This window comes from Fundulus heteroclitus, chromosome 23 (genome assembly GCF_011125445.2).
Source record: "Fundulus heteroclitus isolate FHET01 chromosome 23, MU-UCD_Fhet_4.1, whole genome shotgun sequence".
In the NCBI taxonomy this organism is placed as follows: domain Eukaryota; kingdom Metazoa; phylum Chordata; class Actinopteri; order Cyprinodontiformes; family Fundulidae; genus Fundulus; species Fundulus heteroclitus.
Window position 1 is genome coordinate 1,963,443 of NC_046383.1, and position 144,179 is coordinate 2,107,621.

At 39.5% G+C, this 144,179-nt stretch overlaps 5 protein-coding genes and 1 long non-coding RNA gene across 16 annotated transcripts in view; all 6 read left to right on the forward strand.

Annotated features, from left to right (window-relative positions):
* The first annotated feature begins 397 nt into the window (after positions 1-397).
* LOC105938265 (BEN domain-containing protein 4) lies at positions 398-10,342 on the forward strand. Of its 7 annotated transcripts, none has more exons than XM_021307155.2 (6): positions 398-983; positions 5,751-6,314; positions 7,443-7,534; positions 7,618-7,683; positions 7,774-8,014; positions 8,997-10,342. In XM_021307155.2, the coding sequence occupies exons 1-6, from the start codon at positions 512-514 to the stop codon at positions 9,227-9,229; spliced, it is 1,668 nt and encodes a 555-aa protein (XP_021162830.2). In that variant the 5' UTR covers positions 398-511; the 3' UTR covers positions 9,230-10,342. The 7 variants fall into 7 exon arrangements, with proteins under 7 accessions (XP_021162830.2, XP_035982989.1, XP_021162835.2 ...); XM_036127096.1 differs by having other exon boundaries at positions 7,621-7,683; XM_021307160.2 differs by having other exon boundaries at positions 7,657-7,683.
* A 5,687-nt stretch (positions 10,343-16,029) lies between these two features.
* On the forward strand, positions 16,030-31,767 carry LOC105938192 (rab11 family-interacting protein 5). 3 transcript variants are annotated; one of them, XM_021307114.2, is made up of 7 exons: positions 16,030-16,522; positions 20,514-21,043; positions 23,838-24,432; positions 24,684-24,740; positions 24,969-27,404; positions 29,037-29,172; positions 30,587-31,767. In XM_021307114.2, the coding sequence occupies exons 1-7, from the start codon at positions 16,143-16,145 to the stop codon at positions 30,845-30,847; spliced, it is 4,395 nt and encodes a 1,464-aa protein (XP_021162789.2). In that variant the 5' UTR covers positions 16,030-16,142; the 3' UTR covers positions 30,848-31,767. The 3 variants fall into 3 exon arrangements, with proteins under 3 accessions (XP_021162789.2, XP_012735298.2, XP_012735306.2); XM_012879844.3 differs by lacking the exon at positions 24,684-24,740; XM_012879852.3 differs by lacking the exons at positions 24,684-24,740; positions 24,969-27,404 and having other exon boundaries at positions 16,033-16,522.
* Positions 31,768-35,115: 3,348 nt separating this feature from the next.
* sfxn5b (sideroflexin 5b) lies at positions 35,116-49,920 on the forward strand. Of its 3 annotated transcripts, XM_012879832.3 has the most exons (14): positions 35,116-35,449; positions 39,234-39,302; positions 40,693-40,770; positions 41,127-41,153; positions 41,250-41,304; positions 41,402-41,427; positions 41,575-41,628; positions 42,642-42,698; positions 43,588-43,653; positions 43,855-43,945; positions 44,194-44,309; positions 44,468-44,553; positions 48,113-48,230; positions 48,466-49,920. In XM_012879832.3, the coding sequence occupies exons 1-14, from the start codon at positions 35,393-35,395 to the stop codon at positions 48,541-48,543; spliced, it is 978 nt and encodes a 325-aa protein (XP_012735286.2). In that variant the 5' UTR covers positions 35,116-35,392; the 3' UTR covers positions 48,544-49,920. The 3 variants fall into 3 exon arrangements, with proteins under 3 accessions (XP_012735286.2, XP_021162784.2, XP_035983324.1); XM_021307109.2 differs by lacking the exon at positions 42,642-42,698; XM_036127431.1 differs by lacking the exons at positions 41,250-41,304; positions 41,402-41,427; positions 41,575-41,628.
* Positions 49,921-52,745: 2,825 nt separating this feature from the next.
* Positions 52,746-61,836, forward strand: smyd5 (SMYD family member 5). The gene is made up of 13 exons (XM_012879821.3): positions 52,746-52,886; positions 53,670-53,778; positions 54,020-54,159; positions 55,982-56,103; positions 56,204-56,273; positions 56,698-56,802; positions 57,014-57,076; positions 58,566-58,636; positions 58,732-58,838; positions 59,049-59,105; positions 59,202-59,296; positions 60,942-61,012; positions 61,415-61,836. Exons 1-13 carry the CDS (start codon positions 52,794-52,796, stop codon positions 61,557-61,559), a joined length of 1,248 nt encoding a protein of 415 aa, XP_012735275.2. The 5' UTR covers positions 52,746-52,793; the 3' UTR covers positions 61,560-61,836.
* Positions 61,837-114,245: 52,409 nt separating this feature from the next.
* LOC118557566 lies at positions 114,246-115,410 on the forward strand. Its single transcript, XR_004927919.1, has 2 exons — positions 114,246-114,357; positions 115,139-115,410. It is a non-coding gene; the product is annotated as an uncharacterized LOC118557566 (long non-coding RNA).
* Positions 115,411-129,750: 14,340 nt separating this feature from the next.
* gfra4b (GDNF family receptor alpha 4b) overlaps positions 129,751-144,179 on the forward strand; it is a 78,978-nt gene continuing 64,549 nt past the window's right edge. The window contains exon 1 of the mRNA XM_036127641.1: positions 129,751-130,155. Coding sequence (XP_035983534.1) covers positions 130,113-130,155 — 43 coding nt within the window. The 5' untranslated portion in view covers positions 129,751-130,112. The remainder of the gene's footprint in view (positions 130,156-144,179) is intronic.

A 144,179-nucleotide genomic window follows, 5' to 3' on the forward strand; every position in this document is an offset into this window, starting at 1 on the left:
AAATAGACAGTTTTCATCCTCACTTATTGTTTTATTGTGTAATTTTAACGTTTAGGCTTGTTTCTTTTTAATATTTGGTGATACGGCTTTCCCATTTATGTTGCTCCTTAATGCTCCACAGCAAAATGGCCACTGCCTTTTCTTTGAATGATTTTTTTTCTTTTTTCTTTTTAGATTAATTAATTAATTAATTGTATTTTTACATCATACAACCGCCACAGCGCCCCGCTGTTCTCGGTGGGGATGTTGGCCACGAAGAAGTCCCGCCTGTATTTCTCTCTGGAGGAGTCGCCGCCTGCGCTCCCGACTGGGGATTGGAGCGGCCACTTGTCAGTAAGCCAGCTACACCGGCGTGCGTGCGCGCATGTGTGTGTGCATGCGTGCGCGCATGTGTGTGTGCGCGCGCGTGTGTGAAGGGAAACCGAGCCAGACAGTGACGGTCGGATCGCTCACTCATCAGCTGTCTGTCAGCCCCAGCGCGCCACAAAGAGCAGCGTGACTCCCGGCCGGTATGGAGGGACAGATGCAACCCGCGGACGAGGGGCCCTGCGTCCCGAAGATGTGCCGACAGCAGCGGGGTCCGTACAGCACCCTGAAGCCCTTCCAGAGCAAGCGCTCCGCGGGGAAGTCGCGCTTTGACCGGTCCGCCGTGGTGGAGCTGCCTCTGTTTGGCGACGGGCATCCCTTCACTTTCCCTGCCGAGGAGCCTCATCCCTTCCAGCCGCTCCAGCAGCAGCAGCAGCAGCAGCAGCAGCGGCCGCAGCTCCTCCACCAGAGCAGCGTCGCTATCAGCACCAGCCAGCAGCATCACCCGCCGCCTCAGCAGCAGCAGCAGCAGCAACAGCAGCGTCTCCCATGTGACGCCAGGCCCAGCAGCAGGGTCCCGACATCCACCTCTACGGCATCCCTCGGTTCCCAGCGGCGCTCCTGCAGCGGTTCGGAGCCCAGGTTCTCTCCGGACTGCACCTACGGTATCAGCACAGGTGGGTGTGAAACTTGTCCGGACTGAGCCCTGGTAAATTTGCTCTTTTTTCCCCCGCTCATAGTATCCTTTTAAAGCAGGAGACTTTAGCAGTAGTCTTCCTCTCTTTAACAGAGCCGGTCCCAGCCTTTATGGGGGGCCCTAAGCAGAACATATTCCCTTTATGTCACCCGTGTTCAAAAGTTGCACTCTAGTCTCACCAAGGGCGGCTCCAGAAAGTGTAATGAGGGGCTGGACAGATGTGGTCCGGTAGAAGTTTTGGGGTGGTACTTCGAAACCAAAAGCCATCAGAGGTTCTTGTTATGAAGATATGGCTTTCCACCCAGGGCGACATTCCAAAAGGGGGGGGGGGGGGGGGCGACGGACGCTCCTCCATCCCTTTCAGTTGTCCTCCTGGTGTTTTCTTATCGCTTGTTTTTGTCCGATCGATGGGAACCGACTCCCCCCGGTGGTGAGCACAGCGTTAGCTGTTATCATGCTGAAGATGGTGTTTGATTTCTCCACTTCTCTGTTTCCTCTGACGCCTTCCCTACTTCCTCTCTGTCTGCTTTCTCTTACTCACAACTTCTTATCAGCAAGCACCAAGAAGTAAACGGCAGCGGACTGTGGTCACGCTTAAACATTATTAAACATCAGATCTTTGTCAGGATAATCTTTTTTTTTTTTTTTTTTCTTTCAACCAATGACTTCATCACTGAGCGTAATGTCAGTTTTTTTTTTAACAGAAACAAGGTTGGATGAAAACAGGGACTCACCTACACTGGTAGGGTAATTTTCTAAGTGAGAGCAGGGAGCGTAAGAGAGAAGGAGGGGCCGCCACCTAAGATAAGATGCTTTATTTGTCATTATACGTACAAAGTGCCTACACATCGTTCCATGATTCACTAAAGTGTAAAAAAAGGTGTCCATCGGCCAATCAGACTCTTATGACTGTATACAGGCCAATGCAAACCTTTCTATTGAATTTAATAACCTTCTACCCACAGTATATGTTAATTGTGACTGCTTAAACATTGTGGGAGACAATTTATTTTAATGCCAATGCACAATTTAGTGTCTGTAATTTTTACTATATTGTAATTATCCAATGTTTTTTGACCTATGTAGTTTGATCCTGTTTTCTTATTATTTTTTTTGAGGCCGGGATCACGGCCGAGTGACAGAAGTCCAAAAACGTACACTGCTAAAGGCATAAAATGAATACAAATAAGTAAATGTTGGAACTCATTTCCTCTCTTAAATTTATCCATAAACATTATTAAGCACATTGCGGTCTGATCAGTCACCTTTGGTGGCGATACTGCCTGTTATACATCCATCATTACAGAAAGTAATATCAGCCACACAATAACCAAATGTGAGTTATATCAACAATATGATTTGCTTCACATGATTTATTTATTGATAGCTTATTAAAAATGGCCCATCCATCCATCCATCCATCCATCCAGTGCCTATACCTGCCTTTCCTTGGAAGCATGCAGGTGTCTACCTCCGGGGTACACGCAGTTCTCCGCGGGGCAACACAAAGACACACTCCTGCCTAAGGCCAGTTAACCTAACAGGCATGTTTTTATTTATTTTATTGTTTTTTTTTACTAAGGCCTAAGGCCCCCGTACCAGACTATTGGGGAGTACCTGGAGAGAACCCACGCATTTGCAAGGAGAACATGCAAACTCCATGCAGAAAGACCCCAGGGATTCAAACCTAGGACCTTGTTGCTGCTAGGCAGCATTGCTACCGATTGCTCCACCCCTTATAAGGGGTGATAATTGGTGATGACAGAGCACAACCATAACAGAAAGCACCTCCGTCACGTACTTTATTCCCAAAGAAAAAGACTAATCATGATTTTGAGGAAAGCCAATAAATCTATCGGATGTTAATGTAGTATGTAAGTATTTTTTTCCTTACCATACACCGTGTAGAAAAATAGAACGTAAAAAGAGCCGGTCTACTTCTTTAACATCGACTCACTGACCTACAAAATGTCTAACCTTCGCGGCCTTCCTGTTGGTTTGGAGGAACCAGGCAGCTGGTTGGTTAGCCGATGCCTCAGGTCGGCTCGGTCTTTTGATGCGTTATGTATGTTTTGTGTTTACTTCCAAGATGCAGGCCCCCTATAAACCATAAGCAGAGTCAATAAACGGAGGGAAAAATCCAGCATCACCTAATCCTCATATTTTCCATTTCTTCCTTTGTTCCTCTTGTCAGCAGTGATTGATTCACTCGTGTAATGGGAGCAATGGTGATCGAATCTCCACTTTATGTGCACAAAATTACACTCTTTGCATCTCTCCCTCTTTCTCTGTGCTCCATTAAGGGTCGTCATCATCATCCTGTTGAAACACATTGTTCTCTCTGCTCACCCCCCCCCCCCCATCTTCCTCCTCAGCTGCTGTTCATTAGCGGGCTGCACACAGACAAGAAATGTGTTCCCCATGTGGGGGGCTGGTCCATGGGAGCCAACATTTAGATGAAAGCGATGAACCTCATCCTGGCTGTTTCAAAATTAAATATTAGACACAGCATCCTTTAATCAGATTTCAATCTGCTTATCTGTGCAGACAGCGGAGGCGCTGCGTGCTGTTTGGTTTTTTGCGTCCTTGCAGTCAAGTTTCCAGGCGCGCTCCGGGCGACTCAAACTGGTGCGCGCACTAAATCTTTTTCGCCGCACATGTTAATAGCATGTCTTCAGATCAGACGAAGCTGCTCCTATTGTTTGCGCGTGCTATGACAGGCACTTTTCACGCTAAATTGAATCTGCGCGTGTCCTGCGAGATGCACCGCTCCTCGGGCGATAATAATGCATCAAAGTGCTTTTAGCGGCACAAATGAGACAGGTTATTTTCTTTCCCCTTGCTTTAGGGGAGAGAGAGAGAAAAAAAAACTGGGTGTCCTTCTCGGTGAAGAGCAAGCAGCACCGGAGACCCTGGAACCTGCAATCAGTTCAGCACACAATAACCCAAATTGCATTGAAATCCTTTCCCAAAGAGTCGTGATTAAAACAAATGGGCCTCATAAATTTGCTCGTGCCGACCGTGATGTTTTTAATGAAATTTTATGAGGCTCTCAGCTCGCAGTGCCACAGACCAGTAGAGGAAGGGAGGGAAGGGGGGGGAGGAGGTGGGTGCAGGGGTGAGGGCGAATGATATCAGACACATCTCCACGGGTAAACAGAGATAGCGCGCATATTAATAAATGCGACACATCTGCGCCAGGCTGATAGACACGTCTGAGCGAGTGGCACCGCCGCAGCGGCCGCCCAGAACTTATTTGGTCTGCTTCGGCGTGTCTGTTTGTCTGTTTTGTTTGCGGCTGCGTTTGGACTCATAATCATTACGTGGAGTTGTGTGTGTGTGTGTGTGTGTGTGTGTGTGTGTGTGTGAGGGATCATTTAATCGAGACGTGTCCAGACTACCAGGGAAATATTGCGCACCGAGGCCTGAATCTGGACTATCACTATGCGCTGATTGTCTTGGTCACAGCAGATCCCCGCAACCTTAGAGTTTATTGACATCTGAATAAATCACCATAATCGTGGTGACATTTCTGTGAACAAAGCAGCTTGAGCGGGTGAACAGCAGGGAAAGGAGGTGACGTCCTTATTTAGCGTATGAGCGGATCATTTCTTGCTGCTGCCCTTATTTTGAGATCAAATGCCGCACCGCTGTCAGCTGGAGTAATCCCCATTTTCAAATGGGGATTCACAACCACAGGTGAGCTGCACGGTGTATAATAAGAAAAGAAATAGCTTGCAGTTTGCCTGAACTTGTAATATCAAGTACCCTTCAAAAGCATTCACGCTCCTGCAAGTTTTCCACCGTTCTGTCGTGTGTCAACCACAAACTTCTATGTTGAACTTCTACTGGCTTTCTTTTTTTTACGTGTTAAGCGGAAGGAAAACATATCATTTTACCATATTCAGTTGGTTGTTTTTCCCCAATTAGCGATCTGAAAAGTGCGGCATGCATCTGCATTCATGCTTGATCCAATACTCTGTACAACCATGCTTTTTGGGGTGTGCCTTGATGTGATGTAATAGCTCAAGCTGGGTCAGGCTGGATGGAGCGCATCTGTGCACAGCAGTTTTCAAGTCTTGCCACAGATTCTTATGTGCATTTCGAACTGAACTTAGACTGGGCCAATCCGACACATGCTTTGATCTAAAGGTATGTTATTTTAGCTCAGGGTGTGTTACTATGTTTATGGTTGATGTCATGTTTGAAAGTGAACCTCCATTCGGGTGTAAATTTGTATTTTATTTTAAACTTTTACCTTCAGGAGGACTCTGTATTTCGTCCCATTCCTGAAACCATAAACGCTGATCAGCTTGAAGGGTAGATTTCCTGTTTTCATAGTCCTGTCAATAGAATCTTCCACCTGAGCCTTGGACCTTTGCAGCTCCTCCAAAGTTACCGTAGGCCTTTTGCCGCGGTCTGTGATGTTTGCCGTATTCAGATAACGGGTGAACAGTGCAGTGTGACAAAGGGCAAACCTTGGGAAATCGTTTTATGATCTATCTCTGCTTAAAGTTCTTCACAGCTTTATCTCTAACCCGTCTGCTGTGCTGTTTGCTCTAAATTAGATACAGATGGACTCTATTTGCTAATTACTGACTTGTGAAGCCACTTGTTTTGCAGCTCTTAAAGCGTAATTTATAATGCTTTGCACCTTTAGAGGGGAAGTTTTGTCAAGAAGTGGAACTAAAAAGTGACCAAACCTAGACACGTTTCTCACACCTCCTCACCTCTTCCTCTGCCACAGAAAACCGGCTCATCCTAGATGCCTTTGCCCAGCAGTGCAGCCGAGTCCTCAACCTTCTCAACAATGGCCGTCTCCTGGAGCCTTCCTCCTCCTCCCTAGGCTCCAACGTCAAGCTGGAAGACGGGCGAGGAGACGCTCAGGGGCTCCACTGCTCCTCACAGGCTAAGCTGAAGCCCCAGGAGAGCTCCTCCTCCACAGATCCAGAGGATGAGGCCCAACAAAGCCATTCAAACCAGCAACAGACCTCCGCGGTCCTCCGCATCTTCACGGACTCCCTACAGAACTACCTGTTCTCCGGGCCTCAGCAACATCGGGCCGCGAGTCTCGAAGGGGACCAGTGTGGTCCTGCGGAGCCCGGGTCGGAGGTGTCTCCGTCGAGGCACAACCTGGGAGGCTGGAGGTCCCCGGCTCCCTCGGAGTCCTACGGCCACCCGTCGTCGACGCTGCCGGAGGAGGAGGAGGAGGAGGAGAGCTGCTGCCCGCGCTGTCTGGAGCTGGAGCAGGAGGTGCTATGTCTGCAGCAGGAGAACGAGGAGCTGCGGAACAAACTGGAGAACGTTCCAGGTGGAGTATTCATGGCCTGAAGCTCACGATTCTAAGTAACGGCATGTTTAAACTAGAACGTCCTGTCAGGGAACTGATCAGGCCAGAGTAGGTTTTCGTTGGAGAGCCTGAGGGTCCTGGTAGACATTTACATACAGAGAAAAACATAAAGCTTCTAAAGCAACCGTAATTTGAAATTCTATATGGAGTGAAATAGTGTCACATGCGCCATATTTTCCATTGCTCCAACAGTCCCTACCCATCCTTTTAGTAAACCTTTAGGATCATAAGGCAGTGTTGCTCTTTAAACAATCAGCAGAAAGACATGAAGTTGATCTAATTGAGTTATTTTATTCAAAAGTGGAACATTTTATAGATTCCTATTACACAGAGGGAAATGTTTTAATAACGTAAAGCTTGGAACTGCACACTACTCCAGACATTTGAACTGTAAAAGCTTTCTGTATGGGAAGCAAAATGTCTTCAAACCTCGGGGAAAAAAAGTCCAGTTGTTATGTTTTTAACTTTTTTTGGAAAAGTTTTGATTATTCCGATGTAGTCCTGAATTATTTCTGAAAGAGAAATGTCCTGTAATGTCCATGAAACGGCCTTCACATCCGAGTAAAACGGTCTGTGACACTCTGACAATCTTGAAGCAAATACTTTTTACACCGTACTGCATTTAACTGTGTATAGCATGAGTTTCACGTTTTGAATTCAATTGCTAGGATAAATTCATTTTTCAATGGTATTTAAAAAAAGGAATTGAAAATCCTCTACATCTGCTGCGGCAACAGAAATTGCAGCTTCACGTTACAATCGATATTGTCAAGGAGGAATCTTTGTCTCAGCTCTCTGATCAATAGGAGATGACATTGGAATTGCAATTGCAGTTCTTAGGACGATTTGAGCATAAAGGTGGTGATTTATTCCCACATAAAAGGAGTTTTGATACGTTTAAAATGTAGTATCTGGAAATTATAAAAGTCAAAAAGGAGTTTTTAGAAAGCCTGGTTTTAAAATATAAAATATCTTCAAAGTTATTTCTCAGAATTTACAGTACAGGTATCAGAACAACATGTTTGCAGGGATAGAAAATCAGTTTCATGGAAGGGAAAAGTTCACCGTAACTCTGGCTTTTTTTCACAGTCCCCTGTCAAAATGCCCTGGACTACTTGAAGGCGGTTCTCGAGTTCCACAACCAGCTGGCCCAGCCAATCCCAGAGGAACAGCTCACAGAGGTGAGAGACAGACTCGGGCTTGTTGTTGTAAAGGATTATCAGTGTGATGCGGAGTAAAATGTAACATCATATCCGTCTTCAAGCAGTGTGACAATATGGAATTAAAAGATATATCTCTGCAGGAGGAAGAGCAGCAAACAGTCTTTGAGGTTTGTCGTTTAGCCTGTACGGATCATACGTCTGGTTTGTTTCCTGGCCCGCCCCAACTCAACTCTGAGTTTGACTCCTCTTCCCTCCAGGGGAGCAAACAGCTCCTGGAGAACTACCCGCTCTTCATCACCAACAAGCAGTGGGACGAAGCCGTCAACTCCTCAAAGAAAGACGGCCGGCGGCTCCTGCGCTACCTGATCCGCTACATCTTCACCACGGACGAGCTGAAGTTCTCCTGCGGCCTGGGCAAAAGGAAGCGCTCGGTGCACTCAGGGGAGCCGGGCCTGGAGAGACGGCCGCTCAACCCCGTCAAAGTCAGCTGCCTCAGAGGTACGTGGCCAGACTCTCGGCTGATGCAGGAGAGGGCGCAGTCGCTTGTTTTCTGCAAACAGCGGCAGATTTTACAGCATAAATGAGCGGTGACACAACTTTGATTTGAAGCTAACTGATTTTAGCTATGTTGGACTTTCAGGATCTACCCAAATAACCTTCCAGTGATGAAAGGGGGGGTACCAGAAATGGTACTCTGGACTAGAGCCTCTTTCAGCTAACACACACTCAACCTCTATGATGACAAAAAAAACATTATGTTGCGTAACTTAACAGAAAAAATAACAAGTATTGAATATTCATCTAATCTGGATCTAATGATAGATTCAATGTTGATTTCAACAACGTTAGCAGGAAAACTGTATAATAATTTAGTCTAGGGATGTCCAGTCTATATAATATTTGAATTTCACGCTTGTCTCAATGCAAGGTGCTCCAAATGCTCAAAATCTTTTTTTTGTCTCTTCTCCAATAAATATTAGAATACATTTGAATAAAAGTTTTATGAGCCTCAAATTGTTCTTCAATGAGTCTAAACTTAGAGAACGAACTGAAATTGAATCAGTCGAAGTATTTGAGGTGTTGAACTAGCTCTTTAATTCAGTGCAGACTCATAAGCTACAAATCCCACGTCAACCTCAGTATTATATGTGCTTATATTATGCAGAAATAAGTTAGGTAAAATACTTCAGGAGGTCAACTGACAGATTAGCCTTTTTTTTTTTTGCCCTGGGCTGACCCCTGTGGTGTGGCACTCTGGGCAAAGAGCCACATCGGCCGTAAGACGACCTGCCACTGCATGACCGGCGGTGTTTTTAGCCATTTTCTTCTCATCTTCCTCCACCACATACAAACCGGAGCCTTAACTGTGTCACCATCACATCCTGACTAACGTCATAACTTTCCTTTGAGTTCCTGTAAAAAAACAAAAAAAAAAAACAGAAAAGAAAAGAAAAAAACCTTTCATTTAAAATCTTGCCAGAGTTTATCCGGATGCACTGTGCCTCAAACCCAGACTGGTGGATGCCCTCGGAGGAGCAGATCAACAAAGTGTTCAGCGATGCGGTGGGCCACGCCCGCCAGGGCCGGGCGGTGGGGACGTTCCTGGGCAGCAGCGGCAGCAGCACCAGCAGCCTCTACATGGACGCCTTCGACGGACACCTGTCGCAGGATGAGCTGTATCTGAAAGGCTGCCAGAACGGCCAGTTGGACTGAAGTTAGACACGACAACGTTAAAGCTTAATATGTAGCCGTACAACAACATATCCAGAAATACCAACCTTTACCTAACCTAACAACATTCCAGAGAACGTGTATTATACAGAATATGACTCCAGCCTTTGCTTTGCATAATTTTATAACCATTTTTGGTTGTTTTATACTTGCATTCTTTTTTTTTTTGGGTCAAACTTTGAGTCTTGGCAGTTTCAAATTAAAAACTATTTGAGTCTTCCTTTTTGCTACTTTAAATACTTCACTGTCAGTGGGTTACACGTCTGTTTAGTTTGTTTTTTTTAGGGTTAAGTTAGTTTCAGAGCGTATTCTGTGTTGAGTTTAAAGCATAACTAGGTTAGACTGGCTGCATATCTACACATAAAGCTGCACCTTCATTGCTGAAAGTAGCGTTTATCCTGTTTTACATCTGTATGTGGTGAAAGCACCTTTACCCATAATGTTTAACAGCAGTGCCTCTGAAAACATCACGTTCGCTTATCCACTCTGCTGCACTTTGACTTTTATCTCTTCTTTATTTAAGTCAAAGGAGAACATGTTGGTCAACACCGGACTCTTGATCCAACGTACAACCAAACTCAAAAGCCTTCTTATTATTTTAGTAGCTGAAACCAGATGCTTACATACGTTGTAAAAAAAAATGTCCAACATTTTTTCTCACTATCCGACACTAAACCAGACTAAACTTTTCCGATTTTCAGTCCATTAGGATTACCAAAATGATTTAAATGGAAAATTCTAGGCTAATGATACAAATACTTTTTTTTTAATACTTTCAAAGTAAAAGAAAGTCTGAAGTGTCCATACATTCCCTCAGATTTAGGTAGAATTTTCTTTAAAACTGTATGAGTTGGGTCAAAGCATCCCTCCACAAGCTTCTCAGCATAGTTTGCTTATATGTTTGGCCTATTCTGATGTAACTGAGTCAGGTTTGCTGGTCGTCTTGCTCACAAACCCTTTTCAGCCCTCATGACAGATCTTCTTTGGGACTGAGATCAGGGTTTTGCACTTGTCACTTCAAAAACATTGACTTTGTCACCGTTGAAGGAACAATAAGTAAGTCATTTACTGTAAAATCAACTTAAATCAATCATTTGTCGCCTGGGATGGAAGTAACGTTCCCTATAAACAATCAGTCCTCTCCGTCAACAATGTCTTAGTCACGTTTTTTTCTCCTTTCAAACCTAGAGGTAAGGTTTGGAACCTCTTCGGTGCAGTTTGTAGCTCGTGTGTACTTCCTGGTTCCTGGGCCAATCATATGAGAGTGCCCAGGGTTCTCAAAACAGAGCGCAGATTTTGGTATAATATGTTGGCAAACGAGTAGCAGCCTGTAAACATGGATGCCAGTAAGAGAAGCAGACCAGGAATAGAACAGAATACGTCATATCGCTATCCTGTGTAAGAAAAAAATTCTATGGTGTTTCACAGCAGCAATGGACCTTTGAGAAATGGCCGTTCTCCATGAAGGCATCGTGTTTGTGTTGTTCTGATTTGCAACACTACATGTCCATGTTACCTATTGCTCCTTTAGGCCACTTTGCAACTAATTTGTGGCTACATTTAGGGTCATTGTTCATTAAAAGACTAGCGTGCAACAATTTTTTAAATTCCTGCCCGAACGTTTTTCCTCTTTTTTTTTTTAAGTTCTCTAGTTCACAGTTGAGATCCTGTTCCCAGGTTTTCAATCTTCCCCATGGTTCCTCCAAATCTAAAAGTTGTTATTATGGCCAAACTGTTCAATTTTAGTCTCATCAGACCTCTCATGAACAAAAAGGTCATCACATTAGAGAGTTTGCTAACAGTCATCTGGCTTTTTATGTTGACTTTGGAGTAATGTCTTCTTCCTCCCTGAGTGACCTTCCAGCCGGTGTTGGCCGTGGACTGTAGATAATGCCACTTTCTTACCAGCACCAGGAAGCATCTTCAGAAGGCCTTTTTCTTGTGTCCTGAGGTTGATTTGGTTTCACACCAAAAAAAAAAAAAAAAAAAAAAAAAAAAAAAAGTTCATTTATGGGAATTAGAACAAGAAACAAGAAACAACACCTCAAACAAGAAAGCACCTTGTTTGAGGTGTTGCCTTAAAATCCATCCAACATGACCAACCTCCATTTAACTCCAAGCTGTGAATGAACCAGAATCTTTCAAAGTCATGGCATCTTCATCAGTGCTGCCCCTAAGTGTTAAAAAAAAGTAATATGTCTAAAGATGTAATAATAAATAACTTTGGTGATGCTTACTGGCCTAAAAAGGGAAAAATTTAGTTTGTTTTAATGTCAAACAAAGAAAAAGAAATGACATCTCTTTTTAAATTCAGTGGATGTAAATATGTGGTTTCAGCTGCAACTGTTTCTGAGCTTTACAATAGATGCAGAGGTGCTAGGTATAAAACACAGTAAGGTCGAACTAAAGACATTCAATAGCCAAACAGAAAGTTATCAGATATTTTATAAAACGCTGCAATCAAGAAAAACACAAATTTCACGGTGATGTTGTTAGAAAAAGGATGACCAAATAGCAACATCTGAGACAAGTTGAGGAAAGAAAATCAAATCAGGAAACACACAAAGCAGAAAAACTAAAAGCGTCTCTGAAAATGTATTTGACAAAAAATGTCAGTGTGGAAACATGAAAGTACATATTTAACAAAGATTTCAGTGAAAAGCTATAGAAAACGGCATTGAAGAAAAACAACATTTCAGTCGAATCAAATATCGACTAAATCTTTTGATTCAGTTGTTTTAGGCTTCAGGGCGACCTTGCAGCACAACTTTAACCAAAGTTTTCTGTATCTTGAACCTGTTTACAGTCCAGTTATTAGCTCTGCAAAATTCGTCTATGGCTTTTGTTTGTTTTTGTCTGAATTTACAACATTACCATTGCTGCTTGTTCAAATAAACTGCTGCCTATCAAGTTTGAATAATTCTGTTTTCAGACACTCTCCTCTTGTTGTTGTTTAATTTTTACTGTCTTATGTTTGACAGAGATTGATCAGTACAGTTTTCAGAAGATGCACACAGCATATGTCAATAATAGATCACATTATCACAGTCATTTCACGAGAAGAGATAAACAAATACACTCTATTAGTATTGAGTCACCCTCTGAATCATTAAATTAAGGTGCTTCAATCACTTCCGAGTCTTCAGGTGCATAAAATCCCGGATCCAGGTATGCAGGCGGCTTCTAGTTTCCTCACTACTAAATATTCAACAGTTGGTATTATAATAAAGTGTGAACAATTGGAAATGGCATCAGGGCACACAAAGTTACAGACTGGGGTCAGAGTATTTGCCAACTTTCTGCACAGTCAATTGCTGCAGACCTCCAGTCGCCTTTGGTCTTCAGCTCAAGAACGATGCATAAAGAGCTTCGTGGAACAGCTCTCCATAGCAGAACGGTTACAGCTGAGCCTTTCATCACATGAGAGGCTCGGCTGCGTCGGATGCAGTGGCGTAAAGCACGCTGCCGCTGAACTCTAGAGCGACAGAGAGTGAGGAATCAGGCCTCTGCCTGGCAATCCAAAGGACTAATCAGGGGATTTTGCAGATAGGCGAACAGCGCTTGCCTGATTGCTATGTGTCAAATTTAAAATTGTGTGCAGCCGAGATTACGATGTGCGTCTGTTTTTTAGGGCATTGACCTTGGTCCGTTAGCTCCAATGAAAGGAGCTCTTAATGCTACAGTGGGACAAAACATTTTCTGCAATTTCCATTTTCTCAACCATAGGGGAACAGTTCTTCCTTTCTTTTCCAACATGACTGAAGGCCAGCGCTTAAAGCAAGGTCCAAATGTGCTAGGACTCGACCGGCCCACAAAGAGTCCTTACCCGAACCCGATAGAAGACCTTTTGGGCGAATTATAGCCGAGACTGTGAGCCAGACCTTACCGTCCAACATCAGTGTCCGACCTCACAAATGTGCTTTCGGTAGAATTGGAACGAATTCCCATAAACCCACTCCTACACTTTGTGGAAAGTCTTCCCAGAAGAGCTGAACATCGTATAGCTGAGAAGGGTGGCGATACTCTGTATTTTATTCAAACTTTATGGGCAGCGATGTACAATAAACGCTAGTATTCAAAACAAAATATTCAACTGAAGCGCATTCATAATTTCTTTCCCCCATATATACAATCATATCAAAATGCTTGTTTGAATATGACAATTTGACGATTATCCATACTTTAAACTTCCTGATATTCTACAGTTATTTTCCAAGCAACAGTAAAGCTCTTTGGGTTAAGGCAGTTACCGTGTTAATAAAGCCTTAAACGTGTAAGAAGACCTTATAGTAAAGTGTTAACGCTCTGTGTCATCATGTGATGTGTTGTTTCCTGATAACGACTGAAAGGGTCCACTTCTACTGAGCGGGGAAAGCATGAAGCACTCGTTTCCTTCTGAAGCTGTTATTTGCACTCATCTCGGTCTCACTGGGGCCAAACAGATGTAAAGAGCTAACTACTCGTGTAAAACGAAAAAAAAAGAAGAAAGATTTCACGCTAAACACCTTTCCTTATGTCATCTGTGACATTGTTTTCTGCATCTGAATGTAGCTGATCGTGAGGCCAGGTCACCCATCAAACGTGCTGTGTAAATTGTGTAATATAAAGTATGGTTGTTGTTCAAGTATTATTATTTTTTTCTCTCCCCCTGAAAAATACAATGTCTCCCTCTTTAAAAAGCCAAGTAGATAAGTGCCAGAGAAACCTTAAAGCTGTTGGATTGTGCTGTTGTGTTGCTGTTCTGAATGTGTGCGTCTCTTCCTATGTACTTCTTTACTCAAAGTGGCTGTTATCAACACTGTGAAACATCCGAATTTTTACAAATATTTCGCTTTTTTTATTATTTACAAAGAATAAAATAAGAACTTAAACTGAAAAGTCCTCTCTGTCGAATCTTCCTTTACGAAAAGGCCTGATCGTTCAGCTGTTTTCAGTCGATTTGTTTCAAGTACGGTGCCTTTCTAAACCTTTTCAGGCTACATTAATGTATTGTATTGAGCCCATTTATTGTGATGCCCATCAATAAAGTCCAAAGCAACAAACTGCTTTCAGGTGTCACTTAATTGGTAACTAGAGTCCACCTGTGTGTAGCTTAAGCTCAGTGTTAAACAAACTGTTATAGATCGGATAGATTGGTTAAGTTTAATCAGAAAAAAGAAGGAACCATAAGGCACGTGGTAATTCTGGAGGAGCTGCAGAAATCCACAGCTCAGGTGTATGAATCTGTCCACAGGATTGGCCAGGCACTCCACAAATCTGGCATTTATTGAACTAAATAAATAATTTGCTGCAGGCCAGATATTAACAGCTCATATCCCTTTAACAGAACCTTGCTTCAAAAATCCTGAACTCTCCCTTTAAATATTGCTGTTTGTTTTTTTTTACCTCATATTTACCAAGGTAACATTTACCTTATTACCTTCGCCCAAGGTTTATTTATTTATATTTTTTGCATCATGGGGAGCGTTTGCCACTTTTTACTGCTATCAGTGAGGAGTTTTTAGTAATATAATTGCCCATTTGTACAGGCGATAAGTGTCGTTGCCTCGTTTTTAATCTAAAACAACAATCAAATAACCTGAATAATTTGGTAAAAAATTTCCCCTCAAGCAAGGCCATGTCAGTGTTGAAGCCAGTAAGAGGCTACAGCTCCTCCATCTGGACGCTTTCAGCAGGTGATAATGATGTTTTTTCAGTCTGAGCGACAGATGTCCACCAGATGGCCCTGCAGTTTCAGGAAGGACACAATTTACTGTAGTAAAGAGAGTTTCTTCACCTGCATGAACAGATGAAGGCAGGAGAGACTGCACTCTCCACAACAGACCTGAGGAAGATCTGCAGCATTTGTCATATTTTGCACATTTTCTCCCAACATATTTGCTTATTTTCCAGGTATTTCTGTTTGATATACCAAAGACCTGGATTTGAAATCGGTGTGTGTGCACCTTTGAGATAGATGACTAGTCCTTGTCAGGGTCACAGTGGAGGTCAACCCAGGACAGGTCGCCGGTCTTTCACGGGGCAACACAGAACAAACGCTCATGCAAACACTCACACATAAGGGCGATTCAGGGACGATCAGTCATGTTTTGGAGCTGTGAGAGAAAGATGGGGTACCAGAAGAAATCTCACACATTAAGATGAAAGAGGTGACATGCAAACTCCACCTATATCCGGGAGCTTTTTTTGCTACAATGCTAGAGAAATGGTTTCTATATAGATTATGTTAAAATTAAATTTCCAATTTTACGGTCCTTTTGCTGGACAAGATTAACAATTTACAAGAATAGCATCTTTAAAACAAACAAAAAAAAAGCTGGATGTTCTGGATTTAAATAATAAAAAAAAAAAAGATTATTGAACATTTGAATTCTACACTATTCTTAAATACCCAATCAAGAGCCTGTTTTGTAGCGCATTCTGTTCACTCCAGGGTCTGAGAGCTCGGAGCAGCTCTCCGTGGATTAGACGCAGCTTCGGTTGGGTGTTTCTCTTTAAGTCTGCGGCATCCCTCTTCCCTCTATGCGGGCCTTGCTGTGGTGGAGGAGGGCGGGCCGTGGACGCACAATGAGCACATTTTGGACAGTCAATCCATTGATGATGCGACATGAACGGGAGCGGATGATCTCTGCGCCACTATAACGCGAACCACACTCATCCGTGGTTGAGTCTGCGCAGAAGGAAAAGGCTGATTCGGGGGGAATTTTTTTTTGGATATTGTTTGATTGATTTATTTCGTGCAGAGGTGTTTTTGTTTTTTTGTTTTTTTTTTGCGCAGCACGGGGGGGGGGGAAATGGGGGTATGACCTCCCGATCAGCTGATCAGACACCTCAGTGAAGTGAAACTGCGTGCGTCGAGTTCGGGTCGGGGGGGTCGGGGAGGCAGCGGTCCAAGATGATGTCCTTGATAGATCTGGACGATGATCAGCGCTGGGTGCCCACTCATGTGAATGTCACCGTGCTCCGCGCCAGGGGACTGCGAACCAAGGGCAAGCACGGCAGCCGCTACCTCTACACCATCATCCAGGTGGGGAAGGAGAAGTACACCACCGGCCTGGTGGAGAAGGCGGAGATGCCCGCGTGGAACGAGGAGTGCTGCTTCGAGCTTCTCCCCGGGATCCTGGAGGAGGGCGGCCGGAGCGACTACCCCCCTGGGAGCGGAGACCTGGTCCTCACCGTCATGCACCGGGTCCTCATTGGGCTGGACGTGTTTCTGGGGCAGACCATCATCCCCCTGGACAAGATATTTCAGGACGGCGTGTGTCCCAGAGACGAGTAGGTTGCATTTCTATTTCAGTAGACTCCCTCATACTTACAGACAGATGTGTTGTTTTTTTTTTTTGAGGACTGGAGTATTTTTTTAGAAGAGTTTGTGATGATCGGTCATGTGCATCAGCTCTTAGCTAACCGGTTATCCTTAAATTAGCGCGTTTAGGAGGGGGAACCAGGGCTGCAAGCTGCACAAGCAACATTAAGACCTGACCCATGGACTGGTGTAGCAGAGGTTCCCATAATGCACCGCAAATAAACATGATGAGTTGCAGTTTTTCCACTATTGCACAAGTCTTCATCGTGGCCATGAAGTCCATCTTTATGCAAAAAGTAAAATTTATCCACTGGGAACAGTTTCAGAGAAAGTATGACTGACAATGGCAGGCATTGTGTCTACTTGGCTGATAACTGGCTGCACATAAAGTGCTCATCTGTTTGCATGTGGCCTCTTAAATTTGAAACACTTTGTTTCTTTCACAGTCTTGGATAATATAACACAGTTAGTGAAACATACAGTAAGCGGCTGGGAAAAGTTTTTAAATGCACACAACCCCTGAAGTGAGCGTCAGCAAAGATTTCTACAGAAATGAACACGACCTTAATGACAGTAAACAAAAGAAGCCGTGGCCAGTACAGCATCTGGCGAAGGTACAGCCCTTAAACTCTTGTGTTCATTTTGTCACTTTGCAACCTCAAACCTATAGGATATATTATGATATGCTAACACAATAGAGTGCATATTTAGGAAGTGGAAAGGAAAACATTTTTACAAATATAACTTTGAAGAGTGTGACGTAAATTTGCATTCAGCCCCATTGAGTCGGTACTTTGTAGAAGCAACTGGAAGTCTTTCTGGGTGTGTAGCAGCTTTGCTCATCTCCAGCCTCATGTTTTTGTCCATTTTTCATTTCAAATAGCTCAACCATGGTCAGATTCACTAGAGGGCTTCCCTGTTCAACTCTGACCAGCTTCCCAAGAGCCTAATGCATGTTGTCTTTCTAATCTAGCCCTGCTTCACACTACTCCACAACTTCCTCTCCTGTCTGCTGTGTTGCTTGGTCTTCAATGAACTGTTTCTCCACTATTGTTCTGGAAATCGGTTGCCCTTGTTTTTATTAAGGGGTATTAAGAGTAAAGGGGGTTGCATGCCACACCTTTCAAAAAGTGCCTTGCAAAAGTATGGGCTTTTTGCATATTTTTGCTACATTCCAACCTGTAATTCAAATGTTTTTAATCTTATTGTATACAATAGATCTGTACGAAATAGTCTGAGTTGGTGAACTGAAATGAGAATATTTATATATAGAAAACTAGTCTCTCACCCACTCCTCTTACTCTTAAGCGGGGTGGGTGGCTCTTCATCTCAAGCTTGATTCCTTTAAGCCTGGGAGCTGGAGGGTTCTTCTCAGTATCTTAGATGTTCCTAGGATTGCGCTCTTCTGGACTGAGATGTCTGATATTTCTCCAGATATCAGTTGGAGCCACTTCTCAAGAGTTACTGCCCCAAGTGATCCGAGTACCACTGACACTACTGTTATCTATCTATCTATCTATCTATCTATCTATCTATCTATCTATCTATCTATCTATCTATCTATCTATCTATCTATCTATCTATCTATCTATCTATCTATCTAAAATGACTAACTGTAAATAAAGTCCCATAATCGCTGAAATTAAGTGCACCTGTGTCCAATCTAAAGGATCTGTAAAAACACCTTCTCTGAAAAGCACCAGGGGATAACATCACAAAGAAAGTGGCATTAAACCATAACGACCCAGGAGCTCTCTGAACAAGTCAGGGACAAAGTTGTTGAAAGGCACAAGTCAGGGTGGGGTTATAAAAAAATATCCAAAAAAATCTGGTGTTTCCCTGATAGCACCATCATCTTGAGATGGAAAACATATGATACCACAACAAACCTGCCAAGGGACGGGCACCCACCAAAACTCAGACTCAGAGAGGTAGTGTGGAGACAAAAGGGTACCCTGAAGGCACTGCAGAGCCCCGCAGCAGTAGCTGTCCATGTGACCATAATAAGTCTCCATAGAGATTGGCTTTATGGGCGAGAAGCCAGAAAAAAAAAAAAAAAAACATCACATGCTGTTTAAAATAGGAAGGCAAATTTTGAGGATGCCAAAAGGCATGTGGGCGACTCACCAAATGTGCAGAGGAAGGAATTCTGGTCAGATGAGAGTAAAACTGAACTTCTTGGCTACTAAGGAAAACGCTATGACTGGCACAAACCCAACATACTCTATCACTCCAAGAACACCATGATGCTGCATTTTGCTGCCACTATTAAAATTGACTGTGGGGATGTTTTTCAGCAGCAGAAACTGGTGAACTGGTCCGAGTCCAGTGAATGATGGATGGTGCTAAATACAGTCATATTCATAAGCAGAACCTGTGTCAGTCTCCCTGTGATTTGAGACTGGGACAGAGGCTCACCTTCTAGCAGTATGACCCAATACGACATTTAGATGTGTTGGAATGGCCTAGTCAAAGTCCAAACCTCAATTCACTTGAGAATCTGTGGTTGGACTTGAAGATTGCTGTTCAAAAAGCAAAAGCAATCCGACATGGAGGCGCTGGAGCAGATTTGTGTTGAGGAATGGACAAAAATCTCAGTAGCAAGATATAACAAGCTCATAGAGACAGATTAAAAGCAAATTGCTGCTATTATGCACCCTGAGGTTTTCTGTTATTTTATCCTATTTGTTGTTTGCTTCACAATGGGGAAAGAATACATCTCCAAAGTTGTAGGCATGTTCTGCAAATGAAATGGTGCAAAACTCTCAAACATTCCATTTAAATTCCAAGTTATGAGGCAACAAAACATAAAAAAAAAACGGCAAGAGGCTATACTTTTGCAAGACACTATTTTTATTAGTAAAAAAAACATCTAAAGCATGTATACTTTCTGTTCACTTTTCACCTATTTGCTACTTTTAAACCCACTGAAGTTACTAGTAGGGGAGCACTTTTGCAAGAAGCTGTATTGGTACACTTTTAAATCGCAGTGGTTGCTCTGAATTTTAGCTAAAGAATAAAAACATAAAACGATTTCTGGAAAATCAACGGCGAACATGAGCCACCTGACAGGCAATATAGGAGGCTGTGGATACGGTCAATATCTTTTTATTGGAGTTCTGCTTTAGATTACTGGGTGTCAGGTCTTGAAAAGACCCAACATGATTCTTTTATAACGACTTTTGCAGAGTACGGCTGACTCACCAGTTCAATCAAAACACCATTAGTGGTCATTTCCCCTCCAACCCGAGTCTTCGGTCATTACTTTTCTGGCTTACAAGTCAGAAAAGTAAACCCCCTTTTGCTAGGTGGTGGCAAGTATCCACTTCCCTGGGCCAGGAAACCTTTTTCTTATAGTGCAAGTCTTCATTATTTAAATTCATGAAACAAAAGCAATTTGTCACACTTAGAATCAGGTGATAGAACAACATGAAAGTTACTGTTTCCAGCTAGAAGTCAAGATAAATCTGTTTTTTTTTGTTTTTGTTATCACCAGCTTGAACAGTTGCTGGTGAGTGATAGTGGACTACCGATGTTTCTGTTACAGCCACAGGCGACGTAGCTGGTTATGTGAAAATAGCGGAATAAAGTGACACGCTAACATCTGGCTTTCATTGAGACTCCTGCTCCCTCCATGCTCACTGAATTCCTGCTGTTCGTCCTGGCTCCGTACCATTTTCTGGGCTCCACTCGGCGGACCTGTGAGGGAGGAACAGAGCAAGGACAGAATTCATTGGTTGACCCAGTTTATCTGTTGATGTTTGTTTTTTCAGCTGACTTTAGTGTTGTTGGGTGCATTTTGAGACGTCTGAGTTGTGACTTGCTGCGGTGAGGTATAACTTAAGCATACACCGCTTTGTGTGATTTATGAGGTTTGTGTTAATTCGATAATGAATAATATTCAAGCTTTGAAACAAAGACGCGTCGGCGTTATTCTCTCACTTTCTTTTTTTTGTACAGATGGTTCAAGCTGAACTCCAAGGCGGGAAGGAAAGAGAAGGAGCGTGGTGAACTTCAGGTGACGGTGCAGTTCACCCGCAACAACATGACGGCCAGCATGTTCGACCTCACCATGAAGGACAAGCCCCGCTCGGCGTTCGGCAAGCTCAAGGACCGCGTCACTGGGAGGAAGAGGGGCGACGTGGAGTCCTCCTCTGCCATAGTGCCGGGCCGCTACGCTGCGTTGTCAGGGTCGCAGGGGCAACCGTTTGGAGAGGAGGTAGGGGTTGTGGTGGAGCCGCGAGGGGTGGAGGTATCCGAGGAGAAGAGGAGCAAGATGAAAGATTTCTTCAAGGGAAGGCTGAGGAAGTCATCCGACACCAGGTCCTGCTCTTCTCTGGCCTCAGAGAGCAGTATGTCTTCCATGGCCAGTGATAACCTCGGCCCTCCACCCAGCCTGGATTTGCTCTCTGACCCCCCCAGCTCCCCCATTTACACAAGCAAAGTGAGAGTGGATGCCCACTATGGAGAAGCAGATTTGGCTAAAAAAGGTAGGCTTTGAATTTATTAGATGAATTATTCTTTACATAAAACAGTTTGTTGTTATTTAATTATACTATGTGGGATTTTGATCAGATTCTGAGGCGTCATACATCAATATTTATATAGCTGCCACATAAAGAAGATCTGAATAATAATTTCTTTGATCTAAGGGAATTGTATCATTTTGTGACTTTTTTTTCTTCTTTCGGGTAAAAAAAAAAAGCTAATTTCTATTAATTGTATCACCAGATTTTTATTTAAAATCCCCTGATAAGAGTTCATGATGTTATCCAGTCTATCAGGGTTCCCAGGGCCTTTGGAAGGGAAGCCGGCCCACAGCATCACAGATCTTATACCATACTAAACACTGGGCCACATACAGCCTTGTTCCAGTTTATTTCTGTTTTCCACTTTTTTTGCAGCAATTTCCTGACTTATAAAAATCAAAACACACCCGTCTTACTTGAATGACATGTTCCCCTCTTTCTCCCACTTTTGAAGAGTGGCTAGGAAGATGGAGCTTCTATGACTTTTCATTTCCCCCGAGCTTAAATATGAATATATTTATACACCAGGGATGTAAGGAGGTATTGCTTAGTAGTTCATACTTCAGAAACCCTCTGATAATTTAAAAAAAAGTAAAATACTTCAGTTAGTATATTTAATTTATAGAAATTGTGAGTGGTATATGTAATTGTGGCACATTTAAGCTTTATTTAGACCAGGGGTGCCATTAGCTGAGTTTGCTGGGGTTTTTGAGAGGGGATGGGCCGATCTTCCACCACAGCAGGACACAGTGGAGTAGTAGGCTACAGCTGATTTTATCAGACGTCTACGAAAGTATCTTTATAGTTGGAAAGCTATGGTGAACCTAATCACACGGTAAATATATTTATTATGTCAAAAACAAATGTAAATGTACTCCTTGTCCTGTGCGATGAGGCCTCAGTCGCTCCTTGTTACTTTGAATGTTCTCCATTAAGGTCGCTGCTTGCTGCAGGGAATTCAACAGTGGCCCAGTTTTTGAAAAGTAAATACATTACTAATTGTTTGTGGAAACATCTGTTATTTTGGACTCTTGGTTTTGATTTCAAGCTTAAAATAAATTAAATCCAACAAGGCTCCACTTCTGTTAAAGCTGCACAGCTGTAGTCTGATTAAACTGCTTTAATCTACATAAATGTTCATCAACCAATTACTCTCATAACTTGGGAAAAATCAGTCTGATGGATGAATTATCAGCCTTAGATATATATTAATGTGTATTCTATTCTGTTTTTCAAAAGCAAATTATTTAGGCCTCAGAGAGTTGTCCAAGTACCAGAAATGTCAACAATCTATCACTTCAGACATGATAACTCACGGCTGAGGCTGCAATTACATCATTTTAAAAAAAACATGGAACTGGGCAATTTAATAAAAATACAGGTTTACATTCAGGGTTCAATACATTGTCCAATGTTTTACAGTTATCACTAATCATGGAATATTCTAAATTTCTGATTTAGCAAAGAAAATATACGGACAAACATTCACACAAAACCTTTCCTGAACTTTCAGGTGTCCAAGTCATTAAAACATTGTGATTATGCTATATTGCCAAAAATATCAGGTCACTTGCAGATTTGAACACAAATATGACATGACATACATCCTATTCTTTTTTTTTTTTTTAGGGCAAACACTAATGTGGGATGAGAAGGCCTGACTCACAGTCTCTGCTCTTGAATAATCCCATATATTTTTTATGAGGTTGAGATAGGGACTCTGAGCAGGACAATACACTTCTTCGGCACAAAACTTGCTCATTCATGTCTTTGTGGAGCTTGCTTTGTGCACTGGTGTGCAGATCCTGTTGAAACAGGAAGTGTCCATCCCCAAACTGATCCCACAAAGCAGGGAAAAGGACTTGGATATGCTGAAGCTTTAAGAGTTGCTATTATTGGAACTAAGGGGCCGAGCCCAAGCTGAAACAGATCCCCACACCGCTGCTCCAAAGGTTACGATAGACATAATATAGGAAAGCAAGAGCCGTTCTCCTACTAAACAAGAAACTAAGCCTTGTCCATTGGACTGCCAGACACAGAGGCATGATTCATCACTCCAGAGATTGAGTGAGATACAGTACTGTATCTGCTCTACAGTACTGTGCGTTACAGCACTGCATGTTACACTTTACATTGCACTTGGTGATGTAAGACTTGGATGCAGCTGCTCTCCCATGGAAGCCCATCCCCTAAGGCTGTCTGTACACTATTCTTGGGCAAATTCAAAAGTTGCTTGAAGTGCAGAGGTCAGTAGCTGTTGACTCTGCAGAAAGTAGATGACCTCTGGGCACTTTGGGCTTCAGCATCTCGTGAGACCACAGTTGACTGTGGAATATTTAGTAGCAGGTGGCATCCTGTCATGGATTTGTGCTGGAATTCACTGAGGTCCTCAGAGTGACCCCTTCTTTCACAAATGTTTGTAGAAGCAGTGTGCATGTCTAGGTTTTGGAATTGGTGTTTGGAGGGATGACTCAATACTTTTGGCAATGCTTGTATAGGAAGGCCAAAGACCTGGCAAGGCCACCTTTAAGTGACCAAGGAATAGTTGTTAAAGCAGATGAAAGGTCAGATCTATACAACCTTCCTTCAACTAAATGTAAACTTCAAGGGTAATTTGAAAATTGTTTTCAGCTGCTATGAAGTAGAAAACAATTTGTTTGTTTAGTCAAGAAATGATGAAATCCCTTTAACAGATGCATCTCTAAAACAATTAATATCTGCTTCTAAAAAAATACTTTTTATTTCTTTCTGACAGTGCTCACCAGCCAGCACACCACCAAGATTTTTACGCACAAGCGAGCCTTCAGCGATGAAGCCACTAAGATCACGACAGCCCTCTCTCGATCAAATGTTGCAGTGGAGTCCCTCAAGGGTCAGACCATGACTCAGTCCAAGTCATCCCTCTGTATAAATGGAAGCCATGTCTACGATTCAGAGCCGCCGACTCCAAAAAGTTCTGGGACGCTTCCATCCAAACTGGTTCTTTTGGAGAAATGCTCACCACTTTCTCGGTCTCTTCAGAATCTCACGAAAAGGGGAGAGGACAAAAGTTCCTTTGCTGAGGGACGGCGTTGGTCCTTTGACAAGCTGAAGAAGGACGAAAAGGAGGAAGAGAAAGAAGCGTCGTCTCAAGAAGCTCAGACTGGCGACACCCCTGTCCATGCAGCGATGTCAAGCGTGTCTTCAGCAGGATGTTCCCCTGAGAAAGGACGGAAACTGAGAAAGACGTTGTTCTCTGCAGGGAGGAGCGATTCTCTGCCTGCTAAGTCAGACCTAAACCAGGCTGGTGCTTCATCAGAGGGAAGGCTCAGAGGCTGGTTTGGCTCCGGGGATTCCCAGAACAAACCGAGGTGAGTCAGGATCCTTCATAGGTTTTCCTTACATTTACCAAAAGATTTAGTTTCCATTGCAGCATATTGAGTAACCAAATGGGTGTCAGAGTCAACTGTTTGTTCTGCTATGGGCTCATTTGAAAACAGAACTACTTGTTTTTGGCCTTTTTAGAACCATGCAGTATCATCATCACTATACATATTTTTTCATATTTGGCACTTCGGCATTGCCATTTTTGTTTGATCAGAGTATGTTTTTTCTCTCCAAGCTGCAACACGTGCACACGGTTGCTCACCCAACACTCACCAACACAGCACCTGAAAGTGTAGGTGGAGCTTGAATTGCCACTGTGCATCACTTCTTTCTTTCTTTGCTTGATTATTTTGCAAATGGGCTTTGCTTCTTCTTATTTATGTTTCCACAATTATGCTTTTATGTTCTGATGTCTTCAAACTGAACGCCAGTGTTCTGTTTTTGTACAATGACTTTCCCCGTCTGGTAACGTGGCACATCATTAACCAAGAGGAATATTGTGCCCTATTTTCCTCCACAGGCTGGAAGTTTCTCCTAAGATAGAAAGCAGCTCAGATGTACCCCCTTCCCAGTCTCCTTGCTCCCCAGTACCTCCTCCATGCTCCCTTCCCTCTGCTTCTCCCTCTGGTCACGTTTCACCTGACAACCACAGTCACATCAACCTCTTCACCCCTTCATCTTCTCCTTCCTCAAACCCTCTCTCCCCTTCAAACCCTTTCCTGCCATGTATGCAGCGCAACCCCTTTTTTGAGGAGCTCGTAACAGAAGAGCTAGAGAAGTTGCCTTCTGTTGCTCCGTCATCGAGCTCACCCCCCTTTCATTACACCACCACTCGGTCAGCAGACACTGATCCTGAAGTTGTCGGGAAACATAAGGTCTCCATAAAACGGGAGCGCCCCCGGCCAGTTGCTAAGCAGATATCGCTACCTGCATTACTGCCCAAAGAAGCCCCGCTGAACTCCCCCATTCACTCCGCCCCTTGCTCCACATCTGATCATCCCGGAGAATGGGAGGAGTCTTTCGATGCCTTTGCCTGTAGTAGGCTTAACTCCCCTAAAGGTAGACTTCCTCCAGGACAGCCCAGAACCAGTCCAACCTTGTCTTGTAAACGTAGCTTTTCTCCAGTGGATAACATTGGCTGTAACTATGCACAAGAACTGAAAAAAAGCAACGACGAGCCTCCGCCTCTGCCTCCAAGGAGACTTATGAGGAGTTCAGTCAATGAAATTTTCTCGGGTGGCTGGTTGCACAGAGGCCAGGAGCTAGCGGTCCATAAAGAAGCCTATCTCCTCTCTCAGACCGGTGTGGCGTCTTTGCAACACGGCCGGGAGGGTGAATCCAAAAGAGAGAGTCCGTCTCCCAACCCAAGTTCAAGCAGCGGAACGTCAGAGACTCCCAGCGTCCACACCCAGCCATACACAAACATGACCTCACCTGGACTCATGTCTGAAGAGAACCCCAAAAGGTTCAAGTATGAACCTCTGGAAGATGTAGCCGACTGTTGGGGTGGGACGTTGTTCGAGCAAGACTTGTATAGACGTGCGTGCAGGGGGAATTATGGACAGCAAAGACTAAACAATCATCATTTACCGACTAATGCTGAGGAAAATGCCGGAAATAAGATCCAATTCAAGAACTTTGGGTCTAAAGGGCTTCTTGATTGTGACCATTTCAGCATATTGCCCATTGTTCCCTCCAACGTACCAAATATATCTTATACTCTGGCAGAGGAGCCAGAAGAATCCAACTCATGTGAATCCACATGCCTCAACAATAACATATCTTTCTCATTAACATTAGGAGATCTTAACATGAATTCAGATATTGGTTTCATTGACTCAGGTGGGTCTTCTCCGTCAGAAGTAGCAGATCATTTCAAAAGCAACCTAGGGGAAAACATTCCACCACATGATTTACAGTCAGAAACTTACCACAAGGGGACCACACATGGGGATTTATTCACATTAAAGGACACCTACATACCCACCCTGAACTCTTCTTTTGAAATTCCTGCGTCTTCTAAAAAAATGTGCAAAGTACCACCAGTTTGCCAAGACAGCTGCCAAGACAGTCAATGTGAACTAGCCAATGTTGCATCGTGTGGTCCCTGTGGGTCAAAGAGCCAAGGGATCGTTGCTTTGGTGCAAACAAATCCTGCATCTAACTCACCAGATGCTAAAACTGGACATAGAGGTGAACAAATAAGATGTCATGACGACTTTGAAAAGATAAAGAAGGACTGGGATGGCAACGGGAACCCAGAAGACAACTTAGACAAACCTAAGCAGGCAGAGTCGTTCTCAGGAGTGGTTAGTGCACGGATTAGACCAAAAGGTGCTTCCAGACAGAACAGCAGTGACAGCCCAAGCAGCCAGAGCAAATATGGGGACAGAGAGTTTGTACAGTTTCTATCGCTTGTCCAGAACCTTTCAGAAGTCAGCGAAGGACCGTTGTCTTATCAGCCAACTAAATCAGTGCTGACTTCTTTACAAGATCTAGAACAGCCTAATAAGCCTAAATTGACTTCTATCATTGACCAAGCACAGCAATGTGTGTCTAACACAACACCACCTAAATCTTCATTGGACAACACAGTATCATGCGTGCCAGAAAAAGCCTCCACAATCAGCTTTGAAGATCTCCATGCGAAGGTTGCACCAAACTGCAGAACCCCTTCCACAACAAAGATTGGGAAATCTTTGCAAGAACATGAACCCTGTTCTCCCTCCATCCCTTTTACACTCCCCCTGTCAGCTGACACCCTGGTCTGTTGCCCCCTCATACAAACCTCAAGCACAGGGCCCAGTGCTAAAATCAGCACTTCACTGGCTGTGGCCTCCTACACTCCCTCGCTGTCTACCACCTTCACCACTGACCAGCCTCTGACTGATGCACGGCACTCACTTTTACCTGAGGAGACACAGCCTGCAGGCAGCCTGCCCCATCAGAAGAGCAGGTGAGACTCCTCACACTAGGACATACTTTTTTTTTAAATAAAAGATATAGACAACAAGACATAAAAACAAGATTTATTTATTTTCTGTTGCTTTTATTGTTGTTTATATTATTTCTGCCCTCATGGTTTCTTTGATTTTGGTCACATTCATGTTTTTAAGTCTTGCCTTTACATCCAATTATATTGGATGGTAGCAACCGCATTGCTTCTGGTTTTGCTTTACCTTTATGTTTTTCATCTCTGCTTTGGTTTCTCGTTGGCTAATGGGATTTTGTTGCTTCCCTTAACATTGCCCTGCATTAAGTTTGCCCGTTATGCTGCTATTTATGCTAGAGCTTACTGGGAACAAATGTGTTTCCCTAAAAGACAACCAGTGTTGTTGCAGATTCAAGCTTTCACTCTGCATAAAATTAAAGACATTGATGCTGATATATACAAATAAATAAGAATGGGATTATGAGGAGTATTGTTTGGTCTGCAGAGATTTGACAGAATTATATTATGTCACACTGTGATACTTTAAAAAAGTGTTTCATTAAGACTTTAAAAAATACCTATAATGCTTTCATTTTTACTCTTTAGTATCTTCTATTAGTTATTAGCACTGTTAGCACAGTTAGCATTACGAAACAGCAGTTTGTCCTAGAGATTGTAGAGCTTGCTTTAACACTGACATTTCTAAAAGGTTGCCAGCATCACCAAATCCAGCTGTTCCATGACAGACATACGTTGAAATCTCAAAAAGGTCAAATGGGGCTTAAATGGAGGGAGTGTGCTTCATTCAAGCTTCCTGTTGTCTGCTGAAGGTCTCACACTTCATCAGCCTTTATCATATTAAACTGCAAACATGTTTTGGCACTTGTTAGAAATCAAGTTTCCTTTTAAAGAGCGTCCTACGTCTATGCGCTTCCTTGGCTACTCCGGTTCACATTACAGTTCTCATTACACATAATGAGGGCAAAAAAAAAAAAAAAAAGATATAAAAAAACTGTCGGAAAACATGCAATGATCAATGGTTAATTTTTTTTGTACCGTTAAATACATTGGATATGATGTATGTTTTAAAAAATATCTATAAATACACCTGATAATAGAGATTTGTTGGAGATTAGATCCCCATTCTTGATAAAGCCAAACTCGATGTAACTGTTGTCATACTTCCTAATTTTAGCTGATTTTGCTTTTACCTTACTTGATTAAGTGGATGGAGTTAAATATTTGTCCATTGTGTTACTTAGCTCAACCCCTACACACCCTCAGCAGTGCCTCCTCAGGCCCATCAACATGCGTTTCACGGACACCCAACCCATGGTTCGCATACCCCCGGGGTCGGGGGACCCCAGTTTGAGGGCTGCTGTCATTAAGAATCTAGTCATTGTTATTGACTAAAATGTATGATCTGAATATTTTTTGACTACCATTCTTTCATAAACTCTGGTCTTTTATTTAGATTTTATGCTTTTACCTTTCAGTAGATGTGTACTCATTAAATCATTTACTGTTGTGCCTCAACTTTTTATTGCAAAAACTGAGCCATTCTGAACCTGCACACTGTAAATATGACTTGTGCTTTATTGTAAATTTGAAGTAAATCAGTGTTGGAATGCTGGTACCAACCTCTTTTCTTTTCAGATCTCATCCAGTGAAGCCATTAACATCCAGCCAGCCTGAGAAGAAGGAGGGTCGCTCAGTTCTTGAAAAGCTCAAATCTACCATAAACCCCGGGCGTTCCACCCACCAGGCTCCACCTGAACCTGAAAAGAGTCAGGTACTGAAAAAAAGAGGATCAGTATAATTTTTTTTTCCTTTTTTTTGTTGTGTTTCATACAGTGGTTTTAAAATCTTCCTGAATTTTAAAGATTACCAATCTAGTCTTGGTGCTATGTTGTGGTCATAAACCTGACTGGCAAGCAGTAACTAAATTTTTATTTTTCATAATAAAGGAGCACATTAGAAAATAACACGTTTTTTTTTCTATAATACTAGGTTATTTGGTACCACTTTACAATAAGGCTACCCTTATAGATGGCTAATAAATAGCTTATAGATATGTTATACATTTTTCAGTAAACACTTATAAGTCATTCATAAGTGCTTATAATGCATTAAGGGCAAGCCAGAGACAGAACTGACCAGTTTCTCGCAAGATAGTGAGCCTAATCTGAACTATAAATGTCACCTAGAGTTGCTCATATTAAACATTTCAAGCTAAATTACTACCTTGTAATCACCACACAGTCCATTTTGTCTCTTGCTTGCCCTTAATTGATGCACAACAAATACTTATGAATGAGTTATGAAGGGTTTACATATTAATTAATAACGTATCTATAAACTATTTAGTAGCCATCCATTGGGGGAGCCTAATTGTAAAGTGGTACCAGTTATCATCACTTCAGCATCTTTCAATTGCATATATCATTGGTTTTACCATTTTGAACTTGTTAGCTGTTTAAAACTTGTCAGATCGTTTATTTTTAAGTGTGTATTTTCAGGAACTTTTATTTATTAGCTCAATATCCTATGATTAAGTAAAACTGGATTGTGATAATGTGCAGTGGCATCACTGTGTGGATATTTTGTTGCTTAAGTGGTACATTTTAGCATTTTTCATTTTCACATCTGTGGACAATAATGGTATTTTTAATAGCATGCAGTAATGGGGCTTTTTACATTTTTAGCTCTCAGTCTTCCTTTGTTGTTGATTTTGTCACTGTACAGTGCTTTTTTGTGTGGCTGGCTTTGCCTGCTGAGGGACTGGAGATTCAAATGATCGAAAGCTACAATCTCGTATATTTACATTGTGTGTACACACATTGTCCCTTTGACTAATAAATACAAATATAAATAATTTATTAGACCTTTCAAGACAGCTTGCATGTACACACCCTTCGCACAGACCAAGTAATGCTCAGATTAAATAAATTGTATATGAAACCTGGGAACTTTATCTTGGTTTCCACAAACCTTTCTGAGGCGTGAGCAGAGAATTTGAAAAAAAGACTAAAATAAAGGTGTTTGATTTAGAAGGGTTTTTGAAATACAAATCTATAATGGTGTGCATTTTGCTTAGAATAGGATGCAACAATTGACAAGTAAATATTGTAATTATAATAATTTTGTAATACTACAACTACTACTACTACTACTACTACTAATAATAATAATTTCTCTATCTGCAGGAGGTAACTGCACAAAGAGTGGCCCAGTATCAGCACCTGACCAACATGGAGCTGATTTCCCTGCTGCTGCAGCAGGAGATGGAAATGGAGAAGCAGCAGGAAGCCTCCGAGCAGCAGGGGGCGCAGCTGCAGAAGTGTGAGGCTGAACTGAAGAAAGTCAAGGCGCAGGTTAGAGACCTGGAGGACTACATTGATAATCTGCTCCTGCGGATAATGGAGCAGACGCCCACGTTGCTCCAAGTACGCACAAGGCACAAGTAATGACGGAGCCGGCGTGTGCTTGGAGATTAGCAAAAAATGCGAAGATTCTATAAAATTGTTGATACATATAGGAGGTAATGTTCTGAAGAAATGCTCCATGGGTTTGGTCTCACAATCATCCAGGTCTTCTCACTGCTAACACTACTGCCTTGTTGATGTGGACATATTACCTTCCATGCATGCTGGTTACTGTCCCAATTCGGCACAAACAGAAAACAGGCTTTGAGCAAAAAGCTTTCATGAAAGCAGACACAAATGATGATTTCACACAGCTCTTTGTAGTAGAATAACTTAGCAGCTATTACCAGTTTAACTTAAAAAAAAGCTGCTTTTGCATGCGCTTCAACTATATGCAGGCTAAGGAAATCCATTTTGGAAGGGCTCTAGAGAAGCTCTTGCGGGATTTACAATTAGACTTAAATTGTCTCATGTAAAAAGATTTCTGGCAAAAATCTGAGTTTTTTTTTTAAATATAATATTCAGATTATGTTATGCCATAAAAGTTGAGTTAAAGGGTTCTCTTTTGTCGATTACTTGTCAAAACGCTTTTAAAACAAAAAGGAGGAAAAACTACTTTGGAAACTCAAATGTCCAAGAATTTATTTAGAACTTCTAAAGACTGTGGAGGACAAAGCCTTAGTTTTTGCGTTTCTTATGAGTTATAGATGTTTTTATTTGTTTGAATTATACTAAAACTTGTTTTTCAAATTTGAACTGTTAAAGTTTTTGTTGTGTTATGTACATGTTCAAAAACAGTAATATTTTACTGTAAACAACTAAATGACTATTATTAATAAAGATATTGTAAGTTACCTTACCTTTTTTCATAATGTATTCTAATAGCACTCTCAAGTACCACTGTAGCTAGCTGCAATGCTTTATATGACCGCAATACTGTAATAAAATCAAATGCACATGAACAGACGTTTGTAATGTTGTTAGATTTTTGTCACTGAATAGGTTTCGTATATCCTGCCGTGTCCCATGATGCACAGACATGTTATATTTGGTGTTCTTAATGATGCATTTGAACCCTCTCTTTTTCCAGGGTGGACTGATCATTCAAAACTTCAAAACTCTACTTCAGTGACTTTTGTAAAACAAGATTTGGGTGTACATGCTCAGATTTATTGATGATTTTCTATAATCTCTAGGGATCTAAATATATATATATATATATATATATATATATATATATATATATATATATATATATATATATATATATATATATATATATATATATATATGCACATACACATTGAGCTCCCCTACCTATACTTACAGTATGTTCTTTCAACGGGTGGCAGAGGAAACAGTTTTCTGTAGCCCTTGGTATAGGCCTGTAGCCCACTGGTATATTTCTGGCTGCTTTTACCTTTTTTGCTTGACAGAATTTATAGTTTTACTCCCCCGAGTGTGTCTAATAGGGGGTTTAACCATTTGGCAGTTGTTTGAGTGAAGTTAAAATACGTTTTTCTGCAATGGCTCCTTGACCTTAACCCTGTGAGAAACTTGTGAATTACGATTAAAAACAGTTTCTATGCCAGGGACCAAATCAATTTTAATCAGATCTGCCAATTTTGATAGGAAGTGGAGAAATATCCAGACAATTTCTCATTATGGCAGAGCAGTACTTCTCTAACATTGGCCAAAGAGATACTTTACTGAGAACGGATGGGGCTAGATGTACATATTTCAGCCTGTGTCATTTTGAAACTGTCCATATTAGAGACAATTCACATAAAATTCAAATTTGTGCTCCTATATCTTTAATTCATTGAAGTAGTATAAATTTGGTCCACACAGGAAGAAGAATGGTTACAGTGGATAATTAAAAACCCAGCATTAATAGAACATTAATGCTAATGATCAGTGCCTAGAAGCCTCTGACCACCTAAGTAGCTTGCAGAGACAACACTGTGCTGCTACATAATCAATTGTGTCCACTAGGGGGCGCACCTGACTTCAGTTTCAATCATGAACCTGCTGGATCAGTAGCTTTACTTTGCACCCTGATTATGTAATTGATTGAAAAATAACTTTAACTCCAGAGACCATGTGTAGCAATTCCACTACAGCTTACATAAATGAAAGCAGGCAGAAGCTTTAACATTTACCTCCAATCAGGACTGAATTTCTTTACCTGGTAGAAATAGATGTTAATGTAAGACATGTGGACCTTTTGTTTAATTTAAACGAGGATAATACTCACACATCTACTGATGGTCTACAGCAACCAGTACTGGTTGTTCCTTTCTGGGTGAACAGAAAGTCACCAATTTTAAGACGTGAGATTTGAGACACTGAAATCAGCCTTTTGAATTTGAATACTTTGGCTTTTTTTCCCCATGGAAATTGTTAAGAGATGTTTTTCTTACCTTAATTTTATTTTATTACCGCAAACTATTACACAGAATTTTTTTTACATTGAAATTGGAGCTTTATTTTATTCTGGCTTTTTAAAATAAAGTATAAAATAATGTACAGGAATTCACTAAATAAAAATGATTTTAAACATTCAAAGGCTCTTACAATTCAGATCCTGATGGGTTACTATAGTTGAATTTATAAAAGCTTGTAGGCAGAGGTAAAAAGATGTGGTGGTGATGTGGTGTTTCCTATCCCAAATGACGCAAATCTAGGGTCCATCTATAAGAAGTTCCTTCTCCTCTGTCAGTGGGGGCTAATCATCTCACTGTTTAAAGCTCACATTTAGTTTACCTGCTCAACTCTCAGAGGTTGTTCCTGTAATCTGCTGTAGCCACTCCCCCAGTTTGGGGAGACAGCTCCAAGGGCACCAATGACCACCAGCACCACTCAGACCTTGACTCCATGACTTCTCAAGCTCCTCCTTGAACCCTTGGCCTTTCTCAGTTTCTCCTGCTGCATCTTCTTAAAGTTACTATTGCTTGGGATTGCTACATCTGTCAATACCAGTATTTTCTGCCTTGTACACCCCCCAAGTCTGGTTTATTAGCAATTCACTGTTTACCGGTCCGGATACGAAAAATTCACTGGATTTTAGCCCTATTGTTCAACATCATTCCCTCTTACTTTGGCTAACGGGACCACGAGCCAGAACTGTGCACAGATGTTTCTGTAAACTATTCCCACCACCTGGTTATGGCGTTCCATGTACACATTACTTGCCAGCATTTTGCACCCAGCTGTGAATCTCTGTGAACCGCCGCTGCTCCCCCCCCCCCAGGAGGACCCACAGCCGTCTTGGGTTTGGAGCTGCGCCTTACACCTTCTGTTTTTGGATGATGGATAGAACAGCGTTCTATGAGATGTTCAACGTTTCTGATATGGTTTTAGAACCCAAGCCTGCTTTAAACCTCTTCTTAACTCTGTTCCCAACCTGTTTGTTGTGTTGCTTGGCCTTCATTTTACTTTTGTTTTATTAATGTGCTCCGAGTCATTTTAGAGGCTGTCACAAACAGCAATATTTATACTGAGATTAAACACTACGCATGTGGATGTGACTTAGGGGTATCAAACAAAATGGGACTGGACATGTTGGATTCCATTTGCCTCGGAAAACAAAACTAGGAAATGGGAATTTCTGTAAACCCAAGTAAAAAAAAGTTCCAGTTAATACTATTGGAAAAGCTGGGATTCCAAAATAAAATCAAAAGAAACAAAAGGTCGGGATTCCAATATGGCGACAGCCGGAAAAAGCTGTTATTTTGCAGCCGCTACATGTAACATTGATTTTAGACACACTCTTACAGCTGTGACTTGTAAAATAAACATGTTTTATCACAGCATACTGTTGTGGATGCGAGGACCTGCCATGTTGGATCCGACAACCAACCACGTTCTCTGACCGGAAGCCGGGATATCTGAGTATCAACTGCTAATGGCATGCAACAAAAGACACAACTCACTTTTTTTATTTGTTAAAGAAACATTAAAAATATGTATCCCTTTTCTTCCATTTCACTACTCTGCCTTACAATTATGTTTGTTTGTTGTATCCTGACAAGATGTGAAAGCATTCAAGGGGAATTGATACTTAAAAAAAATAAAATATAAAATGATTGAATCATTTTTAGACTTGTATTCTCATATTGGAAAAGCTATTTACTTTTAATTGGTGGCAGACGGTTAGTACTAGTCTATCACCTTTGCAACAGGGCTGACCGTGATTGTGGTGATTCACATCACTGCAGGCCTCTCCTGAAAGGAGTCCAGGTCTAATTATCGCGTCTCTTCCCTGAGGCCACGCCCCCTCCTCCTCACACTCAGTAATTATAGGGCCAACCTGACACCTACGAGCGCATCTGTCGCTATCTCTTCCCAAGATCAATCCGAACAGTTATGCAATGACTTTCAGCTTTATCGATTATTTGGGATGTGTAGTCATGCGCATCAACTTTGCCAGTGTTAAGGCAAAGGAAAAAACTACCACTCCCGGCAGGCTTAGGGGCGCATCGCTTCGCTCGAGTTGCTCACACACGCTCCTCACTGTAGTTCGCTCGACTATGAAAGCCCGTTTTAATGATTCAGGTCGTGAATAAATAAAAAGAGTTTGGTGCCATGGCGGAATCTGCAGCGTGTCCCGCTTTCCAGCTCGGGAGACCCCGATACGATCAGGTAGGAGCTCCTGTTAAGCGTCCGGTTTCCTGACATTTATTGTGTTTTTTTTAAAAAGGCTTTCGGCTGAGAAAACATCCTGTTCCTCCGCCCTCATCGCCCCGCTCAGGATGCTGACTCTTTGCTGCGAAAGTTGCCTCCGACGTGCATCAGTGATTTTTATTTCGTCAAAAACTTCTGAATGCGATCAGATTAGTTTTTGGGGGGTTGATGCGCTTAAGCGGCGTTATTTGCTTTTAGTTAATTCTGCAACAGCTTCTTACTCAGCTGTGTCAAAGACCAGAGGAATGCAGAGGGCGTGTTTTAAAACAACGGCACACATAGCTGGTTTTCTTTTCATTTCTAAATAATTTCTCAAATAAATCCAGTCCGATACAAACGGAAGTTTATTCGTAGACGGATACATGCTGTGATTTCTTCTGCATAAATATGACCCGATCAGCTTCATTGTCCATTAAAAATGTACTTCTTATTGGTCATCCCTCGATAATGCGACCTTCATGCCAATTCAGTTTGCTTGGTAACCGAAGATGCCTCAGAGTGTTTCATTTAAACAGCAACTTGAAGCAAATAATTTACCAGATGAGTAGATAGGTATCTGAGGCTGTTTACTTTAATATGGCTATTGTTTTACCCACAAAACCACTGCCATGCCATGTTCTTCAGCGGCTTACCTAATAATGTAAAAGTTCTTGAAGTGGTGTAGCCTGTACAAGTTTTGCTTCTGAGCCTGAAATGGCTTTAGATGGTCAGAGTGGGTTGGTGGGAAAACGCCCTATAAATACAAGTCTGCAGCTCAGAAGATTGGGATTCCTCATGGCTCATTCTTGGAATTATTTCTATTTTTTTTTTTTACCCGGACAACAAATTGTAATTGCAATTTCCATATTGACAATATGGAAATTGCAAAGGCCTGCTTAAATGAAATATTTTTTGATCTATTATATTTGAGCTTCTTCACACTTTGGACGTTTTACACTCTGGGCTACTTTTCTCAAAGATCCCTAAGACACGTTGGTGTTAAATTTATTCATTGTACCAATTGGTGGTTTTCTCCATATTTCTGCAAAATTCGGATCAATAATCCACTTCATACACAGATTCAGTTCAAAACACTCAGAAGTTTAATGCTGACCTTCGGACCTTTAGACCTTGCTTTGAATAATACATTTTACAATTCTTCATTATTTAACCATCGTTGGAACCAAAAAATGTGTTGCCATGCCATTTTGTAAAATACTTGCCAAATAATCGGACAAATTCTAAAAGGTAATTCATTTTGAGTCAGTAATTCTTGCAGTTAAAGTTAAACAATTGACACCCATTGTCAAATAAGTGGATGAAGACGATGACCTAGTATATGTCAATGATAAATTCAACCTTCCAGCTATAGAGGCCAAGATAGATGTTCTTCAGGGGTATGTCTTGGGACGTGTTCTCTTTTTTTCACCAAATATATACAGTTTGAATGGATTGCTTGGATGCAATCTTTGGTGCACTAGGCAATTTGAGATACAATGAATGCACACTCTGAAAACCTCTAATCTATTTGGTCAGTTGCATGAAGCCTCTGTCTTTGGTGCTCATAGTAGATTTTAGTGACAGATTTTAAAGTTTGCAGGGCATGTTATTGGACATTGTGATCATGGAAAAAAACAGAAGAGTGGGGGACAAATGAAGGTCAATCCTAGTCTATTGCCATTGTAATATCCAATAATAAAATAGTAGTTACATGTTTCATAAAATTGTGCATACCTTCTAAATCAAACTATGGTCTACCTCTATGCAGATGACATACATATTTTATTTCCAGTGGAATCATGTTCTGTTGAGGCAGTGAAACATTTTTAAGTCGTTTGACCAATTTACAATATGGCAAAAAGGTGAATTACACAGTGTTCACACTCATTGCTCATTAACCCATACCCTTACAGATGTTACATTAGATAGGACTTATAAAGACAGGACTATGCTTTAATTTTGCATGTGGCTTGATGGTAACTTAACCTTTGATATGCTTATTGATAATAATCTAAAAGAACATTGACAAAAGTTGGATTTTTAATATATATTTAAAAAATGCTTTCCATATATGGAAAGGAACAGAGCATGTTTTTTGTTTTTTTTTGTAGTATAAGATGTTAGAGATATATTTTACATGAATGCGCATGCAATGTCTTAAAAATAACAGAATTTTGTTACTGGTACAAAAATGCAAACTCCTTAAAGCTATAGCTGATAATGTTGGAGAGTTAGCAAGACTTGAAAGTGGCACCTCCTCTAAGTTCCACCACCTCCACCCCCTCCCGTCAATGCAGCGGTCAAAGCCACAGATTACCTCAAATGAGCTACAGCTTGCTAAAATTAAAAAAAATAATAAAAAAATGTGACTGCAGCACGATGCAAAGTGACCACTAAGGGTTGCAAAACTGCTATAAGGAGATGCAACAATGACACAAAACGAGTCCCAAAGTAATACAAAATAGCTCTAAAATCCCATGGTTCCACACACAATACGTTCAGTTAGAAGGGAAATTGAGAGAAAAGGTCAAAACGGAGCTCAAAGTCACACACAACTCCTTGAAATGCCAATTGAGTACAAAGAAAAAGAAAACAGCTTGGAAAATAATCAACAAGACAATCGATTCCTGTTTTATTCTGGATGTTCAGATCTTATGCATGAGTTGGTTTCTGTACACCTATCTTCACTTAGAATGGCATCGTAATTCATCGATCACGAATTGATCATTATATCATTTTCATCCAGGGTTCTCTGCTTCTGTGCTTCTTGCTGCTCTTGTGTGCATTCTTTTAGTGCTTTAAACCAGTTGAAGAAGATCAAGACAAAACGATTTTAACGATCTCCGTTTACAACACCTTGATAAAGTTGCTGTAACACCTCCCGGGTCTCGCATCAAAGCAGAAGAAATTAGGCCAGCCCTCGAATCAGCACACATCTCGCTTGTTTTTTGGTCCGCGCTTCGTGCCGGATTCCATCTTTGCTAGCCTAGTTGTGTTCTCTCGGGGGAGCTGGAACTCATGCATAATTAAAGCCGGCTCCTCACATGGATCCGCGCTCTCTCCACCTCTCTTGCAAAACAGCACTGCAGCACATATGGCCTGTCAGAAGACGAGATGTGCAGTAACAGAACAGCAGTGACGGAAAACCCAGAATGATGGGCTGTCTTGCAGTCTCGGTTTGGGCTGACAGAATTTCCCAGTCATTTCAATTAGGATCGGCTGCTAAGAAGATCATTAAAATAAGACATCCTGTTCCCACAGTTTTCTGCTCTTCATAACTAATATCTCAGAGGGAATCTGACTGAATCTGGTTGCCATGTTTTTTTTGCTCACCGAGGTTGCCAAAGAGACTCTTGGCACAGACTGTTAGGGGGTCTTTTCAAAGAGCTGGCACACATACTCAGCAATTGGCATGCTGATGTAGACAGAGTAAAACAGAATGCTTGACCAGCAGCTTAGAGCCTCACACTGAAGTGATCTGAATTGTGTTTTGTTTCCACATTCCCCAAAGATTAATTTAGATAATTATTGGGATGAGTCTGAGTATTTAACCACTGGCCATCAACCATATCTTAATTATGAAGTGCCTGTATGTCTCGTTTCATTTCATTTCTCACTTAAGAACACAATGTGATTTTTCAGAAGACGTCCCGGCTTTCAGCTTTATTTAATTTCTTTTGTTGACACTGTACAATGGGGAGGTTTCTGGTCTGAAATATGTATGAGAATGTTGAAATTAATCTGTGGTATGCTGTTTTCTCAGACTTCATTCCTTGGACGCCTGAGACACTTTATTGACATCATTGACCCCAGCACCCTGTTTGTTTCAGAGGTAAAGCTTCCTGTTAAATTACTTTTATTTATTTTTTGCTAATATTTACACGTTGTGGATGTCCTTTGTCTGCAGAGTCCTATGTTATTCACCATTATTTTGCACAGTCTGCTTCCTTATTCAAAGGAAAAATTAGCTTTCCGATAACATTGATTTATTTTAAATAATTAAATGACAGCATATTTTTTCGCATAGGATAATATAGGTAAAATATCCAGCCTAGAAAGAGCAATTCTTTTAGAAATGCAGTACAATGTGGTCATAAAGAGATGGGCATGGCCGGCAAGAATATTAAGGTTGACTGTCGCGTTTGAACTAATTCCAGTTACTAAGTGGCTGAAAGCAGGGCGTAATAATATCTCCCACACCATTATCTGGCCCCCGCCAGTTGCAAGTCAAAATGCTCAATGCTTTCATGTTGTCCATAATAAACCCTGATGACCCTGCTATCTAAATGTTGCATCTGAAAGCCCCTGTTATTGTCTTCAGCTGTAACTTTATACATGTTATATTAATTAATACTGTGTATACTTCAGTGATGGTACCAAGGCGTTAATTGATTGTATGTGTAATTCTTCATCGGCTGGTTGTGCTGTTCTTTTTGCGTCTCTCTTCGCAGGTGAGGAAGCAGACTGAGGATGTTGTATCATTCTTTCCCTTTTATCTCTATTTCTCACATTTTCTCCTTTTTTTTCCTTTTTTTTCTCTTCTACATTCTTGTTTTAGTGTCCATATAACATGAAATCTTCCCTGCATAAATTATAATAAAACTATTTACATGTATAAATCAAGCGGAGCACTATGGCGAAAGCGGTACGGCTCCACTTCTGAAAGTAAAACCTGTTGGGCTCTTTTTGGCATTAAGACAACAATTCTTATTGCCACATTGCCCAACAAGACACTATTACAAAATAAATACATAAATAAAAATAAACGTTCTGAAAACGCATCTGAAATCAAGACTCATTGGAGCGGGTGGTTAATTCACATACTGTTGTCTTCTTATTTCTATTTGGAGCTACTCTGCCCATTCTCCTCTGATGTCAATAAGGCATTTTCTTCCACATGACTGCTGCGCACCAGATTTCTTTTTCTCTTTTTTGACCCATGCTCTATCCACCCAAGAGACGGTGCTTTGTGAAATCCCAGTCAGTCAGCGCTTTCTGATACACTAGCCTGTCTTGCACCAACACTTAAATACTTTTTGCCTTCCTTATCTAATGCTTGTATCTTCATCACATCCAGGTACCTATATGCACTGTGTTGCATGCATGTGATTGGTTGATTAACTATTCATGTTTACAAGCAATTATGCTGGTATATCTACGAAAGCACCCAGTCAGCATGTTTGGCTTATTTTATTTTATTTCTTCCTGTTTCTTGCTTGTAGAAAAGGTTAAAAGAATGCATCAAAATCCTTGATGACTATAAACACGGCACACTTCCTCCTGAAGTGTCTGCAGATCAGGTGAGTCTTTACCAGAGTTGATGCAAACTGGGTTTCAGACAACATTCATAAAGCTTGAGAACAATAGAAATAATGCAATGAAACGGTCCCATTTTCTAAAATATGTATGACTGTCCCGTTTCCTTCAAAACTAAAAATGAGGCTCATCTCTTTGTGGAAGACAGTGAGAAAGAGTTTATTTCTTTTAGTGTTATCGGGTGTAATCAGTGAATTTTAACCAACTGCATGATCAAATATGTCAAATTTTGATTCTAGCTCATTATGTACGTTATCTACCCTGTTGGGAAAAAAGTATAAAATGTGAAAAAGAAAAAACAAAATTCTCTTTTTAATAAAATTCTGGTTTTCCTGTTTAGTTGTGGGAAGCCCAGAAAATTAAACAGGTAAGCCTATGCTTTGTTCATCTCAGCTACACTTTCATACATCCAAATCGCTGAGCTCGTGGCAGCATGAGGAAGCTCTCATGCTTTGTGCCGCAGGCCATCATTCACCCTGACACAGGAGAGAAGATCTTCATGCCATTCCGAATGTCAGGTATGCCCTTAGATGAAGATCTTTTTCTAAATCTTCTCAAATCAAACCATTTATTTTCCATGGCTATTGTCCTGAAAATCACGTTTTCACTGTGCAGGTTATGTACCATTTGGAACACCAATTGTAAGTTGTGCGTAAAAACCATGCAGATTGATCTCGCATTCACACAAACTTATATGATCGTGAATGCAATCATGTTTGGGAACAGATGAAATGAAACTTTGAACTTATTTTGTTAAAAATAAGCTCTTATTTCCTGGTTTCATTTAGGTCATTGGCCTTCTCCTCCCAAACCAGACTGTGATGTCTACCATTATATGGCAGGTACTGGAAATAACCATATTGTTCTGTGGTGCTTTAAAGTATCCCAAACCTTTAGAGTCATTTATATGTGTGTATAAATATGACTTGTATCAGAAATTTCCCTTTTAAAAGAGAAAAAGAAAACCCGATTTTAAATCCAAGCATAACAAACATAGTTCAGTATAATTTATTCATAATGCACCGAATCAAAGCAAGAATCAAAGCGGTATTGTGCAAAAGTGGTTAAATTCCTTAAACATTTCCACATTCGCGAAAGACTGTGGAAATGTTTAAAGAAAGGTTAGGTATTAAAACAGCTTTTTTCCCGAAGAAAAAAAAAGAAGAATATGGCACAACTTAAGATCAACCAAAACATGGTCAGCCGAGTTCAGCTGTAATTACATCAAAATATGATTCTACAAAATATTGACTGAAGAGGGCTGACAGTAAATTACTGCTACACTTTTCAGAATTTTTTTTTTGGAAGAGTTTGCAAACCATGTCTGAGATTCCTCTTGCCACATTCGTGTTGGTCCATTATATAAAAGTCTAGTTAGATGTTTGCAGTTGCAACGCAAAAAAGATGGAAAAGTTCAAAAAGGATGAATACCATTGCAAGGCTCTATACAGTGAAATCCACTCCAGTTGTAATACAACACGTTCAGATTCAGTATGAGCTCGGGTAATGTGTTGAAAGTAAAACTTAAATCTTTAACAGGCTACTGGTATTTTGAGATTTTTATTTTTAAACTTAATCAAAATCTATCCGCTTTGGGCAAATGGTACAAAATGAGTTGTATGTTTAAATCCTTGTGACAAAATTACATGGTCTTGCACCATATTTATGCATATTTATAGAAAATACTTAAAGGTCCACATACTTTTTGGCACAGTCATAGCATGGCTTTTTTTTAATCCATTTTGATCATCTGGTCAACTTTGCCACTCAGACTGAACTACCTACTTCTTTTCTTTTCCTGCATCATTGATTATGGATGGTCTGTGTTTTGTATTTTTATGTTTTTTTTTTTCAGTGGTTGAACCAGAGTCACAATGCCTGTGTCAACTATGCTAATCGGAATGCCACAAAGGTAAAAACATCTTACCTTTCGTTCTCTTATCCTAATATCATAAGGATTAAAGGTGTGTAGCCACCTTATATGCTCAAAAAAAGACCAAAAACTGTTTGATCATGATAAAATAAGGTTATTTACACCAAGCCTCCATCCTGATAATGTTTTTATGGTCCTCTTTGTGGATAAAAATAGCCCCGGCGCTGGGCGTGATTAGCAGATATAAGCAAATGTGGCGCCATCTAGCGACAGTATCGCAGAACTATCATAATGCTGATCTGCTTAATTAATAAATCAAAATTAAATAATGCTGGACCGAGCCTGACCCTATGCAATGCCTTGCAGTAAAGCGGTAGCTCGATGTTATCAAAGACCAACTGATCTACAGAAACTTTAAGAGCCTCATATCAGAACATTTACTCATGTCAGTCAACTCTGTGGTCACATCTGAGCAATCAGCAGGTTTAGCATCCGCTTCATTGAACACCAACATTCATACTGTATTCCCAGCCACTCTTCCAGCCTATTCCCTCTTGGAGTCATATTTTTTTTTTTGCGTTTTTTTCCCCATCTAGATCTTGGAACATTCTTCATTGTTTTGCCTGGAGATGCTAATAGCTGTTAGCCACTTCCTTGTTTTATCCCATGCGCAATACGTACATCCATTAATATGGTAAATTTACTAAGAAACTGAGCACAAACAAAGCATAAAACACCAAAAATAATAACTAATACACCAGCAGGATGTGATCATGTTTCATAAAAGCTTTGTATGCAACTAGAGTGAGCTATTGACGTATACATTAAAAAAAGTCAAATAACGTGGCTATGCACCTTTCAAATTCCTGCTATTATCTAAAAATGTAATGAATACATTCAATAACTTCCACTGCTTTTTAATCTGCAGCCTACTCCCACATCTAAGTTTCTTCAAGGCTATGTCGGAGCTGTGACCAGTGCTGTCTCTATTGCAGTGAGTTAGCTTCTTTCTTCATTGAAGCGGAAAACGTTACTTCTGGGCTGCAGTTCCACAGAAATCTAGAAGTATTAGTAATTGCAGCGGTTAAGTTAAAACTAGTTGGATTCAGTCCACTCAAAAAAACAACAACACAAGTTTTAGCTAATTAAGACTGCACAGGTTACAGCTTATTTTGTATGTTTTTTTTCTTTATAGGTAGGACTGAATGTGCTGATTCAGAAGGCCAACAAACTGAGTCCTTCCACCAGGATGATTATCCAGAGATTTGTCCCCTTCCCAGCTGTAGGTGGGTTTTCAAAGGACCCTCTGTCATGAACAGGCCATTTATTATGTGGCCCTCTGCATGTTAGAGCTTCAACCTCTCATAGAAGAGGCATTCTCTTTATTATCTAGATACATATGAAGGTAAATGTGTACCTAATTTAAAATCTTACTGTTTTTTTTTAGCATGTTTTCCATTTAATCTATGACTTCATTCTTTGTTGGTTAGTTTCCAGTCAGATGTTTTATAATGCCTGATTTGTTCACCTTTAGCGAGTGCAAACATCTGTAACGTAGCTCTGATGAGGCACAATGAGCTGTCTGAAGGTATCGATGTACTGGACAACAACGGCACTGTGGTGGGGTCCTCCAAAATCGCTGCTAGACATGTAAGCGTCTTCTTTTTTTATTTTGTATGGCTGGGAATTTAAAATATAATGGTGGCTACTTTGCAAACTTTTGACATGGCCGATTCGCTTGGGATACAACACAAGCAATCTCCACAATTATTATTACCTGTGCATGAGCTTCAAATGTTTATCCGCAGGCAATAATGGAGACGGCCTTCACACGCGTGGTCCTTCCTATGCCAATCTTCGTCCTGCCTCCCATCATCATGTCCTACCTCGAAAGGTTGGTGCAGAAACAAACTGGTGTTTTTTTTTTTTTTTTTTTTGCTTTTGAAAATAAATAAATACTCGCCTTATATTATAGGTTTGAAGCGACCAATTAAGTCAGCTTTAGAAACCATAAAACTATATAAGAATACAAAATGCATTTAACTGTAGGGTTTTGATGCTGAAGATCTATATTTTTTAAATATCATAAAAAAGGAAACCTAAAATGCATTTGAGAAATCAAATAAAGCAACCAACATGTTGTATTCCTGAAATGTATTTCTCTTTTTATTTTTATCTCTAATTTTTAAAGATAAAGTATTCTGAAATGATGTTTAAAATGAAACTCATTGAATTTATACGACAATGTAGCCTACATTTAAAGGAAAGGTTGAGTCTGTTTGCGTGACGAATTCCTGGTCATGACCATACAAAAAGAGATTAATGCAGTATTAATGCAGTTTAATACCCAATCACTCATGTTTAAAAGGTATTTTAACTAACTAGTCTTTTTCCAAAGCAAGTCTATAGTTGTCCTCAGCCAGACTTTTACAGGTCTAGCATTGCGGCATCCATCCAGGACAAGAAAAAAGGAATAACAAATGTTCCTTTTCTCCAGTCTGGTCAAAGAAGTAATTTAGTAGTAAATTCAGGTCAGGTAAATTCTAAAGTAATTTACCTGAATCAGTGTTATATACTGTATGAACAGCTGACACAGTTTTGACACAGATGCTATTGCAGAAACGAAAACCTGAGATATCATGTCTCAGCTTAGTTTGATGCTTTCTTTAAATACACTAAATAGAAAATTAAGCTGTTTGCATTGAAATCATTGGAGGCTGAATGGAAAGATCACAGTTTTTTTAAACTGAGAAAGGTAAAGTATTTTTAGATGCTTGTAGATTCTCCAATAATTTTAAAGGTCACGCTAAAGGGACTTTTAAAATGTGTCTGCCTAAACTTAAATGTATTTTAAATGGCACAAAAACTGTTTTTTCCCCCCATTATATAGGGGATGTATTTAAATGTTGCAGCTCCATCTCTGTGTGAATAAATTACAGCACCCTACACAATCATTGGCACCTTTGCTAAAGACGTGTAAAACACATTAAATGAAATCATTTTTTTTTATTGCAGTAGAAAATTCAATCTTTCATCTGAATACATTCATTCAACAGGGAAAATATTCTCCTGCTAAGAAAAGATTGTGTTTAACAAAACCACCTCTGTCTCAATTAATGACACTCCTAGCAATCCCTATAAAAGACCTGTAACTGGAGCAATTTTATGATTCATATTTATACTGTATGTATATTTCTAAGATGATCAGAGAAACTTTATCATTAATCCACGACATTCTGTTTTGCTGGAGTAACAACGAGTTGAAAGAGAGGCCTGTCTCTTTAAGCCACTGTTGAAAATGGATAAGACAAGAAAACGTGTCGTTAATAAAAAAAGATAGATGTATGTTTATCTGCATAAGTCCAGATATAGCCCCTAATTATACTTGAAGCGCTGATCATCAACTGAAATATCTGGAGCTGTTACAAACGAAGCTGGACGAGGGCTCAAGTGAATTTTGCCAACATGCCCAGCAAGCAGGTTTGCCAGGAAAATAATCTCACAGTCAGACACAAAGTCTCTATACCAACTTCTTGATGCTATACACCTGCCAACAGTTTTGCTGGGATGTATGCCAGGAAAAAGCCTTGTTTTAATGTACTTTAAGGCCGCAGTACACATCTTTACCAGGGCTGCGGATAATTGTGGCATTGTATAAAACCGTAGGAGACACTTCAACTCTATTAGACATATTTTCCTTATAAAGCTTTTTTTGTTCTAAAGAGGGGAAGTAGTGGCCTGGTGGATAGAGCAGGGCGCTCGCGTCCTGGAAAGGCTGCAAGTTTTTGACCCGACAGACTGGTCCTCTGGGTCCCTGAGCGACTATCACTTTCTAAGAACCTGACAAAAACAAGCTTATTTTTCAAATACTCTGCATAAAGGATGCATTTATTTCATGCTCATGTATCATCATAGAAACATTTTTCTTGTATTGACTAATTTATTTATCTATTTTTATTCATTTGTTTTTAATATTTGAGACCTAAGTAGGCTCCTATAAAGACAAATGTTAAAGAATAAGATTTGTGTTTTAAAACTGCAACATTGATGTTATCCTATCTGCATTTGTCCCTACAGTGGATTCAAAGCTTTTTCCATTTATAGTGTGATACCATCTACAATTCAACTCTAGCTTGTTTGACATGGCCTTTTACACCAGTTACAGTGAATCAGATAAACCAGAAATAAATAAATAAATAAACCAGAAGTTCAGTCGTACCGATAGGGTTATCTTTTCAATTCCTCATTTGCATAATTTAATTCAATCCATAGTTTTCTGAGGGGTAAGAAAAACTACTACAATGACCTCATTGTTCAAAGGGATCAGTCAGGAGAAGAATACAAAGAAAAGTCTACTGCGGTATATAAATACATATAGCAGAGTGAAGTCTATCACCAATCTTTAGAGAAAAGATGGGACAACACGGACTCTGCAGAAGCTGCACATTTTTTCAAAATTAATGAAAAGATGAGACAGAAACCGGCTAGGGAGGCTGCCAAAACCCTGGCTGTGTGACTGAATGAGTTGCCTGAATGTCCAACATGTTCTAAATCTTCCACATGTGACAGCAATCTTCTTTATTCTCTACTTGTCTGGTCTAAGAGCTATGGGCACGAGGTCTTCCCCAAATCTGATTAGTGAGCCTTTGATATTTTAAGATGTGACACACTGCCAGACCCCTGCCAGAGAAGACTGAATAATGAACTTAAATCAAAATGTGGTTAAAGAAAAAAGTCTAAGGGTGCACACATAAGCAAACCTTTGGATCATAGATTATTTTTTTTTTTATCAAAGCTGTTTTTTTTATCCAAACTGTTTTAGTTCAGTTGTGCAGAATATATGTAAAATTAAAAATTAAAAAGGCTTGGAAATGATATACCATGTTGTTACTTTTTACATCACACGTGGCATTTTAACAGGGCAGCTTCCTTTTCTGAGAGCCTCTGAATCAATTATTTACTGTGATTAATTTGCAAAAGCAATCAATCAGTTCTCAGTTTAACACTATTTAATAACCCAGTAAACCTTTTTAACCTCACTCTTATACTAATGTTGTGTTACTGGTATTTCCTTTGTTAGACACTCTTGTCAGAAGGAATCGGGTTTGAAAATAGTCGGTAATATTGTGCCGAATCTGTGCCAACATATGTTGTGCCCTGAGGTGGCTACAGTGAGAGAGAGAAAAGAAAAGAAAAGAAGAGAGAAACACAAAAAGAGGGGAAAAAATAAACTTGTGATTTTCTTTTAATTTAAAAAAAAAGGAAGAAATGTGCTGTCTGGTTAATTAAGCTCCTTCCAGCTAAATTCCCCACCCCCTAATTGTGTGAAATAGCTCCCCTAGATCCGCACATGAGCCTAAAATAACTCCAGGCGCTGCAGTAGTCAGCTCGGATCAATCCGCGCTGCGGGCTAACTTTCCCTTTTTTTTTTATCCGTGTCCTGACTCACACAGGCTACGATTCCTGCAGAGAAACCGCCGCCTTCTGCTGCCCATCCACAGCGTTGTGTGCCTGGTTACTTTCGGCCTCTCCCTGCCCGTGGCCATCAGCCTCTTCCCTCAGATGTCTCAGGTACGCTGCGTTCTGCGGCTCTGAAAGGCCAGATGGCTCATGGAGCAGCTGTGGAGATGTACTCGCATTAAATGTACTCCACTTAGCACCCACAGCCCCTGCAGGGTTTCTCTGCCCTCGCACAACCAGAAACAACTTTCAAGGATAAACACAAAGACGTACCGCTCAATCAATTCAGCATCATGTTTTCTTTTTTCTTGTTTTTTTTATTCATTTTTTTTTTTTTTTTTGGCAGATCGAGGTGTCTCGCCTTGAGCCGGAGATTGCCATGGCAACGGATTGCAGAGTGTTGACCTACAACAAGGGTTTATGATGAAGATGGGACGCGAGCACAAGGCTGAGGCTGCTTTATGAATGACTGCGATTGGGAACCTACTGCAGGGTTCGAGGTCTACCTGAGACATTATTATTATTAGCGCTGTTTTTTATCACCAAACGTCCCCAAAACCCGTTCTCAGAAATTGCTGTGTTCACTGAGCCATGGTGTGTTCGGACGTGTCTCTGAGCAGCCCCAGAGACCGTTTCCTACACTACAGCTGTTCCAGAACTCTCTGTTTTTACTCTAAAATTCCTATTTTTAGCAATAACGTGTTCAGGGTATTTCGTGAGCATTGTTCTCCACACATGCTATGAGTGTATAGCAGCATTTTCTGCAGCAAAATCTTCTTAAATGGCGGTGATCCGTTAACCTTTTGGTTGCAGGTTTGATAATGGCGTGATATAAAGAAGCCTTTCCTGCACTGTTTTGAAGTCGGATTTGGAGAAAGGTTTCGATATGTGTTCTGGATGGTGTTTTGTTTTTTTTTGCATTCCCCTACGTTGACGCCCCCATCTTCATCTCCTCGGCCCTAAGCATTGAACTATGATCACAGCTCTGGGAGCCGCTGTTGTGATGTTTATCCGTCAAACAGCTGGCTGTGAAGCGAGGAAAGGGACGTCTGCGAGTTTGGATGGAAGCAGCAGGATGAAAGAAGTAATTGAGCTTTGTAGAGCAGAGGTCAGCTGTTGACTCTTCCCTTCACATTAATATTACTGGAGGCGACTCTCGGAAACCTTAAATGCACAGCACCCTCCACATTTAATGGCACCGTGGTAGAGGTGTGTAAAAGCCTTGGAATACATCGCTTTTGTTGTTGCTGGACGCTCTTACACTAAGAAAATGTACAAATGTTCAACCTTTAAATTTGCTACAATTTCCTGCCGTCATTACTTTGCGCAACTTTTTTTTGCAAATAGGACAGTACTTAGGCTTGACCTGCTACATTTCACAAGGAGGGAGCAAGCCTTTTTTTGGATAACGCCTGATAAATTGCCCTTTTTCTGTTCACTGGTAGAGACCAATAGATTTTATTTAAAACAGGCCAACAGCATTGTAGATCTTCCATCATAGTTAACCATGGGCATGGTTGGCTTTAATACATTTTTTTACTAATTTAGTTTATAACGCCTTACCTGTCATACTTAGCTCATTTTTCCAAGGAATGGAGGGAAGGGAGAGAAATTACTTCATAGGCTTTAAGGCACATTTTCTTTTTCAGAAGCACCACAAAGGGACAGTAGCTGTTTTAGCTAATAGAATCAAAACTGCATTTTCTTTTTAGATTGCTTCATTTTTAATGTTACAGCAACAGATGAGTTACTGTTTATCAGCTGAAAATACCACACACACACACACACACACACACACACACACACATATATATATATATATATATATATATATATATATATATATATATATATATATATATATATATATATATATATATATATATATAGTAGGAAATAGGATTGTAGGAAACAGGATTTAGTCTTGGGCTCGTTTGTCCAGAGCGCAGGCTTCCAGTTAAAGTCCCGGTGGTGTTTAGCAAGCTCCATATAAGCTCCTCTGTTCCCATTTTTGACTTGAAATAAGTTTTTAATTGTTGGATTTTCACCACAAGTATCCATTTGGACATCATATCACTGCAACTGAAGACGAATTCAATTAAAAGCATTTGCACATCGTCACTAATTGTGCCAATAAAGGTGAAGTGTGCTTTTGTTGCCTTTATTCACACAGAAACACAGAAGAAATCCCAATTTTTCTTGTTTAACAAAAGAAGGTAGGCAAACAGCAGCTGTCAAAGGCACAAATGGCTGCATGAAAGAAATCACTGAGTAATGGCAGTTGCCAGACAGTCTAAAAAGCAGCCGCCAGGCGGTAAAGTCACAAGGTTGTTCTGCTCTAACTTCAACTAAAGTTGTAATATAAAACAGTAGTTTATAAAGGGTATAATTAATCAGTGATGCTTCAATTAATCTAACACGTCAGCTCATCACCATTAAAACGAGTCAGACTTTGTGTTGTGGATCTGTATGGTTAAATAGTTTGTAAAAAAAATAAATAAACTGGCCACGTATTAATCGACCAGTTCAGATTTGTTTTAGCTGTCGGATCTGTCCCTGTTTACTTGGGACATGTAGAACCACTGCTGCAGATGTTTACAGATTTATAAACTGATAAATAATAATGGATCAGCTTATTTAACCAACATAATGTGAAGCAGGAGTCACATCTTCTGACATGGCATTAATTTTTCTGTCTTAATCGCGCTATAACACTGTTATTAAACGTCGACTGTAGACACATTTTTTCTACATTATTGTTAAACCAATGTGTTACGTATATGAGATGAGACGGATTGTTTTTAATCCTGTGTATTAGACTTTTTTCTGCTACAATCGTATTAAACATTTCCTTGTCAAATATGTACAATCTTTGTATGCATTTTTCTACATGATATATTGGTTTCAGCGGGTTAGGGGTGTGATCATAAGCCCCCCTCCTCACCACTCCACTGCAAATTTCCGCAATTTCTTTAATTGTAAGGCTGAACTTTTCTATTTTGGCTTTACTTTTTTTGTTTAAATTACCTTAGAATTGCATTGCAATTATCAAAAATACAATTTCTTAATAGTTTGGTATACTTTAAAAGGAGTTCTACAGATGCCTTCTGATGCCGTTTGAGTTTCGGGACTGTTTCATGTCTGAATTATTTGTAGGCCAGATTTAGGTGGCCTAATTAACAACAGCCACGAAAACAACAAAATTCCCTGAAGGTTGTCAAATTATCTGATGTGATTGAATAAGTTTATTTTAAAAAAAACAAACAGAAAAAGATATACTTATTTTACATCGCTTTAAATAATAGATTTATGAAATATCTATTATGTGTACTTAATTTTAAAAACTTTGGACAACTAAAAAGAAATGCCTTTTCTCTTTGTTTAGCTAATATATTAATTAGAACCGTATTTAAACACATCATAATGCTTCCACCACAGGTACAGGTTTGTTAGCCTTTCAGCTTGTTTATTATTTTATTTTTAACAGCCAGTTATCTCGAATAAAAAAAATATTTTTTCTGTCTATGATATGAGCATTTTTAGCTGGTGACTTATAACAGGATTTGACATCTAAAACAATATTTTTTGAGCTTTTAACATAGTAAATGTTGGTTCCCAAATTGAAAAAAGTAACCAATTCTTGGATTGTATAGGCAATGCTTTATACATAAATGCAAAATATTTTCTATGGGATCCTACTTTATTCATAGATGCTGTCTTGATTTGTTAAAGTCAGTCATGCAATTATGATTGCATGATCTTATCTTGCTCTGGGACATTTGGGCAACCGGCTTCTTCGTTTGGTATGTCTGAAATGTCGAGACAGGATACGTAATAAAAAAATAATAAATAAAAAGGTTGGAAATAATTATTTGATGTTCTCGCCAACTGTGTTTCCACCCCTGCAATTTATTTCTTTAAATTACTCCTATTTATAATCACATGAACATAATAACAAAGGTCTTTGTTTACCAGAGTAAAACATCAACAAGTTGCTATATGAATGAATCCCCTTGCTTCCATTTGTGTTGTGAATTATATAAATACAATTGAATTTAACTGAATTGAATATGTATCTATAAACCCTTTTGGGTTTGCAGCAAAATGCTGCAGATCTTCTATAAATCTGTTGTGGAGAGTGTCATCTCCTCTGCCATAATCTGCTGAGGTAGCAGCATGAGAACATCTGACTTATGAAGCTCAACAAGCTGACAAAGAAGACTAGCTCTGTTCTGGGTGCCCCATCTAGAACCTCTAGAGATGACTTTTTAAAGAAGGATTCTTAATAAAATGAAGAACATTATGGACGACACTGAGCATCCTCTTCATCAGACTGTTGTACAACAACAGGGTGTCTTCAGTCGAGGCTTCTCCAGGTCCACTGTAAGACAGACTGGTACAGGAGATCCTTCCCGCCTGCGGCCATCAGCATCTACACCATCTCATTAAAACAAAAAAAACCCCGAGTTATACCTGCATTTAATTTTCCTTTGGGATTGACAAAGTATTTTTCAATTGAATTGAATGTTTGGATGGTATTGCTGCTCAGCTGTATTCAACTCAAGAAAGAAAGAAAGAAAGAATGAAGCCTTCTCCCGCCCACCAGCAGGAGGCGCTGTCTGTTTTTCTACAGGTCACGTTTAAAGGGGTGAAAGGACAAATCTGTTGTCAAACATGGCTGCTCCCGTGGATGACATGTTTTCTCTCTGTGTGGACCCATGTAAAGTCACCAGCAGCGTGGAAGTCAGGTTTATAGACAACGTTAAGGTGAGACTTTCCCATTTTGTTACATTTTCACAGAGTTGAGGTATTCCGTGGTCCAATGGCGCCTCAGAGAAGCGGGGTTGTTGGCTCGCATGTCGGCTGCAGCTCACTGCTGCATGACATGACATGACACTATACACTGGACTTCAGTTTACAGAAAATAAAGTAAGAAGGCAGCAACATCACATATTGTGCTTCGGTATTTTATCCATAGTGGTGATTGGTGCTTTAGGATGATGAACACTGGTTGATTTTATTCATTTTTCTCTCTGACTCATTCAGAGCAGTGTTAGGTTGTAGTTGATAGGTTGAAAGCATCTCTGCTTTTCACACAACCGTATTTAGACACTCACCAGTCAAATCATCAGCATGGCGTCTTGTAACTAAGCTGGAATGTGTGTTGTCTGTTTGTGATTTCAAATAATTTATGTATGAGCATCGCTTGTGGTGTTCCTCGGGAGTTTGTGTTGGGACCTAAAATGTTTATTCTAATCACTAAAGACATGTGACGTTAAAACTGATGAAGTTTGCTGATGACAGTACATTTCCTGCTCTGGTCATGATTTGTAGTTTATGTCAAACTACATTAAACTTTCAATTTATTCCCTTCAGGAATAAATCAAAAGGTTTCTTTGATTAAATCAAACTCCAAAATTAAGTTTGATTTATTTTTTATTTTTTTACTTAGAAACTAAATAATTGTATTATGGGCTATATTGTAAGCATATTTAGCTTCATTTTGTCACGTTCTTATCTTTCTCAAGCTACTTCTTTGAATGTTGGCAGGGTAAGGGTCTCTTTGCAAAACGAAGCTTCAAGAAGGGAGAAACCATTTTCGTCGAGCGGCCTGTGGTTTCTGCACAGTTCCTGTGGAATTCGTTGTATAAATATAAAGGTAAACAAATTTTACATTTGCTGTATTTTAAAACAAAGACACATTTTGGGGAAATCATGAAAAGTAAGCACTTTTTAAAAATGGCATATTTAACCATACAATAAAAATAAATAAATAAATAAATAAATAAAGCATAAGGGTACATTGTGACAATCTGTATTTTTGCGGATGTTTTGCATAAAATGAAACTTAAACGTTTTAAAAGTCCAAAGCACCCCCTCCTCTGTTTTGTATTTCCCAGCCTGTGAGTACTGCTTACGTGCTCTGGAGACTGCAGAAGAAAATGCCCGGAGACTCAGTGGCAACCCGGCTCTCAGCCTTCCCCATCCTGAGCTCTGCCGTGTCCGCCCTGAGCTCCATCAGGCCTGTCCTCAGTGCCAGGTAGGTCCACTTCCAGTCGGTCTACGGGTTCCCGTGGCTGACTGATCAGTCTCTACAGGCCACCGCCTGCTCTTCTTCTGCACTGTGTAATGTTGCATTGTTGATCTAGGCCTTTATGCGTACAAAAAGGAGCCAATCACAAAAGTCCTTTCTTACTTACCATGGCAGCCAATGCTTTAATGTAACATAATCTATTATACATCCACTTGATGTTTGTGTTTTTAGGTCCTTGAATATAGATCACAAGGGGGATATATTGTTTCCTTTTTGACAACTGATGATTTAAAGTAGTTATCTTCTGCTCATAGTATGCTGAGAGGCTCCAGTAAATAATATCCATCTGTAGGATGCCGCCTTGTCATTCTAATTTGATCATGGGTCATAATCTGTCATATTTCACCAAAGTTAGCTGGCTCAAAGGTAGGTCAGAACCAAAAAAAATGGATGTAATAGTTTTTTTTTTTTTTTATTTTGCAAAAAAAAAAAAAAGGGATTGAAGTTAGTTAATCTTAGACTTAGAGACTTAGACTTAGACATATTTATTTGTCATTTTGTATGTACAGAGTGCATACAGAATGAAATTTCGTTGCATGCAGCTTATTAAAAAGTAAACAATTGAAATGTAAACAGTGCAGGAAAATTGCAGCTGTGATTAAAAAGTAAACAATTGAAAAAAAATGGATGTAATTTTTTATTTTATTTTGCAAAAAAAAAAAAGGATTGAAGTTAGTTAATTGTTTTAATTAATTACATAGATGGAACTATTTATTTAAAAGTACTCAAGTCTGTCCTATAATTTTATTTAATTTCAAGATTTTATTTCTGTACTCATTTATGACATTAATGGGATTTAGAATTATATTTTTTTTTTATTTCATAAAAAGGGTTATAGCTTATCAATCTCAAATTGGGAAATTTTGATATATGGACTATTGGTTGCTCTCTAATGATAATAAGTAAAAGCATTTGTGTCTGGAGCATCTGGCTCCAGATTTACAATAAGGGTTGTCGCTTGCCTCTATAGCAGTAGTGTTAACTTTTATATATGTTAGTTTTAAGTGCATGGGTAGAATATGGAGTTTGAAGTGTAAAAGAAACAAACATGAAGCTGACTGAGAAATAGAACTGTATATATTTTTTATTATTATTTTCTCATAAATTAAAGCCTGTAGTCTTGCATTTTATCATCAACATCTTAGTAATTTAACAGAGATTGTAAATATTTGCTTGGGCTAAAAAGTTAGGATGCTATTTATGTAGGTTTTAGTATTCTACCAAGGATGTTTGAAATTAAATTTATAAGAAAGTTGAACTACAGACAAAATATTGAGGATTTATTTTTTAAAAAAAGGTACGTGGGGATAAACATAACATTTTCCTTTAAAATTCCGTAAAATCCGTCTTTTTTTTTTGTTTGCAACTTAATTTCTTTCCCCCTGCTGGTCAGTTGCTAGATTGCATGTTTCTGCTTTTATACTATGGCTTTTTAAATCAAGCGCTCCATCTGCCCTTTTATTTGAACTGAGGAAAAAAACAATATTCCAGAAACGCTTCATTATTTTATAACATTAGACATTTTTGACCCGTTACAAATATTTCCAGATGTTTGACTAAGTTAAAAATAAAATGGCTCTTTAGTGAATATGTTTTTGTGGGACCTAAGAAATGATCAGAAGTACTTAAAACTCACTTCTCTTTGGCTGCATTAGTTTTCGGCCTGGGAGGCTGAGAGACCGATAACCTTTACAACCACTTTCTGGATGACATTGTTGCCAAGTGATGCAAAACTCTTTAGTGCCATGTTTTTAATTACCTTCTGCAGGTGATGTACTGCAGCAGTGAGTGTCGGCAAGCAGCTGCAGACCAATACCATCGGGTTCTGTGCCTGGGTCCTTCTGAGGGTGATCCAGACCACCCCATCAACAAGCTCAAAGATGCATGGAGGTGACACAGCCCCTACCTTCTAATTGTTGCCCCTATTGTGTCATGATTACATTCAAACACGTTCGCTCGCCAGTAATTAAAAGGCATTGTCTGCTTTTAGGAGTGTGCATTATCCCCCAGAGACCTCCAGCATCATGCTCATGATCAAAATGGTGGCTGTGGTCAAACAGGTGAGTCTCTGATGACGCTTATGTGTTGAGCAGAAACGAAAATCATGCAGATATCTGTTGAAATGAACTTGACAAATATCAGAAGTGGCAAAACAAAATTTATTTTCTGTGGATGTAATTAGATTTTCCCCAGGCATTGTTTCATAATTCAAACATCATTGTTGAATCAGCCATGAAATGAGCTTTGAGATTGATACATATGGTGTTAATGAGAAAAGTACCGAATAAAATGCTTGGAAATCAGCCAGGTGGGTGACAGAAACCAAGTAAGCAGATGGTAAATGGATTCAAGTTTGATCAACATATTAATTTAAGCTAAAGTACATTTTAGTTTCCGTTATTTTATTTATTTTTTTGTTAGGCATGATTTAAGCTGCTGTTTGCCATTTTAATTAATCGAGCCCATGTTGTTCATGTTATCCAGGCCAAAGATAAAGCGCACTGGCAGAAGCTGTTTTCTCACTTCTGCAGTCGTACGGCGAACGAGGAGGAGGAGATTGCCCATAAGCTCCTGGGAGAGCAGTTCAGGGTAATTTATCTTCCTGTTGGAGATCTGAGGTCACTGTGTGTGAAATATTTTCAATTTGTCAGTTCAAAGGGGACATTGCAGTTTTTCACAGCTCAACAGGCAAAGCAGCAGACCACTTGTTATCCCCTTCTTGGAGCCTTTAAACCTCCGCTGTGGCTGCTTTTGCTTATGTTCTGTGGGATTTAATTTTTCTGTCATGTTTTGTTTACAGGGGCAGCTGGGCTTGTTGCACAGCCTTTTTAGGGCAGCACTTTATGATGACCATCTCAGTCGGGTCAGTATGCCTCAAACCCTCCTCTATTTTTCAATGTGGCAATCATTTCTTACTTTGATGCAAAAATCTGCTCAAAACTATTAATAAGTGCACTATTTGGGTTTTCAAATGCTGGCCAAGAGTTTAAATACACTAATAACGAGCCGGATATAATGAGCAGGAACAGTTTCTTTTTTTTAAGCTGGAATCATGCAAAAAATATTTTTAAGAAATAACTTAAGACATTGTGAATTTTCTTTTTAATCCATACGTGGTCAAATTATACCTACATGATCAAATATTGACATACACCCCCACTGATATTTGGTTAAATTTCCCTTGGAAAGTTGAGTCTCGAACACTTTTTGTAGCCTTTTATTTAAAATTGATACTTTCAAGCTCAAATGAAATATGCAGTTGTCTTTGTAAACAAGTGAATATCTTTCTGGAGAGGTTTTGTGGTCAGTAGAGAGTAAGATTCAGTATTTTTTCAACAATTACAAGTTTGTTTGGAGGAGATAAAGTGGAGCTTTCGGACTTCATAACACTGTGCCAACTGTCAGGCATGGTGGTGGCAGCATCATGTTCTGGGGTTGGTTTGCTGCCATTGCAAAAAGTGGATGGAATCATAAAGAATGACGACTACATTAACAGCTAAATGGTTGAAACCCGATGAGAAGTCTGTGTTCCTGCAAAACAATTATCATATACACAAATCAAAATTGGTTCTGGAATGGGTTAAGCTGGCTGTTATTAAGCTTTGGGAGTCATATTACCAAAGCCAGGACCTCAATCCTGGTAAAAATGAAAGGCTATTCTTAAAAACTGTGGACACTTGATGGATCACCAGCATTCGGTGAAGCTGCAGAGCACACGTGTCAAACTCAAGGTACGGGGGCCGAATCCGACCAAACACTAGTTTGGTATTGTCTACGTGTATTCTAACACTAGTTAATTTATTTTTTCCACAGTTTTTATCTTTTCATGTTTAGATTTTTATATTTAAATACCTGTACGCTCACAGCAAAGTAAAACAAAAGTCAAAGTCTTTGCTTGTGTGCACGGATTTGGCCCGTAAAGCCAGAGCGATGCCAGAAGCTTGTTGATGGCTACAGAAAACACTTTTCTAAATATAGTGAAGGTGTGTGTACTTTATCATTTTTAACCAAAAACAGAAAATCCACAGTGAATTAGAACTTTTGTGCCAAATTCTTGCTTTAATATTCAGTGAAGTTGTTTGTTGAACGATATGTTTATCATTAAAAAAAAAAGAACGATTCAAATAAATCATTTTAAAATTAATGTGGTGTTCTGAGTGGTACTATATCTGTCCGGCATGTTTTAAGCTCACTTGTTTAGGACATACAGGCAACTGTTGCAGGCAGTTTAAAGACTGATCTGTTTATTTCCTTTATATCCAGATATTCCAGAATAAATTTGTGACTCTTCCTTAACCAAGTAGTTCATTTATGATGCAAAACAAATGAGTGACTGTATAACTGTATTGCAGTGGTTTGTGCCTGAAGGTTTCCGCTCTCTGTTTGCTTTGGTGGGAACAAACGGCCAAGGCATCGGTACCAGGTGACCCCTGCCTCCGTTCTTTGCTTTAATTATCAACATGTCCGGCTCGGGATCTCTGTTTGAATGTCTTTCTGGTCTTTTTGTTTCCAATGCAGCTCTCTGAGTCAGTGGGTTCATGCCTGTGATGCACTGGAGCTTCCCGACCAGCAGAGGGAGCAGTTGGACTCTTTTATTGACCAGTTATACAAGGACATTGACAAAGGTCACTGTTTTATCTCAGTACTGCAGTAAATTCTGGAGTAAATAGATTTATTCTCAGCTGAGGAGATTTGCAGCTGTCATATTGTGTGAGTGAGTGCTCGTTGTTGTCTGCGCGGCAGTTTTCGGTGTCGACAGCACTGTTGTCATGCAACGCGTGTGCACATCATAAACATAAAGTCAGGAATGAGCATAACTCGTGTGCTTTCTGCAGAAACGGGAGAGTTTCTGAACTGCGAGGGTTCTGGACTTTATCTGCTGCAAAGCTCCTGTAAGTCCACGCGATGCTCTCCGTCTAGCGTCAGTAAAAATGTTGCGGTTCTAGGAGCAGATTTAACTAAATGATTTTCACCTTTGCTTCCCGCAGGTAACCACAGCTGCATCCCAAACGCAGAGGCATCCTTTCCCGACAGCAATTTCCTGCTTCACCTCAACGCCCTCGGTGACATCAGCCCAGGACAGGTCAGCTGACACATCTGGATTTACAGTGATGTATTTTAGTCTGGCAACGACGGGACGGAACATCCTTCTACTGTCTGGCTCGGTGTTCTCCCTTGTCAGACGGTATTAGAAGGCTGAGATGTCCCAGGATTGGAGTTGGTTTGTCAAGCTGTCAGAAAGATTGAGAAGGCTTGCATCTGCATGGCACAGTAATGTCACAGCAGCTGTGCTACTTTCACAGGAAATGTCTCCTGTGAATGGGGCTGAAAACAGAGAGAAACGAAAGGACTTAACTTCCTGCAACATTTTGCTGAAGAAGTGTGTGTATATACAGGACTGTCTCAGAAAATTAGAATATTGTGATAAAGTTCTTTATTTTCTGTAATGCAATTAAAAAACATGAAATGTCATACATTCTGGATTCATTACAAATCAACTGAAATATCGCAAGCCTTTTATTGTTTTAATATCGCTGATTATGGCTTACAGCTTAAGAAACCCAAATATCCTATCTCAAAATATTAGAATATTGTGAAAAAGTATACTAGTAGGCTATTCAACTAATCACTTGAATCGTCTAATTAACTCAAAACACTGCAGGGTTTCCTGAGCCTTGAAAAACTCAGCTTGGTTCAGTAAACTAAATCACAAGTATGGTAGTGGTTAAGAGACGACATAAGATTCTCACAGTAACTGGTGTACTGACCATGGCATTACTGTCCTTGATTGGCCTGTCAATTCCCCTGACCTGAACCCCATAGAGAATTTGTGGGGTATTGTGAAGAAGAAGCTGAAGGACACCAGACCCAACAATGCAAATGAGCTAAAGGCCGCTATTGAAGCATCCTGGGCATCCATAACACCTCAGCAATGCCACAGGCTGATTGCCTCCATGCCACGCCGCATTGATGCAGTAATCTGTGCAAAAGGATTCCCAACCAAGTACTGAGTGCATTAATGGACATTTTCAAATGTTTGATTTTGTTTTGCTGTTATAATTATTATTTTTTTACTTGGTCTGAGGAAATATTCTAATATTTTGAGATAGGATTTTTGAGTTTTCTTCAGCTGTATGCCATAATCAGCGATATTAAAACAATAAAAGGCTTGCGATATTTCAGTTGATTTGTAATGAATCCAGAATGTATGACATTTCATGTTTTTTAATTGCATTACAGAAAATAAAGAACTTTATCACAATATTCTAATTTTCTGAGACAGTCCTGTATATATTTTTGTGGTGGAAAAAAAGCCTGAGTTTACAGGGGGTTCCCTTACAGTCGGGAAACGTCTAGGAAACTGTAGAATTGGTGAAATCTAAATAAGAGTGAAATATTTGTCTCTTTGTCTATACAAGAAGTATTTTTGTGTCAAAATAAATCTCTTTAATCAGCGCAGTTTTCAGTTATCTCTTCAAACACCCACACGCCCGGCATGAGTCCGTCCGTCCCTCCCTGTGTCCGTTATTCTGTCCAGTCTGTCTGATTTCTCTGTCCGCACATCCCTCCGTCCATCCCTCTCTGTTTGGAAAAGTTTGACTTTTTTTTTCAAATGGAAAATTATAAAGGAAACAGGAAGTCGGGTTTTCCGAGATCTTGCTTTTAAGGAGGCGGGTTCCCGGGCCGGGGTCTTCGTTGAGCTCAATGATGTTTTCTTCTGTTTTCAGGAGATCTGCATCAGTTACTTGGATTTCTGTCAGCGGGACAGAAGCCGACACAGCAGGCACAAGATTCTGAGGTAAACACGCAGTCTTTAGGATAAATCATTCAAAGGCGGGTCACACGCTTATGGATTAAATGCGGATCAATAGAAAAACCCAGCAGGTAGTGACGGGCAGTCCTGAGGCAGAAACGGCATGACTGTTCCTTATTGATCTGCATGATGTCAATCCATCTATAAATTACGTTCAGTCGGCGCGAGACCTGAAGTTTTACCTGCTTGTTTCAGTCCTAATAAAGTTAATTTCCACTCCCGGTGGGTGTTTGTCATGCTAGCTGATTCATAGCCATTAGAAGTATTTCTTAAAAAGGTTGAAGTGCTTGCTTTGATGACTTGCTACTGACTTCACTAAAGGCTTTCCTCCTAATTCAGGTGTTTGTGGGTGCAGTATCGTGATCGAGCATTTTTATTCCCTTATAGGGAGAACTACCTGTTTGTCTGCTCGTGTTCAAAGTGCGTGTCCCAGATGGACGAGCCAGACGTCACATCTGAGGAGGAGGAGGAGGGCGAAGCAGAGGGTGAAACAGAAGGGGACGAGATGGAAGACGAGATGACAGATGTTTGATAAAAGACTCGGCCATATTGTTCTCGGTTGTTCCCTTCCCTCTGAAACACGAGGCCAAAAAGAATAAAGACCAGCTAAGACTGTGATCTGCATGTCCAGAAGCGAAGTCCTGTTCGTGACACATTTCACTCTTTGTTTTAGAGAGCCGTAGCCAAGTTGTTCAGTGCCACAAGACAGTCGTGCAAATATGTTGACTTTGTTGGTTTTACTCAAAATAATCTGAAGCTGAACTTCTAGTTGTTTTTTTTTTTTTTTTGGTTAAATCTGCAAATGATTTGACAAACACTGACGGAAATTAGCATTCAAGGTGTTCGCAATCAGCAGGTGGGCAGAAAAAGAAAAAAGAAAAATGTAGGGTTCAAAAGTCTTTATTAAGCTCTCCTGTTTCATCCTTTACCCTGAAAGGTGGATTTTAGGTGAGGTTTTACATCCAAAGCATCAGTTTTTCTTTTTTTAAGAGAAATATGACGGTTAAACATGATAAAATATTAAGCAGATAACAGCTTATTCTCTAAATGTACCTATTTAGTGCTCCTGAATACATCTCGATGATTTCTATTTCTGCTCAGAAGTTCACATCCGCTCAACGTTGGCATGAGAATCTTACTTGTTTTTTTTAAATGATCAATTTGAATAAAAATAAAAAGATAAACCATATCAAAAAATGGCTGTGCCAGTTTGGTTAATTGGAGATTTTTTTTTTTTTACTTACTAACCAAAAAACCCTTTAACCAACAGGTTTAAATCTTTAAAACTAGAAATCAATACACTGCAAAAAAAAAAAAAAAAAAAAAAAAGACAACCCTGTTTTACTCCATGTCTGACCTGCATCAGGTCAGTTATACTGACCAAAATTATTTTTATTTCCTAAACAAATAAATTTTTTTACTATGCATTTTAAGCCTTTTTGGGGAAAGCCTGAATGATGTCATGGCTATGTGAACTTCTGATTTACAACAGTTGAGGCACACCTCTCAATGTATTTTAAGGCAATACATTGAGAGGTGTAACACACTGATTCCTAGTGTGATATCATGGCAAAATCAAAATAAATCAGCCAAGATATTAGGAAGACAGTTGTGGATCTCCTCAAAAGCGCCGCTTTTGTTTGTCCTTGAATGCAATTTCCACATGCTTTAAGGTTCCAGCAACAATTATATACAAGTATAAATGGCATGGGAATGTCCAGCGATCATTAGGAAGGTACCGACATGGGCTGAGAGGATTACATGAAGGGGAAGAAGCAATTGCTTCAAAAGCAAAGGCCAGATTAACATTTGCACTCAAGGACAAAGACCTTAAATGTCGGAGATATGTCCTGTGGTCTGGTTGGACATAATGACCATCATTACTTTTGAACAAAGACAAGCTTTGTCCAGACGGGGATGGTAGCATTATGTTGTGGGGACGTTTTGCAGCAAGAGGGACTGGTGCGCTTGACAAAACTGATGGCATTGACAATCGAGTAATTCCTTCGTTTTTTCCGCCGTACTGCAGCGTCTTTGGTGTAAGCAGCAGTTCTGAATCCACGTTTTCTATTTTGTGTTAATAGTCCTTAAATATCTGAATTGGCAGGTGAGATGTCTATGGAAACTAAATGCTTATCGGCCAGGTCGACATATTTAAAGCTCTGGGTGTTGTTAAGACCCTGTGTGGATCAGAGAAAAAAAATCATAAATTCAAATTTGTGCGCAGAATTCTTGTTTTCACACTGCAGAAGTAGTCCCTGACATGAGTGACATTCATGATTAGTGAATTTCAACATTTGACCGGCGCCCGTCTTCCAATGCCAGAAATAACACATTCTGCTGGGAAAGTTAAAAACGCTATTGCATTTTTGTTATTCTTATTCAAACTGATTCTTAGCATGTGGTTTTAGGACCTTCGGATGAAACCTTATTGCAGCAGAACTGACAGATTGGCCTCTGGCATTCAGCATTCAGCTCCTTTGTATTCAAGATAATATGATATGTGTGGGGTGTCTGAGTTTGCAGCAGATGCCGTGTGGTCAATGTTGTTTAGAGATAAATGGTCAGTGTTACTCATCTTCCCCTCGCACACTGAGACAAAAGCAATATTAAGTCTCCCTTATTCTAAATAATGCTTCATAAATGTTTACAGTTGCTTAATCTTAATTCAAAGTATTACACTCATGTTCTTTTCAAAGCATAGTCGCATTAATTATGCCCACATTACTTCATCACCATGATTAAGCTCATGCAAAGCCTTCATTATAATATTAATTGTCAAAACATGAAGCAGAACTCACATTTTTCCTGCAGCTTGAAACTGTCATTTTTTTTTTCTTCTTCTTTACTAAATAATGTCTCATTCTGCTCTGATTCTGCCGAAGCCTCGGGGCCTGTCATAGTTAATAGTTAAATATGTGAACCCTGATAGTTTAAATAATTGTCCATAGGTTGCTGGCTTCATCCACATGTATGAAAACAGACGGATGTAACTGTTAGAGGTTCTCATGTTTCCTGCTGTTAAAAAACAGCAACAACAACAAAAACAAAAAAAAAAACGTAAAAGCTGCTGTGCATTTTTCTAGAGGTCCTAAAAGGTAAAAGCAGGGTTTTGTTTGTTCCTGAATTTATTTCTGATTCAAACCAGCTTTTAAGCAAAGAGTTGGATCTTTATCAACACAGCAGAAAGCCAAACCCACCCACTGTTGTCCTGACCGCGCTGCTAGGACTCCAGGTTCAACTAGAGACGCTTTTTGCTGCACTAATCCCCAAAGAAAACAAAGAAGCTTGAGCTTTCTTGCCTTTTTTGAATTTATTTCATCCCTGACTTTGCCCACAGTGTGGTTAAGACTTTTTATTCACTAATAATTACAACCTTGTGACTCGGGGGAAAAAAAGGCCTGAAGTGCAACGCAGTTTGGTTTTTGCACAAAGATCTATGGGTTCCAGTTAATGCTCATGTAATGTATTGTGGAGACCTTGAGTGGAAAATTGCTTTGTCAGTTACTGTTTGGCCTTTTATTGAGAGCTGTATTTCTCGGTTCCACATGAGCAAAACGGCCGCCGTTGCCTCCCGTCAAGCAATATTTCAGCGGCTGCTGTAATCAGAAATCGCTACATTTTCAGCTGCTGAAGAAAGATCTGAAATGTTTAAATAAACCCTTCTCGCTGTGCCCTTATCACATGCAGCTAGACTCCAGGGTTGTGTAGGTTCCATGTAAAATGTTAATGTTACAGCATAATGTTGTCGTTTTTATTGCTCCTTCATAAACCGCTGAAATTGGATGTTGGTTGAGTCATTCATCTGCCTTCACTACGTTGGAAAGACAGAAATATGAAATATATTCAAATAAAGATATTTGTTTACGCTATGCATATTAAATCTTAAATCGTCAGTGAATTTTTTTCCTCCCCAGTGGGGGCTTGCCCTTCTTGGCCCTGTTTCTGAATAGTGCGTAGAAATGCAACAATGCAAACAAAGCAATGCATTTATTTTATATATGTTGAAAGAAACTTGAATCCAGCCAAAATTCGACTGAAAAAGTGCTGACAGCAAATCTTACCTCACAAAATGTCTCTTTAAACGTACATTCTCATGTACATAATTTTAGAACTGTGACTACACCAGTCAGACAAATCAGATTAACAAGGCAGCAAATGGATAAATGCAACATGCTAAATGTTTTTTTGAAGACTGGACCGCCTAAATTAGGCATTACAGAGGTTTTAAACAGGTTTTCAGCTTTAAAGAAGCTATTTCACAAATTTCCAATCTTTCATTTCGCCAAGGCTGTCTACAACAGGCTACATAAAGAATTTTCCCAGTTTTGCGCAGGGCGCAGATTTATTCAAGGCCTTGAATGAGTCAAGTTTCTGTTTGAGGTAATATTATAAATAAATGTGATATTGAGAAGTTTATAGTCTGTAACATTTTTAAATTGCCTATTTTTTCCCCCCAACATGCACAAGTGTGTGAACTAAAGGTCCTGTTGCCTGAAAGACTGAAGTGATTTTCCTTTGCTATGTGTCACTTTCAGATTTATATGCACTCCTTAAATTTTGTGCCTAAATGTCAAAATTTTAAAGTCTACGAGGTGTAATAAGCAGATGTGAGACAACCTGTAAGCTCTGAGTAGCAAAGTACTGTACTAATTTATACAGGGCATTGCCAGAGCATTCACACAGCTTGAGCGTTTTGCCACCTCACAATACAACCGCAAACTTCAGCGAGTTTTACTGGGACTTTTATGTGATCCACTGACAAAGTGTGTAATTAGTAATCGGAAGGAATATCTAAAAGCTCTTAAGTATAGTTAATATTTCTATTGAGCCACTCTGAGTCAACTGCGCTCTGTCTGTAGCTGTCTTGCTGCTTTGCACATCTAGAGACTAAAAGGTTTCCCATTCTTTGCAAAAAATAACTCAAGCTTTGTCAAATGACATTGGAGAGTGTGAACGTCAACTTCTCTCATGCCGGATATGGAGTTAGATCTGAACCCTGACTCGGCCATTCTGACACTTGAACATGCCTTGATCTTAATCGGCACGCTGTAGCTTTGGTTGTTTGTTCAGCGCCTCTGTCCCGCTGAAAGATGAACTTCTCACTCAGGCTTAAGTCCTCTGTAGCCTCTTTCTTTCCCACAGGATTGCCCTGTCTTTAGCTCCGACAATCTTTCCCTGTCCTTGCTTACAAATGGTATCCCCACAGCATCATGCTGCCACTCCCATTTTTACAATCTGGGATTGATGTGTTCGGAGTAATGTGCAGATTTTGTTTATTGTCACTTCCTACGATATGAACAGTGTATACAGGGGGTGCCGTACAGGAAATAGGACATTTCCAAGGGCCCTTCACTTACAAGGCAACTAATAGTAACCAATAGTTACGACAAATAATGTTTTCAAGGCACCTTAGATGAACATAATCTCCAAATATTCGGTCAGCTCTCCTCGAGCCCAATTTGTAGCAATAATGTTGATTTATACGTGACTAATTTCCCCCTTTTTTTTCTTCCTAACTGAAGTCAACAGCAACACCTTTGGACATTCTGTGTTAGGAAGTGTCAATGACAAGTAAAATTTCCCTTTTTATGGCGACGCTCAGAGTGCTGGTGGGAAAAAAAGGATGGATAATCTTAGTGATGTCCATCATCTTTGAAGTTTGTGAATCGGCGGAGCCAGCTAACACAAAGGCGTTCTGATCGTGTTGAGTTTGATTCAGGAAGTGCGGCCTGGGGGCACAAAGATCACAAAGATCTTTGTGCCCCCATTAAAGATTTCTTTAATGATGATCTGCGCCATCTGTTATGATTTAGCAAAATGCTTCGGCCTTTTATACATCAAAATATGTGGAAATATATGGAAATAAAAACCATTTTGTCACATTATTTTTATTTGTGAAAGACTAAAACTGCTGGAATGTTCTCTTTATAAAAACATTTTCACTTGTACCTTTCTATATCCCGCATTTTCCAATCTTGCTGCCCTAGTCTGATGTGATTTCAGGGGTGCATTAAATTGAAAAGTATGCACATCTTTTTTTCTAAAGAAATGTTCAACATCAACATTCAGAGGTTTAGATTCAAGTCAGACTTGTGTTACTAAAAACATCAACCTTAGATCTACAAATACTAAACACCTTACACCAAACAGAAAAAAGGTTCACCTCGACTCAGTAGGAAGAGCCGTCTTGCAGTTAGAAAGTTGTGGGTTCAGTTTCAGCTTCCCCCACCACATGTCGACCCCTCTAAGGTAAGCTGTATATGTGCGTGAGTATTGTGAGAGGCGCTGACTGAGATGCATTTGTGACCATTCAAAGCACCCTTGAATGGTTATCAGAGTCGACAAGCAGGATATAAGCTCAGTTCATTTAAAAAAGGTGAGATATTTCTTAGATCAGATAACATTAGCATTGTTATTTTCCCCATACTTAACAGAGGAATTCAGCCAATCCTTGTGCTCTGCCCTTTTGGGGCGGAAGGTAGGCAATACGATTTGAATGGGAGTCAGTGCAGCTTCCAGGGTGGATGGTGTGAGAAAAGCATAAAATTAGGGAATATTGTTTAGTGAGTTTTAGGTGGCAGACAAGTTAAGGAATAACATGATGTCACCTCTGTTTACTGAAGGCAGCGTCGTTTAAGGAAAACTTTGAGGTAATGCAAGAAAAAGTCTCGTGATTTCACATATGTCCAAATACAAAGTCTGTCCTCTTGATGGGATCGTTTATCCACCTCAGTGAAGGCAGGCCAACGTGACAGACTTTGGTCCCTTCACTTTGATGTTTTTGTATATAATATTGACAGGTAGTGTCATATAATCAGTGACCAGCTGCAAGACCAAATACATCTTTGCCCTGTCTGCCATGATATTTTTGCACCTGAAAAACAAAACACGTTTGGTTGTTTGGTGCTGCCGTTTTACTGAACACCCAAGGAACCTGCATTGTGCCACTTTCAAACCCGCGTGTCTTCTTTTTATTCATGAAAAGGGGGCATGGTCATCTGTGGGAGACAATAGGGATGTAATTTTCAATCCATCTATTAAGATAGAGAAGAATGAAGACATTCAATGGCGTTACTGAACAATAGTAGAAAATTATACTTCGTGTCACTTAATTTATCTCACAGAAACGACAAGAGAATTACATTGTGGCATTCATAATGTGGGGACTCACACTTGAAACTTCCCTTCCCAACCCCAGTGGTTCTCAAATGTATTTTTTTGTACAGCCAAGGAACATTTTTCAGGGCCCCTATCCCAACAAAATTGGCCAAAAATTTAACTTTTATTGTTTTCTGTTCAAGTGCATTAAAGTTGTCGTTCTGAAGATTACCCAGAATCCCTTTAAAAATGTGTAACATATATATGAATTTATTTATAACATAACAATGGTTTTCAACAACTAGAATGTTTCAACATTGCCACACTTTTTAAACTGTGTAATATTAACAACAATATAAATCGCTTTTAGTCCGACTCGTACCTGCAGTCAACTTTTTACTAGCTATGAACCTCATATGGCAAAAATAATATCAAGCCATTAATATTAAAGATGTTTAATACTGAATACTAGTATATTACTAGTATTCAGCATATTACTGACCGCAGGTACAGACCAATCAGCAGGGGGTGCTGTTGTCACATTTAGAGTGATGTACAGGGCCTGTATTTTCTGAAATATGCCCCACTATGAGAAGTGCTGCCTTACCCTAACTTTATCTTTAATCACAAACTACTCATTGATAAGTCACTAAATATGTTCCACACTAATCAATTATTATCCTATTTGTAGTTGGAAACTGGAGAAGAACTGGAGTAGTTTTTTTTTATTTCACCATAAGTTATGTAATTCACAAACCAACTTTGACAAAGTATGAGTTTTGGATGCTGGGGCCTTAAAATGGAGTTGAGAATCTGTAGTTATATAACACTGATACATGTTAGAGTGCACCTGAGCAAATATTTTAGCTTGACAGTTAAATCCTTTTATGTAGAAGAACAAAACTGTTGCATGCTCATTTAATTTTTTTTTCTAAAATTAGGTTACACAGTATAAAACCTAACCAGTTTTGTTATTATAGTCTACACGTCAGTATTATTAAACTTATGAAAGTTTCAAATATGTAAATTTAAAGGCAGCAAATCAGTTGTGACCAGTAACTAAATGTGCCCTGTCAGGTTGTATTCTGCCATAAAGTAAATAACTCCATAAAGAGCTATATTCTGAAATGCATCTTTTGTGTTCTACGTTAACAACTTTCTCTAATTTATACAAAATACACAGCTGCCCACTGTGTCCCTTTAAAGCAACAGTAATCTTAGCCTTAGAGGCATTTCTTCTAAAAAAGATGGATAAGGTACAATAAAAACTGACAGAACAATTAAGCTCCTTGTGTCATCACGCAGGGCAATTTTACTGTGAAATGCAGCATCAGCACTGATTTTATTTGTTACATAGATATTTTTGAACTTCAGTTCCAGAGGCTATTTCTAGCAAATAAATTCACGTTGTGCACATCCTTACAGGGGGTGTAAATCACCAGCTTTATCACAACAGGACGTTACATCGATCTGTTTGAATGACGATAAGATATTTGCCGATGTCACAAAGTCTGTTACGATCATCAATATGATGTAATATTATCTGCCCATCTACTATTATTTACATTAATATCAAATCACAAAAAACAAAATATGATTTCACCATTTTATTTCTAAGCTGTTACATGTATCAGGCATTTGAATCAAAAACAGCATTCTTCACATTTTAAAATAATGATAATAATAATGATAATAATAGATCACCTCTTTGCTATAGTGTCGTGCCTGAATTTCAAAATAAAGGTGTATCTTAAAAATGACCATTGGATCATTAATCATTTAAGTGATATATCGATGTGAATCGATGTATTGTATCCCCTCTAATCCTTACCCATACATACACATCTTTTTCTCTCTGCCCAATTCACCATTGCATTATTGTCTTAATTTGTCTACTTGTTTCATTTTTATTACTGCATTATTGTGTTATTGTTTAAGCACATAGTGAGCATTGTACAGTCCAGTCAAATTCCTCATATTTGTACACATACCTGGCAAATAAAACTGATTCTGATTTTAATCTGCATTATTAACTGTTGTAACAATATTTTGTAACTTGTTTTAAAATCTTTTTTTATTTTTTTTCTTAGAAAACTTGAAGATTTGGGACTTGACTGAAAACTGGTACTCCTTAACTCTGGACTTTCTTATGACCCACGTCTCTCATTGTGTTTCAGTTTTTTGCCTTTTAATACATTAAATATAAATGAAGATTTTTAAATGCTAATTTAAGTATCAACCTTTACCTGGTACTAATCGGGATTTTTTTTCTTATTCAAATACCCAAAGATGCCTATGAATAATGTAGATAATTTGATGCACAGCATTTCAAAGAATTTATTCATAACTGCAATCATATAGAAAATTATTTTATTAAATTATCTATTACAGTACATTAAACATTTCAACAGATGAATAAATGCCTATACTGCAGCCTTTACAAAGGTAGTCATAATACTGTTCTTGCAAAAATACTGCCCCCTTTCTCAATCTCTAATTTTCCTATAATTATATCAAATGTTGGAGTGAGATGAAAAAGCAGGCATAAAGTAAAGCCCACCTGGGATGACATGTCAGAAGTTTGGGCCTGTGAGCTGATCCTCCCCTTGAAGCTCCCTCACTCATACATCCTGCTTTAAAGCTTTGCCAGAAGTGCTGCAGGAGCGCCGAAACTTTAGTATTAGTGTTCAACACTGCAGCGGTCAAGAGGTTCAGCCCGTAGATCTATCTACACCCAGTAGACCTCCACAACACGCAGCCCATCTGTTACCAGCAGGAAACACTAAGAGGTTGAAGAGTTTTTCTTTTTTTTCCCCCCCTCAAACATGCAAGTTTGGTTAAGAATTGAAGGAGTAAGAAGTCAGAGGAAGCATTTGAGGAGAAGAAGACCGGAAGGAGGGAATGAGCTTTTGTGAAGAGCCATTATGAACAAGAAAAGAAAGGGTCTTTTATTCTTGCAAATCAAGCACCAAACACTTCAAATGTATTTCAGAGGCTAGAAGTGGCACATTACTGTCATCACCATAATATGCTGATGGGGGACGGAAGAGTACTTGACTTTTTACACAAAAGAGAAGATGCCATTTACAAACTGTTACGGTTAATGGTGGGTTTCAGGAAATATGTAATATTACCTATTATGTAGAAAACGGAGCTGCATGTTTTTTTTTTTTTTTTGTCTTGCCATGAACACGTCAGGTTCTATACTTCCTCTAAAATCTGCAAATGAGTCAGTCCCAAAAAAGATGCACAATGACTAAAAAAAATATCTGGGGTGTCTTAAAACATATTTTTAACCAAGCATGCCAAAATAATGTTTAAATCAAACAAACATCAAAAAACTAAACACATATTGTTTACTGCTTTTCAGGTTGGGGAATAGTGGTTGGACATCACAATAAAAACAGTCGCTAAAAGACCAACTTCATGAAAAATTTAGACAAAGATTGCTAAATGCGCAATTGATGCGCACTGCAAAAAGGGAATTAAAAGTAAGTAAAATTTTCTTGAACTTAATGCATTTGTCCTGGATTTAAGCTGCAAGTTTGAATCATCTGCCAATGGAATAAGATTTTTGCACTTGAAATCGGAACAACTCATCTCCATCATCTTATTTCAAGTGCATTATATCTAATTATCTTATTTTAGGGATCAAAATACTCATTCCATTGGCAGATAATAATATTTACCTGCTCATATCAAGAACAAATACACTAATTTCAAGACAATTTTACTCATTTTCAGTTCCTTTTTGTAGTGCAGCGATTGTTTTCCATCATCTTTTGGGTTCCCATACATCCAAGGTCCAAATGAGAAACCCAACCGTCATTCTCCCTAACAACAATCTCCAGCTTACAGCCCCATAACTAATGTTTGGTCGAGAGGAACCTCAGTTGAACCACTTGTGTTTGGCATCCACTTCTTTTGGTCATAATCCAGTATTTCATGACCTCATGTGAAAGTAAAGACCTTGATGGTGGGGTGCTTTGCTCTTTGACTCAGCTCTTTTTCACCCATCCAAACCTGAGCAGTGCCTGCATTACATCATTTGAGGCCCCCCCATATGTTTATGGATCCGTCTATCAACTCAGAACAAGACAGCAAGATACTTAAACTCCGCTGCTTGAGGCAGAGACTGATCTCTGACCTGGAGGAAGCGGTGGTTACGCTTTGAAGCAAAGCATACACTCTTCAGATGTGAACTTTACCCCACAGAGCTGTGTTTTTGACAGCTACTTGAAATGGCCTCGTAGGATTTTAGATTTGTTCAAAGCAAAGCCGTAGCCACACTTTTGGTACCTGGGGATCCCAAAAGAGGGCTCTCTCACCCTGCTGGGTGGAAATAGCAGCACATGTGAAAGTTTATTTTTGTTGAGACTAAACATAGAGTTGTACAAGGTTACTGATCTTAGTTTGATTAAGAAATAAAAAAACAACGAATTTGAAACAACCCTTAATCAACCATAAATTTAAATACTGAGGCTGATGTTATATTTTATTTAAGGAAGTGATTAAATGCTTGAGAAAACATGTCATGACACAGCAATGGCTAAAGTAATGCACTTTTTAGGATGCGTGCAGGGTCTCTCTGACACCAATGGGAAACATTAAAGATGAATTGATAGCGCAACCTTCAGTCAGTCCTAACTGTGCATGAGCACTTGTCCTCGTTCTTAACCCTATGCTGCGTCTGATTGGTTGACTGAATCCCACCCGCGGAGTCCCAAAGAGAAATCCTCCTCTGTGACACATCACAAGTTAGAAAGCTTTCTCAATGGATCCAGTGAATGAGTTGATTTGTCATTTCCAAAAGCCTGGTCTGTATTAAACGTTTCATTTGTCAGCAAAGTAAGATTTGTGACAGGTTTGCACGAAGGCGGAGGTGTGCAAAGCTTAGCGTATGAAGTTTATTTGGGCACCGTTCATTCACCAGCTCCATGACGTTGGGACAATCGATGCACCCAATGACCGGATGGCAGTTTTGTCGCTGATGGCTCCACCATCATCCCAGCTGACAGATGGGTGTCGGGAGCTGCATGTTCTCCGAGACCCAAGTTCATTCACTAGAAGTAGAATCAGCAGTGAGTCACACCTCGAGAAAGGCGCTCCATTCTGTTCTACTATGGCAGCTGTCTAGTGCAGGCAAAGCTGAAAAGTCGCAAAGGTGGACCTGACATTTAATCACACCTCCCTACCGCTTTCCTCTTACATCACAGTTGGATATTACAATTGAGAATGAGGCCATAAAATCACCTTCTTTCAACTCCTGAAAAACCAACAAGCTCCTGAAGAATTTTAGGTTGTAATCAGTTTAATTTCTCTTGTTTTGATTGTTTGTTCCCTAGGTATTAATTATTCTTTAACCCCTTGGTTTAAAGAACAACCTTCATGTTGGGCTCCACGTGTCGCCTCTTGGACTCAAAACACGCTCTTTCAGAGATTGCCATATAATTATTATGTTTAAACTGCTATATTTCAAACTCTTTTTTTGTTAACAACATTAATAATGTCAATCCTCACAAAAGGTACATGCAAAATGTTCCTGACTCTAATGGAACCTCTTTCCTTCAGCCATCAGAGTTAAATGCTGTGTATCATGAAGCCCTGTTTGATTTATTGCCATTTTAAACTGTTTTTACAGCTTGATGTCTAAATGGGCTTGACTACTTGCAACCTATTATAATATTTATAATAATATTTTTCACATATTATTCTCGATGATCTATCATTATTCAAAGCAAAAGGCCACGTAATTAAACCTCATCGCATGGAAGTGAATCTTTCTTGACCTTCTGCTGATTTATCCACCGAGGTCTGAGGTAAACTGTTTGTTTATGGCTGCTGGTGCAAAGGTTCTCTCTTTGTATGCTTGAAGTGAGCAAACTGTGAAATAAGAGGCGATTTAAAAAAAAAAAAAGAAAGAAGAAGATGCGAACAAAGCAGCTCTGCATGAGCTCTAAAAGCCCCATATGGAAACAATCTCCAGACTACATTAACTCTGTCCACATCGCTTACCCCAACAGACACCATTGCTGCCTTGCAGCGACGCTCCAAAATTAACTGATGAATGACTGTTTCACGTGAAATCAGCCGACCTGCGGAGAAGTTCCTGCACTTTAGTTCACCCTGAATTAAAATAAACACAGGAGAAGTACAGTTTCAGCAACGCAAACGTGGCTGCTGAGTGACCCGATGGCTTTGATTGATGGTTGAAATCCCTTTGTTTATTTCTGCTGAAACAATTTTCTTGGTTTACATCAGAATATCGCAACTTGTTGGCAGCGCCTCTGCTGTGTATCTGTAAGACTTTTAAAAGTTTCTGGGCCGTTCAGTAGCTTTACATTCATCTTCAGTACAAGATGCTTAAAGCCTCATTGGCATCGTATAAATCTTGCTGGGCTGCCTGGGATTAAAGAATGAAAAATGAAGAATTGAGCTGTTAATCATTCAAACTGAGGCTGTTACAGCGCATGTGGCGAATAGCTGAAGTGGTTTGGTGAGGAGATTCCTTACTTTGTGTAAAAACAGCCTAACAAGGAGGTGAGAGATGAATTAACTTTTCTGCAGTTTTCTCACTTTTGAACAGATTTTGCCCATCAAGCAACTTTGTTTTACATGCAGAAAGAAGTACAAATAAACCACCAGCCAGCAATCTCAACTTGAAAGATGCAGAGCTCTGGAAGAAACAATCTGCTGTCTCAAATTGTATTCTGACACAGCAACAGTGACTTGAAAATATATTCATAAATCTTAAACATTGTCACATTTTGCTACATGCTTCATTGGAATTTGATCTGGAAGACAAAATCCAAAATAATGCATGATTCTGAAGGGGAAGAAAATGAAACATGGAGTCAATGCTTTGTATAACTTTTTGCTCTTTACAACTGCACATCCTTCAGGTTATGTCTCTTGAATCAACTTTGACTAGCTTCCCTATTCCCTACTCTGAAGAAAAGTGTCCCCACAGTATGATAGTGCCACCTCCGTCTTTCACGGGGAGGGGAGGGGGGGGGGTAGTGATGTGGAAGGATAGTTTTGCTCCATATATATGATGTTACATTCAGGCAAAAACCTTTCATTTGGATCTCATTTGACCAGAGAGCACCTCTTGCATGCTTGATGTTACAAATGCTTGCCCTGCCGACAGATTTGAGGTATGATTCTCAGCAGCTCCTCCGGAGTTACAGCGGGCCTCCTGGCTGCCTCTCTGAACAATGCTTCCTTTGCCTGCAGTTGCTTGACAACCATGTCTTTGTAGGTTGAAAACGACTCTATAATCTTTCCATTTTTGAATGATGGATTGAAAAATACTCCACTTTGGAATATTGTTTTATGAGCTAGGCTTCCTCTCGGCAACCTCCTTTCTGATCTGTCTGCTGTGTTTCTGGTTCTTCACGATGCTGTTGACTCATTATTGTTCTCCAATAAACCTCTGAGGCCTTCAGAGAACAGCTGCACTCATACTGAGATGAAATTATACACAGATGAACTCTATATCCTAATTTACCATCTAAAGTCAACTGATTTTAAAGGATAATACTAAAATGTATCAGAGTATGGGAGGTTGAATACATACAAAGATTTTTGTAGCTATGCATACAAAGATTTCTGTAGCTATGCATTCTAAAATGCATAGCTACATGATGCCTTATTCTAAAACAAGGCATAATTTTCCTTAAAGTTCCCACATACATATACATGAGATTACTGTGCCCATTGGTAAAGCCCAGACGACGATGATGATGATGTCATGACTTTGTAAGTTTCTGATAAGTCATTTGATCTAATTTAAGGCACGAGTCAATGTATTTCATCGCTCAATTCAATTCAATTTTATTTATATAGTGCCAATTCACAACACATATCATCTCAAGGCACTTTACAAAGTCAAATTAAAAAAGTTTCTTATCTAAGGAAACCCAGCAGATTGAATCTTGGCAAGCAGCATTCATTCCTCATGAAAGAGCGTAGAGCCACAGTGGACAGTCGTCTGTATTCTCAATGGCTTTGCAGCAATCCCTCATACTGAGCATGCATGAAGCGACAGTGGAGAGGAAAACTCCCTTTTAACAGGAAAGAAAACCTCCAGCAGAAGCAAGCTTAGTGTGAACGGTCATCTGCCTCGCCCAACTGGGGGTTAGAGAAGACAGAGCAGAGACACAAAAAGCACACATTCATCCAGGAATCCTTTCTATGTTATATGGTAATATTGGAGCCTAAGCCTATAGCAGCATAACTAAAATATAGCTCAGAATAACCTAAGCCACCACATAAGCTTTATCAAAAAGGAAAGTTTTAAGCCTAGTCTTAAAAGTAGACAGGGTGTCTGCTTACCTCAAACATACTACTTCTTTGTGGGACATCATGGGTAAATCAAAAGAAATGAACCAAGAGCGTTTCTTGTTTATGTATAAATACAGTATTATGTTAAAATAAATTAACTGGATGACTTAGACAATGTCTTGTTTGTACTACATATGTATTTATTGCACATTTTTGTGTATATGCGTAAGTATATATATTTTTTGCTTCCTTGTTTACCTAGTATGGGATATAATATGCATTTCTTTTCTTTCTTTTCTTTTTTTCTTTCTTCTTTTTTATATGGCTTGAAATAAAGCAATCTCCCAGGTACTTTTGTATCAACCACGGATACAAAATTAACAGCATGGGAATCTCCAGCAGTTATACTGTTCCAGAAGGAGGCAGGTTCTGCGTCTCAGAGATTAGCGTGTTTTGGTGCGAGATGTGCAAATCAACCCAAATAAAAAAATAAAATGCCAAAGACCTTGGCAAGATGCTGGCTGAAGCTGATATAGAACGTTAAGATAGTGTTCACATTGACATTAATTTTACAGTGACATGGGCCAAGAGGTCACAGGGAGCAAGAGGTCTTACGTCGCATGGTGGCACGGAGGTTGCCCTATAAAGAAAGGCACACCTGAAGTGACAAATCATATCAACTAGCTTTACGTTTCGAGGAGACGGGAAATGTTTGCAAATCTCAGAAAACCATTGCAACCTCAAAGTACTGGGATGGCGGTGTCATGTTGTGGGGGTGTACAGCTGCAAGTAGGACTGGTGCACTTTACAAAACAGATAACATCATAAGAAAAGACAATTATATGGGAGAATTGAAGCAGCATCTTAAGAAGCCAAAGCTTGTGCACAAATGGGACTTTCAATTAGACGATGACCGCATTCAGACCCCAATTTAGATAAAGTGGCTTAAGTCAAGAAAGTCATTGTTTTGGAGTGGCCATCACAAATCCATCATCTCAATGTTGTGGGCAGAGCTAAGAAGGTGTGGAAAAGCAGCCTACAAACCTGACTCACACCAGTTCTAACAGGAGAAGGGAGTCAAATTTCCAGTAAACTATAGTCAGAAACCTGTGGTTTCTGTGAAATCTGAATTCAACTGTATACATAAGACCTTTGCATGGTGGCTTTCATATTACCAACAACAATGATCAATTTCACAAAATAATAATCAGTCAGGAAAGCTTTCCTATTCTATTCCTCACTCAGTCGGAATCGAACGCCTTTGGGATGTTAACTCTTTTAACTTTCTGAGCTTGATGCTAGGAAAATTAAAACAAGGCCATTGTGTTATGTGTGAAAGAGGTCATCTGTGATCAACTGTGAATGCCTAGATGGATTTTTTTCCTTTAAGGTCATGCCAGATATTCCCACTGAGACCAAACGTCGTCTGACTCATGTGGTGCAAATGAGGCATTTGAAACACTCTGCCTATTCAGCCCTATCTCTTGCTATCTCATTTTCACATCTCTTGCTGGACATTCAACACATCCTTGCTGGATGAGGCTGATGCTTTATTTTGGGCTGTGGCCTTTCAAAATCTGGGATGCGAAAAGGAACAACAGTGTCCAATTATGTGCAGCTTATTCTCACCAGTCAGAACCTTAAGCATGCAGACGAGATAGCTCCACCAGATAAGACACTTTTCAATATCAAGGGCTTCTCTCACATCCTGTGGGCAGCTCTGTGATGGACTTTTCATTACACAAAAGGTCACATCTGTGAACCAATTACAACAGGAATCTATCTGTACAAAGCTAGTCAGGAACGAGATAAGATATTTCTGTTATTTGGCTGGTTCCCTCAATTAGGTTTTTGAAAGCAGACTGGGATAAAAGTGCTGCCTTCACAACAAGTGGACACAAGAACATGTAAAAAGCCACTTTTAGGTTTGTGGTCAGCAGCATTACCTAATAATACAGCCAAAGGTATAAAAGATAGAGTCCTCCCCTATTGACTGAAAGGCCCTTTTAAGCAACAAATTGAATTTTTGGTGTTAGAACTGAGCACTTAATCTAAAACTTTGGTATGCCGAGTTCAGCAAATCCCACTGATGAAACAGGAGAGTCTTTAAATGATAGCTCAATGCTTTGTTGAGGATTTAGTAGAACAGAAATATGAAATGTAATTTGCATAATTTAAGCCATGTATAATATTCAGTTCAAAACAACAGCAGTCCGTCATCACGAACCAGATCAATTACTATTTATGGTAAAAAGGATGATCTCTATACAGCGAATAATTTACCAGCAGGTGTAATAAAAGAAGAACCAACAGACTAAACATTCATGACATGTGACTGAAATACTAATAGAAGGGGGTGTGTTAAAAAATAATAGCAGTGTGGAGTTCATTCAGTGAAGTCTTTTGTTCTAGGAAAAAAAAATGGCTGCCCCTCATTTAATAGTGAGGACATCGCATGTTATTGTTCTGATTAAAGTGCGTTCCTCTCTGGAAGTCTGGGTAAAATTGTTCAACCCAACAGATCAGCATGCTTTGATTTAGAAGTTGACCAAAGAGGGGAAAACAAATCAAGTTCAGAAATTATCGACTGGATCAACAGTGAGTCACATATGCAGAGCCAAGAAATTACCAAGACAACCACACAGAAAAAGAAATCTGTACCAAAAATTTAAATTTTATCCATCCATCCATCCATCCATCCATCCATCCATCCATCCATCCATCCATCCATCCATCCATCCATCCATCCATCCATCCATCCATCCATCCATCCATCCATTGTCTATACACGCTTATCCATGAGGGGGTGGGGGGTGGGGGTTAAGTCTGTAAAGGTCACCAGTCCATCACTGGCTGAATTTTACTACCTAATAAAACAAAAGTTGTTTGTTAGGCTACCCCTACACTAAGTTCAAGCCACAGTCAGTGGAAGATAGAGTAGACAACAAAAATTGTGCTCAAGTAAGAGTAGCACTGCTTGAACATATTTCTACTCAAGTAACAGCAAAAAGTAGCCAATCAAGAAATTATTCAAGTGAGAGTAAAAAAAGTGTTTGTCAGGAAGGCTACTCAAGTACTGAGTAATTAATCCTAACATCTGATTTAATATTTAAAAGTGATGTAATCAGACCGACACAAATATAAAGTACAAATCCTGGTATTTAAAACACTAAAAATAAAACAATATACAAAAACAATTGCCAAATCAATTCAGACAGGTAAACTGATTTTTTTTCAACATAAAGCCAATGAAACCTATATTTTACAGCAGTTACTGTACATACAGTATGTTAGAACAGTACAAAGTACATCCAATACCAATATCTACTGTTTACTGTATGGTTACTTTACCTCCAAATGGAGGTAACCATACAGTATACCAGTACATACAATATAGATGTGAAGAAGTTCTCAGAAACTGTCCTCACACAAATAAATCAAACTGATTCATAGGTAAGCTACGTTTAAGGCATTTCTGCAGTTTACAAGAGTAAATCTTTGAGTTAGGGAAAGGAAAAAGTGCAGAAACAGCATTTTCTTGGACAGTAACATAATTTTCTCCTCACCTTTTGTACACTGATAAGAAATTCGACATGTTTTTCTCCATGCTTTGTTTTGGACTAGAATGTGGACGTTCCCTAATGCAGCCGGATGGGATGCATTGGACTTAAAGCTATATTTATGGACAGCAAATATGAGGTTTACTCACTTTTTTAAAGAAACAACCTTTGCTTTGAACACAGTTTGCGTCACAGCAGACTTGTCTTTATATACGTGATGTTCTATAAAATTCAAAGAAGCGGTGAAAAATGCACATTACCCTAATTATCTTGTAATATTAACATCCTATTCTTTAGACTTTTATACAATCAGCATATTAGCCCTTGGGTTTTAAGATGATTTGTCTTTTACCTAATCTCTGATGAGAATGGAGCCACTGTGAAACGACCCCTCTCAAGATTTATGACCGCCATCTTTGGATCCAAAGAAAATGATCCTTCATGTCTAAATTTTTCGGGTCAGTCCCAAATGAATTGGCCTGCGTGTGAAAGTGAGCCAGCGTTCCCTTCCTCCCACCATGAAGCCTGAGGACACACTTTGACTACCATTGGAGAGGATATGTGTGGGGGTTGGGGGTTATTTGAGGACCTTACCATTTCCATTGATTACACATAAAAAGACCACAGAGGCGCTTTGGTTTCAGAAAAGCTCTTTATCATAATTTTAGAATGACAAATCCCAGTTTTTATTTTGTCTATGTAAGCAAAATATCCAAAATGATTAATATTTATACACAAAAATAAGTAGGAAATAGTAAGAAAACCAACATTTAAAGGTGTTGTTCAAGAGTTTTTCTCTTGAGAATGGCTTTCTATTAAATATTATTGGTAAACTGTTAATTAATGATAACATAGGATAAGCTAGATCAATAAAGTACATGTTATCTTAAATTACCCCTTTGCTAAATTTATTGCCCCATGCCAAAGGGTCTCAGTTACAGGAGGAATATTTGCTAGATATCAATAAGACTCGTCTGTAAAACTGTACTATTGCTGTCCAGTTTAAATGTTTGATCCACTTTTTATTGGAGACAGTGAAGGTAAACAAAACAAAATTAAGTGCAATTACTTTGTAGCATTCACTGTGAATAAAAATAGCTTCATTTACTTCACAGAAAATGTTTTAAATGTACCTTCATTTATTTTGATGCCAAGCTCCATGTCTCAACGAGATTGAGAGAGGATCGTGTTTACACCGATCTTGCATTTCATTTTCTTTCAAAGCCTACCCAGAATTTTTTCCCCCACTACATTCAAAGCCTGCAATACAAACTACATCCAAGCAAAATTTCCCCAAAGGACTAAGAAATCCTAATCACTATTTTCCATAAATTAGTCTATCCCAGATCAGCTGCAGAATCAGATGAGTCGTTATGTAGCGCGCCACAGTCAATGTCCTCTTCTCCAGCCAGATGTGCTTCTGAAAGTCTGATTTCTCTGGCACTGAGCTTTACTCCAAAACTTTTTCAGTGTTAAATCCACCAGGACAAGAAGTGAGATCTAGAGTCGAAGCTGGAAATGTGATTAAGGCCCGAACCTCAGCGGAAGCGAGGCCACTGAACAAATCCCACACGCACCGCCAAATTTCTACTGTGGATCCTCTGAAGACATTTGGCGTTTTGTTAGCATAAACCTATTTAGTGCGACACGGAATGAGGACCCCTGAAGTGACAGATGTTTCTCTTAAATATGATGGGAAATTGCTTTTTTTTTGTGGGAGGGGGAGATATTGTGTGGATTAGACACTCTAGTTGCTTCGGGGCTGTTTGAAGTCTTGGGCTGGATCAGTGATTTTTTAATTTTTTTTTCCTGGTGCAAGTTTGCACGGTGAAACAGACCACCGTGAAACCCAGTAATTGAGCTAGACAGTCTTTACTTTTCTCTTTCCTCTCACTATGACATAATTTATCATAAAAAATGCAACTTTATTTTACACATACAGGATTTAAACGTTGTTGCTCACTTTACTCAGGTGATTTAAAAATGAAATAGTTTGATATATTAACTAAATATATCAACAACTTGGTCTTGGGCTTAAGGAAAAACAAAGTGATCTTTCTGTTTTTTTATGATGAGTTTTAGGTTTTGGGATTTGAGAAGGCACTTTATAGCTTTTAGAATAGCTTGAATGGAAAACAGCTAATTTGATCAACATATTTTACTTGCTAACTTGATTACCGGGTCATAGATTTTGCAGCGCAGACATGTTGTCTGAGTTGTAATGGGTTCAAGAGTCGAAACAAAGCCTTCTCTGATGAAGCCGATGGTCTGTTTGTGTGGCTGGTTGAATATACAGTACGATACACAACAGAGGGAAACCCATCTGACATTCTGAGGAGCGGCACAGCGCTGTGTGTTGGCAGATAGCTCATTTGGACAGCTTGTATTTGTATAACACAACCCCCATTCGCCAATATAGAAGGGCAAACTCTGAACATGTTAAATGAATCCTAACAAAGTGTACTTACACATTAGCCAGGGTAAAAAATATTTCCTATGTCCTGCACACAGTCAGGTGTGTTGGTTAACGCTCTGTTTTTTTTTAAGATCTCTCTGTGAGTTTGTAGGTACTCCACCTGTGTTGGTTTCTCTCAGTACACCGATGTCTTCTTAAGCTAAGGAACTTGTTTTAATTAGTTATTCTAAATCAATAGATTTTTAATGGTTTCGGTTTTCTTGGATCTCAGTATTGTCATCACATAATGTCTTTTTGAGCCATCTGAGTATCTAAGTTGTCTTGGTTTCCGCTGCCCAAAAGTGCTGCGTATTTGCAATGAGTCCACCTACCCACAGTCAGTGCTTATACTTCTCAGACTTCCCAGTTCCTTGGTCGATCCTACTGCTTCAAGCACGTTTAGCTGTTATACATGATGTGCCACGACTTTGGCTTGATATGGAGTATTAAAGGGTGCTGGTTATCATCTTAATTTATTCTATATGTATGGATTAGTGTCCCATAACCCCTTTTCCCAAGACACAAAATGATTGTTGTTTACCCAAATAGAAACCATGGGAAGGACTTTTAATATGGCAAATAATTAATAGGAAGTAGTCCAAAATTAAATCTGAACATAAAAGAATGCAGAAGGTTATGTAAAATGAAATGTGGGACCAGATATAGCCTTTGCCATGGTTTCCAATAAAACCATTTTGGTTATTGTGAACAAATGTCTGTTTGTTATTTAAGGCTAATTTAAGGAACTGAGATGGCAATGCTTAAACTTATTAAAAAGTGAATGTCATTTTGCATTTTATTTTTTTGTAGTCATTCATCACAACCAGACTGGTTTAAAATTGAAATCCAAAATGTCCCTGGGATCTCTTAAGGGTAAAAGTATATAAATAGCTAAAACAATCTTGTGGCGATGGAGGAGAAGCTTATTTGGAATACTGAACTGTAAGGATGAATAGATAAAATGCTACAGGGCAAAATCATTAAAAGTGATTTTGAGAATTTAGTTTTCCAAAGGGGAAAAAGTTTACATTTTCCATTGCAGCTCATATTTATTTAAAGCCTGGAAAAGGAATTCTTAAACGTGTATTAGTCAAGACATTTGGCAAACAGAAGCTTGAATAAATGAAAGGCTAAAAGTATCTTTGAAGAAGTTCAAATCATTCTTTGGTCTCTTTTAGACAGCCTTCACCTGTAGTAAAAAGTTTTATTTTTACTTTTGTCAGACACTTACATTTTTGGCTCTCTCCTTTTTTTTCCACCCACAACAAACTTTGAGCCAAGATGTTACACTTTTATGTTTACCTTTAATGTCTCTGAGGATCAGATTCCTGATGTAAAAATTTCTATTTATCTTTGGCTTTTGCGTAACAAAAACTACAGCAACTGAAACAAACATTATCATGGCAGAAAATATTTAGAAATGCAAAATATAATTATTCATTGGTAAAAAATGTTTGATAACAATATGATGTTTGGCCGGGATTATGTAAATACATATATACATGTAAAATGTCCTTCTGTTTCATAAATGTCGATGAGGTCCTATTATATTTATGTGCAATGTGGGAATTTCTTTCTTTATTTAAATAAATCCCATCAGGATTTACTGTATACTAATCTTAAATGTCAGAGTATATCTCTTGTTTATTTGTATGCGTTTTATTGCTATCTGATTGTAATTAGTTGATAGTGTGTATTACACCGTGTGCACTTTTGTGTTTATGTTGATCATTTTCTATAGTGGCATACAATTTTTATCAAATTCAGAGCTTTACACACATTTTGTATTTGTTATGATTCCATTTATTGGTATAACCTGGGTCAAACAATATGGGTATTCTTCCACAGATTTCCGACTACAGCTTACTGGATTTCTGACTCATGGATCACAGCTGATGTAATTTCACAGCCTTCATTTTTCATTGGCTGTCAGTAAAACCTGTTTGCTGTTGGATCAGATCACACCACTTGACTTTGACTAAATCGGGCTCAAAACATTCTAACAAGTATGTTTGAGTGCGACTGAAACCGGGTTGGGTCATTTCCCCTTGTCATGCTTGCCGACTTGGGTCTTCATCTCCTTTCATACTAACAGATTTTTGTCTAGACTTAGTGTGCCAAAGGACTGCAAGTATACCAGACTGGCGCAGACGTTTGCCGACTGGGAGCTGGGGGTTAAATCGGGCAAAAATTCTTGTAGTGTGTCACCAGCTTTACTCTGACCTGATGCAGTGACTCGCTGTACATCATTCACCCATTAGCCCAGTACATACATGCACTACACAAAACTAGGACACATTGTAAGCAAAATACATAGCCTATCAATGTGAGTGGGCTCAATGTTTTTGCAAAATGTGTTTGAATTTCTAATTTTAATTTTTTTTTTAGAAATGCCAACATATGGGGAACAATGAGAAGCAGTCTGAAAGTGGCTGAGAGATGAAATCAGCCAAAGACCATAGTAGAACTAAAGAAACTATATGAAAGCCTTATCAACTACTCCTCATGTCAAAATGACCCTTTCCACATCGATGCTTATAAATGCTACGGAGCAGATATGTACATATGGTGCGTTTGAATCAGTAAATGTATTTCTGCACAAGGACAAATTTACTCTCTCTCCTCTGCGCACAGGAAGCCGATGAATTATAGATGTAGAAACAGGAAATTCCTTTCTTCACCCTCTGTCACTCAGGCTGTGACCTTGCACTAAATCAATTAGTAGTGCTGTTGGCAATCAGTAGACCTCCCTGGAGACCCAATAAATGTATCCTTAATTCATCAGGGCCTGTTGGACCTCTCTCCTTACCTGATGGGTGGCCCCAGCTATGCTCCGTGAAAACTCTACAGTCGCGTCATGCTGTGCGAATCAGAGCAGCGAGGGTGAGATTGTGTTCTTTCCTTCACAGCGCTGCATCCTGTCTGATGCATAAAGGAGTCTCTTGTCTGTGAGCAGGAGGGTCCAGTTCCAGTGAGTGAGCTTTGTGAAGGTTCCTCATTTTGTTCATTGTGATCAGCTGAAGAGGCTTTTTTGTAAAGTTGTTTTGAGGTGGGCCCTGAATCCACCTCGATGTAAAGATGAGCATTATTAAAGCCAATACTGCAATAATATTTGATTTTTTTAAAAGTAAATATGGCATTACCTGCCACAGACAAACAGAATAATATACACCCGTGCCACAGGGTGAAAAAGAAATTTGCAATTAGAAACTCATGCATGTTTGCGTTCCCTTCTCTAAACTGTGGTTAAACAGGTGAAAGAGGTGATCACATGTCCCAAGATCTTAAAGCAGTCCTCAAAAGTTACATACATTGCATTTATTAAAGTGTACTTTTTAATACATTAACAAAATGTATTACTATTATTGGATACAACAAATCTATGTTGAATTTGACTCGCCACCTTCTCTGGTCTACATGTGTTTTGTGGATCTGGAGACCACCAAGGTATTTCGTGGGGGGTGCAGCAGGAGTATGGTGTGTCTGAGTGACTTTTAAGAGCTATACGGTCCCTGTATGCTTAAAGCAAGAGCCGTGTCTGCATTTTCAGCACAAAGTTCAACATGTTCCCAGTGTGCGCGTTAGACTCCACCGAGGCTGCCCCTTATCACCAGTCCTGTTAGTGGTGTTCATGACAGGATGCAAGGCGTAGTTGTAGAGAGGAGGGTGTCTGGTTTGACAACCTGTACATCGCAACTTTGCTTTTTGAACTCAGTGGAGGGACTCTTGTCGGGCCTGGAAAAGGACACATTAGTAATTCAACTTGAAGGACAGTATAGTTGCGCTGATGCAATGTGTAAATATAAACAAAAGAAATGATTTTATTGATCCTGGGCACTAATATGTCAGCAAGATATACCAGCATAGAATTCAGCTAAGCTGACAGTGAAATGGGTTTCGTAGGTGCCATGTTTTCAAATAATAGACAAAACAGTATTTTGGACTGTAATACTTTCAGAGGCTTTGATAAAAAACTGCATAATCTTGGTTTTAGCCCAACAATTCCACCACCAAGATATTGACTGAAAAGTGATAATATAAGCAGATATTTTGTCTATATCAGCAGCAGTAAGATGTAAGGATTTCAGAAAATACATATTAAACATTTTTGTTGAAAATCTTGTAATGTGAAGTCTATTTTGACAACACACACACACACACACACACACACACACACACACACACACACACACACACACACACAAATGTGCGTGTGTCTGACTCCATGAGGCTGGTGTGAGGGCCCAACATCCACAATTGGGGGTTATCTTTACAGCCCAACACCGTGCAGGACGTTTGCCACTTACCAGAGAACACCAAGATTAGCAAATTCACCACTGGTGCCCTGTGCTCTTCACAGATGAATGCAGGTGCACACTGAGTACATGTGACAGATGTGACAGAGACTGGAGATGCCAGCATTAGGTTCCTGGGCGATCACATCTCCTCAGACCTCTTCTGGACTGTGAAAACCTTCCACCTGGTGAAGAAGGCCCAACAACGACTCTTCTTCCTCAGGAAACTGAAACGGACTTCCCACTAAACTGCTAAAAAACCGCTACAGAGCTACCATAGAAAGTGTGTTATGTTTCAGCATAACTATGTGGTATAAGAGCTGCACATTACAGGAGAGGAAGGATTTAACACGGGTGGTGAAAACAGCGCAGGAGATTGTGGGATGCCGTCCGCAGGATTTGGACTCAGTTTATGCAGCACGAGTCCAAAGAAGGGCCAGACGCATTGCCACTGATCCCAACCACCCAGGCAATGCACCGTTTGCCCCTCTCCCATCAGGTAAATGCTTCAGAAGCATCAAGTCCAGAACTAATAAACTCAGGAACAGCTTCCTTCCAATAGCTGTGAGGGCTATCACCCCCTGCTGAGAAGTTTGTGGTCCATCATGTTACAATCACACCACTGTTATTGCGTATTTGCACATTCTTATTCTCAGGAATATCAAATTGCACATTTCTGTAAATGAAGCCTCAAGATCACGGCACAAAAATGACCTCATTACTTGAAATTCATGAAGGAGGGACTGATCCATGTAACGTGGCTCATATAATTTGCAAAGGGACTGATATCAGAGCCCTGGGACTCTGATACGAGCTTGCATTCTCTAATGTGTGGAGAAAAAAAAACTATAAATACTAAAACTGATGTGTATGTGTGTCTTGTTATTTGTGTGTATCCCAAGCCGGTGATATATAATGAAACAATGAGGAATGTCCTAAAATTAATGTTGCTTTCCAGATAAAGTTCCTGCTAAAAACGGTAATGACATCAGACCACACACTGCACAGGAAAAGACATAAGACCCAGGTCTGTCACTCATTAACTCCAGCTTTCTGTTAAATACGTTCAACTGACAAAGTTAAGTGAATTACAGGCAGATTTAGAAAATTAGTTCTGCTAATTCCATATCCTACAGGCTTATCTGTAAATCCCACATGCAGGGCTGTGAACTTCATCCCTGGCTGTCTCAGTGTTTCCGTTTTGGGAACCTGACACTTACTGGAGCTTCCAGCCATTCAGTGTTTATCAGCAGGATCAATGAAGCATCTGTGTCTGTCTCCCCATGAGACTCTGTGGGATGTAATCCTTCTTTAGCAGAGCGGATCCTGAATCTTCTCATTCACTCTCACTCCCCAGGAGACCGGGCACGTTCTTCCTGGATCTAAGTAACTGTGCATGCAGTGCAGAAAGTAGTATTATGTTTGTATCATGAAAATCTTATGCAAAGGGTTTCAATTGCATTGTCTCACGATACAAGGTGCAACCATGTTTTGATCCAGTGAAGAGCAAGAATTCATGTGACCTCAGCATTACAGGTTTCTGTTTATATTCACACCAGTGTTGTACACGGGGGGAAACTGGATCAATGCGCAGATCAAACAAAATGTAGTCGTTTTCATAAGATTAACTAAGACTTTGGTCAAATTTTCTTTAGTGACACAAAGTACGGATAACAGGACATTCACCTGCTGGTAGAGTAAATGAACCAAACTGCGCTTTGAGAAATATAGAAAATTCTGCAATTTTTTTTTTAGTTTTTAATAAAAGGTAAAGTTAAGTTTCATTGTAATTTATATCAGTAAAGTAGCAATAAGCAAAATGCTATTATTTTAGATCGAAATTAAGAACTTTAGATAGATGTGAAGAACTACAGGTATCTTTTTAGATTAACTGTGGTATAATGTTACACACCATCTTCGTGTTGTTCTCCAGTCTCTTGTTTACAAAGCCAGGCCGGCTGTACGTGGGTGTATGTGTATGTGAACAGCTGCTCCTCCCTGACTATAAAATGCCACTGTCAGAGTAGTGCAGCGTAGGAGCAAAATGGCGGAGTGCACGTCCAGTGGATCAAAACATTCTCTTGCTAACATTATTACAAAGTTATCAGCTACTTACTTCTTCACTAGACATGTTAATCCCAAAGGTGATGCTGATTTGCTGTGTATTTATCCTTTGCAAATATGCGTATACGGGGCGACAGATGAGAGGGGGAGGGGAAAGGGGGTGTCGGGTTGCAGCTATAGGAGAGAGGGGCGTGGTTTGTCACATGTATTGTTTTGGTCTACAGACAATGCCCCACAGCCCACAGCCCACCTATAAGTGAAGTGTGGGGTGGCTGAGGAGAAGAAGACAAGCTTTGCACGGACGACCGGAGCGGAGCGCCTGTGTTTTTTCCTGCCATTCACTATATGCACGCGTGAAATTGCAACAACAACAACAAAAAAAAAAAACGGCTGTTACCGTCAAATAAACATCATATGGAGTTAGGTTTTTTTTTTTTTTTTTTTTATGTTGCCGAGGCGGTAGCGAGAGTCGCCAAGAGAGCGCTGCATTGAGAATATACACCATAGGTGGACACATGAATGAAATTTCTTTGCAAATGGCTCAGATAACAACACTTAAAGCAGCAATTTGTAACTTTTAGCCAAAAATATGTCTGATCAGGTTTTATATCTGTTTTGTTGCCTAGCAGCAACTTTAGCCTGGTAACTACAAAGCTGAAAAATAAAATATAGACTTGGACTTGTTCTGTATGCAACAGGTGAAAAGCTAATTATCAGTTAAGTCTGTGGAGAGGTTGTTTGGTTGAAACAACCTCTCCACAGACGTATGGCTCAACACAGGAGAGCTACCTCCTCAGGTCAAGACTCTGCTGTCCACCTACACCTTAAGGACAAAGGACACTCTTTTGAGGACCAAAAATGTCCACATTTTGGACAAAGAAAACAGATTTGAAAGACAGTTTGAAAGGGGTGAAGGAAGCCATCTATGTTAAGAGAGAAAAAACAACCTTAAACAGAGGAGGAGGCCTTAGGTTCCAACTCTCAAAAACTTACAATACAGCTATAGAATTAATTCCGGCAAATCATCACCTTAACTCTCATCCTCATATGGGTGATCAAAACATTGCTCCTTTAAGCCAGGCCAATAGCAACCCTAACGACTCCTCGTTACAGAGGAGTGGACCAGTTTCGGTTCAATCTGCTGGCTTAATGGCTTCAACGACCGCCCATTACTAAGGGTGGACCTGTTTCGGTTGAATTTGCATGTTGTCTAAGCCATTACAAGGCCTTTGTTTTGGGCAGTAGTATAAAGCTTGGTACTGCACATTACTCCAGACTTTTTGAGTGGAGAAAGCTTCCTGGAGAGGAAGTGAATTGTCTTCAACTACGGAAATCAAGTCCAGTTGCTTTGTTTTTTAACTGACTATGACATAGAAAATGTCATAGTCAGTTACTGCTATTTCGATTCTGGTTGAATCTGGATCTAAAACACAGAGTAAAAAAAAACAAAAAAACTCAACATTTCATATGACAAGATATCACAAGCTAAGATGAATGACTGAAGAACTTAAAGTTCATTAGCCAAAATCACTTTAAGCAAACAAGAAACATTTTTAACACTGACATTCACATCAGGATTGAAATGCTCTTTCCAACAGTGACCCTGATATAATCAGTTTAACACCTTGAATCAAAGTGTAATTAATAACTGCCAATACTTTCTTGATGAACTCAAAAAAGTATGTAATCAAATTGATAACCATCAGTTTATCGTTCTTGCATATAAATACTTGCAGTCTAAAAAAATAGACCAGTTTGCACTTATTATTTCGAACCTTGATTTTTCATTTTCTGTTATTGGCATTTCAGAATCTTGGTTACACAAAAACACTTAGACAATTATAGTAATCTTCATAGATGTAGAGAAAATAAGGCGGGGGCAGTTCTTTGTTTGTGAATAACACTTTGAAATTTAATGAAAGATCTGACCTTGGATACTGTGTGGATACTGTGTGGAGAAGCAGTATTTATTGAGACAAAACATCCAATAATTGGCTCTGTATGAAAGCATCCTCACTCAAAGATACCTGACTTTGTTAGTCACCTTACAAATGTTCTTTATACAGTGTCCAATGAAAGGAACAAAATGTTTCTTCATGGGATATTTTAACATCAATATAATGAATTCAGATTGTGATGCCCAAACCCAGTCTTTTCTAGATATACTGTCCACTTTCTGTTTCAAACCTGTTATTCACAAACCAACAAGAATAACTTTAATTTTAACATTAATAGACAATATATTCTCTACGGAGCCCTACAGGGGTCATCGCAAAATGTTTTGCATGTTGAGAGAATGTGCGCTCGTTTTACTACATTGTGCTCTCGTTTAACTATATTGTGCACTTGTTTTACTAAATCGTACGCTCGTTTTACTAAATCGTGTGCACAATTTACTATATTGTGCTCTCGTTTTACTATAGTGTGAGCTTACTTTACTAAATTGAGCTCTTATTTTAAGCATAGTAAAACGAGGGCACAATTTGTTAAACGAGTGCACTATTTACTCAAACGAGTGAACGATTTACTAAAACGAGGGCACAATTTATTAAAACAAGAGCACAATTTAGTGAACATGGTTATAGAACATTGTGTGTACGATCTACTTAAACGTGGCCACAATATGTAAAACGTGCACTCAATATTGTCTTGACACATGTAAACATGAGCACGTTATAGTATATTCGAGATCTCGATCTACCAAAACGCACCCACGAAAGAAAATGTGCTTATGTTTTATTAATTCAAGTGCTCAATTAAATGAAAACGTGCTCACGTTTTATTAATTCGAGGGCTCAATTAAAGGAAACGTGCTCACAAATTATCCCAACCTGAAAAAAAATATCACTTAAAGTGAGCTCTCCTGCGCTCCATAATTCTCTGATGTACTTGACAAAGATTTTTTCTGGAATTTTATGCTCTGATGTTGCTTATCATCTCTCTATTTTTTTGTTTACTGCGGTTCCAATAAACTTCTAAGTTGTTAGTTACTTTTAAACTCATAAACAAATAAACTATTTCAAGGTTTAAAACCAAACTTCTACATACATGTTGGGATGACATATTCTGCAATGATGATCCTCAACAGGCCTACTCTATATTTATTTAGAGAATGTCACTAAACACTATAATGATTATTTTCCCGAAGTGACCAAATTTCAGAAAAAACAATCATATTGCAAGTCTTGTGTAAGTCAAGGCATTATGAAATCTCTCAAGTACGAGCAAAAACTGTATAGAAAATATATTTTAAATCCCACTCCAACACATTTTGAAAAGTATAAGCAGTACAGAAACAAACTAAACCAGATGTTAAGGCCTGCAAATAATAATAATAATGATAATAATAATTATGTTGATGAATTGGCCAAAAACAGAAACAATATGAACATTTTGTGGTTTTGTGGATGGCATTAACTTGGTCTCTGGTAATAAAGTAAACCTTGGTGTTATTTCTGACCAAGACATGTCATTTAAATCCCATATTAAACAGGTTTCCAGAGTTTCCTTTTTTCACCTCTGGAATATTGCCAAAATTAGAAACATTCTGTCCAGGAGCCATGCTGAAAAAGTAGTCCATGCATGTGTTCCTTCAAGGCTGGACTATTGTAATTCTTTACTATCAGGAAGTCCACAAAATGCAGTTCAAAGTCATCAGCTGATCCAAAATGCTGCAGCAAGAGTTCTGAGGAAAATCAACAAGAGGGATCATATTTCTTCAATTTTAGCTTTCCTTCATTGGCTTCCTGTTAAATCAAGAATAGAATTTAAAATTCTATTCTTGAATTCTATTCACAAGTAACAATATATCATATGAACCTCCGTATGTTTTCCACAAGGGCCATTCAACTTACATGGCTATTGCTTACCTAAACGAGGAACTATATAGAGCTCGGGATAGGAAGCAATATTCAATTGCTGTATTCCTTGACATATCCAAGGTGTTCAACACCATAGATCACGAGATGATCTTGCTAAATCTGAAATCGATTGGTGTTCCAAACATCCCACTTTTTTGGTTTTCCAATTATTTGAAGAATAGAAACAATGTATCATTTAAGGGCACTAACTCCGCTCAATTGGACATTAAATGTGGAGTGCCACGAGGATCTATCCTTGAACCACTTTTATTTTTGATTTATGTTACTGATTTATATAAAGTTGCAATTTTGTTTGCAGATGACAAGCATTTTTTATTCACATAGTAATTTTGAATATCTGGTTTCAACAATCAATATAGAGCTGTAAAACTTTCCAGGTTGTCCAAGTCAAACAAATTATCTTTAAATGTAATATATATATATATATATATATATATATATATATATATATATATATATATATATATATATATATATATATATATATATTTGGGCTGGGCAACGATTAAAATATTTAATCGCGATTAATCGCCCTGATTAATCGCGATTAATTGCGATTAATCGCATTGTATTTACAAACTCCAAGAATGAATTCAAAAGTAGTGTAAAGAGCACTTTTATTTTAATGTTCTGCTGCCATATGAACAAAAGTGTTGTAACATTTGTAGCACTTATTTTATACTGGATATTTTCAACCCATCTATTGAATTTAGTGCACTAGTTGATCTTTTCTTCATAAGAGAACAGCAAGCACTGCAGCCAAAATATGGCCTTTTTTGACCTGCTGTATATTAGCCAGTCCCTAAGCTTGATGTATCATGAAACTGTTGACCTTTTGGGTTTTGTGGTTTTTATTTTATTATTACAATTAAATAATAATAATAATAATAATAATAATAATAATAATAATAATAATAATAATAATAATAATAATGTTATGTTCAGTGTTTTTCGCTAATCCACCTCTTATATATTTCAATCCTTATGTAATTTTGTCTGTGTTGTGTGCACCTGCCTGTTGCTTTAATCCCATAAATTTCCCCGTCGTGGGATAAAAAAAGGATTAGCTAATGTTATCTTATCTTAAATAACCCTTTTTAATATATGTACTGGGTTCTTTCAAGGGGTCCGTTCTTCGTACGTTGCTTAAAACATCCAAGATCAAATGACACATCCAAGATGATTTCATCCGGCTAATCCTGATCCAGCTAATTGGGTTCTTCCAACACACCTGTTGTTTATGATTAGTATGGCTGGATTGAGTTATCTGAGACAACTGCGCGTTCATGCGTTTGTTTAAAAGGGGAAATGTATCGATAGTAGAAACATTGATCAGCAACGCTGCTATTGGCTGTTCAGCAAAGAACGCCCACAGTTTTTCTCCCAAGCAGAACAAGAGCTTTTAATGGAAGGTTATGCCGAATTTGAGTCAATAATTAAAACGAACACCTCAAAGTCTGCTAAAGCCAAGAGAGAGGGCTGCAAAAAGCAGCAGACAAATTAATGCGTAAATACTGTCCATGGTAGATGTTTCTATCACTTTCTACAGTATGAATTTTTGCATTTTAATAATTTGATATTATTTGTTCTTTTATATCAGAGCCTCCACGGGACCCACTAGAACATGGGGACAAGTAAAAGTGAAATACAAGAATATTCTACAAAATGGTAGCCTTTAATTATTATACTTTATTTTAAAAAGGCACTTGTTATGTCAAGAGATCCAAATTTCAGTGTCATTCCTTAGAGACGGGAAGTAAAGGACGCATGCAAACTGGGAATTTTAACAAAAAAAAATCTTTATCCATAAAAAATTAAAATCTTCCTTTTCCAAGTCATACACAGCTTACACGGTAAAACTGCATTGCTCCGTGTCTAGATAATCCATCCGTAGTTTTTTCTAATACAATATACGGCTCGACAGGATGCAAGCCTTTCAAAGTAAAACTAAACTTCACAATAAAATGGCCTGAACAAATCTTCACACTTGAATATGATAAAAATAAAAAGCAAACTATCATACAAATAACTTAAATATTTTAGATTTATGACTCCAATATCACTTTTACCTCTTTAAAAGCCACTGTTAAATGATGTGTTTGTCTGTTTATAACAGCCACCAAGAAAAATCTCTCTACAATTACACTGTCGCGCTGCGCTGAAGGATGCTGTCTATTGCGCAATACGCGATTAATTCGAAAAACTCTGCAAATTATTCTTGCACCTTCCGCAACAGTTTGCTGTCGTAAAAATGGACATGGCTACGGCAGACTTCCCTATCTCCTCCGCTTATAAAGCCGTGATCTAATCTTGTTTACATGAAATAAGCCTGCTCTCGAGCAGGCTTAAGCTGGCGCACATGTTGCTATGACAACAAGTGCAGGATGTCTTTCGAAGAACCAAACGATCCAAGATCATGCCAAATCGTCAACAATGAAATCCTGCTAACTGAGTTAGCGACGTACGAAGAACGGACCCAAGGTCTTAATTACATGTTATGTGTGGGCTCCAGTAACATCCATCCATCCATCCATCCATCCATCCATCCATCCATCCATCCATCCATCCATCCATCCACTGATCTACCTGGATGTTCCCTGGAGGAATGAAACGCCTCAGTCAGAGACGTCTGTGGGTCTGTCGGGGCAATGAGAGAAGTTTCGTCTCCTCTCTCCGTTTCTGGGGCTCGACGTTTTCATGTTTTTTTCACGTGCTTAGACAAATTTGTTGTGTTTCCATTGAAATGAACCGGCTTTTTACAAAACATGGTGCTACTTCCCCTGTTCATGTTTTTTCGCTGCTGCGGTCTCTCTCAGCTGTTTCTTTGTTAAGTTTGTGTGAGAGCTGAGTGGGCGGGCCAGGCTGAGCCTGCGTGCTGATTGGCTGGCGCCGCTGAGCCATGTACGAGAGGGGGGGGGGGGGGGGGGGGGAGCGGGACAGTGCTGCCGTGACAGCGCGCTGCAGTGAGCGCGCCTGCTGACTGACACTGACTGAAAGCATGTGAGCAACATGCGTTAATGCGCGATAAAATAAATATCGCCGTTAATAGTCTAATGAATTAACGCGAAATTAATGCGTTAACTTGCCCAGCCCTAATATATATATATATATATATATATATATATATATATATATATATATATAATAGTAATAAAAACAGGAATGCCCATAAAAAAGTGATGATTGATAATAAAACTTCTTCAGCATCAATGGTAACATTTTTAGGCTTATTAATTGATGATAAGTCGTCCTGGAAACCTTACATTAGCAATATTTAATCTAAAACTGCTAGAAACATTGGTATTTTGAGAAAAGCCTTTATTGTTTTGATTAAAAAAATCTACCCTGATACTGTATTGCTCTTTGATTTACCCTTATGTTAATTATTGCAATATTATTTGGGAAAGAGCTCATTCTACTAAGCTTAACTGTCTATCTCCTTCAAAAACAATGTTTACGGATTATTTCTCATTGAACTTGCTTAGCCCACTCACAACCTCTTTTCCAGGAATTACATTTTCTTAGTGTAACTCAGGTAAACTTTCTTCATACTGCCCAGTTTGTCTACAAAGCAATTAATTGTTTACCTCCAAAATAAAAAAAAAATATTTTAGAAGGATCAATGAAAATCATGATTATGATACAATAAATAAGAACAAACTTTTACTCCCATCCTCTCGCACACATTTGTCTTTAGTCTTCACTTCAGAGAAGCTAAACTCTTTAATCAGCTTCCTCCTTATTTTTTTGACCCCTCACTGTCAGGATTTGTTTATTGATGAACTCAGAACACACACAGGACAAAAGTTTGAGAGGTTTATTGAAGGGTTGATGACTGATGGAAGATGTAACCGGAGGTGCAGGAATACAACGGCTCAGGGGTGCAGGTGAAGGCAGGGGCTGACGGCCAGGAGAGAGAGAGTCCAACAACGCTGAGCGGGGTGGCACAGAGCTGAGCCTTCTCAGAGCGGCTAGTCAGGTTAGCAAATCACTGGGGACACCAGAACACAAAGCAGAACTTCCCAGGAACAACGGTGAGGCACAAAGTCTTTCAACGTGGCAAAACTAACCTTAAATCCGAAAACAGAAATAGACCTTCCAAGGCAAGGACGAGGACTGGCATGGAGTGGATGATACTGAAGACGGACCAGCACTAAAGTGAGGCAGAGGGAGGTTTAAATAGGAAGACTAACAGGTGACATGCATCTGACTGAATAATTACTAACAGGTGTGACTGACTGCAAGGAGAGTGAAGTGAAGGCTGGGTGGAAGGGAAGGCTGAAGTGAGGGGAAGGAGAAACTAAAAACAATAAATAAAGTTAACCCCTAACTAAAACAAGGTGGAAAAACCGAAAACCAATGGCAACAAAAGCCGAATCAAAACTAAACCATGACATTACCCCCCCCTCAAGGCCGGTCTCCGGACGGCCTAACAAACTAAACAACAACCAACCTAGGGTGGGTGGAGGGTGGTACGGATGGCGGGCTAGGGTCAAACAAAACAGATCCAAGCAGGGTGGGTGGAGGGTGGTACGGATGGTGGGCCAAAATCAAAAAAAAAAAAAAAAAAAAAAAAAAAAAACTACCCACTCAGGGCGATCTGCAACAAAAGGAAAAACAAAAGCGGACTAAAAGGGGTCACTAACAACCCCTGGTAAGCAAAACAAGAACGTCTAGCAGATGCTGAAAAGCAAACTTCGCCACAAGGAAAGTCAGGCGAACATTGCCACAAGGCAAAACGGGCAAGGCCAGACGTGCTAACGCCAGGAGGAGAACAGGCGCACGACAGCGGCAAAGGGAAGGAACGGGCGCACGACAGCGCCAAAGGGAAGGAACGGGCGCACGACAGCGCCGAAGGGAAGGAACGGGCGTACTTAACGCCAAAGGGAAGGAACGGGCGTACTTAACGCCAAAGGGAAGGAACGGGCGCACGACAGCGCCAAAGGGAAGGAACGGGCGCACGACAGCGCCAAAGGGAAGGAACGGGCGCATGACAGCGCCAAAGGGAAGGAACGGGCGTACTTAACGCCAAAGGGAAGGAACGGGCGTACTTAACGCCAAAGGGAAGAAACGGGCGTACTTAACGCCAAAGGGAAGAAACGGGCGTACTTAACGCCAGAGGGAAGGAACGGGCGCACCACAGCGCCAGAGGGAAGGACGGGCGCACCACAGCGCCAGAGGGAAGAACGGGCGTACGACAACGCCAGAGGGAAGAACGGGCGTACGACAACGCCAGAGGGAAGAACAGGCGTACGACAACGCCAGAGGGAAGAACAGGCGTACGACAACGCCAGAGGGAAGAACAGGCGTACAACAACGCCAGAGGGAAGAACAGGCGTACGACAACGCCAGAGGGAAGAACAGGCGTACGACAACGCCAGAGGGAAGAACAGGCGTACGACAACGCCAGAGGGAAGAACACGCCGGGGCGTGAGGGAAACGCCGGGGCTTGGGGAAGAGAACGCCGGGGCGTGAGGGAAACGCCGGGGCACAAGGGAAGCAGAAACATCTAAAATGCCAAGGAACTAGAACGGAGGGCGTACTAAAACGCCGGGGAACCGAGGGCGTCCTAAGACGCTGGGGAACCACAAATCAGAGGGCATCCTAACATGCCGGGGAACCAAGAATCAGAGGGCGTCCCAACACGCCAGGGAACCAAGAATCAGAGGGCGTCCTAACACGCCGGGGAACCGAGAATCAGAGGGCGTCCTAACACGCCGGGGAACCGAGAATCAGAGGGCGTCCTAACACGCCAGAGAGCCAAGAATCAGTGGGCGTCCTAACACGCCAGAGAACCGAGAAACAGAGGGCGTCATAACACGCCAGGGGACTAAGGAACTAAGAGGCCAAAACAAAAACCAAGGAAGCTCGAACCAGCCAAAGCTAAGGAGCATGAAACAGCTCAGGGCCAGGGGTCAGAAATCTAAGTGAGCGCTAAGACCTAAGGAGCGCTGGAAACTAAAAGCGCAGGACAAAAATAAAGAATCAAACCAAGAACTAGAAAATAAGGCAAAACTAGAGCAGGGATAACACCACAAAAGAAAAACTAAGGCAAAACATAAAATCAAAACACTAAAGCAGAAAATGAAACTAAAGCTAACTACGAATGAAGGAAAAAACAAGAAAAACTAGGACTTGAGCAAGTACACTAACGTGACAACCAGAGAGCTAAAGCTAAAATGACAAGGCTGGGCAAACCTAGAAAACTAAGGCAAAATCTAGACTCCTAAAACAGAGCAGGAAAAAACAAAGCAAAACAGAGACTAAGTACTCTAAGAAAACAAAGAACCCCCTAAATAATTCTAAACCGAGGAATTCTAAATCAATCAAAACTAAAACCGAGCTTAAACAAAATAAAACAGAAAGCACTGGCCTTAAGGGCGTAGGCAAAGACGGCTGCTAAGCCGCAAGAGTTCTCGTGGAGGTCGTCCTGGACGAGGCAGGCGGCGGAGCAGCATCGCCCGACTAAGCCCTTGAGGAGGGCGGCCCTGACGAGGCAAAGTCAAGCGGCCTGGAGACCGCGGTCGGCAGCTCCGGCCGAACAGAAAAGTCAAAGGCGGGCGCCGTGGTGGACGGCCCCGACGAGGCAAAGTCAAGCGGCCTGGAGACCGCGGTCGGCAGTTCCGGCCGAACAGAAAAGTCAAAAGCGGGCGCCGTGGTGGACGGCCCCGACGAGGCAAAGATGAGCGGCCCGGAGTCCGCAATCTGCGGCTCCGGCCGAGCAGGAAAGTCAGAGGCGGTCGCCGTGGTGGGCGGCCCCGACGAGGCAAAGTCGAGCGGCCTGGAGTCCACAGTCTGCGGCTCCGGCCGGACAGGAAAGTCAGAGGCGGGCGCCGTTGTGGACGGCCCCGACGAAGCAAAGTTGAGCGGCCCGGAGTCCGCAGTCTTTGGCTCCGGCCGAACAGGAAAGTCTGGTGCGGGCGTCGTGGAGGACGACCCCGGCACGACGAACTAGAAATAGGAGTAGCATCAACTAAGGCCTCATCCTGAGGCGAAACTACTCCCTCGGAGGCCTCATCCTGAGGCGAAACTACTCCCTCGGAGGCCTCATCCTGAGGCGAAACTACTCCCTCGGAGGCCTCATCCTGAGGCGAAACTACTCCCTCGGAGGCCTCATCCTGAGGCGAAACTACTCCCTCGGAGGCCTCGTCCTGAGGCGAAACTACTACTCCCTCGGAGGCCTCATCCTGAGGCGAAACTACTCCCTCGGAGGCCTCATCCTGAGGCGAAACTACTCCCTCGGAGGCCTCGGCCTGAGGCGAAACTACTCCCTCGGAGGCCTCGGCCTGAGGCAGGGCGGCTCCCTCGGAGGCCTCGGGCTGAGGCAGGGCGGCTTCCTCGGAGGCCTCGGGCTGATCTGCGTCGGCCGGCGGAGCGGAGCTTTCAGCGGCCGGCAGAGCGAAGCCTTCAGAGGCCGGCAGAGCGAAGCTTGCGGTGGCCGGCAGAGCGGAGCTTTCGGTGGCCGGCAGAGCGGAGCCTACGTCGGCCGGCGGAGCGGAGCTTTCAGCGGCCGGCAGAGCGAAGCCTACGGTGGCCGGCAGAGCGGAGCTTGCGGTGGCCGGCAGAGCGGAGCTTTCGGTGGCCGGCGGAGCGGAGCTTTCAGCGGCCGGCAGAGCGAAGCCTTCAGAGGCCGGCAGAGCGGAGCCTACGGTGGCCGGCAGAGCGGAGCTTACGGTGGCCGGCAGAGCGGAGCTTACGGTGGCCGGCAGAGCGGAGCTTACGGTGGCCGGCGGAGCGGAGCTTTCAGCGGCCGGCAGAGCGAAGCCTACGGTGGCCGGCAGAGCGGAGCTTACGGTGGCCGGCAGAGCGGAGCTTACGGTGGCCGGCAGAGCAGAGCCTACGGTGGCCGGCAGAGCGGAGCTTACGGTGGCCGGCAGAGCGGAGCTTACGGTGGCCGGCAGAGCGGAGCTTACGGTGGCCGGCAGAGTGGAGTTTTCGGGTGGAGGCGGAACCATCTCTTCAGCTACCTCGGACGCTGCCGGGCTACAGGCTTCAGAGGGCGGGTCCTCCTGAACCCCCTCACGGGACCTGAGCGGGAGCGAGTCTTCGGAGGCCTTAAGGCGTCGGAGTGCCCGGCGTCCTAGCCGGGAGGAGCCAGACGGGGGTACAGAGGCTGTCAGAGGGGTGGCTACAGGCCCACGGGGAAGAAGGTCGTCCCGGTCACCGTAATAGAAGCTCCACAGCTGGTCCTCCTCGACATGTGGGGCTCTGATGGATGGAACATTGAGCTTTACTCGGGGAGCCAGCTGCGAGTCATAGAGGTGGTGACATAGGCGATGAAGGGATCTGCGGCTTCTCTTCTCGTGCCCTGGGGTAGCGGCAACAACGCCCACGTAGAACACCTGGGGAGTGGAGTCGGCCTTGATCGGCGGCGCAGGGTCCTGGGCAGAAGCCATCCTGGCGTACCTCTCTTTCATCAGGCGTTCGCACATGTCCAGGTATGCACGGATCTCCGGGGTGTCAGCCCCTGCAGGTAAGTTCCATGTGGTGTCTGAGTTCATCCTTTTGTGCTGGTCCGTACTGTCAGGATTTGTTTATTGATGAACTCAGAACACACACAGGACAAAAGTTTGAGAGGTTTATTGAAGGGTTGATGACTGATGGAAGATGTAACCGGAGGTGCAGGAATACAACGGCTCAGGGGTGCAGGTGAAGGCAGGGGCTGACGGCCAGGAGAGAGAGAGTCCAACAACGCTGAGCGGGGTGGCACAGAGCTGAGCCTTCTCAGAGCGGCTAGTCAGGTTAGCAAATCACTGGGGACACCAGAACACAAAGCAGAACTTCCCAGGAACAACGGTGAGGCACAAAGTCTTTCAACGTGGCAAAACTAACCTTAAATCCGAAAACAGAAATAGACCTTCCAAGGCAAGGACGAGGACTGGCATGGAGTGGATGATACTGAAGACGGACCAGCACTAAAGTGAGGCAGAGGGAGGTTTAAATAGGAAGACTAACAGGTGACATGCATCTGACTGAATAATTACTAACAGGTGTGACTGACTGCAAGGAGAGTGAAGTGAAGGCTGGGTGGAAGGGAAGGCTGAAGTGAGGGGAAGGAGAAACTAAAAACAATAAATAAAGTTAACCCCTAACTAAAACAAGGTGGAAAAACCGAAAACCAATGGCAACAAAAGCCGAATCAAAACTAAACCATGACACTCACCAAATTTATTTAAACAGACCGTTAAACGGTACTTATTCAATCATTCAACTGGTCTGACGAGCCCTCGAATGTAGTATTTATTTTCACAAGACAAATTTCTTATTATTTATTCAATGTTTTCTTTGTTTCTTTTTTTAATTGAGATATCTTTGTTTGATAGCCTAATGTGCTGATCTGTTAATTCAGTTTTGTCTTTCTGTGTGCTCTACTATGAAAAGGGATGCTAACCAAGCTAATCATATGATTAAGGCAGACACTATAAGCCCCTCGGGGCTTCTTATCTTCCTTGCACCTTGTTGTTGATCTTTATCGTGTTTTGAGCATATTTTTAATTTTTTAGTGTGTGCTAAAAAAATAAAAAAATAGAAAAAAATTACTTGGACCAGAACTGAGAAAAGAGTTGATTAAAACTGCACATTAAATTCCTGCGAAAGGTACCAAACTGCTAAAGAAATATTTTAAAAAGAAGCCATAATGCACATTTTCTCATTTATTTAAAAATGGAAATAGTACAGTCTGGTACAATCTGCTACAGTTGGGATTTCCAACATAACAATGAAATGTAAGAATTACAGTACAAGAAACGAGACTGAAGAGCTGGAGCAGTTATTTATAAAAGTGAGAATGGATGGCACCCACAACAAATTGCCTTATTATTTATAATGATTCTGGCGAGTTATGTGAATTGTGTTACAAAGGCAGCTTATGAGAGCCGCTGCTGTGAGCAAAGTAACGACACTACTTTCTTTCTGGCATTAACTGACAAGTCATTTATTAAAGCTTCTCCAACTGATCTACGGTCTTTATATATATTATATATATATATATATATATATATATATATATATATATATATATATATACGCATATATATATATATATATATATATACATATATATATACATATATATATATATCATATATATACATCATATATATCTATATCTATACTATATATATATATCTATATATTATACTATATCTATATATATATAGATATTATAATTATATATATATATATATATATATTGTCTCACATTTATATATTTTACCTCTTACATATGTGTGTTTGCTCTCATGTGCATTTGTTTGCTCTTACATTCATATGTTTGCTCTCACATAGGCCTGGGCAATAAAACGATAAACGTATGTATCTTGATATAAACGTGATCGATAACCTAAAAAAATACATTAGATAATTACGTAACTCCGCAAACAGCTTAACCAGAAATTACAGGAAATGTGGATGTGCGCAAGGTGTTCTGGGGGATGTAGTTTAGAGGAGAGTGTCTCAGCCATTAGCTCACACCGCTCCGCTAACTACTAACAACACGCAAAGTAACCAGCTTAAGGTTTCGCTCGACCCCCGTTACACTTTACGCTTTACCAAAACAAATATTGCTAAACTGTGCACGACGTACAGGGAAAGGGTGGAAAAGGAGATGCCGTCTGCTAAATACTTTGCGACAACCTCCGACATGCCGTACCTGAGCTTCACAATTAATTTTATTGACAATGACTGGATTCTGAAAACAAGATGCTTGGAAACTGGCTATTTCCAAGAGGATCACACAGGGGAGCTGACAGTAGGAGGCCTGACGGAGGCTATGTCGTCCTGGAATCTGACAGAGGAAAAGATGGCGTGCATCACTACAGACAGTGGAGAAAACATTGTGAAGGCATCTTCAATACACAAGTGGACAAGACTGCAGTGCTATGGCCATCGTTTGCTCTCACCAAATGGTAAATAGCATTTTATGATTCATTATCTTTCGACAACAGACTGACATGATCAACATTTATAAATGTTCTGTATTTCATAAAATAAAATGATTACAACATTTTTAGTGTCGTTATCTAAAGCAGACATGATTAATGATGTGACTGAACCCTGATTTTTTTAAACTCTTTTAGTTATTTAAACTGTATTCTCCTTTGTATTTATGCAGTGGTTACAGGAAAGGATAAAAGAGTGGAAAGGGCTATTGCTGTGTGTAAGAAAGTTGTGTCTGCCTTCTCTTATTTGTGGAAGAAAAAAAGGGAGCTTTTTAAAGCTCAGGAGTGCCTCAATCTCCCAAATCACCAGCTAGCCACAGAGTCACCAACCAGGTGGCAGAAGACAAAAAGATCGGGACATGCAATTCACAATAAGTAGAAGACCACAATAACGGCCTGTCTGGATGAGAAATATGCTGACTTTGTCAGAGATGACCTACTCAACATGGTTGCTTTTGCAGATCCTCATTTCAAGGTGCAGTACATTAGCCCAGACAAAGTAGAGGCCATTAAAGAGAGAGCAATGGCAGAGATATTCTCTGAAGGCCAATCACAGGCAGACAATCCCGAGAGCCCAGTGATCCAGGAGTGGCTGCCACTGTTGGACCTTATTTTGTATAGTATAAAAAAGTTTCAAAAATGATTGATATCGATCAAAATAAAAACTTATATTGTGATATGATTTTTAGCCATATCACCTAGCCCTACTCTCACATACATATGTTTGCTCTCACATTCAAACATACTTCCCATACATACATACATACATACATACATACATACATACATACATACTCCTCACACATACACATACAATATATTCTCAAACACACACGTTCATCTTTAGAATAGATAGATAGATCAAGATCAATGCTGCAGACAATTGCAGATATTATTTAATTGTCTTCATATAACTAAATCAGTCAACAAAGACAATCACAGCAAGTCATGCCTCTTTATTCCAATTATAAAAGTAAAGTAAGACGACACATTTTCCGCGGACCGAATCGCGGAGGGGGGGGGGGGGAGATAAAACACATTTTCCGCGGACAGACTGGCGGAGCGGGGGTATCCAGGTGTTTTTTCCCTGCCATTCACGCACGCGCAATACCAACAACAACAAACCGCGTGTTAACGGCACTTTTTTTTTTTTTTTTTTTGGAATGTTGGCGTGGCGGTAGCGTGAGTTTGGCGTGGCGGCCGCCACGCCAAGATAGCGCTGCGGGAAACACTGAGATCTGTTGTCAGAGTATCAACCATCCAGACCAATAAGGTCTTCTGGCTCCAACCTACTCTGCATACCTAGAACCAGAACTAAACAAGGAGGAGCAGCATTTAGTTCCTATGCTCCACTTATCTGGAACAAACTTCCAGAAAAATGTAAAACTGCTGTAATCCTGAGTTCTTTTAAATCAAGATTAAAAACACATTTGTTTTGTATTACCTTTGACTGTTCTAATTAAACTGTTTAACTGAAACGTCATTAGTTCAACTTTGTCGTACAGGTGTTTTTAATATTTGCTTTTAGTTTCCATTTCCCGATTTTTTTCTACATTTTATTCCAACTGCTTTTATTCTGTTTTATTTTCCTATATTTTAATCATATAACGCACTTTGCATTGTCTTTGTACTGAAATGTGCTATAGAAATAAAATTGCCTTGCCTATCTGCCCTATGACACATGAAGAGAAAAATGCTTGCATGTTATTCTGTCATTTTCTAATGGCCTTGTACAACACTGACACACTCATCCACCCAGAGTGAACCAAGTTAAAATAATGTTTAACATGAGGCAACCACATGTTGATTTTGACCACAGCTCCAATGTGAAATGTCTGGATTTAAACTTAACAAAAGGAAAACAAAAATATTCCTTCTGCCAAATGTTTATCCTTCATTTAGGTGGAGACTCTGTTGTAATTACTTTTCCCAGTTGATTGTTTTTCTTTAAGAACTAAATGGCCCTGCAGTGATTAGTAATTTTACGTCACGGCAAGTTTTCAGTCTCAGCCTTGGGACAAAACTTTCAGGGTGTTTTTCCAGAAAACAGTCTTCAGGTAAGCTGGTGAAAATAGCTTTCATCAGGAGTGTGTGTGTGTGTGTGTGTGTGTGTGTGTGTGTGTGTGTGGGGGGGGGGGGGGTTCAAGACTATTCCAAGAAAGGCAATGGTCCTGAACACAGAGCCAGGGAACCTCTTAATTAGTTTCAGACAAGGAGAAAAATAGAGTTAAAATGCTCTTGTCAGTTACCTCGTAATTAATTGAAAATTTATCGAAAGATCAGATTGCATAAAAAGCAACCGTACAACCTTGAAGATCTGAGGGTGGTTTGGTGTGAAAGAATGAGTAAAAGGCACTTTGATAAATTTACATCACCAGTTTCTCCATAAAGGACTTGAAGCGTGAAGCTTTCATTACAAAAAAAGCATTTTTCTTTCACAAAATATTAAATTTGTTTCTGTGTCTTCAGCACCTTTTCCCTGTGCGAGTACAGTTCCTTACTCGTAACTTAATTTGGGGACTACTTTGCTTTGATGTGTTTCTATGTGTAAATTACTATGGGTTTGACATGTTCAGTCCTTATTTTACCAGCTGTAAATTCAAACTTTGAGTGCTTGATGTGGTTGGAAATGGACATCAAAAGTGCTGGAACAGAAAGCTTCACCCAGCATAGAAAGCTATGTGGGCTGCTCAATGCCAAGCAAAAGAATAAATAATGACATATTTCTATTTAACAAAGAATTAGTACCACTTCTTTATTTTGACAACTGTATCTAGACACTAATCGTGAGATAATATATGAAAATATCACTGAATCTGTGCTACTGCTCTTCCATAACCCTTATCTATTATTCATAAAGTAATAGGATACATTCCTCACAACACCAAGTTTACTATAGAGCATAGTGTAGTGCAATATTCATGAAGACCTCAGGCAAAGATAAGTAATGCAAGACTGTACAAAAAAAGCTATAGGCTGAATACTGAGTCAGTTGAAGGCCAATATCTCTATGCTCTCAAGGCCTCAAGGACCAAATCAACAGCTGATCTGTATATGAGCGCCTCGTTTGTTAACATTACTCATTTATATGACTTAAAATGCAGCTAATTATTATTTACAATAAAACTGGATAGTTACATTCTGTTGCAAAATCAGCCAACAAGAAAGTAACATAAGATCAGACTCTAAGGCCACAAGTATTTCTCCTACTGTTCTCCAATTTGCATTGCTTGTTGTCATTTCAGCTTTTAACTTTTTGTTCTCTCTCTTTGTTTCTTCATAGTAGGTACATCTGGTCTGATGTTCTGTTAGCTGTGACATCATCCAGGGAAGACAGATCATCCGCTATTATCATCTAATGTAGAACATATTACTGGATCAATGTGTGCTTCTGTGCTTGTTTGTCTCTCTTGTTGTGTCTCTGCTCTGTCTTCTCTAACCCCCAGTCGGTCGAGGCTGGTTCTGCTGGTGTTTTTCCTTCCCGTTAAAGGGGAGTTTTCCTCTCCACTGTTCCTTCATGCTTGCTCAGTATGAGGGATTGCTGCAAAGCCATGGACAATGCAGATGACGCTCCCTGTGGCTCTACACTTGTTCAGGTGGAGCGAATGCTGCTTGTCAAGACTTGATGCAATCAACTAGGTTCCCTTAGATAGGACTTTTTTTTACCAATCTGTATAATCTGACCCAATCTTTATAAATAAAATTGAATTGAATTGAATAAATGTAAGGGACTGTTGCAGTCACCCCTCCCAAGTGACTGTTCTCAGAGGGAACCCGCTGCTTTAAGCAGCAAATGGGAGCCTCTCATCTTCCTTTGCAAAGGATCCGCCTGGAGTTTGGAGAACTGCCCCATATGCAGGTAGAATTGAAGCTAAGTGCATCCCTGCCCTTTTCCAGTATCAGAACTTAAACAGCCGACTGCCATAGAAACAGGCGGTTTTGTAACCTTTCTCAGCAGTTGCAGGAAAGCTGAGTCGAAACGGCGCAGAGCGGTCTCCTGCGGATAGGCCGAGCTAAGAGAAAGGCTGATCCGATGTCGCCCGCTGCTACCTGCGTAGGCCCTCACAGGAAACCTCAAGACACAGCCATGTCAGGAAGGCTGTGTGGAGGTCCCCGACACTCGACAGCCCGAGCGCACCCACCAGAGCCATGTACAGCTCGCCCATGCCTGGTTTCCCAAATGACGGCTGTTTTCCCCTTTGAGCTAGCCGCCTGCTCGCTGCTCAGAGACAACGGCAGATGTTTGGCAGAGAAAATAAGCAGGGGAAGCTTAAAATTGTTTACTTCTGAACCATTTTTCACTGTGTTTTTTCAGTGTTTTAAGGCTTGACTGAGCTAGCTCCTGCTGGCTTTCTTGAAACCAAGCTTTGCTGATGTTTTTTGAGTGGGTTTTGTGTCATAAGGAGACATTTTTCTTACTATGTCTTTTAACATATTTAGTTAAATGGAGCCAAATCTATGGATCTATTTTAAAGCAGCAACCTAAAATGCTCCACTTATGTATGTGCAACTATGGTAAAAGCAAATGTAATTAGGCAAGACTGACAAATTGACAATCTCCATTAGTCTGATTCATCTTTGGGTTCCCTTAAAAGCACATAATCCATATCTTACTTTGCAAATGCACCTTGGGACACAGATCCTTATTTTTGATACATGCTTCCATTCTAAAGAAAGTAAAAATAATTACAAATGTGACATTTTAAGGGAAAAGAGGTAACCTTGCAAGTCTCGGAACACCATCTCAAATGTGAAATACAGAGGTGGCGACATAATTTCTTTCAGGTGTTTTACTGAAGGAGTGATGATGTTCAAAATAAAATACATTTACAAAGAATATTATGCCTAAATATTGAAGAAACCTCTCAAGCCATTATACCCGTAAAGCTAGGGACCAAATGGGTCTCCCAAATGGACAATGACCCCAAGCACATTGGTACAAAGCGGACAAAAAAAATCACAAAGCCCTGATCTAAGCCTCTAAAATTTGCAAGAGAGGAGCTGAAAACGTATGCGACCGAGGAGGCCAGCTAAACCGCACATATTCTGTCAGGAGGAACAGTCCAAACTTGGAGCAAACCATTGTAAGAAGCTGGGGGATGGATGTGCAAAATGTTGACCCCAAATCCTACAATTTGAAAGGCCATTTAACCTGATTTTAAGGAAGTTTTTGTAAATTTCTGAATTTGAGGAAAGAAAAACAATAATCCTTCTCAATCTGTCACATTTAGCAGATAGATTTAAAATAGAAAAAAAATTCTGATTCATTGAAAAAAAAAAGGTTATGTATGTATGCATACCATGTATGTAAATATCTGTCTTGAACTATAAATTCATCCAAACATATCTGTCCTTTTTGATCTATAGGACAAATGCTTCTTATAGAGGGTCTGTAGATCACACAGCAACTAACAGCATTGTGACATCAACAAGCATTTGGACAGCTTGAAAATGGTTCTGTGTACTTTCATAGTTGCACCCATCTGCACTGCCAAACAGGCTTATTTCCTAAATAACTAATTCATTTTCCTGCCGAAACCTGACTCCAGACTTCAGACGCTCCCTCTGAAGCCTATTAAATACGGACACAAAATAAATTACCACTTCAAGCTTGTTTGAGTAGAAATGACAGCGATGATGACAGTACAAGGTCTTGGAAAGAATTAATGGAAAAATGTGTAAAAATCTCAACGGCAGTTATTTGATAAACCTGCGTGTCCTGGAACCTTCTTCAGCTCTGGCCAGTTAGGGCAGTTTTTTTTTCTCTTTTTTTTTTTTACAAGAAAGCAATAAATTAAAAACAGTATACTAGGGTTGTCAAAGTGATTATGTTTTCAATTTAAACCACTACAAAAAACACTGCGGCTGAGCTGTTTATTTTACAAGAAGCATTGAGAATAGCATTGGTTTCCATTTTGACCTCTGTCCTCACCAGATTTTGCCTTCTAATTAGTCAAATTGTGTCTTTGTCCCAGGGGACACATACGACGAGCGTGGTCAACATCAGTGAAACAGTGTCCGGGTCAGGTCAGTGTCAGGACACAGCTCATTGTGTACCAGGAGTCCCATTTTTCATGCCATCCAGCAATAAATTATCTGCCAACACAATGACTGCAATCTGCACTCAGTCGCACTGGATGTTAAAAAAAGAAGCCTGTGAGGTGAGTAAAGGCTGTCAGTACATCCCTCAGGTTTTAAACTGTCATTCATATTAGCAGAGTACCGGTACTGCTTATTCTTCAACTTTTTTCTCCAGCTTATTCACTAACTATAATGTGAGAATAACCTTTGTTTTCAACAATTATAGAGGAATCCAACTACAGTCAGAAGTTTTAGATAGGCACCTCATGGGCACGAATGATTCATGAATCATGGGCTTTAATTGATTCAGTTTTATTTAATGTTCGCTGGAAAAAAAGGGTGCAATGGTTTGAATTTACTTGTTGAATTTACTGTGGAGTTTCTTTAATCCACATATGGTCAAAAGTGTACATACAGTCCGCCACTAATATAAAAAAAATCCACTACAATTCAGCAAAGAAGTCTCACTCTTTAGTTTCTATCTGTAAGGTTCTGGAAAAATTCTACCTGTGTATTTGACCTTTTTTAATAGTAATGGCAGCGCTCTTTTTGGTAGGGTTGGTTCCCTGGCATGGCCATGGTTTATAGGTATAGCACACAGACATTCAATAAAGTCTAAATAAATGCTATTCCAGGAGCTGAATGTGATTCTGCTCCATCAATTTTAAAACCTGTTTTAATGTTCATCTGGATTCAGGGTCACGTCTGAAAGCTTCACTCATGTGTCCCATATGGACAATATCAGATAACAAGAATTTGGTTGGCATGTTCAGGAATTCAAGAAACAAGCAGGGCTGGAAGATGCTGGAAGTGAACACAATTTACAAGGACTGAAAGAACACTGAGTATGAAAGCCTCTGATCTTCAACTGGAACTTTTGGGTATGGCTTAAACACTTGGCTCCTACATGGACAAGCCAAATGCATTCTGGGAGGAAAGTGTTATGGTCAGCTAGGATATAGATCCAGCTTTTTAGTCAGTAACAGAAAAATATGTTTGGAGGAGTCGATATACAGCTTTCATATATAATAGCAATGTACTAGTTGTCAAACATGACGGCGTCATACTGAGGATATATTCCACTGCTGTTGATGTGTGGTTTCATTGCACAACTGAAATGCAATAATGAAAAAAAACTATTAGCTCCAGGTTCTTTAGCTTCCTCTCAAATCAGCATGGCAACGGTCTAAGTCACACATTAAAACTGGTTATAATTGGGACAAAGAAGGCCAAAATTAAGCTTCTGGAAAGGTAGCTTAAGAAAAGAAAATAAACCTCATTACATTGGCAAAAACACAGACACTTACACATTAAATCAGTAATGGAAAAAAAAAAAGCTAATCTAATTAAAAGTTAGTTCTAAAGCTACGGAGAATAAACTTATCAGAAAAGCTAAAATAATAGTAAAAAAACAACAACCAGAGCACGTATTGCACAGTTGTTGATATTATAATAATACAGCATATTCAGGTAAAAAATTAAATGTTCAAGTTAAAGAAAGGAAATACAGCAGCCTATTTGCACAATGAAGTGCGAACAATATGTAATATGCATGATTGTACAAGCCACATCCAGAGTAGCGGTGCACCAATGCCACTGGTGCTTTGGGATAGTCCTGAGCTCAATACAGTACCACTGGGCTCGGTCATTGGTTCAGTGTCATTAGGTTTGAAAGGCTCAGCTTGACGCTTCAACACACATTGGTTGTCACTGTGGCCAAACAGCTTAAAGTTGTCCCATAACTTTATTTAGTTTTATTGTTCGCCAGAAGGCATTCAGCTTGTTAACCTGACCTGAGTTGTGCACATCAGCGTTGGAGAAAGGGTAACATGTTTTGGTTGGCACCTTCTTGGTCCACATGGATACACTTACTCCATAGTGGACAGAGTCCCTGGTGTTCCAGCACCTTTCAGTTGATGATATATTTGATGATATATTTGACCCATTGTGCTTGCATGGGGTTACCAAACACATTTACTAATTTCCTTTCATCTGAGAGTGACCATTTAGGTTATACGAGTGAAAGTTTAAAATTGTTAGATCTCCCAACAGGACATTGAACCCAAACAAACATCATAATTGGGTTTGAAATGGAGATTTTTGCCCAGCTTTGTAATGACATTCAGTCATATGATGACTGTATGAAAACATCTGACTGGCTTTGTGCTATGGAGAATATACAACACCGCTTGAACAGCAGAGGGTTAGACAACTTGCTGTGAGAATTGTTTGTGCAGCCCTTCGTGTTCTTTACACAGATTTGAAATTTGCGTATAAAACAAAAACAACTTTTCATCCTAACACAGAGAGGCATAAAAAGACATGAGATATGATCAAAAACACAACAAGTCAAAACTAATACTATGCTGCTCCGAGACACCATTTGGCAAGATGTAGAAATGACCAAAAAAAAAAACACGGCAGTGCATTTCACATCTTTCATGACGACTGAATGAGCCAAAACATTTGAGGTTTCATTCAGGAGGACACAAAAAAAAGATTGTTTCCAGTGAAATATCCAGCTCAGAGGGTTGCAGCTAAAAAAACATGTGGTATTTAGTTGTACATGATCAATTTTGGTCCGCCAAGAAATACAATACATGTCAGAATTTAGTGCTGTACAGTTCAGTACCTTCAGATGCAGTTAAAGTGCTGAAAACTCTTTCGACGCATTCCTGTAACTCAGCTCACTGAACTGTATTTTATTGTTGCAGGATTATTTATAACGTGCCCTCCTGTGATGTTCGAATACCTGGAGGTAACTTCAAACAGAGCAGATGACACCTAAAATCTCGTGATGGAAGAAAAAAGTGGTTTCTCAAGTTTTGCCCCATTTTCAAAAACCCTTCACATTAAACTTTATATTGTGTTGTTTAAATTATTGATTCCTGCCTCATTTTACAGATGCTTATTCTCTCATTTTTGTATTATGACTTTCATTTTCCAACTGTCGTTACGATCCAAAGACCGTTGTTTTACTTTGATCACTGGTTTTTCCCTCTAAATTGTTGGATTGTGCTTTTAATTCTGGTTATTGAAATTAGGGTAAAAGCAGCATTTAAATAAGTCAGTCACCCTCAGTGGCCCCATCAATTGGCATTAACCAAAATGAGACATGGCAGCTGAGCCTCAGAGGCAGACAGGAGGAGCTGACAAGTCCAGGCTTAAATTCTGCATAATCAAGTTCAGCGAGGTGGTTTTGTGTTGCCACACATCTCTTTCTTCGCATCAATTTTAATTCCTAAGCTTATCCTACCCACACAACGAACAACAAACACAAAGCTCACTCTGCAGGTCAGAAGCAAAGGCTGCAGACTCATAAGTTGAGACAACTTAGTTTACAGTGTAGCTGACAGCCATCAAAACTAATTTTGCATTTAAAAAAAAATGTTTGTTGCAATGTCCTGTGCAGTGTGACACCAACACTTTTAAAGTACTCTATGACTAAATACTAAAGAAAGTTTATACATTAAGCTAGAGCTAGGAAAAATAAGAAAATGTGTGAAAAATATGACAGAAACAAAAACATTGGAGGCCACTGTGTTAGAGTTTACGTTACAATGTCTTCTAAAAAGTATGAGGGTCACTTGGAGGGGAAAAAATATGAATGTTTTTGTTCACGTTTTCTAGAAGTGTGGCAAACAAAGTGACAATTCAGGTTCGTGATTAAAATCTAAATATAAAATGTTGATGAAAAGGTGGAATACTGTAACTGATTTGTGCTTTCAAAGGTTTGAGATGCTACTATGCCTAAAAAGACAAATTATGTCTTTGCTCTTGGATTTTCTAAAGTATAACGTTACTCGCTCATTAATACAATGCATCACTGGTTCAGATGTAGGTGCCAGTGTCCTTTTGACGTTATGGTTGATACTTCGTGTGCTTTTTTTCTCTTCATTTAAACTTTTTTTCGTGTAACAAGAAACGTGTTTGAGTTTCTTGTTACACACACACACACACACACACACACACACACACACACACACACACACACACACACACACACACACACACACACTGACACACACACACACACAGCTGTCTGGCCAAACAAAAAAGTCACTACCGAGAAAAAAAGGTTACGCACTCTAATATTTCGTTGGACCGCCTTTAGCTTTGATTACAGCACAAATTTGCTGTGGAATTGTTTTGATAATCTTCTGCAATATCACAAGATTTATTTTCATCCAGTGTTGCATTCATTTTTCACCAAGATCTTGCATTGATGATGGTATAGTCTGCTGCCTATGGAGATAATTTCTTGACAAAACGTTGTAAGCAAAAAAATGTGTTGCACACAAATAAAACTTGTTTTGCACACAAAAAGATATGTTTCACACACAAAAAATTGTTTTGCAAACTGTTCGCCAACCTTGCACTCAAAATATCATTTATAAGTTTTCCTCGGGTACAAAACGGTCTGTGCTCGTACAAAACTGCTTCTGCTCGCACAAAGCAGCCTCTGCTCGAGTACAAAACAATCCCACCACCGCTGCGGTAAATTTGTGCCAAAAGTCACGTGATGCATTAAGAGTTGTTGTTGTTGTTGTTCAGACTTCCCGACAGCAGGGGGCGCACCCGAAAGAAACTGAAACGCGCCGGTTTGGCTGAGGAAGAAAGACGTGACACCATAGCTCAGTGCAGCTAACAGCATTAGCACCCCACAGGTAACTTTCAAAGCTTTCCCGGCGAAAAAGTAACAGCTCACTTTGCAGATAGAACATGTAAGATTTCAGTTAAAGGTACTGCTGTGTTACAGTAAGGGACCATGTTACGTTTTAGAGCAAATTACATGAAAGCTAGCCTTAGGTTGAACGCCATGCTAAAACAACTTTTGCTTTGTAATGTAACCCCACTGGTTGGCTTCTCCCTTTACTTTGTTGTCAAATAAATAGTACCTGAGTGGATACCCAGATAAATGCATTGTTAACAGATTATAATGTGTTTTTATGTTGTTTTCAACTGACTGTCTGTTGTTCTTATTGGTGTAAACCTAAATTGGTGTTTGGATATGATAATTTATCCTAAAACTGTTAAACCAATGCATGTATGCTTATGTGCAAAACGGATTCTTAAGCAATTTAAAATAATTGCAACGAGTGGATATTGATTATTTGAAAATTGGTAAGGAAATTAATTAAAAATTGCATTTTCTAACATAAATATGAATGTTACAAGTAAAGCATATAGCAGCAGATCTAGATTATATCTCACTACCTTTCTAACTCCTTAATTTCTTCAAAGTAAAAATGAGGTCATCTGTGCCCAATTGCAAATATGTGTTGTGCACTTAATAAAATTGGTTTGTCCATGGCAAAAACCACAGCTGGAATTGGCCACATGGGCAGATATTTTCTTAAAACGTTTGTTTTCCTCTTGGTTATTTATTTTTTTTCTTTAAGAGGAGTATTATCCTTTACATATCCATAACACATATCTGTTTTCCAGCATCCACTGATGAGGTGAAGGTCATCAAAGTTCTGGGCTGGATGGAAGGCTACCAGATCATCAACCTGCTTTGAGACACGCCGACTTCCATCACAAGACTACCAAGACTTGAACAATTCAAAATTTTATGTAATCTTTAAACATACGGCAGATGATTTGAGCTTGTTTAAAAATAACTTAATATGTAACCGTTTTAGTTCCCAGTATTAACTACTTTGATCACTAACTGTTGCAGCATGTCCTTCATAGCTCTTAGTGGAGCCGTTTAGGCTGGGCAAAAAAAGGCCAGGTTTGAGGTTCTAAATTTCTTGACAGTCTTACATGCAGAAATTGTTTTTCATAGTCCTGTTTTTGGCTTCATCCATTTCATCAGCCAGTTTGTTTTATACAGCCCGCTTTATGGTAATACATGGATTGTTTACTGGGAAAAACCTGGAGAATTAATGGAGTTCTTTCAGTCTTGATTTCAACAATAAAAGCAATCCTTGTGGAAAGGTGTATTCACTTTGATTGATATTGGTAAGAATTGGAAATGAAGACTTTATGAAAGGGTATGTTTATTATGCAATGTGGAAAATAAAGGACTGTTTAATTTTCCCACACTGTTTGCATCCTCAGGTTTATTAACAGCTCCATGTGCCCTTTTTTCCAATAACCTCAGCATTTTCAAAATTTTTATACAGTACCATACACATTTACCATCATAATCCCAGCAGTTCTACACTTTTATTCAGTGAATGCACTAACTTAGTTACATTTCCCTGGCTAGATTTTACTACTTAAAAACCTTTTGCAACAATGGTAACCACAATAAGATTAAACCCGTAAAGTGTTGGTCATACTGGAGAGTAGCAACACACACACATATATATATATATATATATATATATATCTGAGCTGTGCGATTCAGAATGTCCCAGTGCATCCATGGCTGCCCTCAGTGCTACCAAGTTGTTCAGGGCTCAACACATCGCCAGTTTCAGAAATAGTGACCCCACAGTGTGGGTCATCCAGCAGTCCACTGTTGTCCTAGTCAATATGAGGCAGGCAGAGTCCCTGCAAGAAAGATATATAGAGAATAAAAAAGAGGCTGTGATTCTGTTGCTACAACTTACTGAATATAATTAAATTTATGAAGCTAAGGATGGAAAAGCAAATGACTCCAAATTATTTTGAAGGACCATAATAAACAGATTTCAAAGAAACCAGTTTCAGTGCCACCTCTCTGATGTACTCAATGTTTTGTTGTATTGGAGTGATCAGATAAATGATCAGATAAATTCATTTCTGGTTTGAAATATACGCATTAATGTGAGAAACTGTATAATAGCCAGCACAAAAAAATCCTTCTTACCTCTGTGATTTCTGGTTCTACCACAGCATGCTGGATGCTTCCCATCTTCCATAACTGACTGAGTGTTAGATTCCCCTCAGTTCTGAGTGAATTGTCATCCCAGCCACTGCTGATGGTGTGAAAACTTAGTTGTAGTCTTGGGACAAATAAATGGTGACAACAGAAGTTATCTAACATGTTTCACAGGTCAAGCGAATTGTTATCCTCTCCTGAGTGCAGCACATTGTTGTGTATGTTAGTTCCTGCGCACCACACGTCTCCAAAGACGTTTAATTCTGAAAGGAGAGTAAAGATCAAATCATAGTCTAAATACATTATTTTTCAAAAGTCCGTTACACAGCATTTTTAGATCAGAGATAAAACTAAACAGGGCCTTTAACTAAAATCTTACATGATCTATCAGTGAGCTGTTACTTTTTCACCGGGAAAGTTTTGAAAGTTACCTGTGGGGTGCTGATGCCGTTAGCTGTGTTATCATGTCTCTCTTCCTCAGCCAAACCGGTGCGTTTCAGTTTTTTTGGGTGCGCCCCCTGCTGTCGGGAAGTCTGAACAACAACTCAATGCATCACGTGACTTTTGGCACAAATTTACCGCAGCGGTGGTGGGATTGTTTCGTACTCGAGCAGAGGCTGTTTTGTGCAAGCACAGACCGTTTTGTACTCGAGGAAAACTTATAAATGATATTTTGAGTGCAAGGTTGGCGAACAGTTTGCAAAACAATTTTTTGTGTGTGAAACATATCTTTTTGTGTGCAAAACAAGTTTTATTTGTGTGCAACACATTTTTTTGCTTACAACGTTTTGTCAAGAAATTATCTCCATAGCTGCCCGCTGCGCAAAGCCTTCTCCAGAACCTCCTAAGGATTCTCAATGGGGTTAAGGTCTGGACTCTGTGGTGGCCAATTCATGTGTGAAAATTAAGTCTCATGCTCCCTGAGCCACACTTTCACAGTTCGAGCCTGATGAATCCTGGCATTGTCATCTTGGAACACGCCTGTGCCATCAGGGAAGAAAAAAAATCCTTTGATGGGATAACCTGGTCATTCAGCATATTCAGATAGTCAGCTGACCTCATTCTTTGAGCAGACAGTGTTGCTAAACCGAGGCCTGACCAACTGCAACCCCAGATCATAGCACTGCTCCCACAGTAGGCACTAGGCATGATGGGTGCATCGCTTCCAGCCACATTTGTTCCTCAAGGACGATGGGTTCCCACTATCCTTCCAGTTTTTAATATTGTGTTGGACAGTTCTTAACCCAGTTTTGGTAGTTTCTGCAATCTCCTTAGATGTTGTCTCTGTTTGATGCGTGCCAATGATTTGACCCTTCTGAACCAGACTGATATCTTTTCCACGACCACGGGATGCGTCGTTTAACATGGTTGTTTAAGAAATGAGAAGCAACTCACTGCGCTAGTTGGGGTTAAATAACTTGTTGTCAGCGTAGTCATAATCGCCCATGCAGTAATTATCCAATGGGAGCCTCGTAGCTATTTGCTTAGTTAAATCCAGGTAGTGACTTTTTTTTGGCCAGGCACTCAGGCAGAAGGTCAGGCTTGTCATTTTGACTTTCTTTCTCATTATTTAAACTTTTTTTTCTCTTTTTAATGTTTAAACAGCAATGTAACAAAAATTCTCCTAATTTTCTTTTCTCCAGGTGAGCCAAATACTTCAGTGATCATGATTCAAGTCCCTAGGGTTCAGTGCACTTGATTATTGCTGGTATGTAAATTTTTGCAAAGTCATCCTGCAATTCTCTTAAGGAAACTTTAAGTAAGAAACCTGAATTACAAAGACGATTTGTATGCAGTGCATTTCTGTGAGTTTGTGGGACTCTGGTCCCTGTTGCATAAGTGTTATCAGCAAAATGCATGCAAGGCTCTGTGTCTACTGCAGTGTACTCTGCAATGTGCTGTAACCATATGGACTTGTCTGCTGAATTTATGTGTTGTTGTTCAATGTTAGAGCATGAGCAGAACGCCTCCTTCTGGAAGCTGATCTGTGTAAAAAGATGGAATACATCTTTTACAGCTTTCTGTGATGATCAGACATCAAGTAAACCCCCACAGACATGAGATAAAGACAAAACTGGGACAGCTGTGAATATGTCTGGAGAAAAGAAAATACCTTCTACTCCTATACAGCATAACTTCAAAATGTTGCTAGATGAAGGGAATTTGGATGTCACATTTTCTTAAAATTGAAAAAAAAAGCATGCTTTTAAATAATAATAAAAAACACCTATGGTTTTTAGATTACACATTTTGGGAACTTGAATTGCATTGTAGGTCTAGGTCCCCTTTCAGCAGAATTCCCTAGCCTTGGTCTTTGAATCAGGTACCCATAGTGGCAGTCTGTGGGGTTCGAACTGGGTTCAAGCACTCTGCTCTAAAACCCATCACTCCCCCTAAAACATGCAGGACAATGGTCCCTGAGGAGCAGGGTCCAGGAACCACTGTCTTTTATGTCTTGCCAAATTTATTCAGTGCAAAACTAATATAATCTGTTGACACAACAACTAACACCTGAGTTGTGCATCTCTGCAGCTCCTCCACAGTAACCACAAGCCTCTTGGTTGCTTGTCTGATTAATGCTTTCCTTGACTTGCCTGTCATTTCAGGTGGATGGCCATGTCTTGGGAAAAACCTGCTTTATAACAAAAACCTGATTCAAACTTCCCCACAACTTTATTCCTAATGTGTCTTGTGTGCTCCTCTGTCTTCATAAATCTGATTGTTCACTACTGTTTGGTAACAAACTACTTTATGCATGTACAATTTCAATTAAATGTCAATTAAACACAGGGAGATGCCATTTACCCAATGGGGGACTTCTTAAAGCAGTGCATTGCACTGATTTTGTTTACACATCTCATCATAAAAGGGACTGAATAAAAAGGCCTACCACACTTTTCAGATTTGGAATTGTATTCATATATCATAAAATTTAAACAAAATATTTTTAATTTAACAATAGGGGTCTTAGTATGTCAAAACCATTCATTTTATCCAGATGCTTTTAAAACTGCATTGCAAGTCATCTTTTTTTTAACTATACCATTTAAACATCACTCTCTTTCTAATCCTCTCTTTGTTTTGAATGTGTTCGCCAGCAGTTTATTGAGTTTGACCAAAGCACTCAGAGTACAGACTTCCAGAACGTGTCGGCGTGTACCTTGGATCGCGGCTTAGTACAACCGCACCACCTCTTCCAATAAACATCTGCTGCGGGCCTCTCACTTGAAGGGACATGTGTAGGGAGCACAGGAAATTCACCCTGAAAAGTCAGAAGAAACATCAGCTCGCGTACTTGCACCTGCCCCCCTCGTTTTACTGTTTTCATTCACATTCACTGACCCCCAGGAGATGACTTAAAACACGAAGCTGTTGATCCAGGTGCCGTCTCATTATTTTTGTTCACTGGGAGTGTCAGGAAATCCATGAAAGATGTTCCTGGATAACCTTATCACCCCCTCAAACCCACCACAGAGATTGATGGTCTTGTCTAAAAAAGTGGGAAAGGATACATAAATTTGTTGAAGTCAGAGTAAGCTGAGTCCTCTGCTCCACCGAGCACTAGTCCCTGAACTGTACTGTGACATAAAGAAAGGTGTTTAAAGCACGTATACATTCTGTAAAAACGATGCATCTGAATAATCGCTCAACACTGAATCCCTCCCTTGACTTGGAGTCGAGCCTTGCTCAGTTAATGAAACCAAATATGTTTTTTTGTCGTTATCTCACAAAGAATTCAATGGCAATATATTGAATGTTTCCATTCATTATACACATCGGTTTGTGTATCTGCTTCTGTGTGTCTCTGCACCTGTGTGCTCCAAATTAAGTTAGGCATCCACAGGGTAATGACACGCTCTTCCACAGAGTGTGCGACACCATCTGTTGCTGCGAGAAGTAACCAAGTCGCTGTCTGTGCAAATACCCGGCACACTGTCGAGCACCGACTGAGCATTGTTCTGTTCGCCATGGACCCTCTCAAATTGCTGCAACAACACCCACCTCATTCTACTTTCAACCACGTTAAACATCTTTGAAAAATATTAGAAATGAACTGTTGTTTTACAGGTCTGACCCGTGTTAACCCATTCAGCTGTTGCAAAAGGGTCTGAATGAGAAAGAGGAAGCCTTAAATGGATGCCAAGGGAACAAACGACTCTCTGTTTGCAACGAGGCGTAGACATGACGTCATCATCCTGGGAGTTTCATGCATGCGGTCTGAATGTGTCGAAGTTCTGAACACATGGTCAGTGGCTTCATTATTGCAATAAGAATCACTTCTAACCCACCTGTAGATATTCAGGGGATTTTCCCTTTTTTACATTTGTCCTCTTATCTTGCCAGCTAACACGGCTAATACCTTATTTATGACCAGATTAACTCCAAGACTGTGGATGGACTGGTGACCTGTCCAGGGTGCACACCCCGTCTCGCCCGTTCCGGTCGCTTTTGCAGCTGTGCACCAAGAGCTGTGGATGTACATGAGCAGGCCTCTACCTTTGTTCCTCTCAGCTGCTCCAGTCTGGTCAGCTCTGAAAAAAGAGCAGCCTGGTAGCTCAAATGCGGCAATCGGATATTGTCATCAAGCCACGTCACCGTGAAGATCGCTACACAGTTGTCCATCTTACGTGAGGCGACCCCTAAGCCGGATCTCATCCAGTCTGCGGCTGTTTGATCCACAGTTGGCCAGGAATTATGAGATGCATAGTTCCCAGCTTAACACTTCCCATTTCATGCACCAGCCGGTCAGAATGTTGGGCCACCCTCATTTAAATCTTTTCCACTCTCACTGCAAAGCAACACAATTAGAATGCATGTGGAATTATCAGAGATATGATATGTTTGAGGATCTGCCTTTAACTGCAGTGCTAGGCACAAATCAAAGCTGGAGAACACGCATGTTTTATAGTGCAGAAGGTTCTGGTATCTCAAATTACTGTAATAGGTTTTAGGAGATAAACTGTTATGACAACCAATAAACGCTATGAAAACATTACTGCACATCCACATTGACTGCTGACACCGATATCAACTGCTTACAGCTCCTGCATTATTCGCAACTTCCTCCAAACGCTCATCGTTTATGCAAAATTATGAAACAAGATGATTTGTGGTTTAATGAAAGTTGAACCTCAGTAGAATAAAAAGTGATAACTCAAAGTTTACTGCTGAAGCCAAAGCCAATCAGATCCAACCCACCTATGAACTGGAACAGTCCACAAGTAATAAATGACCAAGAATGAAAACCCCTGCTCCAATAGCAACACCTTCCAGTTTGACTGAAAAATAACACCTGCTCTTATGGACTATCCATTTGCCTTCCAAAGAAAAGTTTAATCCTTAGATGAGAAAAAAAAAATCTGAGGTGTCTGGTCACAATGTTGAGGTGAGGCTTGGGACCCTCAGACATACTGTCAAGCATGGTGGTGGCAGCATCATGCTTAGGGGCTGTTTCACTGTGAGTTGTACTGGTAGATTGCACAAAGTCGATGGAATTATGAAACGCGAGGACTGCCTTCAATTTTTGTTCCAACTTTGCCTCATATCAATGACTTGATGCTGAAATTTGGACACATTTGGGCAGTTCTAACAGAAATGAATAGAGCAGGTCAATGTTAAGCTTTTGGAATAGATTACCCAAAACTTAATTTGCATACATAGATAATTAAAGCCCTAAAATAAATTTGACAACCATCAATCTTATTAGGATATTTGACTGCAACTTTAAATCCAAGGCATTCATGTGTTGTTAGACATTAATGGCAAATGCCACTAATTGGTAAACTGCAGATGATGAGGTGGTAAGAAGAAGAACAACATCATGGTAAAATAAGAACTTGTCAGTGCTGCAGTGTATAAAGCAGGAGTGGTATGTGTTTTAATTTCAAGATATACCATTGTGCCTTTTGGATCACTGTGTGGGCTTGCTGCTCCATGCAGTTATCTCAGGAGACACATTTTCATGCTAACAACAACAGTCACATCTTTCTCATTCCTAACAAATTAAAGGGATGATATGCAACATTTACGATGGCCAAACAATATCTAGCTTGGGGGGGTTCTAGCTGTCACTTTTTCTGTAATACGGAAGCAGCACATTGCTGGAAACCTGGCTTTGCCTGATTTTGTGCCTACGTTTTAATCACCAATAAAAAATTAAGACCTCACTTTTCATTGTAATTTATCATTCAACCCGTATTAAAAGTGTTGCTTGTTCTTGTTTTTATCAGTTAGGGAATACTGGTAAACTGAGTGCTATAATATCCAATGCAGAGGTGTAAAAAGATTATTTATGCTTTTATTTCCTCCTGGATGCATTATTGTAATTCAATTTTTACTTGCCTCAATAAAACCTCTCTGGATCATTTATAGCATGTCCAAAATGCAGCTGATTAGCTTTTGTCGAGATTCCATTAAGCGTTCCCATGGTGCAACTTTACAGATTTCTGTGTACTAGCTCTTGGTTCAGTGCATAATTTAGTTTAATTTTCTGATTTAGAGTTTTCAAGCCCTGCATTGCTACTTTCCTTCAAACGTTTCTGAACTTCATCAGCTGTATGTGACCACCAGGTCCCTGAGATCAACTCATCAGGGCTGTTTATCTGTCCTGATAAATCAAGTAAAAAAAACTAAAGTTGACAGTGTTTGCATTTGTCGCCCCACGCCCTGTAACTCGAACATAAGACTCATATTTTTTAAGAAACTATTTTTACTAACTGTATCTCAGCTTTTTATTTCTTTTATTTTAACTTGTAAATGTATTCATATGCCTTGCACTTCTTCACGTTTATCATGTTGCAACCACTGACCTCTAAACCATTCCACTGAATCTCTGGCTGCAGGGTTAGTGTTGTTGTTCTACTGTAGGTCGTACCTATAATCCAGCAACTCTTCTGCAGCCTCAAATAAAAAAAGTTTTTCTGTCAGGATTGCCTTGTACTTAGCTCCATCTCTCTTCCCATCAACTGAGAACAGTTCATCCTGTTCCTGCTAATAAAATTTACAATCATCCCCACAGAATTATGTTGACACCAGCATGTTTCCAAAAGTGGTTTGCATGCAGGCCAAAAAGGAAATGTTGACCAGAAATGTCCCAAACTTGACATGTAGGGAACATGAGTGGAGTGTACCACAAATAGTTTTCCTGTCAATCATTTATCTCACCTGAGCTGCGGATCTCTACAGCTCCTCCAGAGTTACCTTGGGGCTCTTGGCTACTTTTGTGATTAATCACCATGTCTTGGTAATTAATGCATTAACCAACCATGTCTTGGTGAGTTTGCAGTTCTGTCAAGCTCTTTTTTTTTCAGATAATGGATAACAACTTTTAAAAAAACCTATTACAAAAAATAAGAAAATATATCATAGTTTGCTGTTGGAATGTGAAAAAACTCCATAACAGTTCAAAGGGTTTTATAATGGAGCTAAAGCAGAAATTCAGTCTGAAGAAACTCATTGCTTACCTCCATCAATCAGGGACTCATTCGCCTCGGTCGCAAGCCAATCAGCTTTGAACTGCTCCTCCTCGAAGCCAATCAGTGTCCTGGATTCGTCTTAAAAGAACTTCAAATCCAGCTCAACTTCTACCCAGCAAGCAAGCAGTCGCTGTGCGATGTCTGATCTGGACTCTGATGACTGGATTCAACCCACCTCCATCCCCTTCTCCACCATCATAGCAGCTCCATCTGGCTTTCCTATGTGCTCCTACAACCTTGTTCCTATTAGAGTGTAATTCCTCCTGGACTATTCAGAATTCGCTGTCATTTCTAAATCGGTCCGGCAGAAGACCGCCATGTTGAGCCTGGTTCTGCCAGAGGTTTCTTCCCAAAGGGGAGTTTTTCCTCTCCACTGTCGCTTCAAGCTTGCTCATCATGGACAATCATGCAAACCTGTGTTTATCAAATTGGACATGTAGCTCAAACAGATCATCATATGGACTGAACAAACTTCTTCTATCTCCACTCCACCACCAGTTTCAGGCCTGGGGGATCATTCCTATTCTCATACACCTGCTTATGCATATTTAAGTATAATTCAGCGTGAATGTTTCCTACCGAGGTCTGAGCGCCAAAGTCTTAAAATATTGTATCAATAAATTCTTCTAATTGTCTCTTCTTTCCGTGTGAGTTTTTCAGATTGAAAGTTTTTCATGGCACCATATGTTATTAATATATGAAGCAAGCTGTGACTTTTATCTAGTTAGCTTCAAACATGTGCAAACATCTCTTGGTAGAAATGGCAGTAGCCATTTTGCACCAAAAACAGTTTGTCTTTGACTTTTGGCAAGGTCACCCATGGTGAGATTCTACAGACTGAGTGTTGTACCGGTCCGAGGTTACTGCAAGAGAAGTACGAAAGATTAATACTGAATGACATAGTAAAGAGTTCCACATTGAAAAAAGGCCAACAAATAAAAAAATATTTTTCTTGTTGGAAGGGTCTTTCTTCTGTGAAGGTTTTTGTCCAATCTTCTTCCCATTTTATTAATTAAAACGTAGAGACTTCATTACACAAATAAGTCATCTAACACCTGTTTCTTTTTTTTTTTCCTCTAAGCACTGACGCTTTCCAGGTGGATCTACAGCACAAGTTCATCCTCTTCATGAAAAAAAGAAAAAAAAGCTTCAGCAAACTTTTTTAACTAAGGAAAAAAGTGGATCATGAAGAGAGAGATACATTTGAACTAGAATTTAAAATGACACATTTTTAAAAAAAAAATATCAACCCTTCCGAATGAACCGACTAGTGAAAACACTGGATGACTTGCTTCCCAAAGAAAAACAAAGCTAAACGGAGCCAAAAAAAAGTTACTTTTCTGGTGCTTTGACAGAAATAATTATATGTAAATTACCAATCTTCCCTTCTTACTGCTTTGGCTGACGAAGATAGATAATCAATGTGAGTTTGCCTAAAGCAAGAGCTGAGAACTGTCTGTCTCCCCTGTTTACAGAGCACCTTCTCTTCTAATTGAGAAATTATTAGACAAGGAAGAAAACATGCAGGCATATGGATAACACATTTTTTTTAAAGGCCTTTGAATTTCTAGTTTAATAAATATCCTGCAAGAAAGCTCAACGTTGAGGTTATTCATATCACACCAGCTCTGCAGCTCTCTGTGAAACAGATCCGCTGGGAAGATGCCAAAGACTGTTAACAGGTTGGAGGGAAATGAAATCTTCCTCGCTAATTCTCACTATATGTCTGTTTTCCACTTTTTGCACATTTCAGTGTTGTTTTGAATTACAGATTCACAGTGCATATATATGCTTTGCCGAGTGTTCCCCAATGGCACAGAGTTGCTCTTTTAAGATTCAAAGTGCAGCTTCAGAGCACGTCTCCCCTTGTTAAAGCACTTCACGTCCCAACAGAGATGTTAATATATTGTTTCCGATATTCTTCAAGAGAGCTTGTTAAAGGGAAAAATATAATCGCTGAGGCGTAAAAACATTGTACAGTTACAGTCTTCCCAATTTGATTCCTCAGCAAAAAGTCAAAGAAAAACTTAAGGGAAGTAAAAATGTTTGACACAATGCAGCCAGAGTTGTTAAATAGAAACCTGCAGCATAGAAGATATGCAGGATGTGGAAACGATGATAAAATTGACTGGCTGAAATGGGTCTTCTGCGGTCTTTAGTCCGTCTTTGGATAAAGCTGGATCATCCTTTTGGGCCTTTGGGTAGATCTGCAGGCAACATGCACATGCATACAGTGAAGCACACACACAGAGCCTGGGTGATCCAACATGGACACCCACTGTTATCTGCTCCTCCACAGCTTTGTTTGCATTTACAAGCTCCATTGGCCATCAAATTTTTGAGATGCAGAAAGGAAATACATCAAAAACTATGAATAGGATCCTTAATTCCTCCAGAGCCCCCAAGTGTTTTACCCTTTGTGTGAAAACAGAAAATATGTACGTAACAAAAGGAACTTTGTGCATTTACAGAATCTTGCTTCTGGAATAGATTTTTCCACTTGTTGATACTAAGGAGATTTTCAAAGAGCTGTTTATATACGCGCAGTAGCTCGCGTTTATATACAGTACCTCGCAAAATAAGTCATAATGCAAAACTTTGATTCATTTTCTAAGAATTTTGTTAGTTTAAAATTTTGACATCGCTTTGAATTTTGTAGGGGACACAACAAACATTTGGAAGAAGGAACTTTGGTCAGATGGGATGAAAATGTAATAATCCACTGTATATCACCCTGAACACCAATGAGAAAAATCGTGGCGGCAGCATCACATTGTGGAGATGCGTGGAGAAGCTTTTCTTCAGCTGGGACAGGTGGCAAAAAAAAAAACAGTTCAAAAGACTGATGGGAGTAATGGTCTCTCTAAATTGTATTTAAGAGGGACTGTTTGTCTGCATTTTTTTTGCCTCTTGTGTTTCTGTTTAAGATAAAGAGGTGATGGACTGGCAACCTGTCCAGGGAGTATCCTGCCTCTCACCCAATGAACACTGGAGACGGGCGGCAACCCTGTACGGTGAACTGAGTACAGACAATGGATAATGGTTCACTCTTAAACTGGACATCAACCATAAACTTAAAGTCATTGGTTCCCCTTCCAACTGGACAATGACCCTAAACATTTCCAGTGTAAGTAGAAATGATCATATATGTGTTAGAATGGTCCAAAGTCCAAGTGAAAATCAAATTTAGCATCCTTAGCTAAACTTTCAAGATGTGCAAAACTGGTAATATCCCCAAAAGACTTGCAGTTAACGTGTGTTCTTGTATTTTCACTTTCCAGTTATACACTTCTTTATGTAAGCAACGCAAGAGCCATGTAAAATACATAAAAGTTTGTGGTTGTGAAGTGACAAAATGTGAACATGTTTAAGGGGTATGGATAATTTCGGAAGGCTCTGTGGATAATAATCCACTGTTAGCTGACTTGAGAGAGGAAACTCCCCAAGTGTTTTTCTTTTCATTTTTTTATATATAAATTGAAACACATTAAACCATTGTGGGACCAATAAATCTTAATGCAATGCACAAAAAAGCCTAAAAAGTTTGCTTTTTGTCAAGCAAGTCCCAAAGCAAAGCTCTTGACAATGTCTGTGTTGATAGTTCTGCGATGTCTTGTGTTGTCATTAATCATCTGTTTAGTTTTCTGGGTGCCTGTTAGACCTCTGTCAGCACAAAGCACAACATTAGGGGCTTAGGGTCAAATAGCCGAAGGAAAACAAACTTGTTCAAATGAAGGATGCCCTACAATAAAGGTTTTTGACAGTATGCGTGACCTTCTTCTTAATGTTATTTACTAACCTTTCTTTTTCTTTTATTTACAGTTTTTATTCACTAAAAAACACCTTATGTAAGCAAACTGAATGACTAGCGTTGGGCCTTGAGGTGATCACTGAATTAAAGGAAAGGTGATGATAATGAAAAGGCAAACCTCCTTTAGATTTCCAAAGCATTATCGAGAACTGCAACTATTTAAACTGTTTAAAAGCAAAGTTCAGATAATACAATGCTGTAAAATAGTATTTGCTCCATTAGATTTCTTTTTTTTTGTCACACACTTTCAGATAATGAAACATTTTATTATCAAACAAAGATATACTGAGCAAATTAAAACATTTATTTACAAAACTGTATTTTATTTATTATTGTTTAAACACATTTCCAAACCACCCCCAACCTTAGCAGCTGCTGGTGACACCCTTCACAGCAACAACCGCAGTCAAGCGTTTGCCAAAACTGGCAATTCGGTTTTTTTACATCAACGTAAAATAATTTGGGCCCTTTTTTCTTTGTAGAATTACTCAAATTCAGCCTCATTGGATGTTTTCAAAACATGAATTATCCATTTAAGGTAATGCCACACAATCTTGTTCTGATTTCTGTCAAGGCCTTAACTCCAAAAAAAAAACTTTTTGTATTTTCAGACATGGAGAAGTGGACTTGATGATGTGAGCAATTTCCCACCACATATAGTGTGCTAAGGCTTAAGATCTTATTATGAATGATGCAAATTCTCATTTGAGAGAGCAGAATTCACACATCCATGAATCTGAGCGAGTCTTCCTGGTTCTGAAGCAGAAAAGCAGACCTAGACCATCACATTACCCTCACCACAGAATAATGGTCTTTCTTCTTAAATGTGTCGGTTTTACACTAAATGTAAAAAGGACACACATCTCACAGACAGTTCCTCTTTTGTCTCGTCAGCCCACAGAATATTTTTCCCAAATGTTTTGAAGATCACCCAATATTTAATTTTGCTTATGTGAGACAGGCCTTTGTGTTATTTTTGGTCAGTAGGGATTTTTACCTTGGGGCCAGACCAAGGATACAATTTCTGTCCAGTCTCTTATTTGTGAATCATGAACACTGACCTTAAACAAGGCAAGAAAAACCTGCAGTGCTTTAGATTTTGTCTCTGATTGTGTTGTGATTTTTCCATATAAGTCATAATGCATTCTTGGAGTAGTGTTTTTAGGCTGTTTGCTTATGTGAAAGTGTATCACTGTTCCCTTTTTTTTCTCCATTTGTGGATCTTTGCTTTTGTTGTGGTTTGCTAAACTCAAAGCTTTTATAACTAAATTTTCTTTTCATCTGCTCTTGAATTTCTATCAATCAGGTCATGATGGGTTACTTTTTGAGATCTTTCAGATCGGTTTAAGTAGTCAGGCAGTAATGAAGTCAATTGAACTCAACTTTCAAAAAAAAAAAAAAAAAAAAAAAAAAGAGATGGTTGATCACAGTTAATTTATAATTTAACAAGACAGACTATTACATTCTTCCAAACTGGGTTGGTTTGGTTAGTTTTTATCTTAATAATGTCAATCATCATTTTAACACTGACTTTTGTGTTTACTCAGGTTCTTTTCCTTAAAATCTAGGATTTAATTCTAGTTAATTTATAATTTAACAAGACAGACTATTACATTCTTCCAAACTGGGTTGGTTTGGTTAGTTTTTATCTTAATAATGTCAATCATCATTTTAACACTGACTTTTGTGTTTACTCAGGTTCTTTTCCTTAAAATCTAGGATGGCAATTTGAAAACGTGTGACAACAGAAAAAGAGCAATCGCTAAACATCTAACACCTAATGTTATATTAAAGATTGGGGCTCTAGATGTGCTGACACACTCTAGACCTCGGTAAGAGTAAGAAAATCATATCCTCAGTTTAACAAAAGCTACTTTTCAGAACAGAAAACAATCCTGGCTAAGCAATCGTTGTGTAACGAGACTCAAGCACTCCTCCCCTCCCTCTCGGCAGCTCCTTGCGCTCAGCATCTCTTCAGCAGCGGACTCAAGGGCTCCGGCGACAACGTAGACGCGCAACAGAAGGCTCTCCATACCGGCGGACCGTTCAGCAGCGCACAGGACAACTTTCACTCGCAGCATCACGGCACGCATGACTGTGGCTTTGCGCAAAAACGCGACGGTGAGAGCGGCTACGAAGGAACTGATGGGACTCTGAGATACAAAAAAATAAATAAAAAAAATACGAAATCAAGCAAGAAAAGATTAGAGTGGTTGAGGAGGAAAAACATATTTGCGACAAATAAGGATATCCAAATGCGCAGCAGGAATATCCCGTTGTAGATGTTTAAGCTCTGAGGCAGAACCTGAAATTCAGACGGAGATGGATCAGTGGGGAGTTTATCTGTCTATGCTCCTAACTTTTGGTAAGTAATAACTTATTTTTTTTAATTTCCTGGCCTAATTTGTAATTCGGCTGATATGCGACGCTGGCTTCTGGTTGTATTAATGCACTTTCAAAGACAGCTGCGGCAGTTCCGATAGGTCGCTAAAAATGAAGGGTGTGTGATTATGGCAATTCAGATGGCAGCTGCACAGCGCAGTACGCTAAAAGCACACAACACAAAAGTAGTTTCCCTGCAAAGTGCATGTGCTGAAGAGAGGGCAAGTCTGACTTGGTTGTCGGTGTGCCGGCGCATGGCTGGCATTGTGTTGCTCCATATGCGGCGCTCGCCGAAACATTCATCCTTTAAATGTTTTCTTACATTCTTTATGCCGAAAGTAAACATCAAGTACACAGGTTTAAAAAAAAGTGTGCATTTTAAGGCGAATTGCTTTATTGTTTAGTAAATCCTCCATAATCGACCACTGGCAGCAGTACATCAGTCATCTGTGAAATATTGCTTTCTAACTGAATGAAGCTGGAATATTGATTTTTGTGGCAACAGCACACAGTCTGGTGGAGAGAAACAAGCAGCTGGTTGTCCTCATATATTTATCTGTTTTCTTAGGAGACATACAGAGTTAGACAGTTGTACGATTATATCTATTCTCGTCGGTTCTTTTCTCCTTTTACCTGGCTCCAGCTTTCCTTATTAACAAATGCTGGGAAATGCATTAAAGTATATCTAATCTTTGTTATTAATTATTCATACACTTTGCTTGTGGAAGTCATTCATTTAATAGATGAAAGGAGATGTAAGAAAATGCTGAATGGAAATAGTGTACCATTTGAATCTACTTCTTGGTCTGCAAGGGTAGAACCACCAATCTCTGGTGATGTGGTTAGGCAGTGCTTTACAAAAGTATTCTTGCACCTTGACTTTTTTTTTTATCTTGTCACATTGGAACCACAAACTTTTATCATATTTTGCTGGGTCTTTGCGAGATAGCCAAAACAAAGTTATGAAGCGGAAAAAATGGTTGCAGGCTGTTCAAAAACTTAACATTTAAAAATCTGACAGCTACATTTGTGTTCAGACCCTTTTATACGATACCTTTTAATAAAATTTAGTGCTGCTAATTGTCTTTTGAAAAACCTAAAAAGAGTCCCCCTGCTTATAAATTAGTCTCAGCACAAATCCAGCTGTTCTGAACAAACAGCATTATGAAAACAGGGAAAGCAGAGAATGGTTAAAAAAGAGACTCCCAAACTTTGAATTTCTCATATCATTGTTCAGTCCTCCTTAAAATGGGCAGAATATATGACACAACGTTAAGCCTACCAACATGGGAATCCACTTAGACTGACTATGTTAACTGTGGAAGAGCTGCAGAGATCTGCAGCTCAGGTGGGAGAATGTGGTGATATATCCATTTGTCCTCCATTTCAGAAATGGATGAATGACTAGAAGAAAATAATTGTTGAAAATTATGAATGCATTAATATTTGACATATTTAGGTTTAAAACAATTTTCAATTAACCAACACATGTTTCTGATTGGTAATTTGGGAGTCATATCTCAAATTTATGAGAAAATAATGTACAAAATGTATCGCTTTTGACATTTATTTTCTTTATTCACACTTTAAAAAAGATGAAATTTAAAAAAATTATTTATACTCTTCTCAGTAATAGTTGAAGAAATCTCCATTGGCATTACAGCAATCAGATAGTTTTGGTAAATGATTTACTATTATTATTATTTTTTGGTAATTCTTTACTAGCATGTTACATGTTTTTGCTGGTATTTTGATGGTTTATCTTTGATGATGAGCTTCAAATTTTTTGAGGTTGGAAGAACTTTTTGCCATTAGCCTAATCCTAGCTTTTTCCACTGATTTTCTATCAGATTAAAGTCTGGACTCTGGCTGGGCCAGTCCAAAACATTAATATTAATTTAACTCAGAAAGAACATGTTGTTAAAATGAAGCATCCTATTAAAGCTGCAGTAGGGAATTTTGTGAAATAAGGAGACTTAGCCTGAATATTTGAACAAGCCAACCTTACAGGTCCCTCCCCCTTGATCTATGTGTCTGTTTATACACCTGCTGATTTATGTTTAATCACAGTAGATGTTATGTTCATGCCTATGTAGCTATTTTATCAGATCGGTTCATCTATGATAAACAGTTAAAGGGCATTTTCTACAATTTGTTCGGATTATTAAGGTTTTTTCATCTTTCTGCACACTTTTTCTAGCTGGGAATTTGAACTAGCACAGCTTACAGGTCCCTCCCCCCTAGCTCTCTGGTGTGCTACATCCCTCCCTTCACAGTAGTATATGTTATGTGGACAGATGGAATAAAATCACATATTATCCCCCTCTCTTAATACCTGGAGGCCACAACAGAATGACCACAATTTTCCAGAACCAACTCTGAAGGCAAACATCAAAGCCTCTCTGTTGTAAAAGGTGTCCATTAAATTCTGGTATTGTAGTGCTGCCTTTCAAGAAACCACAAAGCGAGAGGTTTCTCTGCGTTTACTTGTGCCAACAATGCTCAAGTTTTCTAAAAAAATAAAAGCTTATTAAAGACAAGCAAACATTTTCGGTCTTGTCACTATCTTAAAACAAGGAATAGACTGCCTCAAGGTACACAGACGTCTTAAAATATTTCAGTTTCATAACTTCTAAACATTTTTATCATCCTATTCATATGTGGTAAAGTACTTTTAATACAATATCAGAAAAAGGGCCGAAGTTACAGGTATTTATTTATTATCTGTGTCTACAGTAAGTTTTAGAGATGCCTCGACCAGGGTTTCATTAGATGATATAGATTTCCAGTTTTCTATGAGCTCTGACCTGCTGATTCTGATTTTAAAACATACTTTTCAAATTTTGTAAGTGCTATGAATAGTAATCAAGAAAAAATGTGCTTCCGGTGTTCTTTGACAGAAGTAGTAGTTAATTAGGATAGTCTTGCAGTTCTTTGAGAAAATAAAAGAACTGCATGACCAGCCTAATTAATGCATCAGTGCATCACTAGCAAGTCTATGTACTAAAATCAAAAAAAGCAATAGATAAATATTAGATATTTTAAAAATGGAAAAATATGTTATTAGTACCACAGGCATAATTGTTACTTTAACATTTTGTATCAAAAATATTTTAGATGAATTCATATACAGTACAATCTTAACCCATGGTCTAATAACATGAGAATTTCATGACTAATCCATGTCTAGTACAAATTCACGTGGCACATTATATTATTAGAGATTATATCCTTTTGTATTTCTATGTTGCTTTCAGATGAAAATTAAATGCAGGTATGCCACTTTTATTAATTACACCTGTTTTGAAACCTGGAGTGCTTTAATACAGAGGTTAAGCTTTTAATTGGCTTGACTGTAACTCACTACAAATAGTGCTCTATTTCCGTCACTTTCATTATCACTTTTTTCCATCACTTATTTGGTTTTGTTAAGGTTGTGTTTACATCCTGGTTTGATGTGGTTGTTAGGTTTGAGCTGAGAACCTCAGCGGTGATGATGCTCAGACGTGGTCTGTAGGTCCTCATGAAGACATTAAAGGGTCAGTTTGTACATTTGGAGAAGCTGTAGTGTCAAATTGAATCAATGCTGCATCCAATGTTGTAGGAAATATTTGCAAATCATCTGAGCTAACTAGATGACTAACCAGTCTTTGATCTTATCTGCATGAAACATTTACACTGAGACTCAGTTTGATAGATACACTCTGAAGTTCATCATCATTTGAAATTGAGTCAAAATGCTCAAGGTACCTAATTTTTCTCAGGGTTGGATAAGCATATTTGTGCAATATCAACTTAATAGTACATGCACCGGAGCCAAAATCCCATTTCACATCACAATACAATACCTAGCAGTAAAACAAATGTGATCTTATTAATAGTACAAAATAATCCAAACTAAAAGAAGAATAAATAGCATAAAAACTACAGAGAATCCTCTAGGAGTTGCCAGAAGTGCTTACAGTCATCATTAGTCCTTTAAGTCCTTTCACTGTTAAGTTTTTCTTTCATTAAGTCTTGTCAGAGCTTTTTATTGTGTTTTCAGAGTTTAAGGATATGAGATGTACTATTTTTAACCCCTTTTCTACAACAAAAGGCTTTGTAACTGCACTCCACTTCAGCCATGCTACTGCATAATTTGAATGAATGTTGTTGACGTCGGGGGATGAAACATTTACCCTAAATAGAGAAAAGCAGCATTAGGCATTGCAATTCATTATAAACTCATTAGGATCTTGCATTGGGATTTGTTACAAGTCTAATTTCAAACTATGTATTCAGCTTTGCATGCACAAAACAGTACATGCTCACGCAGTATGCGGGACGGATGGGACAAAACAGAGGTACAGGAATGCGTTTTCAGGCTTCAAACCCCAAATCGTTGCTTGATAGCTGATTATGTTGCATCTTACATAAAGCTTTAAAAGTGTTGTTTTTTTTTGTGATCGTCTACATTGAATATAAATCAGTGCTGTTATGACTCACCACACCTGAGTTGTTAAACGGTATTTCTAAAGATTACTTTATGACATTATGAAAAATAAATGCAACAACTCACTTCCTGGAGGTATATTTCAGTGGTCCTGTGATTTAAATGAGCAAAACTTATCAACCAGTGCAAGAAATTATGGTTTTCTGGTTTGTTTTGTGTGTTTTCTGACCTTGAATTGTTTATATTTCTGTTAGCCTGACTTTCTGTTTGTGCTTTGTAATGTGTTTAACTTTTTTATAACAGCTAGTTCTTCTGAGTTGGTTGCTTCCCACCTGGTTTTAGTTAAGCAGTTGTTACCAGCTGACGTTGATTGTTAGTTTCCCAGTGTATTAACTGGCTTGTTTTTTTTCTCATTTTTACTAGTTCTTCTGCCTACCTGACTGGTTAATTTTCAGCTGCTGTTCATCTCTGTTCTGAATTTCATTATCATCTTAAGATGCAGTTCCTTCTTTGATTACCTCAGTTTACAGGGCATATCTGCACTTGAACCCATGCATTATGCATGACAACTCCTGTTCTATTAGCTGCTTTTTAGCCAGAAAGATTCAAACAGCATTGTTCTTTTTATTTGTCGAAACACCTGGTTTGCTCTGCGCACAAAAAACTAGTCTAACTTCAGTCCCTCTTCAAAATCAATTCCATTCTTTTTCTAAACAAATGAATAATGACATTACTAAAAATCTACAAAAAAAACAACAAGTACATGGTGATCATGTTACTTAAAAAAATAAAACATCACTAAGCCTAAAACTAGATTTAAAAAAAAAAAAGCTAAACATATCTTTGAGCCCCTTTCATACACACAGTATTTTATTTCACTGCTTTCGCCATAATGGTTCTGCACTGCTGCAAGAGTATAATTTATTCAAACATTACGTTTTGATGCAGTGTTCTGCTGCAGAGATATTTTGATTATTAATCCTTAAAATTATGTGGTTATCTAAAACTAGTCAGTGAGCATTTTTTTTTCAACCAAACACTAAACGGGTGCTAGTGCTTGCTTAACCCAAATTTTACAATGCCTTGCAAAATCATTTATACATTTTGCAAAATGTAGCTGTAAGTGTATATTTAGGGTTATTATACACTGGATCTTTGCCTCAGTCTTAAGTCTTTAGCCTCTAGCATGTTTTCTTCCAGGATTGGCCTTGTTTATGTTTAACTTTCTATCAGGTCTGACCAGTTTCTTGATCCTCGATGAAGCAAAGCACCCTGGCAGCATGATGCTACCACCACTATGTTTCACAGTGGAGATGGTGTCTTTAGGGTGACATGCAGAGTTTGCTTTTTGTCACATTGAATGTTTTGGATGTCGGCTGAAAAGTTCAGTTTTGGTCTTTTCTTACCAGACCTCATTCTTCCATCTGTTTATTGTCTCCTGTGGCAAACTTGCAAACAGGACTTCTTAGGGCTATCTTTAAGTGATGGCTTAGTTGTTCTATTTAAAAGGACAAATTTATGGAATTTATTTGTAAAAATATAGAAAACAAAGGTTTAATTTTCCTTCTTCACAATTGTGCACTACTTCCTGTTGGTTGATCACATAAGAACTCAAACTAAGTTGAAGTTTGTGGTTGTAGTATAAAAACCGCGGGAAAGGTTAAAGAGAATTGAATAATTCTGCAAGGCACCTAATCAACTGTCATCAGTCAAGAACTGGATTGAATTGCAGTACTTTTTACCTGACAGACAACACTGCTTAATATTAAGCTGGTGCAGAAATAGTGATATACACGCTGTTATCTAGAATCTACACTGGTGTGTAAGGTGACTGGAAAATTGGCTGTATTGGGGTCTTTCTGTGTGGGCTATGCATGTTCTCGCTCTATCTGTGTAGGACTTCTTGGAATTGTAAGTCTCCCACAGTCCAAACAGCTGCATGTCAGACTAATTGACGTGTCTAAATGTGCTGTGAATGTAAACCCCGCGGTGAAGTTTGATGGCTTTTGTTACCTTGTCTCCAGGATCTTTTTAATAAAGACAGGTGAAAAAAAAAAGATACAGAAATGTATTTCTACAAGAATAACTGGAATTACAGCTTAATAAAGCAAATCTAACAAGAGTTTTAGTAAATGTTTTTCAAACGACTTAAGGTAGTAATAGCATAATTTATACAGAATGTAAAACTCAGATTTAAGACTTAAGCAAGACACTTAGGAAAACATGAGGTTTTGTTTGACATGAAACTGATTCCCCTAACTTTCTCTTTAATTACTGAATTTTTAGAATCGGCACATTGACATTCATTTGATATCAGTCAGTCTAATGTCTCTGACTTTTTTTGGTGACATTTTTCAGTTTCTCACACCCTTGTCTGCTTGTGATGTTAAAATACTGTAACTTTAGGCAGGTAAAGTTTGGTAAGTTAGAAGCTGCTGCATGCCTTCAGTGAGAAAGAGACTACCAGCCCGGTGGGTGGGGGGCGGGGATGTAAACGCCAAAGACATGCCATTGACTGGGGTTGATATATGGTGGTGAAAAATAAATTGGTTTTATGCCCCAATGATCCATTATTTTAATAAAGTGCCTGTTGTGTCACTGGTAACTAATTAATGAGAGGGTTTTGTTTTGATATTTATGTCATCAAAGATACTGTTTTAGAAGAAAATTACAAGTTAACTGGTAGACAAGGCACAGTTTGCTTGGATTTTAAAAGCTGGCTAAATGTGAAGCAACCAATATCTTGATTTAATAGGAGAAATAAAAGCAGATTACTTACTTGAACTGTGTTTTTCATAAAGATGAGCATAAGCATGCATTGAAGGCATTTTATTTGCTCGCTGTCTGTTGATTTTCCAGCCAAAAAAACTGTCTAAGGTGATGTTTTAAAGTGAATTATGAGGAAGTTCAGTTATAACCAGAAGATTTACTATTACATATAGAGAACTCAGTGCAAATTGAATGCCAAAGTTCTATTTAACAGACTGGTGGAGACTTGACTTCAAAAAAGACTGTTTCTCTGTACCAGCTCAGTGCATTTATAAACCTTGTGCCATTGTAAAATCAGGCAATAAAGTCACAAAAGCATGATGCAGTGGAAAGCTTTAGGAGCTCATTTCCCTCACAGCAGTGAATATTAGAGATGCAAACATTATTATCCATGAAAATGTTATTCCAGAGCCTCCATGAGAAACCTTCCGTAAACTATTTTTTTTCTCCATTCAGGAGCCAGAAATATTTATAATGTATTGAACTATCAGGGAATGAAATGTTATGCTGCTCTAAGACAGAGTGAGGAGTTGACTAGCAACCGAGTCATTTACTTCCCTTGCAAAGGTATTTGTTCCAATTTAACTTCTGTTTACGTCATCATCTAAGAGAGGGAAGACAATAGCACAACTAAACTACCAAAGCACAGCCTTCCTCCTTAATGGATAGGGCAGGAAAGGAGAAAACTAATCAGAGAAAAGCCAAAAGTTCTAGTGTCACTCTGGAAGAGCTGGAGAGCTCTAAATCTCAGGTGGGATGAAAATCTGTTGACGGAACAACTATTAGGAACACACTCCACAAATATGACCTTTTCGTAAAAGAGTTAAAATGAATCCATTGTTGAAAGAAAGCAAAGTGTCCTGTTTAAGATTTGCCACAAGCCCTTTAGGAGACACACAAAGAAGCTCCTTCGGTCAGATGAGCCCAAAACTGAAATGTTTCTTCTGCAGGGACAGAGGAACAAGTCAGAGATGATTAGGAGATTGTTGCACTTAATTATAATGTGTTTCCAGCTACAAAAGATTGAGGCTGGGACAAGTTCACCTTCTAGCAGTACTTTAGCCCTAATCATACAGTTAAAGCTACTGTTAAATGGCTCAGTTAAAGTCCAGTTAATTTAGGAATTTTAAACTAAGAATTTGCAACAAAACTTGAAAATCGATGTTCTCAGATATTATCTACCCAGTTTGTCATCGCTTTAAATATTTTATGCTGTAGCTATTTTTTAAATTAGGAGGTATCAGAGTTAATAGAGCTCATTACATATGCATGTCACATTTTTCGATTTTTATTTGTAAGATACCCTCATTAAAAGGCATAGTTTGTGTATAAACTACTGTGACCAAATTGAGTTAATTAAGAGAAAATAACCTAAATATTTGAGCCTGAAATTAGAATTTGTAAAGCATAAAAGATGCATTAATTGCCTGGTTGAAGTTTTGACTAAGTCTGCTTTGTATGAGGTTCACCAAAGCATAAAAGTAACATGCCAAATATCGTAACCTTGTCTATTGGGCTAGAGTGAGATCTGTCAACTTGATTTTCCCGTAATTAAAAACTGAAAACGGTGACTGGTTTTGAACAAAGCAAGCAGTTTGTTGGCTCAGGTCGAGGTCATGCAACAACAACCGCTGACAAAGGTTCTGGCCAGAACTGCTAGTGCGGTTAAAATTGGAGGAACAGTCGGGCTCCTGGTGAAATGTTCTGTTTATGTAAGAGAGACTCTACACTCTGTGGGTTGTGGATCCGTTCTCGCAAAAGTACATTCTGTTTTGTTTGAATGATTTCCATATAATGTTAATGAAGCTGATTTCCTTAGTCTCCTAGTTGTTATGCTGGGTCAGAAAGTGGAGATTTAATGTTCTAAAGCACAGTAAAAGTTCAGGCTTATGCACAGAGTAAATATTTGAAGAGAATAAGTTTCCACTCTCGATAAAATATATAATTGGCTATACTTATAACTGTCATTTTTGGTTTTTGGCAAGGGTTTTAGATCACACAGAAAATCTTCTACAAAATAGAAACAAATGTACTGCATTTCTCAATTAAGTTTATTTATGTAGTGCCGGCTGAAAAAAAAAGAATCTAAAGGAATTAAGACAAGACAAACAGATTAGATTTATAAACAGAAATACAGACCAATTCAAATTGAATGCATTCCATTGTGATCCAGCACAGGAGACAATGCGGTAGAGTTGAATTTATTATGACAATCGTTAAAAAAAGTTTTCCATGAAAGGAACTGAGCTGACCGCATGGAGTCATTAAATGTGCAGCAATCCTTCCTCTTAGGCAATCATGTGGCAACAGTGGAAAGGAATACTGTTCTTTAACAGAAAGGGCATTCATATTCTTCACAGAGTAAATATGAATATCACTGAAGAAAAACATCAGTTATCCAATTCTAACTTCAAACTCAGGTGAATGTGACAACCACGTCTAAATCCTTCAGTTTGCACAATAAACTGATCAAAACCTGGTGATGATAACTATTTGTAGACATGAACACAGTAGTATATATATATATATATATATATATATATATATATATATATATATATATATATATATATATATATATATATATATATAAACCTTCTTTGGAAAGGGACAAATGGCCACAGTCATCAGGAAATACCTTTCCTGTAAAAATGTGTACATGGTTTGCAAAAATACTGAGATAGGTGGGGTGTAACAAAGTAACATCCATGTGAATGGCAACACCCATAGTGTCCCATTACAACATTGCCCTAACTTCACACTGCCTCCCCGGCTTGCCCTCTCCACATGGTCCAACCTGGTGCAATGCGTTGCCCAGCTAAACGACACACACACTCACCCGGCCATTCATGTGATATCCAATTTATCGGCCCAGGTCACCTTCTTCCATTACTCTTTGGCCCAGCTCTGATCTTCACATGCCCATTTTAGATTCAGGGGTCAGCACCGACACCCTGGCTGCGCTGGAGACACAACTAACTGAGATGCGCTGTGTATTCTGACACCACCTTTCTATCATAACCAGCATGGTGGATAGGACCACACAGGCTAGCCTTTGCTCCCTTTGTGCATCAGTGAGCCTTTCTTCCCCATGACAATGTCTCTGGGTCACCTCTGTTTCTTCTTTGGAACACTTTTCATAGACTGGTAACTCTAAAAAGCATCTCTAAAAGCTCTAGTTTTTAAAGATGCACTGAAGGAGTTGTTAATATTTTGCTCTATTCAGTTGCTTTAATCAGATTTTGGCTTTTTTTCTTATGGGAAATATCCTTTGTTGGTATGTCATTGTGGGTACTTGGACCAATAACAGCAGATGAATGCTTCTTAACTTTCCAAAAAAAGTAAAAAAAACAACCATATTGCTTCTTAACTTTGCTTTTTTTGCTATGGAGTTGTAGTATTAAGTCAGATTTGAGTTTTACTTTTAATACAGTAGACCGTTTCTGTGTTCAAGTGAATACCATCTTCTTATAACTAGTCGCTGATCCCCTTTTTTATGTTTTTTTCCAGTGAGTGGTAAATACATGCCTATTCATTTTTATGTGTATTGTGCTGCAGTATAGATAAATGCATGGATGGCAAAAATGTGTATCTTACAGGCCATAAAAGACCTATGATCGCTTTGCTTTTACATAAGGGATGATGTTTCTTGAATTATTTTATTTTTCTGACAGGCAGGATGAGTGAATTCGCAAACCAAACTGTCTTATATCTGTAGCTTTTTAGTGACTATACAAGTCACACGATTTGACTCAATTCAACCAACTGCAGCTTAAGACTTTATGGTGTTTAATTAATGTATAGTTGTTTATTTACATTGCCAGGCATGTCAGTTACATCACAACTTGGCCTGTAAATGGGATATTCTTTTTATCACAGTGCTCATCCTGCAGCGTATATCAGCTGAGTTATGACAGCTAACAGCATGTGTACCAAAATAAATTTTTGATTAATTTTGGCATCTCACATCTGGAAAGCTCTTTCACTTAATCAGATCAGAAAAATTGGTTTATAGCCTTATCCGGGCCACAATGATAGGAAAAAGGAAAATAACTAGCAATGCTTGTTTGTGCTTAATAAAAAACTTAATTATCTTACCTGAGCAATTAGAAAGATAACAAAGGACAAACGTTTGATACATCTGACTAAAATGTTTCTCTAGATTATTTCAGGATAACTAGAAAAACAAGTTTTTGAATTATTGTTGAAAAACAGATTTCAAGGATACCAATTTGATCAGAAAATCATTGCAAAAAGTATTATAAACTTGACATTTTTTTAAAAAGATTTGAAACAATCTCCAAAATAAAACCAATTTTTTTTGCCATCTTTACAAAATTCCCTTCAGTATCATATTATCGATGCTCTTAGGAAGCTCTTTTGTGCTTAATTCAATTAAACAAAAAAGTATGAACTATCTACACTTTTTTGAAAGTGATTACTATGTGTTTAGTTCTAAAACTGTCAAATTATAATCAGATGAGTTTCAGATATTTTTTAAAGTATCTAAAATAAGCAGCGCGAAAAATAAACATATTAACAACATAATAGCCAACCTTTTTTAATATATATTTTAACTAATTGGCTGTACATACACATACATTTCCTTGCTATTTCATTTGTCATTTACTTTATTTCATCTAAACTTTATATATTTTTATTGCCCTTATCATGTGAGTATGTGACACCAAAGTCAAATTCCTTTTTGTACACACAGTCTTGATAAAAGAAAACTGATTCTGACACTCCATCCATATACCTATTTTGGATAACGACTTTTTAGCGAAAGCAGAAGTGTATCAGCGGTCGCCATGATAAGTGTTTGGTTGAATAGTGCAGTCAGTAAGGAAGGAGGTAAGAAAAGGAGACTACATTTAGCATAGGAACCTCCTGACATCTCTCACTGGCGCTAAGGAGCTATAAGGTATCCCATAATCCTTTGTGTGACATGACATAAGCACAGCCCACCTCAGGGAAAATAATGAAAATGTCTTGATAGAAATGAGCACACACTTTGTAGTTCATTTCTGGAAGGCTGTAAGCACGGACTAAAATCATCCATATGCGTTTCTGTCAAGTAATGACGTCGGAGTTAAAGGCTGTCCGAAATTGGAACTGAAGCTCCTTTCCTACCCACGATAGTGTTGCTGTTGACCCCATGAAAGGTCAAGGAACAGGCGCAACCCTTATCAAAAAGTAATTTATTCAAGTTTACTACAAGTATACTTGTTTCATACTAAAATGAGGCAGTCTACTTGAAGTGTACTTTTTATAAACTATATTTTATATACTTAAAAGTATAGTGGAGTATGCTTGACATATAAAGAAAACTATAAACAGAAGTCTAAGCTTAAGTACATTAATACTAAGACTTTAGCTTATACTTATACTTAGGTATACTTAATAAATTTAGCTTCAAGTATACTACTTTTTGCAAAGGGTATTTTTAATGGTATTGGATAGAGTCTGATAATGAATACATTCCCTGCTCTCTTTTTTGTGGCACTAGTGGCCTATATTTCAAAGTGGACAGAGGAAATGGTGTTGAAAGACAGGGAAGACATGCGGCAGAGGTTCATGGGCCCGGAGTCGGACCTGGGACGGCTGCAACGAAGACTGAGGCCTCCGTACGTGGGTAGCCATGAGGGCAGGATCGATCCATCTTTTTTGTAGTTTATGTCAGATTCTAAGCTAAAATCAAGAGTCCGTTGACCGGTTAGCATTTTGCCGAACCTGATGTCCAATTTTGGTGAGCATATGCATCTTGTGTGTAACCCAGTGTGGTCTGCTGCAGTTGTAGCCCATCTACTTCAAGGTTTCGGGTGATTTCAGGGATATTTAGGGTGATTTCAGGTATTCAGCACACCTCAACTGTAGTGAGTTATTGTTTGAGTTACTGTCGCCTTTCTGTCATTGTCCTTTGACCTCCAACACGCACCAAGGATTTGCATTGACACAACCACTGCTTACTAGATATTCTCTTTTTTCTCTTTTTTGACCATTCGCTGTAAACCCAAGAGATCACAGTCCGATTGTTACAGACACAGAGGAACTCGTGGGATCTTCACAAACCAGCCCCTCTGTCACCAAAAACCATTAAATATTCTGATTCTAGATTTGAACTACATCTCACTTGAACTACAGAAATCATCTTCACCATGTATAGGCTGCTAAATGCATTGAGTTGCTACCATGCGATTGTGTTTAGTGTTACCAAGCAACAAAACAGGTGTGCATATAAAGTGGCTGTTTATCGACATGGATCAATTATTTTTACTTAGTAGATTACAATTTCTTCCTTCACATATGCTGATGTATTTCTGATATTCCAGTGGCTATATTTATCTACTTCTCAAAATCGAAATCTCCACACATTATGTAAACATGCACATTTCCTACCTTACGCGCTAAGTTGTATCTGAATGTCACACTTGGGGGACAAAATCTTTACTAAACTTCATCTGCATATGCAAAGCACATTTAAGCTGCAAAGATGTTATTCTACAGTGAGTCACATTTTGGTCATTAATCAGGCTCTGCCGTACAACCTTATAATGAGCGGAACATAACAGCTGGACTGAGTGTTGCTCAGAAAGGAAACACAAAGCAACCGAGAGGAACCAGCTGGAGGGCACCTGTCTGAGTGAACTTCAGTAGATTTACAACATCTGCTTCACGCAGGAAAGGATGTCACCTCCATTCAGCGCCGCTTGATTAACTGTGTCAGACCAGGGAGTGACACAGACAAAATTGCTGCAAGTTGCTAAGAGATTACCATCTCATTTAGAAGGTGAACCAAGAGAATA

Excerpts from the sequence above, each read along its gene's own strand:
- LOC105938192 (XM_021307114.2), top strand. The coding sequence starts at position 16,143 with ATGATGTCCTTGATAGATCTGGACGATGATCAGCGCTGGGTGCCCACT. Across the intron at positions 16,523-20,513 it reads GGCGTGTGTCCCAGAGACGA|ATGGTTCAAGCTGAACTCCA; the intron begins GTAGGTTGCATT and ends TTTTTTGTACAG. Across the intron at positions 21,044-23,837 it reads AGCAGATTTGGCTAAAAAAG|TGCTCACCAGCCAGCACACC; the intron begins GTAGGCTTTGAA and ends TCTTTCTGACAG.
- sfxn5b (XM_012879832.3), top strand. The coding sequence starts at position 35,393 with ATGGCGGAATCTGCAGCGTGTCCCGCTTTCCAGCTCGGGAGACCCCGA. Across the intron at positions 35,450-39,233 it reads GGAGACCCCGATACGATCAG|ACTTCATTCCTTGGACGCCT; the intron begins GTAGGAGCTCCT and ends CTGTTTTCTCAG. Across the intron at positions 43,654-43,854 it reads CCAGTGCTGTCTCTATTGCA|GTAGGACTGAATGTGCTGAT; the intron begins GTGAGTTAGCTT and ends TTTTCTTTATAG.
- LOC105938265 (XM_021307144.2), top strand. The coding sequence starts at position 512 with ATGGAGGGACAGATGCAACCCGCGGACGAGGGGCCCTGCGTCCCGAAG. Across the intron at positions 984-5,750 it reads CACCTACGGTATCAGCACAG|AAAACCGGCTCATCCTAGAT; the intron begins GTGGGTGTGAAA and ends CCTCTGCCACAG. Across the intron at positions 8,015-8,996 it reads CAAAGTCAGCTGCCTCAGAG|AGTTTATCCGGATGCACTGT; the intron begins GTACGTGGCCAG and ends AAATCTTGCCAG.
- smyd5 (XM_012879821.3), top strand. The coding sequence starts at position 52,794 with ATGGCTGCTCCCGTGGATGACATGTTTTCTCTCTGTGTGGACCCATGT. Across the intron at positions 56,274-56,697 it reads TGGTGGCTGTGGTCAAACAG|GCCAAAGATAAAGCGCACTG; the intron begins GTGAGTCTCTGA and ends CATGTTATCCAG. Across the intron at positions 57,077-58,565 it reads ATGATGACCATCTCAGTCGG|TGGTTTGTGCCTGAAGGTTT; the intron begins GTCAGTATGCCT and ends ACTGTATTGCAG.